We start from the raw sequence: 144179 nt of genomic DNA on the forward strand, positions 1-144179 counted from the left end.
CCCCTTCTTGCCTGGAAGAACGATAGGAGAGGGCTTACACAGAGTGTATCTGTCACTGTTGTTCCATGATAACCCATACAGTGAGATTATTGGATAACACTGTGTTACGTCAAAGTGCGTATTCTTGTCAGAGAGTAGTGAATGCTTGTCTTTCTATTGTTTCTGCTCTGCCATAGGATAAGTAGCAGCACCTGTGGTTAATCAGCACTCCTGAGTAGCTCTCTATGCTGATTCGCTCCTGCGGGCGTGTGCTCTGCCATAAAAGCAGACCAGTTTTGGAAATTGCAAAGCAGCGCGCAGCGCTGCAGAGGCGGGAGGTTTTCCCCTCCGTCTCTCTTCTGAAGAGACCCTTTCTCCTGTTCCAGTCCTGTGTTTTAGTTTTCCCCATTTGTGTTTGTGTACCAAGTAAGACTTATTACTGAGGTGAGAGATCAGTGCAATGTTGAGTTGATTGTTACAGGATTTCTTTTTTTATTTTGTTTTCCCCCTGAGTGCAGGGTGAGATGTTTCCTTTAAGTGTTGTTTATATTATTTCTTTATTACTTTGTTTTAATTTAAGGAAGCTGTAGGGAGGGTGGCGCCATTTAATTTGAATTACTTATTTTTCTCCTGTTTATATTTAGAGAGGAAGTTAGGTTTAGTATTGTCTTTTGTTTACATCGTTATTTTGGTATTTAGGTTATTTAGTTTATTAAAACAGTTAGACTTGTTTTGTTTGTAATTTTGGCATTAGCCTCCTCCTGAAGCAAACTGCTTCCTTGTAAAGTTCTTGAGTTTTCTTGGTCACTGTTATTATATGTTTCCTAAATAAATTCCATCTTTTGATTTGGAAAATGGTTCTAGTGTTTAATCAGTACTGGGACGAGAGACAGGGGCTCTGAAGACGTTTATTTCTGTTCGTTCTCCCTTACCCTAGACTGGGGAAATCGTAACAACTGGGAAAGCGTGCCCTTTGTATGGAAGGGGAACGCTGCGGAAGCCACATTCTTCGAGGGAGTTATGTGGAAAAATACATATGGACTAGCCCGAAGGTTGTACTGCATATGAATATTGGGTAACTTAGCCCAAGGGAAAGACACAGGGCTTCGATTAAGAGCAGCCAAGGCGATGGCCTCCACTATCCAGTGGGCCATCCTCTTCTTGAAGACAGCCTTTCCCTTCTGCTGGCCTCCGTAACAGACAAAGAGCTGGTCTGAGGTCCTGAGACTTTGAGTTCTGTCCACGTACAGACGCAGAGCGCGAAAGGGATAGAGCAAAGCCAGGGCTGGGTCTGCCTCCTCCAGGGGCAGCGCTTGCAGGTTCACAACCTGATCTCTGAAGGGAGTGGTAGGAACCTTGGGCACATAGCCAGGCCGGGGTCTTAGTACAACATGATTGTCACACGGCCCAAACTCTAGGCACGATTCGTCGACCGAAAATGCTTGCAGGTCCCCTACCATCTTGATAGATGCCAGTGCAATCAGTAGCAAAGTCTTCAAAGAGAGAAGCTTTAAGTCCGCTGACTGCAAAGGCTCAAAGGGAGCATCCTGAAGTGCTCGAAGCACCAGGTAAAGGTCCCAAGATGGTATGGAGGGGGGACAAGGAGGGTATAACCGTCTCGCCCCCCTAAGGAACCTGACGACCAGGTCGTGCTTTCCAACTGATTTGCCATCTATGTGGTCGTGATAAGCTGAAATAGCAGCAGCATCTACTTTGAGGGTGGAGGGAGACAGCCTTCGCTCCAACCCTTGCTGCAAGAAGGAAAGCACGGACCCTATCAAACATCTTCGAGGGTCTTCTCCGCGAGAAGAACACCACTCGACGAACAGGTTCCACTTCAAGGCGTACGCACGTCTCCTAGACGGCGCTCACGCAGAAGTGATGGTGTTAAGTACCTCTGGGGGTAAGTCATCTAGAACCTCCGCGTCCCGTCCAGGGACCAGACATGGAGTTTACAGAGGTCCGGACACGGGTGCCATAGGGTGCCCCGTCTCTGAGTCAGAAGGTCCTTCCTCAGAGCAATGGGCCAGGGAGGGACTGTCACGAGGAGCATGAGTTCTGGGAACCAGGTCCGGATGGGCCAATAGGGGGCCACCAGAAGGACCTGCTCCTCGTCCTCCCTGACTTTGCACAGGGTCTGTGCAAGTAGGCTCACTGGGGGGAACACATATTTGCAGAGGCCCCGGGGCCAGCTGTGTGCCAGTTCAACAGCTGGCAGTGGGAGGTCTCTGAGGAGGCAAACAGGTCTACCTGAGCCTCCCCAAACTCTCTTCAGATCAGCTGAACCGCCTGGGGGTGGAGTCGCCATTCTCCCGGGAGCACAGCTCGTCGGCCACACATACATGGTTCGAAGCGACCTCAGATGCTTCTGACTCCAGAGGAGGAGATGGCGGGCGAGTTGTGACATGTGACGGGAGCGTAGACCACCTTGTCAGTTGATGTACGCAACGGTCGCAGTGTTGTGCGTATGGACCAGCACGTCTCTGCCCTGTAGCGGCCTCTTTAAGCGGCTCAGAGCAAGACGTACTGCTAGCAACTCGAGGCAGTTGATGTGCCAATGCAGTTGAGGGCCCGTCCACACCCCGGACACTGCATGCCCATTGTACGTGGCACCCCAGCCAGTGGCAGAGGCGTCTGTGAACACCACAGCATGCCTGGACACCTGTTCCAAGGGGACTCCTGCCCACAGAAACGAGGGGTCTGAACACAGGCTGAAGGTCTGGTGGCACGCCGGTGTGACTGTCACCCGGTGAGTGCCGTGATGCCATGCCCCTCTCGGGACTCGGCCATGAAGCCAGTGCTGAAGCGGTCTTATATGGAGCACACCGAGCGGAGTTACCGCTGCTGCCGCTGCCATATGCCCCAGGAGCCTCTGAAAGAATTTCAGTGGGACAGTCGTCCTGCCTTTGAAGGTGTTCAAGCAGTTCAGCACCGACTGAGCGCGTTGCTCTGTGAGGCGCGCTGTGCGACCGAATTCAACTCCATACCAAGAGAAGAGATCCTCTGCACTGGGGCAAGTTTGCTCTTCTCCCAGTTGACCTGAAGACCCAACTGACTGAGGTGCCTGAGTATGAGGTCCCTGTGTTCGCATAACTGATCTCGAGAGTGTGTTAATATGAGCCAGTCGTCGAGATAGTTGAGGATGCGCATGCTCTGTTCTCTCATGGGATCAAGGGCCCCCTCCGTGACTTTCGTGAAGACATGGGGAGAGAGGGACAGCCTGAAGTGCAGGACCTTGTACTGATATGTTCGACCCTCAAACGCAAAGCCCAGAAATGGCCTGTGTTGAGGGAGAATTGAGACATGAAAGTACGCGCCCTTCAGGTCGATCGCTGCAACCCAATCTTGGGGACGGATGTGAACGGTATCTTGCGGAGGCTCCGATTCAATATTCGCAGGTCCAAGATTGGTCGTAACCCACAAAAGTGACATAAAAATACTTTTTTTAACTAAATGCCCAAATGGATGTTGTTTAGTAATGATCAGCAATAAACTGGAGTAGACACGGTTGAATATATTTGAATTTTAATACATGATTGATTTTGCATGTTAATTTTGCACTCCTGACATTTCTAGGGATCGAAAAGACCCAATACTGATTTGCATTCATCATGAACGTAACATGGTCTACTTAAAAGTAAACGTAAAAGACAGTCAGTCACTTAATATCAAGTATTGAATGAGATTAGCTACTATCCAGCCAACTGACTAAAAATGTTAAATTATAATGTACTAATTAATGTAAACAAGGTACAGAATGCCAATAATATAAGTCATGACTTTATTGTCATTCAGCAATCAAGAGACAAGAGACACACACACACACACACACACACACACACATATATATATATATATATATATATATATATATATATATATATATATATATATAGATACTAAAGGAGTAGGACATGCAATACAACATTTTTTACAAAGGAGGGAATAAATAACTTCAGCCTGCATTTAGAATGTATTAATTTTAGCTATGTGAATACAAAGAGAACTGGGCTTATATATATATATATATATATATATACACAGAGGTGTAAAAGGTTCAGAAAGTAAAAGTCCTCCTCAGTATTTTGTTCCAATCACCTGGCTGAGTTCATGGGTGGAATAAACGTATGGCAGGACTTTTACTTTCCGACCCCCTTTGAGGGGTCAGAGTTGAGTTTTATATATATATATATATATATATAGCCTATATTATGAGCACTCTTAACTCAATTACGAGCACTCTTAATGAGTAGCATGCTTTTTCAGTTTGTAGCAAAACATTAAATTTAGGCAAAAACAAGCATTGCTTGCCAGGTTTTGGACTTTTGAACATCAGAGCTAGTCTTTCAATGTGACTTAATGATTTTTTGTTCTTTAAACTTTTATCGAAGCAGCAACAATATGGAATGTTAAATATTTATCGTAGGTGAAAATCACAATGGGCCTCATTTACTAAAAGAAAGTACAACAAAAAATTGGTCTGGTCTTTTCCATGCAAACCTTGGCATTTATCAATATGGACGTGAGCGGTGGCTACGATCTAATCTCACGTCAGGTCTCAGCTCGTGTACGCAAGTTTTTAAGTTATGTTCATTTAGATTATTTTCCTGACCGACAACCGAAGCTCATTAGTTGATCATTAACTTTTAAGATTAGAATGTCATATTAAAATTAAATTAAATTAGAATGGATGGGAGTCTTTGACCCATTTAAAATACCACAAATGTTTTTCCCAGGGCTTTAGCTTTATATGCGCAAATAGCAGCATAAACAACAGAACATGACAATTCACACAGTCACATCATGTGCTTCTGTGAACTGATAAAAACAGAAATTAAGTATATAAAAGTAATAAAATAAATAAACAAATTAACAAAACTGTGACAGGTCGTATAGGCTACGCTAATTTTTTGTGACATTTTAACACATTGAATTTGTTTTCTTTAGCCTATCTTTATTAAATCCAACTGATCACACAGGCGCCTCACACACACACACACACACACACACACACACACACACATCAGTTCTAGCGTTGCTAACTTGACATTTCAGCCATTCATCATCAAACTAAAATACAGTCAACCAAACATAAAAGTTACACTGCTCAATTTAAAAGGTCCACTGTAAAATCACCAGCACCCAACCAAACACATTTTTGCGCATGTGAAAGATGCTGTTTTACGTGGATATTGGAACACGTGTGAAGCACAAAGCCTTATTTACATAATATAGTTTAGCAACCCAAATGTAACATCGCAAATATGGAAACTTTTGTATTTTAAACTTTAAAGGGGTTGTTTGGAATTTAAAGGGGTCATGAAATGAGAAATCAAAATTCACTTGATCTTTTTACATATAAGAGGTCATTGTACTAAAAAAAAATCCTGTAAGTTTCAGAACTCAAAATTATCTTGTTGTTAGTCCGAAAACAGCTTATATTGAAGCCAATCCATCCAAACGACTGATTGTGGAATGTGCTACTTTATTACGTGATAGGGTAGCGAAACAACTCCTCTGCAGAAGATGATCAACGGCTACTTCTACATTTCTGCTTATTTAGCCCAGTCCACTGATTCGTGCATGCCATGTAGCAGGTAAATAATGAGAGAAGAAAACGCAGATCAATGCAGAAACCAAATGGTAAAGATGGCTCTAAAGACAACAAGACGCTGTGCAGTTCAAAATTGTGAGACAACACAGCATTTGCATTACTTTCCTCCTGATCCTAACAATAGGAAGGAGTGGATTAACTTTGTTTTAATGAAGTTCCAGACTGCGTGAGAACAGTCAACATAACTGTAAGAACAGTAATTTGTTTACTTCATTTCACAGCAGATTTATTTACAAACAAGGCACAATTCGACGCAGGATTTTCAGAAAGAATCAAATTAAAGACGATGTTGTACCATGTATTTTGGAACCGACAGTAATATTGCACCACACTGTGAGTAACTGTTTTTATTACGTGGTCACTATTGCCGTTATTACAGAATGTTTGAACTGTACTAAATATGTATGCGTTTTTAACCCGTATGGCTGAATTTCACCGGCTGCCATTTCTCAAAATCGGAAGTTTTAAAAACTATCCCCCACGTGTGCTGAAAGGGGCATTGAAAATGTTTAAATATGCAAAACTGGTGGCCAATCATACCAGTGGGCTTATACTTATGAATCTACAATCCGCCACGCCTATTCAAACCGTGTGTTTTAATTGGGGGGGGGTGTCAAAACAGGACAGAAAATAGCCTTACAAAGCTCTAAGTCCACTCCAAAGGGAGATATTTTATTTAACAATCCCATTTTCAAGAACTACAATGAACGGTTCATTTGGACTACAACGTGATTTTTCCGGATCTTATGAAGTCACAATGGTACTCATTTAAATAATCCCCACCCACAGAATATGCAGAAAAGGGGATGAGGCCTGGATGAACTGCATTAAAGAAGACAGTGTTGTCGCTATGTCAAAAAAGATGCTGTTTTTTTCCACATTTCCAAAACTCATTTTTTGACCTTCCTAAGTCTAAGGAACTTAGGAGTGGTTAAAACTTATTTTTAACACTGTTGCTGAACATTATAACCCCAAATGTTTTCATCAGCATGAAAACATATTCTAGCACACCCCAAAAACAAAATCAAGACTTTGTAAAAGGGCATAATAGGACCCCCTTTAATATAGAATTTTATATCTACTTATTTTTCATTCTTGTTCTGAATACTGTTAAATTTAAAGCTATAATAATGTTTGTAAATGTTTTGTTTTATTTACAGGTATTTAATATTCATATAAATTAATGTAATTGTTTGCAATTATGAGGTTAACAGGTGTTTTTGTGTTCTTTCATGAGGTTACTTCCTCTTCTTGGCCGGGTTACATTTCTCCATGTCGTAAACTCCAGGGTCAAGGCTTCTAAACCATGAATTTTTAGGGACGTGATATTCAAATGACGATTGTTTTCATCCGCCACATTTATCAACGGATGATGGGACTGGCGGAATGCACATTTTTTTCATGAATCACACGTAAACCCTGCCGTAAGATGATTTCTGTGCTTGGATCTGCGCTCGTTTCTACGTTACGATTGATAAATTCAATTCACATTTATTTGTATAGCGCTTTTCACAATACATATAGTTTCAAAGCAGCTTTACAGGACATGCATGTGTCTACATGAGGCCCAATAGGATTTTTCTTCAGTTCCCTTATTTTTTTTCTTTGTTGGAATAGCACAAACATCACCATTAGGTCATTTAACCCTCTTAGATAAAATCCCCCTTTTGAAGAAATTATTTTTGCTCTATATGAATATCACACTATTTGCTAATTACCGAAGACAAATTTTGCTCTCTGTGACTACTCTGGACAATGTTTTTGTCTGGGGTTTCTCCAGTGTGGGTCCGTTGGTGCCGCTTCAAGTAGCTTGCTCTGGTAAAAGCTTTACCACACTCAGGGCACACATGAGATTTCTCACTGGCATGTATTTTCTGGTGTGATTTTAAACTGCCGAGCAGTTTAAAACTCTCTCCACACAAAGAACATAAATAGGGTCTCTCATCTGTATGAAGCTTCAGATGTGCCTTTAAGCGCGCTGCCAAAATAAACTTTTTGCCACACTGATCGCAACTAAATGGTCTTTCTTCAGAGTGAATGAGCAAATGTGTTTTGAAAGTGTTGCTCTCTGCAAACCTCTTGCCACACTCAGAACACTCATGTAATTTCTCTCCAGAATGATATTTCATGTGCATGTGCAGGCTTCTTTGAACTGTGAAGCTCTTCCCACACTCATGGCATGTGAAGGGCTTCTCTCCGGTGTGAGTTCTTATGTGCGTCTTAAGGTGTCCTTTACATTTGAAACTCTTTCCACACTGAGGGCATGTGTAAGGCTTCTCTCCGGTGTGAATTCTCATGTGATCTTTAAGCTGTCCTTTATGTGTGAAACTCTTTCCACACTGAGGACACTTGGAAGGCTTCTCTCCGGTGTGAACTCTTATGTGAATTTTAAGGTTTCCTTTGTGTGTAAAACTCTTTCCACACTGAGGACATATGAAAGGCTTCTCTCCGGTGTGACTTCTCATGTGACGCTTTATGTATCCTTTATCGGTGAAACTCTTTCCACACTGATGGCATGTGTAAGGCTTTTCTCCAGAGTGTGTTTTTATGTGATTCTGAAGGATTACTTTACGAGCGAAACTCTTTCCACACTGATGGCATGTGAAAGGCCTCTCTCCAGAGTGAACTCTCATGTGACACTTAAGGTTTTCTTTATGTGTGAAACACTTTCCACACTGAAGGCAAGTTAAAGGGCTCTCTTCAGTGTGAATTCTTGCATGAATCTTTAGGTTTCCTTTATTGGTGAAACACTTTCCACACTGAAGGCACGTGAAAGGCTTCTCTCCAGTGTGAATTCTCATGTGACACTTCAGGCTTCCTTTACATGTTAAACCTTTTCCGCACAGATGGCATGTGAAAGGCTTTCCTGCAGTGTGAATTCGTATATGATTTTTAAGGTATTCTTTCTGTGTGAAACTCTTTCCACACTGATGGCATGTGAAAGGCCCCTCTTCGATGTGAATTCTCATGTGACACTTAAGGCTTCCTTTATGTGAGAAACTCTTATCACACTGAGGACATGTGAATGGCTTCTCTCCAGTGTGAACTCTCACATGACATGTAAGAGTGCCTTTACACGTAAAACTCTTTCCACACAGGTGGCACGTGAAAGGCCGCTCTCCAGTGTGAATTCTCATGTGACCATTAAGGCTTCCTTTACATGTGAAGCTCTTTCCACACAGACGGCATACATAAGGCTTCTCTCCAGTATGAATTCTTATGTGATCATTAAGGTGTCCTTTGTGAATAAAACTCTTCCCACACAGATGGCATGCGTAAGGCTTCTCTCCAATGTGAATTTTTATGTGATCCCTAAGGTTTCCTTTATGTGTGAACGTCTTCTCACATTGAGGGCAGGAGAAAGAATTTTTGTCAGTTAGCGAGGAACTGAAAGATTTTTCTCCAACCATATAATCTTCAGGTTTCTCAAAATAGTGGTTCTCCTTGACATCACTCGGTTCTTGATTTTCCTCTTTCACTTCCATCTGGCCTAAAATTAACATATTACATGGTTAAAAAATCAGATCAAGAAAGGTGATACAAGAAACAATTGAAGTCCTACTTAAAGAGATAGTTCACCCATAATTTAGGCTACTCACCCTCAAGCCATCCTAAGTGTATATGACTTTCTTCTTTCAGCCAAACACAGTCGTTATATTAATAAATGTCCAGGCTCCTCCAAGCTTTATAATGGCAGTGAATGGTAACTGAGATTTTGAAGCCCAAAAAAGTGCATCCATCCATCATAAAAGTAATACATACGGCTCCAGGGGCTTAATAAAGGCCTTCTGAAGCAAAGCATATTTGTAAATAAAAATATCCATATTTATAACTTAAAAACTATAATCACTGGCTTCCGGAAGCAGCCACACGCGAGTCTAATTCCAGCGAAAGATTGACCTCTGATCAGACGTGGGATGTAGGAGTGTCGTAAGCTTTGATGCCTCTCGCAGTTCAAACAAATAGGGCTGGGCAACAAACTCAAGCTCCTCCGACACTTGTCTTTAAAAATTCTTGTTTTAGACTTCTAATTTGTGACCGGGATTTTCTCTTGCTTTATCCTCTGCGCTTCCACATTCGTCAATACGTTATGCGTCGGGTCAGAGGTAGTGGTCGACCGATATTGTTTTTTTGATGGGCGATGCCAATGCCGATATCTTAGAGAGCAGGGTGGCCGATGGCCGATATAAAGCCGATATTTTTATATATATTTATTTTAATCAATATTTAATAAATTATAAATAAATTAGAAAACAAATCTTTAAAATAAACATGCTTTTATACTTTAGATGGCAACTTCTTGAATCTGCAATCCTATTACAGTATTTTTCACAAAGTGAATAAAAAGAAAGTAAACACTGTAACAGGGCACTCAGTAATCTGGTAATTTCGTGCTGGTAATCATATTTTTTTCAATAAAGACAAGGTAACGCTAATTTTACATACAGCACAGTGAAAACTATATGAATATTGCACAGTTGGCAACTGGATATATCACAGATATGAATATGACACAGTTGGCAACTGGTTATATATCAGCATATTTTAAAATGAAGGATTTAGTTTTTCGATCGCGTCTCCTGAAGCTGATCTTCTGTCCGCATTCACTCACTTCGCACGGACCGACCGTCAGTCGCAGTAACACGTTTATCAGGCTACAAATGCACACTTCACAAGATATCACAGCTGGATTCGATTAAATCTGCAAGGTTTGTGAAATTAAATGTTTATTAGATATTAAGAGATTTGTTTAAATGACGTAGATGCGCATTTGCTAAATGTTGACGGCAAATGAGAAAGTATTTTAGCCTGATTGTTTGCCTTTTCTGTTACAAATAAAATAAAAGCAAACGCTTTACTTACTTCGCAGACCACTAGTCAGAGGTCACTCTTCAGCTGGAACTAGACTTGCGTACGGCCGTTACCGGAAGCCAGTGATTATAGTTTATAGTTATAAATATGTGACCCGTGCTGGCAAAGTGAGTCGGAATGCGCACGGGATCATTTCGAGCTACAAGTGAAAGATCGTCTAACGATCCCAATGTTACAAATAGCAATTAAACATCTATAATTATCTTTACTTGTGTGTTTTCTGAGAGGAGCACCTTTCGTTTGTCCATGGAAAAAGTGCTTCTCGCGCTTCCCCTCAGCACAAGTTTGGTATCGTTGTAAAGCGCTGTATTCCAACTTTGTTCATATTCATAGCGAATTCTCAATGGAATGAGTCTAAACCAATGAAATGTGATTTTCAAACTCATGTTGATGTAAACTAGGGATGGGCATTTTTCAAAAATATTGCATTAGAATATTCAGGCTCATAAAAATTGAATATTCGTTTATTTAAATGACGTTTAATGAAAAAGTCGTTATTTTTTAAGTTAACGTTTTTGTCACCATTTCTGAACAAGCTTACGATTAGGCAATATACACAACAAGCTTACAATATATGATACATTTTTCTTTAAGTTTAAGACATTAAACAGTAGGCCTATTTCAGTGTAAACAAAAAATTATAGGAAGGAAGTACATGTCTCAAAATCTTTTTGCTATTAGATAAGTTATCATCTCGGATCACGCGGGGTCCAGCTGCGCTTACCTGCAGTCGTGAATGCAGTGATGGACAGCTGCCTCATTCGACTGCTTTTTGTATTCCATGTGATTTCTCATTGTGGTGACGATATTATAATTCAGATTAATTCATTAATTTGATCAAAAGTAATTCCATTTTGTAAGATAATTTAGTAAGATTATTTTTAAGTAATTCCAAACTTCGCGAGGCAGACGACAACATTATGTGATCAAATACAAACAACTTGTTAACACGCTCCACAGCACCACCCAGTGGATTTAATTATAACTGCGAGTTAGTGCTTGGGATTTATCATGGATTCACTGCATTTACGGCCAGCAAAGCAACGTAGTAAAATTCGAATAGTATTTTATTTTTCGAATAAAAATTACAGATTGATGATTCGTGCACACCCCTAATGTAAACAGAAGAATCTTACTCGCGCTGACTGACAGAGCCGAAGCGTGCGCATAAAGACGCCTCAGACAGCGCGCGATCCCGTTACACACACAGAATTACAGTATTTCAAAGTATCTGTCTTGGCGAGTATTCACGCAAACATTATCTGTTATGGCTTAAATAAACATTTGGTTAACTGTTGGAAAAAAAACATCTGATGTGTAACATTACATCCGTGCGGTACAGTAGGTCTGAACATATAGGTTGTCTGTTAAATAAAATGTTAAAATAAATCAAATGTTAAAATGTGCTATCATGGGGGAAAAAAGTTGAATATATATTTTTCCTATAGGATTTTTGGTTTTGACTTTTTTGATGTGTGCCAAATTTTGTGTTATTACCACTGGTTATTACCATACCTTATTTTGTGTTATTACCTTAAAATCCATGGTAATAACCAGGGATTTTAAGGTATGGTTGCTAGGTGATTTTGAAACCTTCAGAAAAATCGACTTTTCTGACTTCAATCAGGTGCAACTCAGTCATTTTTTATTTGATTCTAACAAATCATACATCATCATGTTGAGGGGTTTTAACAGAGAATGTGAAAATAACCATAAATCATTTTTGAAAATTTGCTCATTCTGACTCCTTTCGCCAGCATGTCACCTATGGATGTTTTTCTTACAAAAACACATGGCTACGCTTCAGAAGCCCATTATTAACCCACTGGAGTCATATGGATTACTTTTATGATGGATGAATGCACTTTTTTGGCCTTTAAAATCCAAGTTACCATTCACTCCCGTTATAGCTAAAGCTTTTAAGAGCCATGATATTTTCAGGATAATAACTCTGATTGTGTTTGACTGAAAGAAAAAAGTCACTTACACCAAGGATGGCTTGACAGCTAGTAAATTATGGAATAACTTTTTTTTTATGTGATATATTTAGGCCTGGTTTCACAGACAGGGTTTAGGTTAAGCCAGGATTAGGCCTTAGTTTAATTAGAACATTTAAGTAGCTTTTATAAACGCACCTTAGATAAAAACACTACTGGTGTGCATATTGAGACAAAACAATGGCACTGACATATTTTAAAATATGTCAGTGCAAGGTGCTTTCAGTTAAAACGGCTCAAACATGCATTTTAGTCTGGGACTAGCTTAAGCCTTGTTTGTGAAACCGGGGCTTAGTGTGCTAAAAGTTAATTCTGACATTTTTTTTTTTTTTTTTTAAGCTTTATTTCGAACATAAACATAAAACAAGTAACAAAAGAAAGTAAACTGAAAAAAAAGACAAACAAACCAAACAATTAATAATAATAATATGAAACCAACATGTCCGAAAAGGAGTAGGATGAAGCATAAGCTTATTAAAACCTACCCCTTCTCCACTATTCAATAAACAATCAGTTTTCCCTAATAAACATATTTACATAATACCTATCTACAAAAAATAGAAAATAAATAAATTAAGAAAACAAATACATAAATTATTTACAAAAAACACCCGATTGCTAAATCCCTTCCTCCTCCCTGTACTTTGTGAAAACCTCATGTCATCTGCCACCTCAATTCTCATGTTAACAAGATGAAATCTGCAATTTTAGCCTACTACTAATATAATTTTATTGAATGATATACAGCGTTACTATACTATGTCAGAATCAGAATGTGTTTTGTTATTTTACCTCTTTTTATAAAATTCAATTCTGATGAATTTTCTAAAGCTTTAGGCTATTACTTGTATTACTTTCTGTACACTGAATGCCTCATATGTCGCTTTGGATATAAGCATCTCCCAAATGCATAAATGCAACAAATGTACTTTAATGTTCCTCAACAGTCCTTAATCTGGAATCGAGAACGGACACCAACCTCTTTGTTCCTCAGTATCATCTTCATCTTTCACTCTGCAGGGTTCAGGATCATGAATGTCCACAACCTCCACTTTAATCAACTCCATCTCTCCAGCAGTGTGTCAAGCAAGATCTCAGCTGTCTAATCTGGAGATCCTGCTTGCCTGGAAACTTTTCTTTGTCACGTTTAAGTGGGAACAATCAATAGAGAAAGGGGACACGTTAAACACTCTGTTCCTCAAGTGTGGATGCGCTTTACATAGAAAAATAAGTCATACATTTTGGCGCTATTTACGAGACTCATCTATGGCTACAATAATAGGTTCAACATTTCCAACGCAAAATGCTCTCAGTAAAATGAACATGCTGTTGGAACACATTTGATAAAAACAACTTTAAAACACCTATAAACCTTTATACACCTTCGACGCTTAAGGGGTTTAAGACACAAACCTTTCTTCAGTCAAAAAACACCAACCGCCGCGGCGCAGACCTAATGATGTCATCGGTGGCAAAATAAAAGACAGCTTAAACGGTCCAAAATAAAACTAGACAAATACAAATAAAAACATAGATTTAAAATATATACAATTAAACGTCAATTATGTAATATACATGTTGTCAAGTTATTTGAATGCAAATCCTACGAATGAAAGTGTATAGATTGGCCTAATTCATTACATAAAAATGCCTAAAAGAAACGATTTTATTCAATTAAATTATTATTAAAGTTGTTTAGGTGTAACATATAGATAAGTGCCACCGCTTGCTGCACATCCACTCTCGGAACTGCATGTTTAAGTGATAAAAAAGGGGGCAGTAAATATCAGACGGACCTGCTTCCTGTTTTGAAACTGGTTGCTTGTTGCTCATGAAGATGGTGATGGTGAAGATGATGAAGATGATGATGAAGATGATGATGAAGATGATGAAGATGTCAGTGTCAGTGTGTGCTGTATAGATCCCCCTGCCTCAGACACGATGGCCGTGAGCTCGGGCTGCAGTAGCACGGTGTTGATGTCGGTGCGGGTGTCGGTTCGGCCGCTCAGTGTGGGCTCGGATTCACTGCGGCTGCAGCTCAGCATGAACGCGAACCGCGCGGGACACTTCACGCTCACGCTCAGACACACCGACCGCGGAGGACGCAGCGTGGTACACACACACACACACACACACACAGACAGAGCTGTCATCTACTATCCTCACTTTCATACCATCTGATTAGTGCTGTCTTGTCCACCTGTCAGCTGTCAAGTCTGTCATTCAACCTTGTTTGAACACTGTTTACTCTCGTGTAGCTAGTCCTTTGAATATATGCATGCTGGGTTATACGTAGTTTATTTGTTATTCCATAATTTATCATTAAAAAATAACCATGAGCAATTTTATGTTCATATCAGCTGCGACCCAAACTTCTCTGTATTGTAAAAACAACCTATAAACTTGAAGTCAAAATTATTCAACCCCACAGAGACTGTAAATTACAAATATATACTCTCGAAGCCTAAATTTCAATCTGTTCATCGTACAAAGCGATCGAGTCTCTTCAGAAAATTTGGACTGAATCGCTCAATTCATATGGATTAGTTTTACGGATCTCTTTATGAACTTTTTGAAGCGTCAAAAATGGTAGTTGCGCAGACTGTCAATGGAGGGACAGAAAGCTCTCAGATTTCATCAAAGATATCTTCATTTGTGTTTCAAAGATGAATGAAAGTCTTATGGGTTTGTAACGACATAAGGGTGTATAAATGATGACAGAATTTGTTTACACGACACCGGTTTCAACTAAAAAGGGAAAACTTTTTATGCATTTTGGCCGTTCATTTACACGACAACAACGTTTTGGGGGCCTGACAATACTATCCTTTGAAAACGTGTTTCAAAATGCAAGTCTTTAAAAACGATACCGTTATCGTCTCCGTGTAAACTACAAAAACATGAATCTGTGAAAACATTACCATGAAGTTTACATTACGTGTTCACTCCATAGGCACGTAGTGTTTCTTTACAAAGTGACATCGCCAACTACTGCCCTGGCATGAATAGTACAGCGTTTTTAGTTGTTTTCGCAGGGATTATTTTGACAATGTCTGTCTCTGTGCAAAGAAAAAATGTATCCGTTTTTAGTACATCGATGTCATGTAAATGTACCCTAAGTGTTTGCATAATGCATGTTAGAAATTGGTTCTCAAAAATAATGTTGAAAGAATGATCTGTTTTTCCCTGCTGAAAGTGCTCTTCGTTTGCATCTACATACGTTTTTAACACTAAAACATTTAATTAACAACTTATTTTGGTTCGCTAAACTGCCTTGTGGCAAGTTGACAATTCTGTGAGACTGATTACTCCTCACAAAGTAAGGGCTGGATTGTCTTGCATCACTGAAGGAGCATCTGTTATACATGTATACATGTATCATAACATGAATGCTGTTACCGGTCTCTGTCACTCAAGGGTTTCTGATGAGCTGTTCTCTCTCTCTCTCTCTCAGTCTCTAGCAGAGTTTGATCTACGCTCAGTGAAGTACGAGATCACATCGGCTCGATGTCACGAACTGCGTCTCACCAAGCCGCCCCACGACTGTCTCACGTTCACCTTCCGCAGCGAACAGGAGGCCCAGGAATGGGCAACTGTCATGATGTCATCACTGAGAGAGACACACAGAGGTCAGAGGTCACAGCAACATTTAACACTATAAAGCTACTCTATCATTTTGGATGCATGATTTTTCTAAGGCCTCTAAAATATGAACATGATCAAAACTTTGTTAAAGAAAACCTGTTGCACGCAGTCTACATGCCATCTGCCCCCTTATTGATAGTTCATATTTTTTCAGCAAGTAAAAGGCCTTTTAGTAATTAAATTAATTCATTTATAAAAGAGCCCCTTCAGGTTGTGATACACGTGTCTTTTTGCTGTGAAATTTTAAGTTAACGTAAGAATCACTTTGATGTTGTTACTGTAGTTACATTTCAAGATTAACACTTACTGGCCCGAAGCAACTTAGCCTCACTTATCCATATCCATATAAGTTTTTAGAAAAATCATGGTCAAATGTGAGTCTCCAATATGATCATCAGGCTTTTGAGGAAGGTTTATTTGTTCATCTCTCAATCATCACTGTACTGCAGTGCATTATAAGTTTTAAAACGGCAGAGCTTTGATCATAAAACTAAGCATTTAAATATCATCTCACTAAGACACATTATTGGCAGATATAGAGTGAGTCAGTTAGTTATATTTCAAAAACACGTTTAGTAATTAAATTAATTCATTTAAAAAAGACCCCTTTCAGGTTGTGATACAAGTGTCTTTTTGCTGTGAAATTTTAAGTAAATGTAAATGATGTTGTTAGTTATATTTAATGCAATTCAATACAATGATGATTGAGAGATGAACAAATAAACCTTCCTCAAAAGCTTCAAATCATGATGATCATATCTAGCCTGGGTTTCCCCATACTGCCTTGCTCGCAGCGCGATTTTATTCACGCTGCTAGGCAGTCTGGACACCATGGACCAAATTTTCCCCTGAAAAAGGGAACCAATCACAGAACGGGGAGGGAGCAGCAAGACGATGACGACACTGAAGCAGTTTGTTTATATCAGACTCGACGTTACCTTCTACCCTCATGTTTATCTTGCACAAACGGTAATATTCGCTAAACGCCATCGTGTACAAATAAATCTTTGACCCATCGTCTTTTTCCTCGTCGAATTTCTGTCGCTCTACATACGTCATCTGGTATAATTGAAACGATTGGCTATGAGCTACATACAGGCGCATTTGATAGACATTCATAGCGCCCAATAAACGGCTCTGGGCATTCGTAAACCACGCCTCAAATACGAGAAAATGAACATGTGGTTCCCAGACCAAGTCTCAAATGAGACTTGGTCTGACGTTAGCCAGGCTAGATCATATCTGAGACTCATGATTTTATCATGATTTTTTTTTCCACCTTGAGTTTGAGCTCCAAAATCTCACTATATCATACTATATGAGCAATAAAAGCCTGATTTTATTTTTTATTTTTCTAAAGGTTCAATAAACTGTTCTGTGACCCGATCACTTTATATGATGAGCAAACAGATTTAATTTACGCCTTTATTCATATTAAAGTATTGATCAGCGCTAGGGCTGGGCGATGTGACGTTATTATTGCATATCGGCGATGTCTCGCAATGTCGATTATAACAGTTACCAGACAATATCGGGAAAAAAATTACAAATATATTTAACATAGTCCCATGATTATCATACCCATATTTATTCACATGCAATAGTATGAATGAAATATTTTCTATAGGCTTCTAGTGTTAATTAGTAGGGTTAGGAAGAAATCGATTCCAATTCTTGATAACATTCTTTAAGCATAAGAAGATGAGAAAGAGAATTTTCTGTGCTGCGCACACAGAGTCTCATAAACACAGTCGGTTTTGTCTCAAGTGAATGTAAACAGTTGAGATAGAAAACAGTATAGGCCTATTGGATCCGTGCATTGCAGCCTAATAGCTATACCCACTATAGCTATTCAAAACAAAGGCATGGCTTGATGATGCCGTTAATGAGCGTGGATTCATGGGAGTTGTCGTCTTCACCCCCACAGCTGATGGGAAGGAATCCGACGGACTCGGGCAGAAATCAGAATGCATTCAATTTGAACGAGGCCGCTAGAGTGAATGCTAATGAGAGAGACCTGCGATACACGCCAGTGGAGCTTTTATTATGCTGCAGTCGGCCGCTTCTTCTCTTTTTCGTTGCGCATGTGGTGTAACGCATCCCTTTTACATGGTAAAAATAAAAATAATCATACTAAATACATTTGACTGTGTTGAAAGTTATGTTTTAACGTTACTCTTTGCGTTCGCTAGGACTAGGTGGCTGGTAAGAGAGACTTGTTGCACTTTGCAGTAATCTAGATCAATATTAGAATGTCATATTAAAAAAAATTGTGTTTTTTTCTTGTGTTGCTAAATGACCTGCAATTAATTTTAAAGTATATTGTATGATGGAGAAAGCTCTCTCTGATTACGCCATGTTTGCCACTTGACAAAATTGTCTCTGAGGTAAAAACATGGTACTTGTGGTAAATCAAGAAAACAAGCGATTTAAACCGTGTTTAAAATGATTAGCTTTATGTTGATAAATGTATCCAAACAGTTGCTCACCTGTCTAATAAAACATAATTAATTAAAGCGTCTTTGGTGTTTCCATGGTTTCTACAAAAGTAAAACTGGAAATCGAGGGTTATACGGACATGACATCATTGACAGGCGTCGCAAGGATACGATCCGCGTCCTGGTCTAAATTGCTGATTTGAACATTGTTGGAAATGTTTGGGATGGTGCAAGTACACAAGTCAACAAAATATATAGCATTGTTCTAGTGGTTTTTGGATATTTTAATCCTAAAAATCGTACATATTATGCCTTTAACCATTAATGTTAATCAAATAACAAAAGAAAAAGAAAATCACTCACTGAATTTGACAGAAAAACTTTTGTAACTTTAATTAGCCTAATCTGTATTTTATTTGCCTGTTGTTCGGCGCTGACTGCTCTAACGATAACATGCGTCTGTGTGTGCGACTATGCTTTAGAGATGTGTTCCCTATCAAACATCAATTTTACTTACTTTACTAATTTAATTTCTTAATAAAATATTTTTTTTCTTGATTACGCATCTTGATTTGATTTATGCAATTTATTTTGTTCTGCAGGCGAAAAAGTTAAACTAATCCTATAAATTCGAAATAGCAGTGATATTTCCCATTTTAAAAATAATATATTATAAAAATAATAATACAATATGAAATAATAATAATATTATTACGTTTTTTTTATTTTGGTCTGCAATAAAATTTAATCAGAATTTTTTTATAAAATGGTAGCAGTAACTGCACCTGGCCCACATAATAAACAAATCACAAACATGTCCATTGAAATTAAAATGATTTTATATATACAATTGAGTTATATTACAAATGGATGAAGAAATTGCAGTACTGAATATCTCATGTTTACAATGTTGGCAGCGTTATAGCATATTGCGAGCATTATACTTTGCTGTAGATTAAAAAAATAAGGAAATAAAATACACAGATGTCATTTTTAATTACTTCTATTTCTAAATAAATAAAGCAGTCATTTATTTGTGATAAGCAGCTTAAGGAGACCCTAGAACTCTAACCAGAAAGAAACAAATAGCCTTACCGTTTGCTCACGCAGAACAAACCAATTCACTTTTAATCCATGATTTTAGACAGATAGCAAATACAACAAAGCTTGAATACAAGTTTAAAAACAGCTCTACACGTTATAATTAAGGTCTACTCATGCGATAATGGCTAAAAGAAAGAGAAACATCGGACTCATTGCTATGTGACATCAACATGCATTTATCATTCTCACAATCACCACCAGAATGATCACCTTCACCATGAACTTGGGTTCTGTTGTTTAATTGTATTAAACTGTTCTCCTCAGTCCTCACAAAACGAAATTCATTGCAAACACAAAAATGATATAAGAACAGTGTGGAAATTATTAGCAACACTGGCATAACAGCAAAGTTAATGTTTTATGTTAGTTTAAGCTCAAACTAACCAAAGTAAAACTTTAACGTTTCAGTCTTAAATTAAACTCACTGAATCGCAGGATATCATTAGATGAGGTGCAGCCAAGCTCAACATGATGCATGTGTACGGTGTATGTCGGGGACGGGGCTCGAAGAGACGATATAATCGAGCATCGTGATACTTTTAAAGGCGATTATCGATCAAATATTTGTACATATCGCCCAGCACATACATAGAGCTCATCAAATATAGGAAATGGAGAAGCTCAAGTGTGAGACATGATCTCTGAAGATTGATCACCCCATTATTATTCACATATCTCAAAACAAGATCAGAGAGCTCATCAAATCAACCCTTCAGACTTCAACCCCTTTTAAACTACTATATCTTAAATATATGGCAAGCGAAATGGGAATAATGTGAACACACACACACACACACACAAAACATGCCAGATGTGCTTAACCTTTCTGCTTGTTAAATGATTTTCTAAATCTTATTCTTAAAGATGGACTCTGCTCTTACTGTGGCTCATTGTTCATTCACTCTTTTTCCTGTCTCAGTTGCCAAAATGTCGCATGGCTCACATGATGGACTGCAGTATATGAAGTGTGAAGAGAAAAAATCTGTCTTGTCGCTGTCAATGAAAGGTTTGTTTTCTAAAGGGAGAGTTGACTGGGTGTAAGCTTGGTTTTCCTCGATCATTTCTTTAGTTCCGCCATTGTTGTAGACACAAAATAAACACGTTTGTGGCACTGTGCACACTATTCATTAATGTTTGAGTGAGGACCATTTGTGTATCTGCATCTGAGTAAAAAGTGCACTGTAAATGGGAAATGGACTGCTGGCAGTGATATTAAACTGGCCTCAACATTTCAAACCACTAGACAAATCAGATTTCAAATTCAGGAACAAGTGATCTCATTTACTATAGATCAATAACAATACAATATACTATAATAACAATAGATCTCTCAGGGTTTCTGCAGGTCTTAAAAAGGCCATAAAACGTCTTATTACATCCTTCCCCAAATTAATCTTAAATCAGAGCAAAAAGTCTTAAATTCATAAAGTTATGGCATTAAATGTTGCATGCACTGCAAACAATTAATATCTTCCTCATTATTTTTGTCTTGTTTTTCACAACATGTTATTTCATTATTAAATCAAGATATAAAACTTTATTAAATCAAGATATATATGCAAAATGAAGATACAAAGTCTTGTTTTCTGAGAAATCGAACAAAAATATGTGAGTTTACACTTGAAACAAAAGCAAATCTGTCAATGAGCAATGAAAACTTGTTTTCCTTTTGAATTAAGATGATTTTTTCTGAGCCCGTTGGCAGATATCTGTTCTTGTTTTAATCATAAACTCGCTTCATTTTAATCAGTTTCACAGAAAACAAGACTTCTTATCTTATATCATTTTGCTTCTCTTATGAATGTAACTTGATTTAAGAATCTTTATTTGCGTCACTTTTTTGCAGTGTGATCAGAAGATACAGTAAAAGTTATGTCCGTATTCTATTGGTTCGGAGCAGAGGTATTCAAGCCTTAAGAATTATTTTTATTTTTTTCTTAAAATGAATTAAAAAGGTATGGGATCAGTAGGAAGTTGTATTCTGAAACGTTAATGTGTTTCTAATACAACCCGTTGTGTTTCTCCCTAAACATTACATTTACATATTGTGTTCCCTTAACTTTATTCCTTCAATTTTCTTTACTTGGTCTTGAAAAGGTCTTTAAAGAATCTTAAATCTACCTTCAGAAACCCTGAATAAGTAGGTTAGTGGTTTTAAAACGATTGTTTTTTATTTACCTTTTCAGTCATTTAAAAAAAAAATGAAAGAATTGTAATTATTTGAATTATAAATAATGTTTTTAATGTGCCGAACAGCGCCCCTTAGCTGTCCCAAAATCACTGTAAACCACATCTTCACGGGGCTCATTGCTTTATTAAACTGTAGTTTAAGATGAATTATTACATTTATGCAGAATTGATAGACCCCTTTGTCATTTATTTTGATTGTTTTCCATTTGAAAACATTAGACTGTCAGTTTATTTTGCCTATTATTATAATATTGTCACTGTTTCTGCTTCTGTTGTTGTAAAAACATGCTTTTAACATGTTTTTTTTTAATCGTGATATGAAAATAAAAATCTACAAAAACAGAAGTGAAACATTAAATAATGGTTCTGCATGGAGACATAAATCTACAGATAATCAGTATTGGTTATAAAAATCAATATCAGTCAATGTTTCTAATAGAAATCGTATTGCTCCCATTTAATGGTGTTCAAGCGCATTTAATCTCATGAGCGTTGTGTTACTGTGCTTCTCTTCTGCCTGCTGTAGAGGAGCTGTGTATAGAGCTTTCTCGAGCAATAGAGACCGGAGATACTCACGCAGCTGTGCACTACGCCTCAGATCTGGCCCGGCAGCAGATCGCACTGACTATTCAACCAGCGCTGCGGGACGCTGAGGACCGAGAGATAAGGTGTGTGTGCCCTCGTCACGCTTCAGTTATAGTAGATCTGTCTCTTGCCTCATGCTTGTTATGGTTATGGGTATTTAACACAGATGCTTATCTGTGTTGTCACATCTAAAAGTATGTTTAATCGCTTAATTATTGTGAGGGCTATCAGTTTAATGTGTTCATTTAAACAGTTCATAATAATTATTATTATTAGGGCTGTCGATTTAACACGTTAACTTTAATTAATTAATTATGAGGAAAAATAATGCATTTCAATTATAAACATTTTTTTAACGCACCCACCCCCAGACCTACATAGTTCATCTAAAGTTGATTGGTGACAAACATGAAGCAGGGCAACAGCTCACTGAATGATCGAGCCTATTGTATGCAGTTAGAATGACACTAAAATTCAAGATATTAGAAATGCTTCTGTCTTAGTTTTTGTCTCATATTTAGATCATATGATGTAGTTAAGCAATATCTCATGAGTAACGGAAATTTTTATAGCTTGAAGTTTACTAGCAAAGATGCACAACTATTTCATTTGCATGAATGTGCTAATGACTTTCCTTTTGAAATCTGGAATAGAAAGCAACACAAATCAACATACATATAGATAAGTTTGTAATTTATAGCTTAAAATTCTGATAGTGACATAAGGTTCATGGATATGCTTTTATTTTCAGCTTAGCTGTGGTAGTAGAAGATGCATCATCTTCCTGTTGTATCACAGTAAAAGTCCACCCGCAGGTGACTGTCACTTCTCTGAAGCAGCAGGTAGGAAAGATCAAAATATATCTTGACCAAATGAAGGCAAATCTTTCTCAAGTATCTATGATTTGCTGAAATGTCAGAGGATTATCTAATAATTTTCTGTCGTGTCTCTTCCAGATGTTTGTTGAGTATGGTTTTCACCCCAGGGTGCAGCGCTGGGTGATCGCTCAGTGTCTGTGCTCCGATGGCCGTTCTTTAGCGTCGTATGGCATCTACAGGGACGGTGACACAGCATTTCTCTACCTGTTGTCTGCCCGTCACGCCTGCCTCGATCACCAGCAGGACCAGGAGAACGGCCTCCCGATGCCGACTGTAGCGCCGCCACTAAACGCCGCGCCGGCCCACACGCCGGTCATCAGCCATGACTGGAGAGGCTACAGCACGTTACCGCCCCGCTTCAGCCACAGCAGCACAGGTAAGCGCACTTCACACACGTGTCTGTTTAGCAGTATCGTATGCTTGGTGTGAGGAAAATTCCAAGTGTCACATGGAGTGTAGGAGGAAAAAAGTATCCTTTATTCGTAATGAAAATCAGATGGATGGTTTGTATGTCTTACATCAGCGATGGTCAGACTGGGGACAAAAGGACAGGCTTTTACCAACATTTGGGGTTGGTAAGATTTGTTATTTTTTTAGAAAAAATGATCTTATGCTAACCAAGGCTTCCAGGGCCTCCAGACTGTGACCTTTTTTCCTGCCAGTGCAACTAAATTTTGTTAGAGGTCGCACTGGTGCCATCACCACATTGCCCAACTGATAAGAGCTGCAATTTCTATTGCATACTTATTTACTTAGGCCCATCGCTCCTCCTGGAGCATAGGCCATCGACAACAACTCTCCAGTGGGCACGGTCTAGGGCTGTCTTTTCTATTTGAGTCCAGGTGATACCACTCTTCTTCAGCTCTGTCTCAGTGTCTCGCCTCCAGCTGTTCTTGGGCCCGTCCCCTCTTTCATCTTCCTTGAGGATTCCAAGTGAGGGACTGGCGTGTCACATTACTCGTTGATTTACGTAATGTGTGTTCAGTCCAGCCCCACTTTCTCCTACCTATCTGCTGGGTGATGGCTTCTTGATTGGCTCTTTGCCAGAGCTCCTCATTGTTGGTACGGTCAGGCCACCAGATCTTAAATATGCGCCTTAGACATCCATTGGTGAAAGTCTGGATCCTCTGCGGTGTGCAAATGGTTATTCTCCATGTCTCCGACCCATATAGGAGAACAGACGTCACGTTGGAGATGAAAATCCTCATTTTGGTTGCTTCTCCTATCTCTTTGGAGGCTCAGATGTTTTTGAGCATAATGAACACCGCCCTTGCTTTGCCCACCCTGGCGAACACATCACTGTCTGTGACACCCTGTTTGTCCACTACACTCCCAAGTTAGACAAAGGAGTCCACTTTCTCAAGAGGCTGTCCATCTAGCATGACATGACTGTTGTTTGCTGTATTTATCTTCATCACCTGTATCTTCTTCCTGCTGATCTTGAGGCCCACCTTTGCTGAGACTTCTGCCAGTTGTGATGTCTTCTCCTGCATCTGAGCATGTCTGTGGGAGAGAAGTGCTAGGTCATCAGCAAAGTCCAGGTCTTCCAGCTGCGTCCAAGGGGTCCACTTTATCCCGTTTCTTGTTCCCTCCGTGGTGGACTTCATTATCCAGTCAATGGCAAGCAAGAACAAGAAAGGTGACAGCAGACAACCTTGTCGAACTCGTGTTTTCACTGTGAAGCTCTCTGCTTGAACCACTCTGCATGACATGTCTTGGTACGTGTTTCGAATCAGGGTGGTCAACTTCTCTGGCACCCCGTACTGTCTGAGCAGCTTCCACAGTGTCCCTCGGTCCAAGCTGTCATAGGCTTTCTCATAGTCTATAAAGGTTGACGTAGAGGGCCGAGTGCCACTCCAGCGACTGCTCATCAATAATAAGTAGGGTGGCAATGTGGTTTTAGGGGTGAGACGGTTAGTATATAACTGTGAGACCGACGGTTATAGTTGAACATCGTCATTAGAACTCTATAACCGCCAAAACCGTGTTATTAAAATATTTTTTACAAACATTTTTTATCATAGAGAATGTTTAAATACTAATTAAAAACAATTGTTAATAGTCTGTGTCATTAATGGTCTACGTCGTTTCCAACTGTATTTGATTCTTTGCCAAGTAGCCTACCAACGCAAGTTTTGTTTTGTAAATCGTCAGACATGATTTTTACCACTTCATTAAGTTTTTCTTTGTAGAAAGCCTTTCTTTAAAGTGAATTTCGTTTTGTACAAATTATATCTTAATTTTAATAAATGTTTCATCAACCAATTGCATGTATTTAATAAATAAAAAGATATAGCAGACAATATAATAACCGTGACATTGAGGCGCCAACGCACCGCGTTCACTTGTATTTTATTGTTAAAAGCCTTTCTTTAAAACGAATTTCGTTTTGTACAAATTGTATCTTAATTTTAATAAATGTTTCATCAACCAATTGCATGTTTTTAAAAAAATAAAAAGCAGATATAGCAGACAATATAATAACTGGTGCTGGTGCGCCACATTCACTTGCATTGCATTGTGAACTAGAGCGCATCTCATCGTAAATGAATGAAACTCAGCGTAGGCTATGCCTCATACATTAAGCATTAAATATCTTTGCTGCATCCTTTCTAGAACAGACAAGGGCTTTCTCGCGGCTCGCATCAGCAGAGCATTCCATCGTCCATAGACCGCAAAACAAGCACACGGGCGGGTGCAGCTTTGAAATTTGGTAAAAAAAAAAAAACCCGGTGCGGATGATGAGTGCGGTTGCGGATGAAATAAAACCCCATCCGCGTATCTTTATCGATAACATTGATTATTATTATTTTTTAATTTAGGCGATCAAGTGTCTGCTCCTTTATTCAAACTAAGTTGTCCTATACTGACGAACGTCGCAACGCAGTCTTCATTCTCTCTAGCAGGATTCTGTTCAACACTACTGTTGACAGCATAATCCCTCTGTAGTTGCCACAATCTCTCAGGTCTCCTTTCTTGGGCAGTTTCACTATAAGGCCTTCTCTCTACTCTTCTGGAATCTCCTACTTCTCCCAGATCTTCGCAAACAGGCTGTGGTGCATGCTAGTGGCTGTGTTGATGTCTGCCTTGATGGCCTCTGCTGGTATTCCATCTGGTCCGGCCGCTTTTCCACTCTTTAGTGTCTTGATGGCTTTTCTGATCTCCTCTTTGCTGGGCTTGTCGCAGTTGACTGGAAGTATAGCCTCTGCGGGTGGAATGTCTGCAGGCTCTTCCGGTGCTGGTCTATTCAGTGGTTCAGTGAAATGCTCTGCCCATCTCTTTCTTTGGTCATCTGAGGTGGTGAGGTGATGACTTTGTTTGTCCTTGACTGGCCTGTCTGTCTGTTGGAACTTTCCAGACAGCTTCTTGGGGATGTCCTTCAGATTCCTCTGTGCTTCACAGAAGTCTCAGCAAAGGTGGGCCTCAAGATTCCTCGGCTGCTGCTTCTGGTTGGTTGGCTAAGCCATCCACAAACTCTCTTGTCTGTCTTGATGCTCTTCCTGACCTCCCTGTGGGCATATGTGTACTGTTGTTGTGCCTCTGCCTTTGCAGCTCTTGTCCGGCTGTTATTGAGCACTGCTTTCTTCGTTTTCCTCTCCTCAATCTTCTTCAAAGTCACCTTCCTCATCCAGTCCTTGTCCTGTGTCTTCTTCTTACCCAGGGTCTCTTCACATGTAAAACGCCCAGTCGTTTTGCATGCTGCCAGGTAGTCTCAATGTCCGCATCAGAATCCTCATACAGTAGGATGTAGGATGTAGTGTAACAACGAATTATTATTTTTTACGTAGTGTTAGCAACTTCGTGTTAACTAGCAATTGTTGCAAACTGGTACTACCATCATAATATTAGTGCATTCCTGAAACTGGGCGTCGTTACACTACATCCTTATGCATCGCTTTCTGCCAGGACTTTAACGTGCTTTTCCCAAACCACTGAAGTGACGTCGGCGTCCGGGTTAGCAGTAGCATGAGCCGTCATGAGTTTATTTAAATAAACTCCTGATGTACTTACAAACTTTCCAATGCCTCGTTTTATGAGTACAGAACCTATTTGTACTACTGTATAAGTTTGGTACCATTCTGGACATTATTGGTGGGATAATTTACGAGATACATCATAGGATCCATTAGCGCCTGCACTAAGCCATCCGGCTGATTTGTCTAAATAAGCTCTAACTTTAATAATGTTCAACCAAGGGAAAAAAATATTCTGGGGGGGTGTTTGGCTCGAGGTCATGATGCAAAGGACCCTAGGTTGATTTTACTCCGAACCATCCCTTTAAACGATTCTCAATTGGTACTAAGGGATCCAACGTTTGCCAAGAAAATATCCCTCAAACCATTACACCAGCAGCCTGAACCGCTGAGACAAGGCAGGATGGATCCGTGCTTTTATCTGAATGTTGCAGCAGAAATCAAGACTCATCAGATCAGGCAACATTTTTACAATCTTCTTTTGTTTGATTTTGGTGAGCCTGTGTAAAATGTTGCCTCAGTTTCTTATTCTCAGCTGACAGGAGCGGCACAGGTGTGTCTTCTGCTGCTGTAGCTCTTCTGCTTCAAGGTTTGACGTGTTGTGTGTTCAGAGATGCTCTTCTGTAGACCTCGGTTGTAACAAGTGGTTATTTGAGTTACTGTTGCCTTTCTATCAGCTGAACCAGTCTGGTCATTCTCTGACCTTTGACATCAACAAGGCATTTTCTCCCACAGAACTGCAGCTCACTGGATATTTTCTCTTTTTCAGACAGTTCTCTGTAAACCCTAGAGATGGTTGTGCATGAAAATCCCAGTAGATCAGCAGTTTCTGAAACACTCAGACCAGCCCGTCTGGCACCAACAATGTTTTCTCAATCTCTTATTATTATCAGTGTTGAAAACTGTTGTGCTGCTTCATATTTTTGTGGAAACCATGATGCTATTTTTCCTTTGATGAATAGAAAGTTCAAAAGAGCAGCATTTATTTGAAAAAAATATTCTTTTGTAAGAATATAAATGCTTTAATGTCACTTTTGAACAATTGAATGCATCCTTGCTAAATAAAAGTATGAATTCCTTACTAACTCCAAACTTCTGAACAGTAGTGTATATAGGTTTCAGGGATCTGAAGTTAGCTCTTGCATTATCACTGTTTGCATCAGTGTGTTTTTCTCATTGTTGAATAGGCAGCAGTGGGTGTGGCCCAGAGAAACATAGCGTCAGTGACATCATTAACCTTGAGATGTTGCAACTTGGACGGTCCAAACTGAAATCAAGTAACACACAGGTAATAATTACATGCATTCACATTCACCATTTCTTGAAACTAACGAATGCAGCCAGATTGTAAATAAGTAGCCTACGTCCACATAATCATGAACCATGAAAACACACTCCCACAGACAGTGCCGTTGTAGCAATGACAGCTTAAAATGTTATGAATCCTTCAAAGGAAGAGATCACAAATGGAAATGATTCCATGAAAAGTTGTATCCCCTGATTGATGTGGATCAGTCTTCCAGGTTCATGTACATAACAAATGCAAATATTTGGATATAAATAACGAACAGTTGTATTGTCATATCTCTCTCTCTCTCTCTCTTTAGCCAGGCTGGCCCTGCCCTTCCTGTACATTCATAAATAAGTCTACGAGACCCGGCTGTGAAATCTGCAGCACAGATCGGCCTAACCCTCCCAATCCCAGTAGCGTTCAACAGGTGACTTCCCCCAGCAAATACACCTGCTCACAACATTGACTGTGCTGGAACAGTGTGCAGGCTAATATGTGTTTGTTTTTCTCTATTACAGGAAAAAGCAAGAAGATCTAACCAGTGAAACTGTGTTGTAAATACACACAGGTACCGAGACTAAAACCCTCAAATAAACTCCCATTCATTCACTTTCGATCTACCACAAACTCCACAAGCTCTCGTCCTTGACATGGTAGTCCTCCACTTGTAGTTTTAATAAGAGTCGACTTGCAACAAAGCTTCAAACTCCCATTGTGGTTATGCAATGGGGAATGTCAGTTGGTTTTCCTGGTCGTGTCACAGTGCAGTTGTCAGTAACTAGTTACTGCCCAATCGATTTGTTGCTCGGTTTCTCTTAATTAAATACTGTTGAACCGTATGAGTGGATAGGCATCAGAGGTTATTTCGGTTTATTTTATCAGCTTACAAAAAATTAAACGGAAGCTTTGTCATCTGTGCCATTTGATGGTACAAACTTGATGGTATTTTGGACAATAGCACACAAGTTCTTGTTTCAAATGGGACAAAATACGAATCTTTTAGCTTTGGTTGCAGATTCAGATATGTAATCTGAGGTAAAAACAAAACAAAAAAACAACCCTGGCAAAACTTCAGTGTAAAATTCAGTGCTGATTAAACGTACAGCATTTCAAGCTTTGTTTTTAATGTCCTTGCTGGAAAGGAGATTATGCACGAGTCAGAATTGCATCTTACCCAGATGCAACTCTGCTTCTTTTGCTCTTAATTCACAAACTCATTTGCTGTGTATTGTAATTTCTGCTTGTGCAACAGTTTAGGAATCTTCTTCACTCACTACACGGTAGAGCTGCACGATTCTGGATAAATTGAGAATTACGAAAAAAAAAACATTAGACAACTGACAAAATGTTCATTCCTTTAGTCTATTTAAAACATTAATTTGAACGAAATAATTAAAAATATATATTTGAATGGACTCAATGTCTCATTTATAAAGACTTGTTTAGTTATTGGATAAATCAGCATTTGTGAATAATTTTTTTCAATTAATGATTCAATGACAAACACTCACTTACGATAATCCATTCAATACGTACAAGAGTCAAAATACTTTCAAAAGATGATTTACTCTTATTTTGATCACTACCGTAGACATCAGTGTTATACCCAAACTATAAACTTTTATCCCAGTACACTTTTCCTCCCAGTTAATTAAATATTTGTAAAAAATAAATAACAACGTGTGGTTGAAAAGAGTGTTTGTGAAGCTGCTTCATACTGTACATTTACATGGCAGCTGTTTTCTCCGGATCAGTGGCAGCGCGAACACAGATTTCAATGTTGAAAGGTTAACCAAAGTCCCTAAAGGCTCTGGTTTAAACAGTTTCACATCACAAGCGTTAATCGTGCAGCTCTACCACACGGCCTGCAAGTCAGTGTTCATGTCTGTTCCACAGCTGTACTGGAACTGGACAAATATCAGTTTACTCTTTATGTTCGCCAAGCTCTATTTTAGGGGCTTAAGTTTTAAATGTGACTTTGTCATTATGTGACGAGGCCAGTAAACAGTGAGAAAAACAACCGTTTTATCAGCTGAATAAAACTTTCATAAATGCATGTTATGTAAATGTTATGTAAATTTTAAGTATTCCTTATCTAACTGACTGGGAATTCTCATGAAAGAGTTTGTTCCTGTTTGGAACAAACAAACTACATTCAGACAGGGTTATTAAGTGCATTTATTTTATTTTTATACATAGCATATTATTTAATGAAAAGTCTATTGTTTTGAATTGGGTTGATTTGAATTGTAATTGCATTGATTATATGTGTATTGTAAATGATTGTTATAAATTCTTGCCAAAAGAAAGTCTACCTGCATTTCACCATGACTTTGCTGTGAATAAACATAATGGTTTGAGACTGATCCTTAGTCTCGTGCAATATTTCACTGTTTAGTAATGGAATGTAGTCTGTCTTGTGTTTTTTTTTTTTTTTTACTTTACCTAACATGTTTAATAGCTTGATAGTTAACTGACATGAATTGAAACTATTGAATCTGAACTTCTCTCGTCACTGCATCTCAATTGTTGAACTTTCTGTAAATGTTTGAAGAATTCTAGAAGTAGAAACGTGGTTTTAGTTTCATTCATTTTTGGTAGATGATGCATACATTTTATTTTATTTATTTATACTTTGAATAGATAGTGATATACATAGACAAACAGCTCCACCGCAATTATGATTATGATATACTTTTGTGAAGTATCAAAATAATTTGGTGTTGGCAACCACCAACCACATGGGAGTAAAGGTATTTAAAATTATTTCACTTACTACTAGGCTTATTAAACTTGCCTTATATTATGTCTAGAATTTCAAAAACATGCTGATTTCAGTCACACTTTACAAGACACGATTCCATATGAGATGTGAATACTGTAGATGATTCACATTCCTCCTGTTGGGAGAAGTTGAGCAGGGAATAATCATCTATTTATATCGCAATGTCTTTGTTAATGTCTCAAGAAGCCCGACCCACCCTTGGGAACTTTGCTCCTATGTGTAAGCAAAAGATTGAAAGTTCATTTTTGTTGTTCTTGTTTTTGAACATTTGACTGACTGTTAAGATCTTGCTGAATTCAACTGGTCCAGGAATAGAAGCCATCAAAAGAAGGGAGTTTCTAACCAAGTAGTTTAGACAACAAAGAAAGTCTTCACACTGGGAAACAACAATGTCTTTCCTGGGAGCGATTAACCCATTGGTGAAGAACACGTTTCTCTCAGAGAGGGATGTTTTATCCATATGTGCGGCACAGATTGCAGCTGAAATACAACAGGTGTGGTATTACTTTGACAATACTATCATCTTGTATAATATTAATATCATATTTTGGTGCAAATGTATTTGATATGAAGTAGAAATTAGGCAGATGATTACATGGATAGGTTGTTTGAGAGAAAAAAAAAAACTTTTTAGTGTTGGACTTTGGATCCTGAATTAAAACTAGTTTCACTGATTTACTGAACTGACTTCTATCCTGGATCCCATTTTTATGGTTACACAGGGAAACATATGTTTCCTTTTATGACACAATTTTTTTTTATTTTTTTTTTACTTCAACTGATTTTAGGGTGAGAGAAAAAACTATAACGAGGTGCTTGATTTGTCTTCTGGAGATCTCCACAGAGGGGGAATAAAACCCATCACCTTTGTTCGTCAAGTAGGTAGCAGCTTTCTACCAGTCACTCAGTTGTATGGAGAACAGTAAAAAACATTTTGGGAAAAATATTATTTATTAACCCTTGCCTTTATGAGAAATTGGAACAGTTAATGCTCAGTTTTTCTGTGTGCTATTTTTCAGGTCCTTGCTGCTTGCTTCTATCCAGCACTTTTGGAGGATGACTGTCTGCCATTAGATGTTAAACAAAGGGCAGATGGTCTTCTTAGACAATGTGATGGTGGAAGCGTAGGTGAGCTTTTGTCCGTGCACAGTGGCATACCTTGCTGTTTTCATACATTTAAGTAACTTGATAAGAAAAGTGCAATTAATTGTCACAGTACCACTTCAAATGTTTATTGTCAAATGTTATGACTTCAAGAGAGCAGCTAAATTTAAGCTTTCTGTTTCAGTGAGTTGATTTTTTATTTTTTATTTTTTTACAGTGTGGACAAACAGGTCTGATCAAATGTTAATTGAAGTATATGAATGGCAGGTGTGTAGTGTTGAATCCTTTGATGTGTACGTGATTATCATGTGGTGCCAATCTCTTCAGGCTCATATACAGATTCGTGTGGAATCGCCAAAATCAAACAGTGCGTGTCTCAGTTCATTACCAGGAGAGACGGAGGAGTTCCTTCCTCACCCGACAACATCTTCATCACATCTGGGTCACAGATGGCTCTCATGGTTTAGTCAACAAAAATCATTTATCGCTTTTTCTTCCTTTTAAAGGGGACCTATTCTGCAAAATTCACTTTTATAAGGTGTTTGAACATAAATGTGTGTCCATAGTGCGTTTAAACAACCAGCCTATAATGGTAAAAATCCACCCACTGCTTTTTTAAATCCCCATGAATCATAATCAGTCTCTTCAAACGAGTGGTTCCTGATTTTCCTCTACTCTTACGTAAGAGTAGAGGAAGCCCCACCAATGACTAGTGACGATCTGCCCTTTTAGCATAGATCCCGCCCTGAGGGAGCTTCAGCAGTCTGCCATTTCTGTTCCTCCTCGTAGCAGCTGAAAATATACGTCTGTGCCAAAAAACATTACAAATGTTCTGTAATTGGATGTACCAACGAACATAAGAGTCTCCATAGACTTCTGGCAACTGAAGTGGATAAATTTCATTTATGAAGGAAATGTGCCAAAGAAAGTCGTTAAAGTGTTTTTGGACAAAGTTTTTGCAAAGTCGTTAAAGTGTATTTGGACAAATTATTTTAAGCCGGACTGTTACAAACGAGGGTCAGTTCAACTCTGGATTTGCTCAAAAGTTGTTTCTGAAAAAAATTTTGATTAACATGACGGAAGATGCTAGTCGATGAGTTGAATCAACTTAACTCCACATCAACTACATACATTTATCTGACATTTTGGCTGCGTGACATTCTCCGGTTTCGTTGTTAACGGAGTATCCAAAGCACGAGCTGTAAAGGCTCCGTCCTCTTTTGGAAAGTGGGCCGTGAGCAGCGGCTCATTTTCATTTAAAGATGACACACATAAAAACAGCGTGTTTTTGCTCACACCCAAATAGGAGCAAATTTGACAAGCTATAATAAATTATCTGTGGTGTATTTTGAGCTAAAACTTCACAGACACATTCTGGGGACTCCAGATGCTTATATTACAGTACATCTTGTGAGGGGCATAATAGGTCCCCTTTTAATATTTTGTTTAAAGCAAATGCATAAACATACAAGCACTTTTCTTTGAAAATGTAAGATTGGATGGTATAAGTTTAACTTCAAATAAATATTTTTATTGTAGCTTATGCTGAAGCTGCTGGTTCAGAGCGAGGGCTCGTGTCGGACTGGTGTGCTCATACCTGTGCCCACCTACGCTACATTTACCCAGGCTCTGGAGGACCAGGGAGCTGCCATCATACCTTACCATTTGTGTGAGGAGCAGGGCTGGACACTGCAGGTGGAGGAGCTTCGCAGAGCGCTCCATGCAGGTAGAAGGACATGCAATCCAGTAGCGCTTTATATCTGCAACCCAGGGAATCCTACAGGTACAGCAATAGATTACCCTTATTATTTTGAGAAATATGTGCCATATTGTAACCAAAAATTGAGAAAAGGAAAATGGCTTCTTGTAATTATGAATGGATGAATGTTGCTTTGATTATCAGGTCACATACAGAGTAGGAAATCCATAGAAGAAGTGATTCGGTTCGCTGCAGAAGAAAGGCTCTTCCTACTGGCTGATGAGGTGAGTTTTTTTCAAGTAATCTAAGAGCTCTCTGTCATTAAAACCAAAGTCCCTTTCAAGGAAAGTCTGTTCATTCTGCGGCCATGTGTGCAATGCCTCCAGGCAGCTATTTTGGGCATCCAAGACCATGTCCTGTCTACTTGAATAGGGGAATCCTGAAATCTCAAAACTGCTTGGCAAACTTACAATTAAATAACATATTTCAAATCAGTAACAAAATCTGCAATTATTTTTCAGGCTAGATGCATGTGCAGTCCTCAAAACACTTTGTTTCTATAGTAACTGGAGCTTCTAATGGCAGCTGCAGTGTTGCGATGACTGTACCAATCAGCAATTGGCTCTTTTATTTAGAGACGGGTCTTGTTCCGCAATATTGCTCGTTGCACTTTCTCCCATTCATAAGTAATATGAGTGCACCGTCTTTGGTAAAACACAATCCTGTTCCTGGAGGGACACCTTCCATCAGAACTTAGCTCTAAATTCATCAAAGATCTAGCGGCAACAAAAGCTGACTGTGTTATCACGTTAGCTGCGCAAAAGCCTCGCGTTAGCTGCGTCCTGGGCAAAAAGCTGCACTTGAACACACCAAAAGGACTAAAGGCAAATTTCAACTAGCATGTGTGTTCTGCACCTGCGTGTAAGTAAATATCTGTCTATATCAGCAGGTATCAGTAGTCTTATTTTTGTCATTCAAAAAGGGAAACCTAATCTAGGACTGCAAATATACAAACTGTAAACAAAGCAGCACTTGCTTACCATTTTGAATATTAATCACGCAGATCACTTTCTTCATTCCAGTCAGCTCATGTTATTTTGAAATATTCGTGCATTCGAATGCTCAGGTAAGATGACGTAAAATTATAACAGCCTTCTGTCTGTACCATCTTGACTCGCTTTCATCGCTTTTGCTTTAATTCTCGTGCACTGACTCATTTGCTAAGCTAAACAGCCAATCAGATTTCTCTCTCACAGATGGCCTGGGCCCAAAAAACACTGACGGCATACGACTAGAGCCAACGGTGTGGAACATACCGACAAAATTAAGCTGACTGAAGCTCAAAAACGGCCCAAAATCGCCCAATGGCCAACCGTCGGCTTGGTGTGTCTCGAACTTTACAGCTAAACTCAGCATAAAAGTGGCCCTGCAGGAACAATATTGCACACTTATGTTCTTGAACCCTCCATTCACATGGCTGTGAGCTGTATCTTTCTCTTCAGGTGTATCAGAGCTGTGTGTATGGAGAAGATACTGAGTTTGAATCCTATAAGAAGGTGTTATCAGAAATGGGCTCTACTATTGCCAGCACTGTGGAACTGGCCTCCTTCAATTCTGCTTCCACAGGCTTCATGGGAGAGTGAGTAGGGTGTTATGCTCTTGAGTATTATTCTTCCTTGATTTCTCTATATATATAATTACAGTGTATTGATCCTTATATTAATATTACTCTGGATACAAATAATAGTAATAATGGGAGTGGGCCAGTGAGTCTGACGGATGCACATTTATTTAATCAACAAATGGAATAAATAGCAAATCTATGTTAGTCTACTTCTCTGACCATTCTTTGTTTTCAGGTGTGGGCTTCGTGGTGGCTACGTGGAGCTGGTGAATCTTGACCCTGCCGTGAAGGAATACACTCGTACACTTTTTTCCACTAGGTCCAGCCCACCTGTTGGTGGACAAATTGCACTTGACCTCATGACAGATCCTCCAAAACCCGGAGATCCCTCATTCCTCACCTTCTCTGAGGTTGGTATGATCCATATGAGTGCTTAACATATTCAGAAAAATCACATGCACAATTTTTTTTACTTAAGAAAAAAAGTCCCCAAATCACCAATGCGCAGTCATACTCAGCAAACATGGCTGAGCACATTTCTCAGCCTTGAACCAAAACAAAATCTGTAGGGTATTAGCCAGAGTGGAGTATTGAGCCCAACCGACAGAGGTGCCACCGGGAGATGTAGAGACCCAGGCGGAGTCAGATGTCCGAAGAGACCAGGTGAGACCGAGGACCAAGAGACCCAGGCGGAGCTGCGGCAATGAGTGGCCGAGGTGGAGCTAGGGTACCAGAGGACTGAGGCAAAGCAGGTGGGAGTGAGGACTGTGGAGGAGCCGGAGGGAAGGAGGAGCCCAACAGAACCAAAGGGGTGGAGGAACGAGGTGCAGCCTAAGGCCCGGAAGTCTGTGACGGAATTAGAGTGACGACTGACTTAGGTGAAGCCGGAGGGATAAGGCGGCCCAGTGGAGCTGGAAGGACGATGATCCCCGGTCGAGGCGTAGGAGGTAGGAGCCAAGGTGGAGTAATGGGCTCGGAGGCCCGTGGCGGAGCCAGTGATCATCACACCAAGGCGGAGCAGGGGACCAGGAGGCCCGAGGTATTGCAGCAAAGCTAGGCTGAACTGGTAGAGGCTAAGGAGAAGACGAAGAAGACTTGTGGCCGGGTAGAACCAGCAGAGACGAGGAGACTTGGATGCTGGACGGAACTAGCGAGGAGGAAGGGCTTGGGCACTTGAAGTCATCAGGTAATTTATCACTCCAGACTGAGGTGGACTGAATTCAGATTCTGGAGGATGGGATGACCAGCCTCTACTTCATCCAGCTCCACTAATGCTCCCACTGGGACAGATGTACGAACTGGCACACACACCTTGTCAGACTGGGCGGCAGAGTCAAGCTCCTGGACGGATGTAGCCTCTGGCTGGGGGTCTTTTGCGGGCATAGGCTCTGGCTCTGTGTCTGCAGTGGGCGTGGGTTTAAGTTCTGGCCTTAATGAAGTCCACTGGAGGATTTTGGGCTGGAATGGTGATGGAAATTGTGGAGCAGGCTTCCTCTCTTGCTGCTTTCACTGTGAGGGGAGAACCAGTAATCCATGAAGCATACTTGATGTACTAGAGCAGAGAGCATCTGGACTCCCCCATGGGCATGAGGTCAGATGGTCATATGGTCATAAAAAAGCCAGACTGGAATTTGCTATTCAGTTCAGTGTTGATTCAGTTCAATAACTGTATTAAGTCGATAAATTATGAAATGAGTTCAATTCAGCTATAAAGCAGCTCTGCAGAAAACAGTGATGTAATCATCCAGCTCAGTTCAGTTCTCATTCGATTGTGTCAGTGCAGTCAAATCAATAATATTGCTGAATATTAAGTGTGAAATAAGCAAGCCAGAGGAAACAGTGGCAATGAACCCAAACTTCATCAGGCGACAGAAACAGAGAAAAAAAACCTTGGGAAAAACCAGGCTCAGTCGGGGATGAAGTTATCCTCTTGCTGAATAATTGAACATGGTGTGAATATGATTCCAGGCTGCATCACAAGTCAGATTGTGGATTGATATCATTCAGAATATTTCATCCATTTGCTTCTGCTTGAAGATTAGGATACATCACATTGGCATATGGAGGAAGGGGAATTTGTAACTGGTCATAGGGGTCTGAGCAGAGGTTTTGTCTGGTTCCCATGGTCTTTGCCGAGGATCTGTGCAGAAGGCAGCTGGTCGACAAGATCTAACTGGGGTTTTGTCTCTAGGGCTCGTCTAGTTGTTGTGGTCTCCGCTGACATCCAGGTCCACCATCTGGTCTCAATACTATCAAGGTATTCTAGAGTGCAATGTACTGTGCTGAGCATCAGAAAGCGTCTCAGTCGCAGATCATGGGTCCTCCAACAGGATAATGACCCAAAACGACGTACATGTTGACAATTGCAGAAGTCTCATTGGGAGCTACAGAAAAAGCCTCTAAAGGTAGTGCAACAAAATATTAGGTTACCATAATTTTTGTCCATGCCATTGTCATTTGTTTAATTATTTAAATATTCTGTTGAATCAAAAATCCAAAGCAAAGTCTGTTTTTTTTTTTTTTATTAAATATTGGAAATTTTTTTTGTCAGTAAGTTATTTCAGAGGACATTTTGGGTTCTTAACTTTTTCATGGAAGGGTACGAACAAATTTGTTCACATATGTATCAGGGAGAGGGCTTTCCTGCTGGATGCGCCCATTCCCCAGTCAGGGCTTTTTGGCGACGTTGTTTATGCTGCTCGAGAGCTCATGGCTTTTGCAAGCGGTTCTCGCTCTAACTCTCTTCGACGTCCTCGAGGGGATCAAGGAAGTGGTAATGTGGCCTGTCACCCCCTCACAGCTGGGGTGCAAGATCATGGAACCTTCTGCCGAAAATTACAGATGTGACAGATGTGTTGGAGCAGGGTTGGACTTGGAACTGAACTCTGCAAGACGGTAGCTCTCCAAGAGAAGGGCTGGTTTTCCTTGTTTTAGAGACTCACCAAATGGTCTCATGTATTGGTAGACCTGATATAAAATAAATGATAAAGTTGAAAAGTGTCAATATCAGTAAAAAAATAATAATATTAGTCAAACCAATTATCTGTCTATCACAACTTCTTGATTTTGTATTGAACTTAATTTATCTTTTCTGTCAGGAGGTCCAGTCCATTAAAAATATGATAAGTAAAAATGCTTGTCGGATTCAGGAGGTCTTTGGTGAGATACCGGAGATCAGCTGCCAGCCATTGAAGGCAGGATTTTTTGTCTTCCCCTGTCTACACTTACCTCCAAGAGCAATAAAATGGGCCAAGGTGAGAATCTGTGTATTACAACAATTTGTGAATGACACTGAATTAAAAGTTCTACTGTTGTTGAATAATAGTAACTACAGAGGACATACAGTAAATATCACCACCAATCTGTATAATAGGTATTTCAAATCCTGGAAACGCCTGCCATTTAGCCTATTTCATCATTCAGTCTAAAAGTCAGTAGCATCCCTACATGACAGGGAAAAAAATTTAATTTGATTGCTCATAAATGTTATAAAAACAATTCTTACCTTCTTCTAAATCACAATTGTAAGTCAAACACAATCTGACTGAACTATTTACACAAATAGTTTAGTACTTTTCAATAAGACAATGAAAACAATAGTAGAGTATTATGGAAGTAAAATAATAACAAATGTATTTGAAACAAAAAAAGCTTGTTGAAATGAACAAACCGAGAAAAAAAATGCATTGCATTTAACCGTGCTTGCATTTTAATGCATTGTATTTTTAGGGCTTGCATATTTATGGGCTGATATTCAACATGGTCGTATATTTAAGCTGTGAATATTTCAATTCAAAATATTTTACACACATTTGCATTATTAAAAATTAAATTATCCACATTCACCTTTCAGATTTCACTTCCAAAATAGTCAGTCTTTTTAAAAATACAGCCTATAATATTCGATAGGCAATTTTCGGTCCATTTTATTTCGCTTTACAAATTTGCGTCCACATTCGGTGGTTCAAATTCAACAGAAAATTCAACATTGTACATCCGGGAACTGCAGGAATAGCAATAGAGTACCGATGCAAAATCTACTGTTAGACAGCCTTGCCAATAGGTGGTGCATGTGTGTGTTGATGAAGACCAAAGCAACAGGTAGAGAGAGTCATTCGTTCACAAAAACGGATTTGCAGAAATTGAGCAAGCCATTCATATACTGAGTGCATCTGTTTGCCTGTAGCCAATATAGTGTAACCTACATCACCAGTAATGTATGAGTTTGGTCTTTTTATATCACTGTATCAGTCCATTAAAGGTCACATAACACACGCAGTTTCTACCAATCTCATGTTATTATTGAGTACCTATAGAGTAGTATTCCATCCTTCATATCTCCGAAGAGTCTTTAGTTTTATCAGATTTATAAAAGACAGATACGCTGTACCGAGTCTTTCCGAAAACAGCCAAGCTCCTGGAGGTGTGCCGTGCAGCGCTGCCGACCGCTTCCGTAACCCGAACTTGCATGTTGATGGGCGCACTCTTGCTCTCGCTCTGGTTTATGTTGTGCACGCTCTTCCGGGAGGAGTGCCCATACAAGGAATTCCTCCCTTTATGATATCCACAGGGCCAACTTAACAGTGTAAATAAGTCAGAATGCATGAAATAGCATTAGACATACCCTTTAAGCAACGTTAAGCATTTTATATGTCCTAACGGCTGGGTAATCCTGGAGTATGACGTATGAGGGGAAACCCTAGTCCTGCAGCACAGCGCCACAATATAAAGTTAAGGAGAGTAAAACCCAACCGTTGGTTTAAAATTAAAAATGTCATTTTTAAACTCAACGGTTGGATTTGTACAAATTGGGTTTGATAACGACATGTATCCCAAACATGCAGGATACAGGAAACATTTAGTTGAGGTTGTTGCTGCTAAAAGAGGATCTACTACACACTCTCTACCTTGAGGGGTACAACAGATGGTCACTGGGGCAGTACCCTTAAATGGTCGTCTTTCCCCATTAAAGTTCAAAAATCTTAAGGTTGCATATTACTACTCCAAGGTACTAAAATGCACCTTTTAGGGGTAGATGAGGTACAGAGTTGTCCTTTATGGGTACTGCCCCAGAGACATGCTGCTGTACCCCTAAAGGTAAACATTTTTGCACTTATTCCTGACAGCTGTCCTGTTCCTTGAGATCTACCTTCTTGCAGAGTTCAGTTCCAACCCTGCTCAAACACACCTGTTTTTAAATAACAAATGTTCACGAAAATCTTAATTAGCTTGTTCAGGTGTTGGAGCTAAACTTTTCAGGAAGGCAGATCTTCAGGAAGAGGACTGACATCCCCTGATCTACAAGATAATAATTTCAAGGGTTACTCATTCCAGCTTGCGCTGTAAATGATTGCTCAATGACTTTAATAAAAATTTGAGAAGCACAACTGTTTGTGTAGTATTAAGCCCCTTTCACACAGAGATTCCGGAAAATACACGGATAAAGTGACCCGGGATTTGACCCGGGTTCTTTTGATTTTGGTTCATTCACACTGCCAGTGATTTTCCGGAATCACAGAGTGCGTTCACACACAACCCGTAAAAATCCCGTAAAGACACGTGACATCGATGTGACTTTAATGTTTCAGCAGGGTCTTAAGTTTGCTTATGAGCTGCGATATCTCTCGAGAGAAAACACGCTTGTGCATTTTTTTCTCTGATTCGATCATAAACTTGCGCATTACGTACCGTTTCACAGCTGGCGAACGATCCCGCGCTTCAGCGTCATCACTACGACACGGCATTACGGCTTTTGTTCACACAGCGCGCGTACAGGTGTTACACCGGGACTGAACACGGCAATGTTACTAGGTCCCCAACCCGGCATCGATCCCGGTATAAATCCCGGGTCGTGTTTGCGTTCACATAGAAGGCACTATGGAAATTTGCCGGCAATTTCCCGGGTTCAAAGCGCTGTGTGAAAGGGGCTCTAGTTTAATCATCATAAGATCATACCCAACTAGTCGACACAGAAAATCAAAATGCAAGGACCTTCAGATTTCTAATCAAGTCTCTTTACATATGGCTGAATGAAATACTGATACTGTTGCAGTGTCTCGATACACATTATGTGAGTTGTGGCCCATGATCAATTGCAGTGTCTTCAGTCAAGCCATAAACTTTGAATAACTAACCAGAATCACAGCAGTGAAGAAATCTCTTTAGGCAATACTAAAATTCAGTAACCTGACTGTATTTCTCATATTTTCTACAATTAAAGTTGTTTTCTCCTTGTAGAAAAAACAGATGGAACCAGACATGCTGTATTGTTTGCATTTGCTAGAAGAAACAGGTCTGTATGTGAGGTCGGGCTGTGAATTTGGACAAAGAAAGGACAGCTATCACTTCAGGTGTTTGCACTGCCACTGTTGAATGAATGATGTGAATGGATAACTTAAACAAAACATTCGTAACTAAATCATGCTGGAAAATGTGAATTTGCCATTACTTTTTATCTGTGATTTTATTGTTGTTTTCAATTGCCAAATTGTATATGAATTCTGACTAAATTACAGACAGTTATGCTTACCATAGTAGACATTCAAATAAACTGTAAACGTTGGCCCATTTTAATTGAAAGCATATTCTGTGTATCCTATAGATTCTCTGTGAAAACCAAATTCTCAATTGTTTCTCAGGATTTTTTTGGCAACTCATGAGGACACCATGGAAGATGCTCTACAAAGACTGAAGACATTCCACAAGAGATTCATGAAGGAGTTTTCTTAGTGTCATCTTACCTGCTTTTGTTAGCTGCTTGTGTCAGACTATGAGATTTGTTTGAAAGTTAATAGAATTTTTTTTAAAGACCATTGCTTATATTCCTGAAGAGCTGAGATAGATAGAAACACCCTTTGATTTGATTTAAATTTCTCTGTTTTAAGGATCATCCATTGGCCCAACAATGGCGTCCAATTGTATTGCTACGCTTTCTGTCTTTTTGGTGCACAGTGTGTACCACTGTGCACCAATTACTGTAATGCCTTATTAGCAGGTTGTCCTGCATGCTCAATAAACAAGCTACAGTTAGTCCAAAATGCCGCCGCTAGAGTTCTTACTAGATCAAGAAAATATGATCATATAACACCGATTTTATCATCACTACATTGGTTACCTATAAAGTTCGGTATTAATTACAAGGTATTGCTACTGACTTATAAAGCCCTAAACGGCTTAGCTCCAGTCTATTTAACAGATCTTCTATCGCCCTATAATCCATCGCGCTCTTTAAGATCACTAAATTCGAGGCTTTTGGTCATACCTAGGATATCCAGATCCCACCAAAGGAGGGAGAGCATTTTCACATTTAGCTCCAAAACTCTGGAATAGTCTTCCTGATACTGTTCGTTGCTCAGACTCGCTCTCCCAGTTTAAAACTAGATTAAAGACGCATCTCTTCAGCCAGGCATTCATATAATACTTTTAATCTTACAGTTAAATCCGACCTCTAGTTCATAAACGCCAGAGGAGAACTGGCCCCCGACTGAGCCTGGGTTCTCCCAAGGTTTTTTTTTTCTCCATTAGATCACCTGATGGAGTTTCAGGTCACCATTAGGTCACCTGATGGAGTTTTTCGGTTCCTTGCCACTGTTGCCTTTGGCTTGCTCAGTTGGGGATATTTTGGGAATATTTAATTTAATTTTATCAATCAATAAATTTCACTAGAAACAAAACTTGTTGTATTATTTTAATTTAATACTGTACTGAAGCTGCTTTGATACAATCTGTATTGTGAAAAGCGCTATACAAATATACTTGACTTGACAGTGTAATTTAGTTCCAATTTAACTCTTTATCTGCCTCAAATTTAGGTTGAGAGGTTACAAGAATTTTGGTCATTGTCTAATAAATGATTACATTAATACATTTGATTATTATAATTGTATACTTTAGATTGTACTCATTCATTTGGATTCCAATGTCACTCAGATTATCGCACCAGCTGTGCATGCGGATCTCACGGTCACACACTCGCCAGTCATGGTCATTAGGTGCAGGTAATTGACTAATACTACAGTAGTCAACATTTGAAGTGGATCAAAAAAGTTCATCAAAGTTGTCCTAATACAAGAACGGGTATTGTTCAAAATTCATGTACAAGTATGACGAAGGTTTTTGATCCACTTCAAATGTTGATAACTGTATATAGATTATCTGTCCTTTATAGATACTGTATATAGATGTTTTTTTCTTTTATAAAAGTACTTAATTTTCTACCCATGGATCTGTACCCAATTAAAGCAAGATTAAGTCCAGCCAGGAATCATGGCCATTATTATAGAAATAAGCAGACCAGTAGAAAAATCGAGTTGAAAAAGACAAAAAAAAAAAAAAAAAAAATGTGCAGAGCGATGGGTTTCCATGACCAGGATTGAAAACCACTAAACTAAGTGAAGAGAGAAACTATGAACAGGTGTCAGAAAACAATGAAAAAAATTGGAAACCATGGAAACATACAACGAACGAAACTAAGCAGACTAAACCATGATAAATACACTGACAGGGACAATTTTATGCAGTATACATACTTTTACTTTTGATACTACTAAGTGCATTAAGTCTTTCTATACCAGTGTTATTAATTTTAAAAAGTGGCCAGCCACCTCCAGGATTTTTTATCATTTTCACAAAAATGTCATGTCCCCCAGAATATTGTGTTGTATGAATATCTATGGAAGCTTGTTTCCGCCACAAAATAAAACATTTTAAAAGATAATTGCGACTTTTTATCTCACAATTGCGAGTTTACATAAAAGACAAAAAGAGGCATTTCACATCAGTCTAAGGGCGTTTTTAGACCTGTTTATTGTTTGCTTTGTTCTGAAACAGGGACTTAATTTATTATAATGTTGCGTTTTCTTATTGGTACGGTTCGCTTTCACAAGGCAACCTTTCAAAGCGTACCAAAATGTGTTTATGCAAGTCACACGCGAGTACAACTGTCCTCTTATTGGTCAGACTCTGATAGCACACCGACATCACAGAAACGTCTATTTGATGTCTGCATTTACATCTGCTAGATGTATTTTCAAGAGTGTTTGCTCATCTGCAATACATATGTGAGACGTCTCCTGTCACGTCATATAGACATCTAAAAGATGTCTGTAAGATGTTTATGGTTTAGAATGTATGTAAAACTGCTCTTTCTAAAGCCAGGGACACATAACGACTGTAAGGCCGATTATAAATGTAATTTGATATCGTTGGAAACCATCTGTAAGTGTGTTCAGTTCAGTCTTAGAATGTTTCAGCTAGTCGTTAAGTTTGTCCCACAAATATGTTTATCAGATGTATTTACACAGCAGATGTTTTCCAGATCTCTAGCAGACATCTTACAGATGTACCTGTGCTATCTGGGGAGTTTCCTCTGCGTCATCCATCAATATGATTGACAAGTTCGCTCCACAAGCTTATTGTGGCTTATTTTTTAACCCTCGATAGACTACTATACTAATGTAGCCTTCAATCCTGGATTATAATATAGCCTATACAATGCCGTTAAAGCGTTTGCAGTTGCTTTGTCGGGACAGCATTCTTGCTGTGCAACGAAGAGCAATTACATAAAGAGGCGCTTTTTAGTTTTCAACAGCGTTAACTAATGTGCTCACTCACAGAATCAGACACTGCTGCTTTTTATAAAACACATTTGCCTTTATGAATTGATACCGCTTGGTTCAATGGTCCAGATTGCTTTCTCACCTCAACCGAACCGCTCCAGATTTCTCTTGCAATCGGGCCGAGACCAGCTCACTCGTCTCAGAGCGATTGTTTTGGCGCGGATTCAAGCACGATTGACATGTTCATAAATGCCTAAACAAACTGAACTAAGCGAGAAACGTACCAGGTTCCAAAAACACACGCTCCAAACGAACAGGTGTGAAAGCGCCCTACAATAATGTATTTCATAGCAATGAAGTTTGGGCTTGTTCCACAAAGACATACAGAAACCTTGTATAGGTTATTTTTAATTTGGTAAGGTGCAATCTTACAGCATCATACATTTCTACATAGTTACAACATTGCAATGGTAGAAACAAAGTGGCCACGACGCAAATCTGTTGGGTCTGATTTTGCAAAACAAGATTCTCTGTTGAGTTCAGTGCTGCAGGATGGTCTCTGTACATCTTTCATTGCTTAACTGACAAGAAATTAAGCAAAGTATTTTAGTATTATAGCGGCTTGATTGTATTTCCGTCTCTCAAACATTCAGCTTTTATTCTTCATGAAAAGATCTTTGTGCAAAAATGTTTTACATAGTATACTAGTGAGAAATTTCACTGTTCTTTTAACTTAAATAAATTACTTAAATTAGTGCTATTCAAGCAGTTTGAGTCAACATGCCCCGACGTGACCCATATAATTGTGTTCTGACAGGAGAGAGTTTGATTCATACTACACAATCTTTACCCAGACCGTCTTCATATGTACAGCTGTTTGGCTGGAATGGAAAAACATCTTTCTCAATTAATTTACAGTACCACGTGTCCATTAAAAACTGTCAGCCTTAACATCGTCTGTGGAGTTCAGACTGTTGTTGAAGTCATCCTGATCACTGCTAGCTTCTGAGTCGGTGTTATTCAGAAGGTCCACTAATAAGCCAATAAGCTCACTGTCCTTCCGGCTGTCTGAGCTGGATTCACATTCAGACGGTCGAAGATTGCGGTGGATCATGGCCTGTAGGGAAGTGCGCAGGTCCCACAGCAACTCCCAGACTTGAGGGGAAAACTCCCATCGTATGAGTGTATGACCTGGTAATGCCACCTCTACCCGATCTCCCAGAACTAAAAAATAAATACAAATAATTATATATATTACCACTGTATACACACAACTTTTCAGAGCAAACATGAATTGATAAATGAGCTTACATTATATTTCAGTATGAAGTGAATAATATGGAAGATTGTTTCCGCCACTGAATAAAGAAATATAGGTATCGAAACATCACTTAACTTACTTAAGCTGGACTGTGACGCTATTTTCTTCTGGTAACAAACATTGTTGCATTATTTTCCTGTTATCTCTGTAAAGCTGCTTTGAAACAATCTGTATTGTAAAAAGCACTATATAAATAAATGTGACGACTTGACTCTCTCAAAATTATTATTTTCTCAAAATTGCAAGTTCGGAGAAAAAAAAAACCCTCAGAATTGTGGGATATGAACACGCAATTGTTAAATATATACTTGGAAATGTGAGTTCTAAAGTTAAAATTGTGAGATATAAACTTGCAATTGCAAGAAAAAAGGTTAGAAAGAAAAGCAATTACTGTTTTTTTTTATTTTTAGTTTTTTTTATCTGTGACGGAAACAATCTTCCATGGAATAATGATCCGAATCCTAGATCCAACTCTGTGGTGATGGCAGGCTTTCATTACCTCTCTCGCTGAGGTCACAGTCTGTGAGGAGCAACAACGCTAGTGGATGAACCACCGAAGAGTCTCTGATGAAGACTTGATCATTTGATTTCATAGCAGAGAAGAACGTGAGCCAGCGACTCGGGAGATTCTGATTTCCCCTAAACGACACACAACACATGACTTCAACTGAACAGAACACGAATCATGTTTCTTAAACTCGGGCAAATTAATCTGCAATGAAGATTGTGATGCACATTTTCACCAGCACAGGCAAGGTGGTGACGTAATGAGGAAAGATAACTACATTAGCGTCCACACTATATCGTTCTGTTTACTCTAAGCGCGCTGCAGTTGTGTCGTGTACCGCCTTAAATGCCCGAGATATTTAAAGCAGGATGGATTCTGATTGGCTGCCGTCGTTGTTTTTTTTTATATAGCTAGAAGAAATTTTGATTCCAAAGATGTTGTTTCTCTGTGTTTTTATCTTTATAGTTGTGGTGTGGACTCCTTGGTGTGAACAGGCCTTTACTAATTTCTCACATGAAGAGGTGAATTAATCGTAAAACAACATTATACAGATACGATAGCAAAAAAGATAGGGGGTGAGAAATGGTCAGAATTCGGAATAGGACATTAATTACAGAATAAATCTCTGCTGTAATGCCCAATGTCTTCAAAAAGAAATTTCCTGTAGAAATTCATCTTACAACAATACAAACAGTAAACCATCAATGTCAATCCATTCATTTAGCAATTTTATTAATATCTCCATCTGACTCTAAAGGTTATATTCACCTGTTGACGGAGGAGCGGTGCAGCAGCACAGGGGTGCTTTCCGTACGGTAGGAAAGACTTTCTGGACGAAATCTTCCACCTTTGGTCACTGTGCCTCTTTTCACCTTGGTAAAGTTCAGATATTTTATTAATAGATATGCACCTATGCAGATATTGTGCCAGATGCAGAAAGCCAGGGGTTATTTTTTGTGCTGGGACCAGTAATTACAAATATGTAATTCTTTGTCTGTTTTATAAGGAAATACAATTCACACAGTGAAACCATTAGCTTTGGGCTTGTCCACATAAAACCGGCCATCAAAACAAAATGCAGTACTTTTCATACAATACTTTTCATGAATCGTTTTTTAAAAAAAGTTTTGAAATGATCTTCTTACAAAATAAATGTCCTGCATATACAGAGTATCTGGAAGTGTATATGTGAACGGTGTGTGGTACCTGTATGAGGTTAGGATAAAGGCCAGCAACCAGCACTGCTTTAAGGAGCTGCTCCTGCTGACTGTGCTGGTTCAGATGAGACGAGAGACGCAGACATTCAGCAGAATGATCCAACAGTCCAGCATCTGCCAAATTTTCACTGAACTGTTGCATCAGGCCTGTTTAAGAGACAAAGGAAACTTTTTTTTTAACTATGGCTCCAAAATGACTAAAAGCAGCATCAAACTGAATGATCATTTTACACTTTATGGCCACTGCACAATTTATTAAGGCAGTGAAGAAATGCAAAATGCAAATTTACTTTAAAGACTCATGTCTGTGAAGGTTTTTACTCATCTAGGACACTTCTGGCAAGTTTTGCTTTCAGCCAAATTATGTTTTCGTTCTGCCCCAGGTTCATGATTATGTTTTATTATTTTCTAATAAAGTTTACGTTATGGTTTGTTTTCAACAACAGTTTTTAAGGTTGTGGTTTTTTTTTGTGGACCCATTTCTATTTTGTAATTATGTATTGTAGTTTCAGTAACTATAGCCAAAGAGTTGGTTGAAGAATCAACAGGAAACTGCCAGAGTTTAGATTTATATCTAAAATGTCATTTAAATCACACTTATTCATTCAGCAGCCGCTTTTATTCACAGAGACTTACGACAAAGCGATTCATCGTAAGGAGGCAATAAGGAAGCCACATCTGTACAAATCATCTCACTCGTGGACAACAACAACATATCATATCTACATATCTGTTGCTTTCTGATGTTTGCCGAAAACAAGACATGCCCTGATTCACAGAACAGCTAAGTTTAAGATGACGCTTGTGTATGTTCAGGTTTTGCATCACATTAAAGTACGAGGAAACATGTTCCCTTACATGGACTCAGCATGCTCATAATGACAAATGAATTGACCAAAGCAAGTCCACAACGTTACTCTGTAAACTCTTCTGTCTGGTTTGCTTGTTGGACAAAATTGTGGATTCTTTGTTTTGATTGGTCAGATCGCCTGTCAATCAAACTACCAGCGAAGGGTGAATTGAGGGACTCATACACAACTATTGCGAAAGCGGCAAACATTCACTGAAGCTCAAGAAGGAAGATGATGCATTAAGAGCCAGGGGTGTAAACTTAAAAGATAACTTTTTTTCCATTTAGTACTGCCCTTCAGTACAATTTATCCTGATCATCCAATTAAAAAAAAGTATTAACATTTTGCAGATTCTGTGAGGGGAATGTAATCTTTTGAGCACTGTAGATGAATTATGTCTCACCGTGTATAAACCGCAGACTGGCTCCAGACAGAGTATATTTGTCCAGAAACTCCTGTTTATTCTCCTTGCCTTGTTGCTCTTTCCACCTCAGAACAACTCGACTGAAGACCAGATAATCACTGCAGCTGGACCCACTCAGAGCGGCCTTGGCCTACAGAGAGGAACACTATACATTAGCACAGAAAAGAGAACTCGTACATGTGTGAATGCTACGACAGACAAACAGACTCTCTGACCTTGGAGACGAGGGCCCGGTTCTGCATGCTGTTATAGAAGGGATCTCGAGTCAAACAGGCTGCCACAGACAAAATAGGAAGAACGCAAGAAAACAGAGCCGAGAGAACCAAGACTTTCCCCAAGCGCGGGTCACAGGACATGCAGGCCACGCGCTGTCCCAGCGGAGTCAGATTCTCTGAGCCGTCCAGCACACCTGACAGACGCAGAGAGTGTGTGAGAGAGTCAGCTTAGCAAAGTCAAAGAGATTCAAATGTTCATTTGTACCATGTGCTATAACTTTGCTTAGTTTAAATAGAAAAAGGATCCTTAATCCTTTAAGGTAGTGTTGTTTTAATGTACCATAGATGTTGTGTATTTGTCTATCTTGTATGTGATGGTAATCTCCATGCAGCAGAACAAATTGCCCCCAAGGGGGACAATAAAATCCTTTAGTCAAAAAAAAAAAAAAAAGTACTGCTGACGACATCTGTTCAGATCAACAATTATGTAAATGTGATGAGGTGTTGAATATTGTGTGTGTGTGTGTGTGTGTGTGTGTCATTTATAGCATTGGGATTCATGGTTTTAACATGCACTTCAGCATTTCAAGCAAGGTTATTATCGATAACTAAAACCTAAACTAAAGCCATCAAGTTAAATAAAATGTCTCATTTTTCTCACTAAAATAACTTATTTTAAATGAAAACAAAAATTATCATTAGTAATACATACATACAATCCAAAAAGTAATATTTAAGAAATAAAATATATTAAGAAATAAACAAGAAAACTTATTTTTAATCTTTTTAAATAAAAAAATATTTCTACTAGGGAAACACTGCTACATTATCCTTAAAAATTTAATGCGGTCCGCAGGAAATCTTTTTCGGGTGTCTATTTACACCATTGTTGGCAGAAGATATTTGCTCTAACTCCGCCCACCATTGTGTGTTTGAGGCAGACAACATTACAAAAGAAACCTGTCTGATAACAGGAGCAGTGGAGAGTAAGGCAAGTGACTACTATTTACACTCACTGCAAAGAAAATACTTGTTGTTGCCATTTACACCGTGCAACTGCAAACAGCCGCTGCCAATCTTTTTTACTGCCTGTATGAGCTGTGAGCTAAAGTGTTTAAATCCGTTTAAATCTGCAAGTCAATGTAACACTGTCACACTGTAAAAGGCCAAATGCAAACACATAAATCTAGAAACACCTCAGTATATCAGTCTATTGAGAGATGAAATATGATCATGCTGTAACTAACATGAATGGGGTTTCTCCATATTTTACTGATTGTATATGAATCAAGTATGTGTATGTGAATTAGACAGTCACACTGTTGTTGTTCTTGAAAAAATTGCATTCGTTTGGACCAGTCTTCTACAAATGCCGTTCAACAAAATGAACTAACTGCATGATTTAACAGATTCACTTTGACAGCTCTACTTTCAGCAACATTTAAAACCATTACCAATTTCCATTAGGTTCTTCACAGCAGCTTTCACTGCCTGCCTGTCTGGGGAGTCGAGCACTTGTGACAGGAAGTCCACAGCCTGCATGAGGAAGAATGACAACGTTTTCAATCCAATTCAATGATCTGATCTTGACTATGTCGAGAACTGACAAAATTAAGAGAACTTTACTGAATTTTAAAGCAAGTAGATCAAAACAGTTATTCTACAAACTGTAAACAGTGACAAGAAAGCAGATTTTAACATGGGTTTGTTCCCTCACTTTGCTGTCTGGACAGTGGATCTTGGCTTGTATGACCACGCTCTCCAGAGGGGTGCGCAGGATTTCAGGGATGGGAAACGTGTCCATGCTGTCGAGCTGTTTTCGAGGGTAGAGGTGGTAGGCATGTCCAGGCTGGCAGCGGCCTGCCCTTCCTCTTCGCTGAGTAACGTTTGCTTGTGAAATCCAGACCGTGTTCAGACCAGAGACCTGAGAGCACAAAGCAACAATCAGCTTTCAACGGCTTTACTTTTACTGCTCTCATAACTTTAACGTCACATTGAAATCAAAATTGACAAATATTGTTTTTGTGTTTTATGGAATATTGCAGTTTATTATAAATGATTTATCCGTGCACATCATTATCGTTTTAAATTCATGTGCATCAATCTTTAATCAAAATAACTTGCAGCTTCTCTGATAACGAGGGTGGAGCAACCTGTCACTCACATGAGATCAGCCAATAGCAAACCACAACCATCCAATCAATTCCCCACAGACAATATCAAGCCCCGCCCTACATTTGTTCTCGTTTGAGAAGCCGTTTCACTCGGATATACGGCACAACAGGGAAGGAAAGACGGCTTCCGCTTCATGCCGACTTTAAAGCAGTGGGAAGGACCTTTGTTCTGGGGTCGTAGTTCTGCTCTTTCTGAGAGCCGGCGTCCACCACGTGCACGATGTCGTCTATGGTGATGGACGTCTCAGCGATGTTGGTGGCCAGGACGATCTTTCGCAGGCCCTTCGGAGGGCGCTGGAACACAGCTTGCTGATCCGCTACAGCCATACTGGAGTGCACTGCAGGAGAAACAGCCAAAGCGAGTCCTCAAAATGACTGGCATGCATTTCATTCACAGATGAATGGGAAGTAGTCAAAGACAATTATTAAGTAATGATTTAAATTAGTGATCAATCAATATACCAGCTACGGCAAATAACCAGACGGTTATGGCTGTGTTCAGACTGCAGGCAAAACAGATTTTTTCTCAAATCAGATCTTTTCAGGCAGTGTCCGCACTATTAATTGCAAGTGATCAAATAAGATTTGTGTGTCCAGACATGTAAATTTAAATAATAAAGGCAAATGCTATATTTTTTCACATATAATTTTCTTTCTTTGTTTAACAGTTATTTATAATAACATATTAGATATAAGTTTAAACTAATGAAGAAGACAGATAATGTAAGTGCTGCTGTTCTCAGCGCCACCCATCAAAATAAAAGTCCCGTTTCTAACATATCGGCCAATAAGAAAAACGTATTGGCCGATGCCGATATTTTAAGTGAACTTGAAAAACGTATCGGCTGAGGCGATATATCGGTCGACCACTAGAGGAGATATATATTATTATGTTCCGTGTTCTGTGCTGTAAAATCTTTGGACATAATGCTTGAATACCGTGCGAGTACTTCCGAAATTTCCCTCACCAGTTTTGATGTTATCATTGTGTGTTTTGTTAAAAGTGATGCAAAAGACCATTTGAGATCCGATTTGAGCAGTCAGAGCGTCCAGAGTGAAAAGCATCTGTAAAAATCTGATTGAAATCGCATTTCAAACCACCTCCAAATGTGGTTTGAATCAGATTTGAAAAAATCTGATTTCATGTGTTTTTTTCCTGTCCAGACTTTCAAAAACACATTGATGATTGATTGAATATGACTGATTGATATCATAGCCATAGAGTGCTGTAGAGATGACGTCTTTGGTTACACCATTTTACAGTGTCTGTTACGTTGCATGTACTTACTGTAATAATAACCGTAAATTATGCAAACCCTAACCTGCAACTACCCCTAAACCAAACCCTAACCGCATGTTGTTAAAATCACTCAGTATATACATAAATAATTACACTGTAGCTAAGACACCTTAAAATAAAGTGAAATCACATATTTTTGTAGGCTGAAACCTAGAAACAAATTCACATTTTAACATTTCCGGTTCCATCATTCTGAAGCCAATGGGTTTTTTTATGGGTTTTTGGTTAAATGTCTGAAATAAGGTCTGTGGTGAACACAAGCTCAAGATATTTTAAAGGGGCTCTAGGTAACTTTTTAACCTTAACTGAACAGCTTCGGAGTCAGTGGAATGGTTATATTACTTATTTCGGGTTGAATGGTGGTGGTTTCGCACCCCCCTGGTGCCCGAGAGCGGAAAAAACTCACTTGCAACTTTGGGACGCGGGTCGGTGTCAGGAAGTATCGCGTGATATCAGGTCTCGCGATGTAACGAATTGCTTGACGGCACTGCACACGTAATTACACGCCCCCATTCAAGCACCGGCTAGCTAAGCAAAGGGCAACGATAGATTTAGTTATGGCTGAGCCTGTAAAAAGAAGCAGAAAGCTAGGAAATCTTTGTCGGAGGACCAACGAAAGAGGAAACGGGAGACTGACCGAGCAATAAGTCAGACTCGAGTAAAGTTAAATATCGGACCGGCTTTTTCTGAATGGTGAGAACTGAGAGAAACAGAAGCCTGCAAAACGGATGCTGATCTGGCCTTATTGCTGTTGCACTTGTAAGTATCTTTGGAATAAACTGTTTAATATTTAAATTTCAAGTAATTGTGACCTCAGGATGTTTGCTATTGTCTGTAAAGTTTTTTTATTATGATCGCTGTCTGTTACGGGCTTACTAGTAACGTTACGCTAGATACTATAACTTTGATGTTAGGCATTGTCATTAGCAAACACGTTTGATTTCTGTAGTTGTTTGGCCGTTCCTCTGTCGGTTTTATTTGTGTAACTTACACTTTTATTTTATGTCACTAAGTCAACGCGTCTGATAATAGGCAATAAACATGTTGCACATATCATGATCGAGCTAGAAAAAAACGTTCTGATGTTTTCTTAGACAGGCAAAGGTAACCATCATTCTACTAGATGAACCTTGCTAATATAACTTTAGACAAATATTAGCCTCCGATATATATATATTTTATGCTCATGCCCATTCTCCCAAAAACAAACAAACACGAAAGCAGTAGTTCGCCTCGTTCATATCGTTCGTTCCCGGTAAAAATACTAGTATGCATGACAACACAATAAAATAAAATAAATCGCCATCAGTTGGAAAGAAAATATTGCTTTACTTGCCTCGGTAGACATAACTGGTTTTGAAATAGCCGGTTCCTCTGCTCAGCTGGGTTGACAGCTGATCAGCTGGGTTGCTCGTGGCGAGGGGGGTGGGGTGACAACAGTTCGTTTTTACGACAGAGTGTATGAAAGCATTTACTACCAGACACTAGGGGGAGCTTCGTAGAGAAAAAACACTCAAGAGTTGCCTGGTGTCCCTTTAATGTTTTATTCATCAGTAATACTCCCTGGTGATATTTTTACTTGTCTTGAAAAAGGTGGTTGCTAACAAGAGGCTAAGAGGCTATGGACCTTATCATACACCCGGCGCAACGCAGCGTCAATTAGGCAGGTTGGCTATTATAAAACTTTCTGCATTGACCAATAAATGGTGTCCACTTGGCTGATTAAAAGAAATGTTAGCTCCTATGCTAAAGTATAAAATGATATTAAAGTATATTCTTTTTGAGTTTATCACTGTATTTGCCATTACTCAATATTTTATAAAATGAAGGCATTGTATCAGTCATCATCCACCCTGCTCTATCAGCAGGATCTTCTATCAGACAAAGCTGCAGCTGGTGTGCTTACGCGGTAAAATCATCTGTGAGCCTGATCTGTAAGCCGCTCTCTCTTCCAGTTTCTGCTGTATGACTTTAATGTCTTGCCATCCTGGGAGGAAACACAACACAGCACCTGGAACAGAGCAAACACTGTTAGTCAGAAGACAAGAGACCAGACAGAAGAGCAAAAGCTTGAGCAGACACATTTAAACATTTAACGTCTGCTATGGAAGAATGTGTATTATTGGGGGGGGGTTCTATTTAGAACTCTAGGGTTCTTGACTCAATTTTAAAGAACTCTCTATGCCAAAAAGGTTCAATATAAGGAGAAATGTCATTAATGATTGCACAATACTTTTTTAATTAGGTAATTAACCATTTTTACCATTTTTTAATTGGTAATTTCTGAATTAAATGAATAAAAACAACATTAATCAGTTACAACTAAATACATAAAATGATCCTATGATAAAAGGTTCTATATATGAAGTGCCTGACAGAAAGAACCCTTTAAGGTTCCATATATAACCTTTTTATTTCTAATGGTGTGGTTTGTTTTCAGGAAACTCTGCCAATTAATTGGGAAAAAACACTCTAACCACATCTGTTTAATAATGTGACTAATAAGTTCAGTGTCTAATGCAAATCACAAAAATATTATTTGTCATTTTTGTCAATTGCAATTATTATTAATAAAAATACTTTTATGGGGTTAATAAAGAAATACCTTCCCATTGCAATAATACTTATAATTGTACTGTATATAAATATATATTTTTTAAATCAAGTGTTTAATAATCATAATTTATTAAAATACATATTATAATAAAACAAAGTATTAATAAACGTATTATTTTAAAAAATTAGTATTATACTAACATTTCTTGTCCTAATTTCTTTGCTTTCAAACTTTAAACCATTGAGCTTTTAATTTGGCAGAAAACCTCAGGGAGACCTTAACGCTTTGTTGGCAACAACAGATTAAAGATTCTCATTACGAATTTGGGAAGATGATTGGCACATGTTGCGCTCCCAAATGCAAATTATAAACGACAAAGCACTTGCAGAGTAGCATTTACTGTGAATCGAAACTGAAAATGAACATGTTTCTTTACTCTGAAACATGCAGCGTGTCGGACTATGTATTTATATAATTACATCACAACCGTTGCAATTTGATGATCGCACTAAGCCATATCACACTCTCAGAACAACCACGCACTGTCAAAATTCATAAAAATATACCGGGCAACTAGCGAGTCACAGTTTCAACGGCGATCTTTACTCTCATTTGGCGCTTTGAACCCTGGCCAACATGCTAACAGTGTCACACAGATGTTGCAGCAATCCGTGCATAAAATAAATGTATTCGAAAACATAATATTTTGCAGTTTATTTAGTAATTGTTTAAGGCCATTCAGTGATTTCAATCAGCATAACCTGTCAAATAAAATTGTATTAATTCCAAATTTACTGTGGCAAATTTCAAACAATGCAGCAAGTCAGAAGACAAATAAAAGCCCTGATATATTCCAAGCGAAATCAAAGAACGAACTGGTATGACGTCATTTCCAACAAAATCAGGCCAAAACGAAGTTTGTTTCAGGAGTTCAAAACAACTTGACAAAGAGAACTTTGTGGAAAAGTTTGCTCTGGCTGATAAACACCTTTGAACTACCATTGGTCCGTGGTGATGATAAATAGGTAGGCGTGTCTTTGAGGCTCCGCCTACTTTGAATTGCGAGTAGAGTTTACCTTCCTACTTTTCAGCACAATGGTAACCATGAAAACTTCAACAAACTCTTTTAATTGTTCGATTGTTAAAACAACACTTATTTTAAAATAACACTTAATTTCAACATTTATTCTCCTTATCCAGTCCTATGCAAAGCATGCTGGGAACTAGAAACCCACCGCCCAACTTCAAAAGTTAAAGACAATTCTATTAAGTTACTACAACTTAATTTTTTGGGCCCCTAACATCTCTGCTGATTATGGTGTGAATTATAGCTGTCAACAGATTCAAACTAAATGTTTAACACTGGCAAATGCATTTAACAAAGTGTTAATATACAGGACCTATTTACACTTGACACTTCATGCGTCTTCTCTGATCAAATAGCCATTCGATATGAATCCGATCTTCAATTCCCACACTACTTCAAGAGTTCATGTCACCAAAAGCAGCAGATATGAACTGCATTTTTCAATCAGACAAAACACATGAAGTGGCCGAGTGTAAATACTGTAGGCCCAAAGATTATCACATCATCTGCTTTGTGCACCCTTGAAATCATCGTTACCTGGCTCTCCAGATGTGTGAATATGGCCTATCACATCAGCCACCAGATCAAGATCAGGAGCGACGTCTTTTTCTTCCTTGAGACGAAGAATAAAAGCAAACCTTTTTAACTGTGGTTAAAAATCCTTACAGCATGAACCACACAACCAAACCAGATGATACATCTCAGCCTTCATCTGAACGTACCGCCCCGCTCCTCTTCTCCCTGCTCTTCTCCGAAAGCGGCCGACCCATCTCGGTCATCACCTCTTCCAGGTACCTCGCCTGCACCGGGTGCATGAATCCAGGCACACGCACCACTGGGCATCCGCCGAAATACTGAGCCAGCCGGCGAGTGTCTCCGGTCGCGCTCATCAGAACCACTCGCAGCTCTGGGTTCTCCTTCAGGACTGAGAGCAGCAGGGCCAGGAGCAGGTCGGTGTTGACGTCTCTCTCGTGGACCTCGTCCACTACGACGTGGCTGATGCCCTGGAGACCGGGGTTGGACTGCAGTTTCCGCAGGAGGACGCCGACAGTGAGGAAGAGCAGAGCGCCACCACTGCGCTCAGGAGGACGAGATTCAAGACGCACCTGGAAGAGCCAGAGACATGCGTTTCAGTCTCAGGAAAATGCTGCATTTCAGGGACAGGTAACTTTTTATATCCCAAACATAAACACTAATGTGATGGGCTGATAAAATAATAAGCTCTAAGGCAGAGTTATCATAGTTAACTAAAACTAAACTAAATAAAAAAAAATTAAATAAAGATACCAACGAAACATTTTTATTTTCATTTAGCTTGTGTACTAAAACAACTAAAACAAATTAAAAACTATAGACATATTTAAAAAAACAAAACAATTGAATAAAAACAAAATGACTAAATCTTTAAGAAACATTTAAATCAAAACAGAAAAATACCAATTAAATACGGTAAAATATTAATACAAACTATAATAGGATCTCAGTGATACTAAAATAACAGTCTTATTCCTGTGTCAAATTTACTTTTTAGTTATCATCATAATTAGTACACCTTGTCCTGTTTTTGTTTATTCAAGTTTTAGCCTGAGCATTTTAGTCTAATAAAAGCTGTCACATTTTCGTCATGCTGCATAATGGTTAGATTGATGATCACTATTTTGCTCAAAATGACAATCAATTTTAATAAATAGAAATGTTTTTAGCTTTCACCTATAAGCACATTTCAAGAGAATGTGAACCCATATGGTTTATTTTCTTATTTATTATAGGCTATTTATCATATTCTCTACTGCTAAAACAAGAAACTTATCTCAAAAAAATAAAACAGTGAAATTCCTAATAATCCAATCATTCCAAATTACATACATTTTTTTCTATTAAAACAACAGCAAAAAGACTTTGTATCTTCACCCAGAGTAAGTGCAGTTATTCAGCAAACACAATCGCAAATATAGTCGAGATCCATGTTTGGATTTATACCAGTTCATCACTGAAGGTTTGACCGCAGATTTAGTCGCAGCGGCTCGAGACAGAACACAGACCGACTGAATAACACTTTCATTTCAGTTGCCAGATTGCAAATATTGAGTAAAACACGGTAGAAAACGAGTTCTTTTAACAGAAAAGCTCTGATTGGAGGATTTCAATTCTCGAAATCCGGTGACTAGAAGCATGAAAGCTCGTAGCGGCTTGTTAAAAACAGTCTGTAATGTTTCGTCTCCTCTTTTATTTAACAAAACCAAAGAGAGATTTTGGTCAAGTTTTTATTTTATTTTTAAACTACATTTTAGTCTCGTCTTAGCTGTCAATGATATTGCATGTTGATATAATCAGTTATCATTTAAAGATGTTGGTGTCGTCTCATTTAGTCTTGGAAAAAAGAAGGTCATAGATTTCTTTAGCGAAATGAACACTTCTTCTGAAAAAAGAAAAAGAAAGTATTGGCAGGGACTTGATTCTATCCTTAAATTGTTGATTGGATGTTGAGATGAGACTTCAAAATGGAGGTGGCGAGGGGCGAGGTTTAAGCAGACTAAATGATTGGAGAAGTCATACATATGTCACCAGAGAGATCTTCCGTTACATCGGAAGATCCAGTTATGACATTGATTAAAAATTCATGGTCAACAAATCACAATTCATGCAAAAATATTATTTGTATCACATAATAAAACCAATAACACGCTTTTAAAAAATAGATAATTTGACTTAAAGCAAAAAAGCACAGATTTCTGAAATGTTTTGAATGTTCTTGCCTGGTATCCCACACAGTGGCGGAGGGCAGGTCCCATCTCCTGCGCCACACGCTGCGCCACAGACACGGCACTGATCCGACGAGGCTGTGTGACCAGGATGTTGCATTTGGCCCCGTCTCCGCTCCTAACGCGCCCCTCCAACAGGAACCGCGGGATCCGTGTGGTCTTCCCGCAGCCCGTCTCTCCAGCAATCACGACCACCTGTGATGATTTCACGGCTGCGAGCAGGCTCTCTTTATAGGCGTCCACCGGAAGCTCCACCCCTCGCCCAGGCCCCGCCCCCATCCACAGGCCGAGCAGGCGGTCGCTGAGACTGTCCTCCTCCTCGGGGCGCAGAGGGCGGTATGGCTTATTAGTAATGACATCTTTAATGAAGTCGTCATCATCATCTGAACTGATGGAAGACGACTGAACTGATAGCTGCTCCTCTTCATCCCACAATTTCTGAACTTCAGCCTCCACTGGATGCTAAAACAGATATCAAAAAGTTATGATGCTACTCAATTATTAAAAATATTGAATAAAAATTGATTTTGTTTTACCGCACTGGTAGATTTCTCACGTTTATCAGCTAGATCCCCTGTTCTTGTCCATTTCTGGACCATTTTACTTTAACTTTTTACATTTATTCTTTATTATTCAAATTCAGAATGAATAAAAAAAAAAAATTTTTTACTTAAATGTCAAGTAAGTTTAATGCTCTTTAACTCTTTCCCCACCAGCGTTTCTTTTTAAAAGTTGTTTTTAATCAGCATTTTTTGTTTTATAATTTTCACAAAAATTTCATGGCCCCCGGAATATTTTGTTGTGTGAATATCTGAACATTACAATATCAAAAGAAAGAACAGAGCCTCTAATTTAAAAACAAACAAAAAAATGTTTTTATTCTAGCTTCATGCATTCCTTTTTTATCAACACTTGAACATGGGCAAGTTTCATAAACAAAGCAACATTTTGAGCAAAAAGCTGAGAAATTCACATTTTTGTCAAAGACTTCATCCAGATCAGATTCAGAACGATGATTAAAACACAGATGGAGTAACCATCCAATCAAGTTCATATCCCAAAATGAATTCAAATGAAAAACTATTCGTAACACTTTATTTTAAGGTTACAGTTACATGTTACTATATGTACTAATGTACTAGTAATAACAGTAAATTATGCATAATTACAAGTAACTAACCCTAAACCAAATCCTAAACGTAACTATGTAGTTAGTTTATATAAATCAGTACCGTATTGTTCAGAATATAAGATGACCCTGATTATAAGACGACCCCCCTTTTTTAAAATGTCCCTTTTGGAAAAAGTTAAGAAAATGCTTTTATTTGAAAATAACTTTCATAATGCATATTTTCATTTTCATATTTTCATTTTTGTATTGAAAGTATGGTAAATACTGGTAAAATGTACCAACCATCGCATTAAAAAATAAACACTTTCTGGCATACCATAAAAAATAACCTGTAACCCTGAATTAAATAATAATTAGGCTATCCATCTCATAAACCATGTAGTGAAAACCACGTAGCTTACCAAAATTGTATTAACAGTAGAAGTGAAAGCTTATTAGTTTTGAAATCTGGGTACCATCTTACGTTTTAAAATCACGTACAGGGAAAGTATGGTCCCGTCAGTAAGGCACGAAAACATGACAGTCACGCTCTTAGCTCTTAGCAAGGCTCTTAGACGGTAAGCTTTTCTTTGATTGTTTGCGATTTTAATACTGTCTTTTTGTGCTCGCGATCTTAGAACATAACACTCTCACACACCGTATTTCTTGGCACACTCGTTTTACGCGCCACCTATTGTTGCGGGTGTATTATTGACATGTTAAAGTCTATTAAGTGTATTATTGACATGTTAAAGTCATGTTCAGACCCTGAATATAAGACGAGACAGTTTTTCAGATGCATTTCTAAAAAATACAATAAAATAAAACATTGTCTTATATTCAGAACAATATGGTACTTGTTTGAGTAAATACAATGTAACTAGGTCACCTTAAAATAAAGGGTTACACTTTATTTTAAGGTGTCATTGTTACAGTGTAATTATATATTTAAGTAGTGAGTAATATTAATTAGCAACATGTACTTACTATAGGGTTAGGGTAGGATTAGGATTTGGTTGAGGGTTAGTTGCATGTAATTATGCATAATTTACTGTTACTACTATGGTAAGTACATGTAACATATGTAACAAAGACACCGTAAAATAAAGTGTTACCAAATTATTTGTGCTCATCTATTTTTGAACATCCATAATTCTGAAATGTTTATCCATTATGTACCTAGTGCTAAGTGAAACACCGATAGGCCAAAGCCTCAGTCCAGAGTGAGTTCTCATGCATGTCACCTGTGAGAGGTACTGTTGAATCCTCTGTTCTAGATCCTTGGGTATTTCAACACGGCAGGGTCGTCTGTGCCTCTCGCCTGCTTCACGCACCTCCTGCTGATGGTACCTGGCGTGAGTCAGAGGGTTGTTCTGCTCATCCAGAAGCTTCAGTTCCTGTGGGCATAAACAAACCAGTCAGGTGGTGAATATCAGCGCTGGTGCTAGATGACAAGCACACTACTTCCTATTGAAACAGGAAGTAAGGGTTACCAATAGTTACTTCACAACTATGGAAATTGATTTGCTACTTAAAACTGTTAGTGGTATTAGTTCAAGGACACATTGAAAAGCTGCGCTTCAGAGAATGGTGGTGCATTCTTCATGCCATCTCAGAAATATGAAAACTAGAAGTTCATAAACTCGATTAACAAGTTTGTTAACATAACTTGTATTTACACATTTCTAACAATATGCAGCACAAGTGTGGGACGGATCAGAGCAGCGTTTGCTGAAGCGGCGGCACGTACAAATAAACACACAGTGCAACCGGTGTAGTCGGATTCATGACCAAATGACTCTCGTGAGCAGACTCTCCAAAGCCTGTTAACCATCAAGTGGGCCGCGGAGTAGGGCTAGTCAATGGATTTTTCTATATAGTTTATCTGTGTGTAAATATATCCATACAGCACAGGAATGCTTAAAAACACAATAGAGCAGCAAAGAAACAGATGAATGAGAAGAAAGAGCGGGACGTGCTTGACAAAAAACCACAATAAACCGCGAAAGAGAACTGGATTCGGTACCGACAGGCGGCTCTCTGTGGCGCACATCCGAAGCACAAGACTGCTGAATTCAGTTCACTTTCACGGCTTAGTGCGCTTCAACGGTCATTTGTGTGTCAAATGTCCGTCTTGGTAAGTATTCACATAAACACAAGCCAGTTTTGCCTAAAGTGAAAGTAAACAGTTGAGTGAAATTATCATTATATCGGATCCATGCATAAGGTCTTAAAGTGACAGCAGCCTCATATAGGCCTGTCGTTGATGTTAATCAAACACCAAAAGAATAAGAAACTCCTTCACTGCTCTTGACTGAATATCTTCCATAGCTTTATTAAGCATCTATGTAGATGTAATTCATACCATGCAGTTTAAATGGGTGGAGGGGGTGCAATCATGCGTGTTGTGTTAGAAGGGAGGCCCACTGTCTTTGACTTTGAAAACCCCTGCTTTACCGTAAACTTTAACTTCTTTACTTTTGTACACATCCATTTTTTGAAGCTGCTTTAACTTCTGCAATAATCTGCTGAGTGTCTGTCCTACACAAACCAACCTTAAACCGGAGACAAGCCAGTGCTGCTGCTTTAGACTCCGCTTCCAGTCTACGCCGGCCGTGGGCAGTAAAGGTCATCTCCTCCGGCCAGCGCAAGGTCAACTCGCATGTCTTCACCGTCCCACCAGTCGTTCTGTACTGAAGCAGCTCCTTCACACGGGAGAGCGGAGAAACAGAAACACAGAGGAAAGAAACCAAACAGGAGACACAGAAACATCAATGAGTGCGTTTACATGCACGTTCTCAACCCGATTATGCTTAGGCTGACAATGCATATGGTCATGTAAATGCGTTAACCTTTTGTCTTTTATGGGAATAAACAGCTTAAGCGTAAACCAACACAGCAACATTTTCTGCACCGATTTCGCCGGCATATAAATAACCGCGCTTCTTTGGCTTATTGAAGTGCACATGTGTGATATGTGACAGGAAAGCATCCTTACTGTGGATTTAAGTGCAGACAGAGCGAGCGAGGGGAGGAAGAAATATATCGCAAACTCTTGACCCAAGAAATAAAAAAATGGGTCATCTCATGCTGCCAAAGTAGTGGTTCAGTCTAAATACTGTTTAGAGCTTACTCATTTAACATCACATCTCACATAACAAATGGAATCATTCAGGTAAACAAATTATTAAGTTTTAACATCACTACCAGGGAATGACTTGTAAAGTCTTGTAAACACGGTTATTGGTTTGCATATAAACCACAACAACTGGTTAATTCAATAAACTCAAAATTCAATACATTTTTGGGATATATCAGCGTATATCGGTCTGTATTGTAACATGCTTGTTTTGTCTTTTTGTCAGATGTGTGTGCTGGTCAATAACCGTTTCTAACTCACTCTGACTCTACAGGATGATGTGGCGACCTGAATGACGGTACCCAGAAGTGCCCTCGGCTTTGGAAACATGGACAGTGCCTCAGTCACCGTCGGATCCTCTTCTATTGGCCTATAACATATCAAATATCAGATACAGACGGAGATCAGACCAAATGCACAGACATATCCAACAATGATGTATCAAATAATGTGGTTACAAATATTTACAATAAGACTTATGGAATGATCTCTTCTTGCATGTAATTTAGCCAGGACTTTTTACGCGGGTGGTGGGAGAAAAACACTGACATTCTGGAATCAGATGACTCCCATGAGAAACAATTACCCTCCAAATAGGGCTCAAGCCACATCTGCTAACAAAGTGGGGTACCTCAGGGATCGCTGCTTGACCCCATCCACTTTTTGAAATACAGAAAAATCACTAGATCATTAATTAGGCACATTGCTTTTGCTTACTACATCACTAACAAGTGCCTAACCTTGCAAGAATATTCTGTCAGTGATGTATTCCAATGTAAATTGCTTTAGATTGCACTACATGTTTATCGTCATTTAATACTTGACACATTGTGATTACACCTTCTGTGCCATGTTTGTACTTCCAAAGTAGACCTGGACCTGTAAGTATTTCATGATTTGGTGACTACAATCTCATTTGCATGTTTTTTTTTACACATTTCATGCATCTATATACTTGAATATGACTGGAATGATGAACATGAAATGATAAACTCAGGTGGAGTATTCGGGAAGAGTATTAGACTACCCTTGGGCTCTTTCCTTCCGTGTTTTCTTCTGGAAAGGCAGAGACTCATCATCTTGTTCTTCATCGTCCCAGACAGATGTCGGCCTCCCTTTCGCTCTCGTCTTTCCTGTTGGTTGGTTTCCTTGCCCAAGGACTCCCAGCTCCTAAAGACACAATGCACAATTTTCAGGATTACTAAACCTACAAATAGTGTTGTAAATCAACCATCTTTGTAAACAGCACAGAAAGCAAACCAAAATAATAATGCTAAGTGATATAACCAGAGTTGCAACTCTTCATCATGGGCTATACTACATATAGAAAAAGAAGCAAGAGACCATGCTGTATTTAAAAACAAAAATGTTTGAATTTGAATAGGTCATTCGCATATCTCTATATCAGTGCTTCCCAAACCTGTTCCCAGAGGCACACCAACCGTACACATTTTCAAGCTACTGTTTTCCATACTCTTTTCATGAAATTACAATGAATAGGGACCAAAGCTTTTGAGCTTTAAACATGAATCAAAAGCACAATAAAAGAGGAAAAGTCCCCCTGTGGTGAAAATCCAGCTTTTAATGTTGTTCATATGTCTATGTGGTGTTATTAATATGTTTTAAGACAAACCATGTGTAAATTCACAAGTCGACACCATTGCTGAATATTTTCTCCTTAAAACTGCAGTGAACCAAAGACAGTCTCAAAAACACGGTCTGAAATCGCTGGTGTTTCTGACGTCACAAATGACCCTGTAACCAATCAGATCAACATGTGATCGTCAACCAGTGGATCTCTGAGCTGCTGTGAGTGAGTGGAGGCGGGGCTCATTTGCATATTCATTAGCGCATACTAAATGAGGCAAGGGTGTAGAGTTACATTCAAGCTATTTTAAGGCATGAAGAGTTTTTTTTGCTAAGAAAAAAACTTTAAATGTGTAATTTTGGTGATCCAAGGAGTTTTTAGGGATAAAATGATTGACTACAGTGAGACTTAAAGTCGTGAACTGGGAAAGATTATCAGTGAATAAAAACATGGCTTTAATAACTTGGAATATAGCGCACAAGTACTATGGACTAGTTTAATGAAACTTTTATGGTGCTTTTGCATCTCTTTTCATGGTTGTTACATGGAAAATATTGACTGGCGCAGTCTCCAGAATTTCTCCTTTAAGGCCCAAATATAATTCAAGTTAAATTGAAGATCAAACTGGGGTGACATAATTTCAAACAAAATCAGGCTGAAACCAAGTTCATTTGGAGGTCATTACGGGTGGCCAAAACAGCTTGCCAAGGCTCCCTATTCTATGAGTGTTTGCTATGGTGGAGGTGATGAAGTGACAGCTCACACTTACTCTGAGCTTACAGAGAGCTGCAGCTGCTGCTTGACGCTCGGCCTCCAGCTTACGAGACCCAAAGCCCTCCGCCTCCATCCTCACGGGCCACTGAAGGGTGACTGTTGCTCTCTGAAAGACATTGGGATAAAGTGTACAACAAATACAATGGTATTACCATATTCATCACACAGTAACGTTTCATCAAGCTACAGAACATGCTTCTTTATATGAATGAGCTGTCCAGGCCAGGGATTTTTTAGGGTGTGTTCACACTTGGCATGTTTGGTTGGATTAAAACGAATCCTGGTGAGATTGCTCTGTTAGTGTAGCCTGGAAATCCAGACCTAAATCTGAAAGACTAATGGTCTGGCATCGACTAATGAAAATGGGCCAGCTCGAGGGGCGGCACCAAGAATGCAATTGAAAATCTCACTGCACGCAATTGGATAACACTTTGACCAATCACAATAAACCCCATACGCTTAGCTACCAGCGGAGCTAACTGGTAGATTAGACTCTTGCCGTATCCGGTCGGCAAAATAGCAAAAACGCCCTTCTTGCAAAGGAAGGATTCGAGCGCCGTCTTCTGTTCCTCTTTTAGATAAAAAGCCACTAACTCGTTCATTGTAGCGGCCAAAGCCGTTTCAAACAACTGGTGTTCATCCATAGCCATCTTGCAATGTTTACTAATGACTTCGACGTCACAGCGCTGTCGTCATCTGTTGAGCTCGCCTCTGGCCCGCCTATATCAGATAACCCGATGTGATTGGTGCAGATGGATACAAGGGCATATTTAATGAGCATCATTACTCGACGCCAGAGTAACTCGCCGAGCAAATTCAACTTGTGCTCTCGCGAGAACTCTGGATTTCCAGGGTACTATTAGTGTGGTTCATCTGAATAAGTGTGAACGCTGCCATCCGAACTCTGGTGCACCAAACAAACGGACAGAGAACGCAGAAAAGATGGGTCTTGGTCCGCTTCCAAGCGTACTCTGGTGTGGTTCGACTGAAATATGAACACAACACTGACCAAAGACATCAAAATGAACAAAAAGAGAGACATGATGTCACAAGATGCGACCCTAAAAAGGACAGAATGCTCAAGCATGAACCTGATTTTCCTCATCATATCGCAAGTTTGCCCGTCACAGTTCGGTTCAGGCATCAGAACCGCGTCTCCTCACAGCAGATCTTGATTTGTGTGTGATGGAGGGATTCCTGCCACTGTTTTGACTCCTTTACATATTGTACAAGCTCTTCACGAGTCCTCAGCTGGTCAAAATACCATCAAATGTAGGTTACGCACATACAACGAGCGCATTTAGCCCAGAACACAGCATTGTTTTGGATGTTCGGTAAGTTCCGTCTCGAAAGTCATAAAAGCCGACCGATTAGGTAGTGAACATCCCTATGACTTTAGGTTTGGTCTAAAAATGCCAATCTGAACGCTAAGGAATAAAAGTTGTTTTGTTTTTTTTGGTCCGGACCAAAAACAAACCAAGCGAACCGAACTACAAGTGTGAACACAGCCTAATATGCCACAGACCCCCCATATATGATCATTCAAATTGGCGAGGGACCCCTTCCTAAAATTTAAAAGGCAGCGTATACATATAAATTATGTATAAAGACCCAATTTAAACTGTGAAAAATAATGTGTAATAGATTACGAGGAAAATATTTAGTTTACATTTTTACTCACTATAGCACTGTATTGTGTATTATTTGTTTATTTATTTTTAAATCTGATTTTAGTTTATTTTAATATTTTTTTACCTCTATAATTCATTGCAAATATTTTATTTTATACATTTACAAATATCAAACTTATTTTAAACAAATAATTATTTATTTTATTCATTTATTTATATCAAATTTACATTTTAATCTATTTTTTATTTATTTTTAAAAAATTACATTTTTATAAAGTGTTTTTAAAACATTTCCCCGAACCCCCGTTTTTTTTTTCTTTAAGACGGTTCATAACTTTCAGACCTGAATTATTTCCACAGAGCAATTTTTTTTGTCCACTTCAATGGACATCACATAAAATATAAAAAGGTTGGTAACCCATGCCTGAAGCTCAATCAGATTTGGTTAGGGGGCGGTATCTTCATTGTGATTGGTTGATCAGAGACCAATCAGTGAGCAGGCATTGCTCATATTATAAAACATAAAAATGTTTTGTTTTACACCAAAAACCATGTGATGTCCATTCCAATGGTCGCAGGGTCAGAAGGGGTTAAGTCAGTTACATAAAAATGTCGATTGGTCTAATTTGAAACCGAAAAGTGAGAATGATTACCCCTAACTAACTGCTATAGTTAGGTCGTACTAGCTCTTTAGACACAGTCTGATCATAACTGCACTGTTAAAGCAACTGTCCCAGTCAGAGAGGGTCTAACCTTGACCTCCCCATCGCTGCAGCTGTACTGGATGTACTGGGACAGATCGGACAGACCCAGGGATTTGGACAGTGTGGTGTACAGGAGGCTCTTAGGTTGAGGAAACTCTCGGAGAAGATCAGGACCACCTGTACGCAAATGACACTGTCAGAAATATAAAAGCGCGTGCGTTGAGAATCATTAGTCTTTCGCATGATGATCTCTCGCATCTTACCTTTGTGAGCAGTTTCCGGCGGAGAGTGGCGATGTTTATGGATGACACCGGTTTTAGTCCTATACTGACTTACAAAAGTCCAGTTTGACCAGATGTCTTTATTGATTTCAAGAGTTTTTCTCCTTAAAGCGACGAGTGCCCGAACCGGCATGAGTGCAGTGCAGGACATCGCCATGTCTAATGTCTTCTTCGCCGCTTTTGACGCGTAACCTACTGGCGACAGCGCCACCCATACTGCAATGAGCGAAGACGTTGGAAAATAATGTTCAACTATGGAATTATATTGTTCATATTTACAAATACATAATTAACAAATAAATAATAGATCCACAAATAAATATGTATACCGCCAAACATAAGTGGCCCATCGCTCCAGTACAAGTGTACTCAAATATCTATAATGGGCTCAATTGTTGTGTACACTGCATTGTTGCAGTACAGTAGCATAATAAACACATGTAGACCCTGAACGTGAACAAAATCTGAACAAGGTTCAAACAGAAAAAAAATCATGACAGAGAAAATGACCTTGACTAAAATGATGACCTTGTAACCTCACGTAAATCAAGTCTGTTTATTCCACAGATTCTCAATCTTCTTGTTTTCCTTTTCTAAATCAGATGATGACTGAAATGTGTTCAGATACAGATTCATTATTAGTCGGATTAATCTCAGCTAGACAAGAGAGCAGTGATTAATGAAAAAATAACACAGAACAGAATTTCATTGACTGACACTGAATTATGAAGACAAAGCTCAAAGTTGGCCAGTGTAAAGTTATGCTGCTTTGGTGAATCCAAATGCTGAGGTCAAAATGAAGCACACTTACATGCAGGTCACAGGATCATTTCATCAAATGACAAAACTGAAAATGTGTTTAAATAATTTATTTAAAACAAATCCAAGCTTACAATGGAAATATAGACTGAGCTACTGAGAATTATACATTAATAGACAAACAAATATGTTTTCCTTCAGGAAAAAAAAGCAGAAATACAGTAGCTACTGAAACTGCCAGAATTTTAATAAAATATATTTACAAATGAACGAGCTGCTGCGTTTAAATGAGGATTAAAACAAGTTTCTCATCACAAAATTGAAAATAAAACAAATCACACAGCTATAATTCTTCAACGAGTGGCATTGAATGCACATTTGTTAAGATCAACTGAGGGATTTTTAAAAACAGTCAGTCGGCATCAGACTACCATTTTCATCATGTCTGGACGGACATTCTGAGTGATGGTGACAAAACACACGTGAACCGACTTCATTTAAAATATTTACATAATAGACATCACACTAACCAGAGAGCTTCAGTGTGTGCAATAATAATATAGTCTCTCCATCTCATCTTTCCACACATTCTGCATTTCATCCTCACAGTTCTCTTCAGCAAGTTTCATCAGCTGGGTAAAACACACCAAATGTTAAAAGATAAAACATAAAACATAAAAATAAACATTTTACAAAGTATTTTTTCAACATTTTTGCTAATATATACAGTACCAGTCAAAAGTTTGGAAACGTTACTATTTTTAATGTTTTTGAAAGAAGTCTCTTATGCTCATCAAGCCTGCAGTTAAAAAAAAAAAAACAGTAATATTATGAAATATTATTACAATTTAAAATAATGGTTCTCTTTTTTAATATACTTTAAAATGTAATTTATTTTTGTGATGCAAAGCTGAATTTTCATCAGCAAGTACTCCAGTCTTTGGTGTCTTATGATCCTTCAGAAATCATTCTAATATGCTGATTTATGATCAATGTTGGAAACAGTTGTGCTGCTTAATATTTTTTTTATAACCTGAGATACTTTTTTCAGGATTATTTGATGAATAAAAAGTTAAAAAGAACTGTATTTATTTAGAATAGAAATCTTTTGTAACAATATACACTACCGTTCAAAAGTTTGGTAACAATAACTATTTTTTTTTAAAGAAATTAGTACTTTAATTCAACAAGGATGCGTTAAATTGATAAAAGGTGATGGTAACGATTTATATTGTTAGAAATGTTTTTATTTTGAATAAATGCTGTTTTTATGAATAAATGCTGTTAACGTTTTACTCATCAATGAATCCTGAAAAAAGTATTCCAAAAAAATATATTAAACAGCACAACTGTTTCCATCATTGATAATAACTGAGTATCAAATCATCATATTAGAATGATTTCTGAAGGATCATAAGACACCAAAGACTGGAGTACTTGCTGATGAAAATTCAGCTTTGCATCACAAAAATAAATTACATTTTAAAATATATTAAAAAAGAGAACCATTATTTTAAATTGTAATAATATTTCATAATATTACTTTTTTTTTTTTTTTTTTTTTTTTTTTTACTGCAGGCTTGATGAGCATAAGAGACTTCTTTCAAAAACATTAAAAATAGTAGTGTTTCCAAACTTTTGACTGGTACTGTATATATAAAGCAAATTATACTAATATATTATATTATTATATGAAGCAGCACAACTGTTTTAAACATTGATAATAATCAATGTTTATTATTGTTTCTTGAGCATCAAATCATCATATTAGAATGATTTCTGAAGGATAATGTGACACTGAAGACTGGAGTAATGATGCTGAAAATTCAGCTTTGATCACAGAAATACATTACATAAAATATTCAAATAGAATTTTTTTTTTATTAAAAATCATATTTCACAATATTGCTTTCTTACTAGGGCAGTAACAATATATTGTGTCACAATATATCGCAATACAAAAATGCAACAATATGTGTCGTGGATAGTGACAATATGTATTGTGTATAGTTCACCCAAAATGAAAATGACTGCGTGAGATAAAATTCAAGTTTACAGAGTTTTAGTGTCAGTACTACATTAAACTATTATATATAAATGTTGAATATAATGTATAATAATGCAATGGGAGAATATTTGTGGGTCCTGATAATGGCAAATGTTACCAGCATTATTTTAAATATAAACTTTCTGCATTTTAATCAACAGTAATTTTTTTTTAAACTTTTTATCATATGTCTTGGAGTATCGCAATTATATCGTATCGTGAGTTCAGTATCGCGATATGTATCGAATCGTGACATGAGGGTATCCTTACACCCCCATTTCTTACTGTATTTTGGTCAAATAACTGGTAGTCTCTCTCTTTCTTGTATGAAATGACTGTATGAGAAATACTTACTCTCTTGTTCTGCTTTCCTACGTTTCCTACAGACACACAATACCACAACAGTCACCGTGAGAACGACAGGAATCAGCAGCAGGAGCATCAAATAGTAGAGCAACGAGTTGATGTCTGGAATGATAAACAGCTTGATGTCAAAAACACATTCAAAAAGATCCACAAAAGTATAAATGAGTTTAAGCATTACTCCATGCAATCAGTCCCACAAATGAAAATTGGGTCATTTTCTCACCCTCATGCTGTTCTGTACTCGTACAATTTTCTCTCTTCAGCGAAACACAAAAGATGATGTTTGAAGAATCTTTCAGCGGTTTATTGGATTTAGGTTTGTTTTAGGTCATATGTTGATAAACGAATGGAGTTTAATTTTCCACATTATTTTTAACATAAGATCAGTCTCGGCCATTTTTAACTTGAATGTGTGAGGCTTCCGGTGTCATTCGTTTCCAGTTATTTTACCAGTACAAAAACATTAATGCTGCTTGATGTTACAGTCTGGTATCTGTTATCATATTTTAATGTATTATCATATTCATAAACACACTGGTTTGTAGCGCACAGTTTTAACATTTATTGCACTTATTCTTAGTGTGACAGCAGGTGCTACTGTGCTGCTTGATATTGCAAAGTGCAATCTGTTGTTTTCATTACTTAATTTATGAACGCAATCAGAAACACACTGGTTTGTAGTGCGAATTATTTTACCATTTACTGCATTTTGTTATCCTTCCAGTTATTTACTAATGAATCAGAAAAGAGCTTACTTCTGTGTTTCTACATAAGGTGAATAACGGCTAATGAACTGGACAAAAACACCTGAATCATTCTTCAAATCTCTTCATTTGTGTTGTTTCGCAGAGGGGAAATCATCATATGGGTAAAGAACAGCATGAGGAAATGAACTACACTCTTAAAAATAAAGCTTTCAAAAGGGGGGTTTTCGTAGCGTTGCTGTTAAAGAAACATTGTTGGTTCTGCATAGAACAGTTCTTAAAGTCCCCCTGTGGTGAAAATCCAGCTTTTAATGTTGTTCATATGTCTATGTGGTGTTTTTAATATGCTTTAAGACAAACCATGTGTAAATTCATAAGTCGACACCATTGCTGAGTATTTTCTCCTTAAAACTGCAGTGAACCAAAGACAGTCTCAAAAACACGCTTTGAAATCGCTGGTGTTTCTGACGTCACAAACGACCCTGTAACCGATCAGATCAAAGTGTGATCGTCAACGAGTGGATCTCTGAGTGAGTGAGTGAGTGGAGGCGGGGCTCATTTGCATATTCATAGAACCTTATATACTAAATGAGGCAAGTGTGTAGAGTTACATTCAAGCTATTTTAAGGCATAAAGAAATATTTTTTTAATGGAAAAAAGTTTTAATATGTAATTTTGGTGATCAAAGAGGAGTTTTAAGAGATAAAATTATCGACAACAGGGGGACTTTAAAATAACCATTTTTTTCTTATTATGAATAAATAATACTCTAATAATCTAAAGAAAATTTTTTCCACTATAAAGAACCATTTTTGGAATGAAAAGGTTAAATATCCGGTTTCACTTTATTTTGATGGTCCCTTTAACACATTCTGTTGTCTAGAAGTAACATTGCACCTGCATGTCTACTAACTCTCATTAGAGTATTAGTAGAGTATTAGTAGACTTAGGTAGGGTTAGGGTTAGAATTAGTTGACATGTAGTTGCAAAGTTACTTATAGTAGTCAGTAGAGTGTCGGTTGGAAGACCATCACAATAAAGAGTTATCAGATATAAGCAGACAGTACACTAATACTCTAATGAGAGTTAGTTGACATGTAGTTGCAAAGTTACTTATAGTCAACAGAATGTTCAAAAGGGACCATCAAAATAAAGTGTTACCAAATATTCTTCTTGTTAAATATTCTTCATGAAACCATCAATGCCAATAAAGAACCTTTATTTTTAAGAGTGTAACCTTTCAAATGATGTGCACAACAGTACAAATGTCTCATCTAAGCTTTCAGTTACAATAAAGTACAGCTGAGTCTGGACTGAGAAGAGTCAGTCATGCAAAGGAAAAGAGAAGTTGCTGACATACCTGAAGGCGGCTGGCAGACATCTGAAACGTTAAGCAGTGCCGTCTGGTTGCCGAAGGGGTTGTTTACCACACAGCTGTAGGTGTTTTCATCGAGATACTCCATTTCCAGAGGTATAGACAGTGTGTTGCTGAGATTAGAGCCACTGACGCTGGAGACTAATTCATTGCCTCTGTACAGGGAAAGAGTCGCCCGTGTCGCATTCTCCACAGAACACATCAATACACACGCTGGACCTAGAGATCTTTCTGACGCCGTGGAGTTCTGAGAGGCACTGCTGATCATGGGAATGGGCAGAGGAGCTGGAAGTAAAAATCAGACCCTATTAGTTACATGCTGATATTAACATACTCCTTAGAAGTTTTTTTCATTGTTAGTTCACCTTAACTAATGTATTTAGCTAACTAATGTTAATAAATGGAACCTTACTGTTACCGATAAACAATTATCTCAGAAAAAGAGACTTAGAGATCCAACGAGTTACAAGAAGAATAAAACGTATTATTTATTTCTCACCATAGACTTTAACACTGAAATTCCTGATGGAAGTCTTTCTGCCATTGATGATAGTTAATTTATAAACTCCAGAGTGTTCATATCTAGTTTTCTTAATGGTCAGAGACCCGGTCTTATTATCCAGTTGCAGTCTGTCTCTAAATGGCACCTGTTGACTCACATATATGGAGAACATGTAGGACCATTTGATGATTTCAGCTATAAGGGCGTGTGGACTGTCAGGTCCAAACCTCCACAAAATGTCATAATTTCTCTTAATTTTTTCGATATTAGTGTGCAGAGTGACTGAATCTCCCACCATTACTGACACTGTTTCTGTGTTATCCCTCTCTGCACCAAACACACCTGCAGAAACACAAACAGCGCGTTATGAAATCATGTTGTCATCATTGACAACTTATTCCTAGCTGAGGAAACTTGCTTTTTATTACTTTATTAACTTCTTAATATTAAGCTTCAACACAGCCATGAGTGGTTTAAGATAATTTGGCGGAATATGGCAGTTTGTTAAATGATGTTTGATGTCATTAAATGCAATAGAAATTGGGAACAGAGAGAAAGATCTTTAAATTAAGAAGGCTACATTGCTCCAAACTCTGAAACACTTACAGCGCAGTAAGTGGGAAGAAAACTAGATCCCAATATTATTATTATTAATAATAATAATAAAAACTCCTCAACTTACCGGCTAGTAAACACAAGATAACTACAGTCTTGAAACGCATTGTCCTCTACAATTCCAAACAGTCTCTGAAAACTGAGCTCATGTGTGCGTTGAGAACCGCTCCACACTCACTAGAACTAATAAATACTGTTTGTCGAAATGTGGTTCGTGGCTCGCGCCAGTGGCTCATCGACTGAGCCAAATTTGTTTTGTTTTTGTATGGACTTCGATTGTAGCGCGTTTAAGCTGAGATAAATCAATACACGCCTGGTCGCCACGCTCACTACCTTTCGGCACGCGCACGCCTCGGAGAAATAATGTTAAGAGTACCAGGTGGCAAACGTTTCTAACTTAGTGGTTTATAATTGCTTTTAAGACACAAACTTGGCTTCGCGATAGGGTTACGATTTTCTAAATATTTATGGTACTATTTCAAGAGGGTTTTAAATGGCTGTTTTTTAGTGACTTGCTTTTGAATCCCATATTCAGATGTTCAGGAACTTTATTGGTTCCTTCGAAAGGTAATGCAGAGATGCGTTTTTTTTTTCCCACAACCAGCAACGTCTTAAAGGAGAACTCCGGTCAATTTTAACATTGAGCTCATTTTTTTGTAAATTTGGAGTGCTGTCAGTACAGAGAACAAGACAAAAATCTGTGTTGCCTACACCGTGTTATCCTCTTTTTAAAATTTGCACCCTGTTGACTTCAATGGGGCAAGTTTTAAACCTGCTTTTAGCCTCTTAACATCCTTGATGTGTCATTACAAGTGCCCAGCCAATGTGAGTGATTCCTTCAGAGTGAACACGGTGAATCTGACTGCAGTAGATGTGAAAGATATGAATAAAAATGATAATAATTCAGCCAGCGCACATACCTGTATTTATTTCCTGTTTTCGGTCGAAGTCCACAGTAGTCGATTGTCGAGTTCGCGCAGTTAGTTAGTTACCTATGATCACGCGCGTGAACTCGACAATCGACTACTGTGGACTTCGACCGAAAACAGGAAATCCAAGCTTTATAATGGGAGTCCATAGGTATATTTTTTTGGAAGTCCATCAAAGCGCATCCATCCATGATGAAAGTGCTCAAAACGGTTCTGGCGGGTTAATAAAGGTCTTCTGAAGTGAAGCGATGCGTTTGTGTAAGAAAAATATCCATATTTAAAACTTTATCGACTAAAATAACTAGCTTAGTTCCGACAGACGGCCGTACGCAAGTCGACTTACACCAAAAGAGTAACACTTGAACTTGACACACAACGTAATGACGAACGCGGTTGACCAGCCCTGTTTGTTTGAACCGCGAGAGGCGTCAAAGCTTACGCTACTCCTACATCCTACGTCATACATCGTCAAGTATTACTCTATCCCTATGAACTATCTCTTTAATATTTAGTCAACATCAATGCTGTCAACAGAGGGGCAGAAATTACTCAGATTTTATTACAAATATCTTCATTTGTGTTCTGAGGTCTTACAGGTTTGGAATGACATGAGTAACTGATGACAGAATTTTCATTTTTGGGTGTACTAACCCTTTAAGAAAACTTCAGTGACTGCCTCATTTGCCGTGAGCCGGGGCGGATCTACCGGAGTGGCAACTGCCACCCTAAGAAAAAGCTTTGCCACCCCAGAATTATCACAGAATAAAATATAATTGTAAGCAGTGTTTTAAGTACTGCTTTTCAGCAGTGGTGCTTCAATGTAATGACATAAAAAAAAAATCACTATTTTATGTATAGTAAACTGTATACACATGTTGTACACCCTCAAACGTGTGATTGTCAACTTTATTTGTAGCCTTTTTTGGTGTGTGTGCGCTGTATTTTTGCAGAACTGAGAAATGACTGCCTAGTCTTGTGTCAGAATACCAAGAAATTACTGTAATGAAATTTGGACAAATGTGCAGAGGATGCTTAAAATACTTTTTTTTACGGTACTGTTATTGACAGTATACTGTATTGTTGAGCATACCAGTCTCTGTGCTTTGATATTATTGTATTTCTTTCTAATGTTAGGAAATTCAAAAGTTTTGCTGTTTAACTTGCCCCAAAACATGTGATTTATTCCTTCCAAGCAGCCTATGTAATATTAATAAAACTGCTTGTCTTCTTTAGTGAATCAAGTTTAGAAACATTTCGAATCTGTTGATGTTTTTTTATATAGATTATCTTGACTTGGTGCCATTTTTCATTTTAAACAGTAAAGATGATTACATTGTGGTAATGTAATATTTGTGAACAATATTTGTATGTCAGGCCATAAATCCACAAAAACAATGCACGGGCGCTTGCTTTGGTGTTGCCAGCCCTCAGAGACCTCATGCCGCCCCTATGCCACCCTATCAATCATTTTCTAGAACCGCCCCTGGCCGTGAGGATATAGCCAGCACTGCAAGAAGTCTCACATCACCTGTATCCATCTCTCTTTCTCTCTAATACTGTTTTTTTATGTTATTAGTAAACACTTTCAAAGATGTCTGGGGAAAATTCATTGTTGTTAGCATTACACCCTGTACAGCAGGTAAAAATACATTTAATCTCTGTATGATCTAATAAAGTAGCATAGCCTCGGCACTGCTTAAAGCTGCAGTCCGTAACTTTTGGGTTAAAAATGATCCAAAAAGAATTTTTGAGCAAGTAGCCTACATAACCAGCCAGTGTTCAAAACTATCTGCTTGCCTTAGCTCGATTCAAAATGGTAAGCTTGTAATAATGTTTTTCATTTCAGTGGTACTGGTGGATTTCCACTTGAAATTCGAGCATGTCTTTGCGTCATTACGTCACATCTGTACACATAAAGAAGGTGCCCCGACTTATAGGCTATATTGCTTGTGAGGATGTTGGAGGTGGAGATTTATAGCATCTTTTTATGAATTAAGGCCAGTATTAAAGTAGAAGATCTTTTACTTATCTATGCAGAAAGTGGATGATGGGTGGGCCTCTAAAAGTGTGGGTGGGCCAGAATAATTCGCATCACCCCGTGTTTTTCAATCGGCTTAATTTGGGAGAAAAAAATTGACGGACAGTAATACAGTGTCCTCAGTTCACTAAAAGTCAAGGTGTGGCAACTTCAAATGACATTATTTAATCGAACAATATTAGATGACAATATCAATTAAAGTAAGTCTAGAATGACAGATAAGAACAAGACAAAACTGCAGTTACAATATTAACCAACAGCACCAACCGATTTAAAAATCTACCTAAATAATAATAATAAAAATATATATATATATTTGGAAATAACCTGGAAGATAACAGGCAGCTACTGTATATGAATGAATAAAAAATTACAAAAAAAGTCAGCTCTTCCCTTAAGATTCTAAAATAAAGATGCATTGAAACACTGCATACACTCAAAATAATAAGCTTTTTTAAGATGTACGCAATTTAATAGTAAAATTCCATCAAATTTAATTGAGTAATCTTTACGTAATTTAATTGAATAAATTGTACAATGCTTAATCAACCATCCTTCACTATTTTTCTGTGACTGTCTTTAGGGCAGTTCACACAAAAATGGAAATTCAGTCATTATATACTCACCTTTTTTCGGAACACAAGAAGAAATAAAAATAAATCCCTGCTCCTGCTTTCATGTAGTTAGTTTTATATTATTTTTTAAAGGGGTCTTCAAACTTATAATAAAATAATCCCATCCAAATCGTGCCATATATTCAAAGTGCTCTAAAAGGTGTTTGACGAGAAACAAATTGATAATGTAATTATTGGCCTTGCAGTTGCAGTCCTGTACATGAAAGTGCGCAGCAGTTCGCGCCAGGAAAAGTTATCAGGTTTTTTAGATAGGATTTCAGCTATCAATTTTAATAAAACAAGGCCGATAAACCTCAGAAGATTATGTGTATTTATCTGACAGTCAGAATGACAGTTCTTGCGTGAACATTAGAGCAAACAATAGGCTAGGCCTATATACCTGCACAGTGGAGAGCGAGCTCACAGTATTACACAGTATACATCAAATGTGAAAAGTATCATTGTTTTAAAATTATGAGAGTTAGAGTATCCTTCTTGAGCCACGGCACAACATTCAGGTAATTTTATTTTTACCAGTAAACACAAAAACACTTTTTCTGTAGCTACTGTAGGTCTTAACATCACACTTAGTCAGGCCAGTTAGAGCTTTTGCTCCATTTCCTTCAAAGGCAGTCTTTGCAGATATAGCCATCTTCATCACAGATGCCATTATCCTCTCCACAGCTCTCGTGGTGCCATGAATTGCACTGACAACAGCACACCCAGTCCTCTGTGGCCTTTGGGTCATTCACACCCCCATACACTCTCTGGCAGGCTGCGCTGGGGTATTTGCTAATCTTGCTTTGTGCTCTATTCCTTTTTTGATTTTTTCCCTTTGGTTGTTTTGTGTTCTTTTTGGTAGTAATGTTATTGATGTGGTCTGTGCTTGTTAAATGGTAGGTGGGGGGCCTGGCCCTTGTTTCGAGGCTCATTTCCCATTTTGGAATGGGTATTAGGTCACTGAAGGTTACTGGTCTTGTGCTGACCTGGAAGATGAGGGTTGTTCATCCTCCTCCTGATGGTTTGAGGTGTCTTGCTCAGGAGTGAAAACATGGAATAAGGACCTCTCCATATCCTCCTGGGATGTGATGATTACTTCTTCATACACCAAATCCTTACTGACAGTGTCACGAGTAATCATGATCAGTGTATCAGTTCCGTTCCTGTGGGTAGTACAGCCCTCTCGGTTGTGATGCTTGGTTTGTATACATTATCAAGGATTATGTTTTTGTTAACAGGAAACATCCCTGTGCCCCTGAATCCAGCCTGGACCTTTTCAACAGTCGCAGTCTTCTGCCAGGCCTGGGTAACCAGAGTTTTGGGGAGCTTCTGTCCTGCTGTCCTCCATATCCACTTCCGCCTCTCCTCATACCAATTGTGTTTCAAACTTTTGAAAAGTGCTTTGTCTGCAGGCTGGAGGGCATGTGTGGTGTGAGGCAGATTGGCCATCACATGCACGTTTTTGACTTTCATCAGTTGTATGAAGTCCAAATTATAGGCATGGCTACTGTGGCCATCCAACAGGAGAACATGGGGCCTTTGGTAAACATCTGACCCCACTCCAGGAACAGGTCACTGTTTTGTCAGAGACCCTAACTGCAACAATTTCTGGTCAGCCTTAAAGCCACTCACACCTTAGTCGCTTGCCTTTAAAAATGACCATTGTGCGACTAAATGTTCCCGCTGCATTGAACGCTGCAAGAACTGCCGTGGTTTCTCCTTTCTCCCCAGCAGTTACCTCTACACAGGGCTTATCCACCTCCCCAACCACACGGGTAGAGCAAACTGGTCTTGCAGGCCAGATTCATTGCAAGTCCAAAGATGTGATGGAACATCTTTGATTGCAAGTTCCTCCAGCAGGTCCTCATACTGTTGAAACCACTGTCCTCCCACACTAGGGTTCAGCCCTGCTGCTCTTGACATCTCTCTTGGTAAGGGGGAAGCCTCTTTTGGAGAGGAGCTTGATAAGACTTGCCAGCTCTTTCTCAGATTCCTCTGGCAGGTATTGCTTCCTCCCGGATGCATAGCCAGAGCCAGCAACTTTGCAAATAATGCGCCTTTGCAAAGTGGTCTTTGAATGTTCCAAGCCCTTGCTAAAAAGCTAACATTAACTGTCCGCCCTCTCCCAACTATCTCCTGGTATGACCCCTCATTCTGTCATTTCTCCACTGGTTGTACTGACATCTTCCTTTCTTGCCCTTTCCCTTCTCTCTTCTTGTCTCTCTATTTCCTTTCTCTGCTTGTTCACATTCACATTCACAGACAGCGCATTCTCTTTTGTCTTGTCGTGCTTGAATATAATATAATGATAATGTAACGCTAACCAAAGGATGACAGAAAAAACTAATTCTGCGTTAATTGCGTTAAATATTTGACAGCCCTAATATATATATATATATATATATGAAGAGTTCAGATGCAAAAGCCTCTAAGTGCCATCTGAAATTTTCTTCTAGAATGATCATTTTTATCAAGCTTGTATATTTAAGTTCAGTAATTTTACTTAAATGGCAATGAAAATTACCTATTAATTGTCATTTAAGTGAAATTACTGAACTTAAATATACAAGCTTGATAAAAAGAAAATTTCAGATGGCACTTAGAGGCTTTTGCATCTGAACTCTTCATATATATATATATATATATATATATATATATATATATATATATATATATTAGGGCTGTCAAAATTAACAAGTTAATAAAGCATTAACACAAATTCATTTTAACGGCACTAATTTTATTAACTCGCAATTAATGCAGTGCACATTTTCTGTTTGACCCATGGCCTAGCCCGTAGTTGGAGAAAAGGATATGCAGCCGTAAACAGAAATGTTATCTAATGATAATACATATGAACTACCTTCAAAAGCCACCGTTACAAACAAGATTCACAACTTCTATGAAGAGATATGCGCCCTTGATGAGCACGTTTGCTGAGCCCGCACTGATGCAAGCTCCACAGCAGACTTCTAGTTCTTGCTGACAGTTTAAGCAGCGTTACGTCATGAAAGTGTGGACTCGTAGGAAGACTGCGAGGGTTTAGGGGGCCACTTGGGACAGAGCCTATATACGCGGAGTTTCGATTAGTTTTTGTAACATGCTCCACTAACTTCACAGAAAGGAAACCGGGATGGCAGAAAGCGACATCCTGCTTGCTTTCTTTATTTTACAAAAGCACACTGTTTTGATTTTTTGTGAGTGTACACAAATAAAAATAGACCCTTTACAGTTTTGAATGATGTCTTTGTTTGCAAGGTGCAGGCAGACAGATGACGATCAGGATTGAAGTTCAAAGGCAGAGTTTAATACACATCCAACAGGTAAGACAGAATAAACGCTAACGCAAACCAGACCGGACCTCGACTGAGGAACTAATATACACATGTGATGAACTAAACCACAAACAGCTGTGATGAGGTTTGGTGTTCATGGAAACAGATGGAGTGGTGGGAAACTCAAACAAAGGAAAACATGTGACTAATGAAAACAAAGTTGGGGTCCATGAAAATGAAACTAACAAATACACCTGATATATTGTGACAGTCTTACTCTTATTTGTATGACCCTAAATGACTGACTATTTGAAGTTTCCGCTGTTATAATCGTGTGAGTCGTGTGCTGTCCAGTGATGAAATATGCGTGTCCTGGAAATGGGAAGCCTCAGGGCCGCTTCACTCGCCGTCTCCTCGTGGAAAAGTGAAGAAGGCTCAAATGTAGATGCCACTTTTTCTCCTTCTCGCTCACCTTTCTGTGATTTCTTGAAAAAGTGTAATATTGAAAATAATATTGAGCATTCGCTATTCAACTCTCAAACACAAAGAAAACTGATCTCTGCTCAAGTTTTATTTTTCATTATTCTACTAATTTTGTAGTTTTATAACACAAGAGATGCTTGGATAATTGTTACCAAATACCGTTTTTTTTTTATTATTATTCAGCCCTACAAAAAAAAAAAAAAAAAAAAAAAGACCTATACAAGAGTGCCTTCTGTTTTCTGCTTAGTGCTTAATACACTAAAGCAGGCGGTACTGTACTAACCAAGGGACTAAATGCCACTCAAACTGTAATTTGCACTAGGCTACTGTCTGTTCAAAATAAATGAAAAGAAACCTAGCATTTGTACCGAACTCGTATCGAACCCTGAAACCGAGGTGTGCGTATCAAACCGTGTCTTCTGTGTACCACTACACCCCTAATACATATACAGTAACAGTTTCAGTAAATTGTTAATTTAAAAAATATATATATTAGTTTTTTTTCTATTATGAAGTTAATTATGGACAAATATATACTGAAATATATTAGTATTTAAGGTATGAACTATACAAAACGTTCAAAAGTATTAAAAAAAAATCTCAACATGGTTGTGATCTGAAATGAATTTAGAAAAGCAGAGTATTACAGTTAAATCACATCTTTAAATAAACTCTCATAAACCATAAACCATTGCGTGCAATAAGTCCGAAGGAGAGTCGAATTCAATAAGAAGTAACGGAAGATACAGTGGAGCTTTTATGAGTTTTATTTATGATCGAGACTTTTATTTTAGCTTCGCCGAACGACGTCATGGTGACGTCAGTCACGTCACAGGAACATGGATGTTAGGAAATTAAAAATATATAAAGGTAAAATTCTTAATGGAGTGTATCCATCTAAAGAATTTTTGAGATGTCGATTCGGTTTTGAGGCTCATTTTGTGATGATCAGATTGAAACAACAGAACATCTGTTTTATGAATGTAAATTTGCTTATACCTTTTGGGAGGATTTGCATTACTGGCTATTTCCTAAATTTGAAGATTTGCCTGCATTAACAAAGGAAAATATAATTTTTGGTATGTTTATGAAAGATGAAGCGCATGACTTGGCAGTTAATACGTTCATAATCCTTGGGAAATTCTTTTTACACAAGAATAGATTCCTGAAAACACTTCCAAATTTTAATGTTTTTCATGAAGAACTGTGTCATTACTTTTTATCACTAAAGTTAATGAAGAAAAAGAATGCCTTAATTTTATCTACTTTGATAGAGGATGTGAATATATATATATATATATATATATATATATATATATATATATATATATATATATATATATATATAAAGGAAAAAATAAAAATAAATAAATAAGGGAACACACAAGTTGTTGTTTTTTGGCATGGGAGCTGAACACGCAGTAGCCAGAAATACAACTTAGGTGAACCCGAAATAATAATACATAAATATATAAATAAATAAAGAATATGAATAGAGACGTGACTATCATCCATGTACGAATACAAACAGTAGGTGGCGGTAAGTGCCGAAGGTGGTAATTCCGATTCGGAATACGCCAGAAATTGAATTCCAAAGAAGAAGAAGAAGAACATGGATGTCTGCTGTTATCCAGCCGAGGGAAGGTCTGTGTTTTCAGCGCTTCAGTTGTTAATGTGTTTAAAGCGTTATAATACGGTTGGGAGTTTTGACATAAGTGCTCCCGACCACGAGGTATTAGCCTATTATTGAAGACGTTTTGCGTTAGTAATGTGAAACAAATGTAGATAATTGCCGAATATAATATTGTTTTTTTTTTTCGAGGCCTGTTTACATCAACTATGAAGTAACGTTAAAAATGGACAGAATGGGAATGTTTAATATAATTATGCTTTATCTACATTTTATTACAGAAGCTGCGTATATTATTTCTTGCAGTACACTTTATAGCAGGTGTCACCAACCCTGCTCCTGGAGGGCTACTGTCCTGCAGACTTTAGGTCCAACCCTGTTCCAACACACCTGCCTGTAATTATCAAGCAACCCTGAACAGCTTGATTAGCTGGTCCAGGTGTGTTTGATTGGGGTTGGAGCTGAAATCTGCAGGACTGTAGCCCTCCAGGAGCAGGGTTGGTGACACCTGCTTTATAGTATATACTTTACTGTCATTGTACTGTGTTCCTGTGTCACTAAAGCTAGTGAAATCTTTATTGTTATGCATCTTATAACCGTTTTTGTTTTAAAGTGAGTCGAGTTTTGGGAGTTTTATTCTGCAAGTGAATGATTGAAGTGCATTTTGCTGGAAACCTGTCATCATGTACTGGTCATACTGGATCTCAAAATAAAAATAAGACCGAAATAAGAAATTATATTTTCCTAAAGGCAGTTGAAGCCAAATTTTAGAGCCATTAAGAGTTTTTGCATTATGACATTATTATCACCCATTCAGCATTTATGCTCTCTCATTTTCATACATTTCCTATAGAAAAATGAAAAATATCCCATGATTTACTCCCTCTCAAGCCATCCTAGGTGTAAATGACTTTCTTCTTTCAGCCAAACACAATTTAGAGTTCTATTAAAATATCCTGCCTCTTCCTAGCTTTATAATGGGAGTGAATGGTAACTGAGATATGGAAGCCCAAAAAAGTGAATCCATCCATCATAAAGGTCTCCATACGGCTCCAGGGGGTTAAAGGGCATATTGCAGGTCAGAGCCCCCAGTGAGTCAGTGTATGACTTGATGTGCAGTGCCTGACTTTGCACCCAGGCTTTGAGGCCTGTATGTGCTACCATGTTGAGCTCAATCATATCTCCGGGGTTATAATCCTCCGGTCTAAAGTGAACGCTACACACTTCCATGTTTTTGGAAGCAGATGCAGAAGTGAAGTCCCGTCTCTTCACCTGCACAAAACACAGCCAGACATGGAAGATGGCGCCGCCCTTTATCTTGTTAGGAAACCTGTGGACTCGATGTCCTGACAGGCTGGAGTTTGTGCAACCTCCACGAACACAATAATTTATGACGACGATAAATTGAAATTAATAACTACTGAAAACACAGTCAATCACAACCGCTTCTACTGAATATCAACCTACTCTGCACTGTGCAAACGCAGAGCAAACGACTCCCTCTTGTGACGTAATTATATGACGCGATGTTGGGGAAAAAAGCGGTCAAGGAAACTTGTCACTTTTTCTACTAAATTTGTGCCCTCATGTCTTGTAAAACATTTTAAATTCTGCATTAACATTTCATATGGTATTTTCATAAATAATACCGTCTTAGCGGCCCCTAATTTAATAACAAATGATCATTGCGACGGAAGCAAATCAATTAAAACTAACTTTAGATGGAAATAACTTAACTCTGCTGTACAGCCGAAACAATCTCTGTTGCCTTAAATTATACGCTTATCTCTGTAAAGCTGCTTTGAGACAATCTACATTGTTAAAAGCGCTATATAAATGAAGATGACTTGACTTGACTTGACCTTGTAATTAATACGGAACTTTATAGGTAACCAATGTAGTGATGATAAAATTGGTGTTATATGATCATATTTTCTTGATCTAGTAAGAACTCTAGCGGCGGCATTTTGGACTAACTGTAGCTTGACCGGCTCGCTCTCTCTTTCTGCTCGTTCTTTCAGTTAAACATGCGCCCTGTCACAAGCGCAGCAGTTCATCTACATTACTCACCGATCAAATAAGACTTTGGCGGGACAAAAATTCACTTTGGCGGGCGCTAAAACAAGTTCAACGCAGGAGAATTCATGCGTGAATTTAACTGAGTAGTACATGACCATGCACTCGCACAAATGCGACCACATAAAATTTTAACTCGCACATTCTCCAAAAATGGTCGCAGTCTGGAACCCTGCAATGTGACAATGTGAGCTAGGATCTTGGAAATGACTTCTGGCTAATTTTGTTTGTTTAGAAATTGTAATTTGATTGAACGAATAACACACGGATTTAAAACACATACAAAAAAAAAAACCTTTTTGATAGCTGATGGAAGTAGCCAATAGGATTTCTCCTGTGTAACTGTTTTGCTGTTTCTCAGCTTCACTGTTGCTTCAATGGCAAATAAAAGGGCTGAAACATGGGAACACACCTCACCCAATCCGGCCATGCATGTACAATGTCCACAAATCACGCTGCCACTCTTCTCCGCTATCAACCAGGGCACCAGAAAAGGGTCTGTGGTACGTTGAGAATGGCGCACTCGGGCGGTCAAAACACACCTTTCTCCGATGGCAGCATGCTTTATATCTTGTACCCATCCACTTACAAAATAATTGTATGCTTCCAGAGACTTTCTTCCTCTTAATTCGTCAAAAGTGTACGCACTAACGTTGTGGATGAGATACTTGGCAATGTCCATTTCCTGAATATCGGGGTACGCCGCAGGATTACATGACCAGTCCTCTTTCGACATTGTGTAAGGATCCTTTCCATCGATATAACTCAATTTCTCATCATATCTTGCCTTGCAAACATCGTCTAATGTGTCCCTGTAAATAACATTCACCTTGTCGCCAGGTTTGGAGGAATTTGTCATCGTAATCTCAACACAAAAGAGTCAAAAATACTTGGGTAAATGAAAAGGCGGTAAACATGAGCATGACAGCTTTGACACACGACATGGCGGCGCGCCGCAGAGGATAATGGGTAATTCGAGAAACGGAAACCCATCTATAGCAGAGGAGAAAGACCGCGAAATGTAAAATACGACTGTTATTGTGTCACGAAATGTAGTTCTGAGTTTCTCAGTCGAGAATGAAGTTGTTTGAAGCTCAAATATGTTGTTTATTTATTATAAAAAACACACTAACAACGAGAAATGTTTAATTTCACAATCTATAGCTTCGGTTAAATACTAGTATATTAAACATATAAGTTAAAATACATTAATGACTCGTTATAACGTGGTACAAACTTCTTCTATAATAAAGTGATTTTGTATTATTTGTAACCAGGCACTAAAGCGATTACCCATAAAACGTGCTTTGAACCAATCGGATTGCTTGGGTCCTAAGCTCGGACTCATCTCTTCAACCGGACTCGATTGTTCACCACACCGACGTATGATGTTGGAGTAGCGTAAGGTTTGATGCTTCTCGCGGTTCAAACAAATAGAGCTGGGCAACAAACTCAAGCTCCTCTTCTCTTATGTTGAAATCCTCCGACGTTTCTCTTGTTAAAAATCATGTTTTAGACTTCTAATTCGTGACCAGTGTTTTGTTTTGCTCTATCCTCTGCGCTTCTGCATTTGTCAATACATCACGTGCCACGTGTCAGGTCAGATGTCACTCTTCAGCCGGAACTCGACTCGCGTACAGCCGTGACCGTAAGTCAGTCATTACTGTTTATAAAGGTATAAATATGGATATTTTCATAGCTTCACTTCAGAAGGCCTTTATTAACCCCCTGGAACCATATGAATAATTTTTATGATGGATGGATGCACTTTTTTTGGGCTTCGAAGTAGTGCTGCTCGATTATTGCAAAAATCATAATCACGATTATTTTGCTCAAAATTGAAATCAACATTATTTAACACTATTATAGGTGGGTGATCTAATCAAAGTCTTATTTCATGATATGAGTCCTTTTAAATGTCAGTGAAATTTCACAATTATCAGAACTTCAACAAAAACTAAGACTAGGTTAATTAATGTAAGTAAAAGTCCTCAAAACAGTTACAGTACAGAAGACAAGTAAACGTCAGCAATACAATAAGAAGAAATAAACCAAATTACAAACTAACTGAAAAAAAACAAAAACTACAGAACAAAAATACAAATTAAATAATTAGTGCTTTAGGTTTTTCAGAAAGATGTACTCAGTGGTATTCAGATAAGTAATAGCCTACAACAGAAACTGAATAACGTACGTTTTGCTGATTTGGATGTCAAGTTTGGGCTTTTAGGGAGGAGCGAAAGTGCACCGCTGTGAAGGAATTTTTGAATGTAACTCTGATTGTGTTTGGCTGAAAGAAGAAAGTCATATACACCTAGGATGGCTTGAGTAACTGAGTAAATTAGGGGATAATCTTCATTTTTGGTTGAACTAACCCTTTAAATTTGACTTAGCAGATTTGGACCTCCAAACCAGTGAAGCTGCTCCCCAGAGATGGGAATATAAGTGAAGAAGCCACGTGGATTCAAACAAACAGGATTAATTCTAGTGTGACAACCAATCCTGCTTAACACATCATTGAAACGATGGAGTTCGTCAGAGTGGTGATTGGGGACGTGAGTGATCCAGAACCATTCAAAATATTAAAGGATGACTCAGAAGAACAAAAAGGTTGGTCCCCAGTTTGATCAACTTGCGGTAATTGCAGGGTCTATTTATTTATGTAAATCAATTGACATGGAATATGTTGATATTGTACCATATTAAAGTAACATCCCTTCAATCACAAAGTAATTTTTGCATCATCACTGCAGCAATGCCAAGAGTGTGAGAAAAATGTCTTTTTAATTTTTATATATTCTATTTTGTGTTCATTTTAGACCTGGTGGAGGTGAAAGAGGAAAGTCAAGAGTTGAATGAAGTGGAGGAGAAATGTCAGTTTGAGGAACCTCATGCATTCATAACTAGTGACACATCTTTGAGTTGCTCACAGGCTGAAAATAATTGTGCACAGAAAAGCGCTCTCATCTGCCCTCATTGTGGAAAGTGTTTTAAACAAAGAGGACACCTTGAGGATCATATAAGGACTCACACCGGAGAGAAGCCTTACACATGCCTTCAGTGCGGAAAGAGTTTCACACACAAAGGAAACCTTAAGGATCACATGAGAATTCACTCTGGAGAGAGGCGATTCGCATGTCAGCAGTGCGGGAAAAGATTCACGCATAAAGCAAATCTTACGGATCACATAAGGATTCACACCGGAGAGAAGCCCTTCGCATGCACTCAGTGCGGAAGGAGTTTCACACATGCAACGAGTCTGAAAACTCACCTGCTCACTCACTCCGGAGAAAGGCCATTCAACTGTGATCAGTGCGGTCAAAAGTTCATTTTGGCGGCGCACTTAAAAAGACACCTGAAAATCCACACCAACGAGAGGCCGTACGTGTGTACTTTTTGTGGGAAGAGTTTCTTATGGCTCTGCTATTTTAAAGACCACCAGAAAAAACACACCGGTGTGAAAGCGCACGTGTGCTCCGAGTGTGGCAGTGCTTTTACTAGAGCCAGCGAATTGAAAATGCACCAAAGAATCCACACTGGGGAAAAACCGTACACGTGCTCGTACTGTGGGAAGAGCTTCGCTGAGTCGGGAAACCTGAAGAAACACGAGCGAGTGCACACCGGAGAGAAGCCGTACCAGTGCCCTTCATGCGGGAGGGGATTCAGCCAGTTCAGCCATCTACTGAGACATTTAAAACAGCAGAAGTGTCGCAAATTACCACAGTTCATCTTCAGGCCCCAAGACCAGCAGAGTTCATCCCCAGGTGCAACACTTTCAACTACATAGTGTGTCATTCAGTTGAATCAAAGACTCCCAAAATAGCAATGGACTGTGACTGTGATATATTTCCAGAGAAAACTGAGGTTTAACACGCTGACACCCTTAAAAATAGTTTCTAACAAAGTCAGTCCAGGATAAAAAAAAATGTCAATATATTACTGTATCTGTTACTGTATTATAACCTGGATTTCACAATGGGAATACTGTATCTAGGGCTGTCACGATTCCTCGATTAAATTCGAGTACCCGATTAAAAAAAAAATCCTTGATTGCATTTTGCTCGTGTCGAGTAACCGCTAAAATACCGGAAGTGGCGAGAGTCCCTGGACCGCATTATTAGACCCTTTTTTTTATTAAAATCATTTAAAAACCATTCCTAAAGGCTGCAATTCATTTAAATAACTATATGTGCTGCAGATCTAATATATATGCGCTTTATTTATTTTCATGTGTGTAGGGTTACGTGCGTTTCAGAGCAGCTCCGTTCACAGTAAATGCTCCACATGAACTCTATCATTTTGGCGCGTCTCAGAATCCATATGATGTTTATCTGGGAACCTAAACCTAAATATGTTTCTAAATATGCGAACTGTTCATTGCGATTTCAGAATAGAAGTTTAAACCCTCGCTCTGAGTTCACATATGTCCACGTTAAATGTTGTTTGTCCAGTATTACATATTAAAGGATTTGATCAAGTTACATGTGTAACAACAACAATCACCAGGCTACATAATACATAATGTACATAAGATGATTGTTTATATTATGTATATTATGTATTTTAACTGTTATAACATTATTGCCTCATCAATTATAGATGTATTTTAAGTCATTTAAAAGCTTATGTCTCTGCTAAGGTCTATTTTAATTACCACAATTTCTTTTAACTCGATTAATCATCAAAATAATCGACCAATTACCAAAGTAATCATTAGTGACAGTCCTAGAGATATCCATAGAAGCTGACATGGCATTACAAACTAACTGGGAGGCTTTTTAAGACAGTTAAGACACGTTACTTGATGAAATATAGTACAGAGTAGTAGGTTGCTGTGAAGTGCCATGTTTTTAGAGGTGTGTTTCATATGTTGAAGTAGCAGTAGTACAGAAAAGTATATTGATGTGGGACGGTTCACTCAGAAATCAAACTTCTGTCATCATCGTCTGCCTTGCATTTCTCTCTGCTGAACACAAAAGGAGATATTTAAGCCTTATATCTGCTCTTTTCCACACACTGAAACGTGTGATTCTGACTGTCAAGTGCAAGTACATTAAACCACTCTTTCCAAAAATCCTTTTTTTTTCCATGGAAGAAGAAAGATGTGGAGTTTTGAGCAACATTGGAAACTGGATTGTGACAAATTTGCATTTCGTTGTTAACTGTGCCTTTCTGTTTGGAGGCTTAACCAGTCAAATAGTAGAACATGACACTATCAGTACCAAACTGAGCTTGATCTGATCAAGTAACACGGTTGTTGATCGAAGTTGCTTTGGATAAAAGTGTCTTTAAACTGAATAAATGTTTAATGCTTGTTCACCTTTAGAAACTCTTGTGGATTAAGTCATTTTTTTGTGTACTTAGCTTGCAAACATCAGTCAGGCTTGGGTGTGTACTAGCTTTCTCTTATAAAAAATGTACACAAAGTCAGATTTTTCTAATAATTAGGCTGGTCTTATATGAGGAGTGTTACAGTTCACATTTCTGAAACATTTTATTTCTCAAAGATACCTCTTTAAGCCTCATGCTACCACAAAAAAAAAAAACCCACAAAATAAGGTTTTTAATGTGAGTGTTTATATTGGCATATAGAAACCATATATGAACTCTGTTGTCACTGTCAAAGATCATTATTACACAATGGCGACTAGTAAAAAACATGAGGTTTCAGATATGCAATCATAGCTTCAAAACTTTTGCATTAACAAATCATAAGTGTCCAAGATTTTCCTCTTTTGAGGACTTGTGTAGGTTAGTAACACAAAGGATGGGAGACCACGTCTTGATATTATTGCATGTTAAATTTATTTGTTACCACCCTTGATGTGAGGACCATGTCTCTTATTAACTCTCGTCACCAATACAAACTGGAGATGAGAGGGACTGAGAGTGTGCATGTTTGCATTCATTGCCTTAGTGACGTTACATCAATATTTTATACTTGATTTGTTTCATTTATTCAAAAAATCAATTTAATCAAGGCAGGAGAAATGGTTTCAATGTCGAGTCCGGCTGAGCATCCCTGAATATGACTCAAATTCATCTGGACAGCATTTCTGATTGCATGAGAAACTCTCATCCTCAAAAACCATGAACAGATCTATGCGCAGTAAAAGACAATACATCCTAAACTGTGTTAATGTTTGCCTTGCAATGGGAATGCCCATGATTTGTGCCAACCATAATATGTGTATGCATTTACAAAATCAATTTTACTGTTCAGCTTGTGTTCATAGTTTTGCATCATTTTTGGGATTATGCAGATCATGGTGACAATAATACTTTTCTATGTTTGACGTTTAACGTTTTTAATGTTATGATACAGTATGATAAACATTGCTGTGCTGTGTTGGGTTGATAATATCCAATGTAAAATCTGGGTCAGGAAGCAAAATGAGTTGCGAACCATTGGTGTATAGCAGGCTTTTCCATCATTTAGGACACACAGCCTGCCTTCTGCCTGTCTGATGTGAACTCGTGACTCCACACCCCCACCTCATCTCAAAACTGATTAGAAAATGCCTGCTAACACCACTGACATACTACTTGAACCATTTAATAAAGGTTAAGAACCCAAGCTATGTGCATTTTGATATATATACAATATAGACCTTACAAATTCTGTGTAATAATTAGACATTCTTTCAGCAGGGATACTCAAATTGATCAAAAGTGGCAGTATTTTACATTGTTACAAAAAATTATACTTCAAATAAATTATGTTTTTTGAACTTGACAAAAGGTGACACCCTGCACTTTTGATGCAGAGGTTACAAATGTAGTTGTGCTGGTCCTAACTCAGAAAAATGCTTTCAGATGGTGAATCATTTCTATGTTTGTATCCCATTTAGCCCCATTTTCTGTGAGAATATTCCCCCGTTGATCAGCCCTCTCCATCACTCCCATTTCCATACAAACATGGCATTTAAATTGTCTGCACAACACAATGCACGAAAGGTTCATCAGAGTAAAATATCAAGGTAAGATGGCTCTCTGTTTTCTGACCCTATTGTTCAGGGTCCTGTCACTTTGCTTGGTCTTGTTTTTAGTTTTAAAACATAAATAAATATATTATTTACATTCTACAGATCATTCACTCTCATTTCTGACTCTGTCCTAAAAGTTTTCCTCTAATTTTGACCCTGCGTGCTTTTGCCTCTGCAGATCTTGTTATAAGAGATTCTGTGTCCAGCGTCTTCCTGACTTCATGTTCAGTGGAGAGAACGGCCGGTGAAGAAAGCCTCTCCTGAGACACAGATGTTCTCTGGTAGGTTTAATCAGCTTCAGGGAAGAAAAGCTTCTCTCACCTGAAGCGACTGTCAGGTAGAGTAAGCCGTAGTCTTAGGGCTATGCTCAGATTAGGAGACATAAACGGATGCTTTGTTCATAAATGTGATCAAGCATCTCGTGTGGTGATGCTTACGTGGGGAAAGCACTGATTGCAGCCTTTACTTCCATCTTTAGATCTTCAGCATCAATGTCATGCATAGTTTGCTCCAGTCTTTGGCAACACTCATCTTGTTTCCCTTCCTGATCTGTGATTCTCATATTGTCATGGGAGTAAAGAAATCCATACAGCTTATAAAAGCTTTCCATGTGAGAGAAGCGCTCCTCTAGTGTGACCAAAGCTGTGTCTTCAAGTGGCAGGAAAAACTCCCTTTCAAACTGTTCCTCTGGGGTTGACACAGTTTGCTCTCTTCCTTCATACTGAAACTGTCTTGCTGTTTTCCTGTAACGCACTTCTGGCCAGCTCATGCCCAACTCAAGCTTTTCAGCTATTTCCCTGGCATCAGTTTTGTGATGGACGGGGGCCTGCATTCGAGCAGATGTAATAATAACGTTATAGACAGGCCATACAATATAGGATAGAAAACAAATAAGTAATATATGATTTATATAGGCTTCTTGGCATTTGTCAGGGCCCCCTAATTCCCCGGGGCCCTAAGCAGCTGCTTGCCTCGCTTATTGGTTAAGTCCGTCACTGTCTGCAGGTAAGTTAGAAACAACTTGAGAGCTGTTGCAACATCGGGACATGGGTCAGGATAGAGTGATGTTTAATAAATAACAGCTGCCTAAGAGCTGCAATGGAGCCATGCTCAATCTCCTATAGGGGGCCTAAGCATATTTCTGAACGATATTCACCCTTCGTCTGGAGTTTGATTGACAGGTGATCTGACCAGTCATAATCTGCCGAATCTGCCATTTTGTCCAACAAAGCAGTCATAAAGCTCCGTGCCGGAGCGCGTATTGTTTTCAGAGAAACACGTGATCAACGAAAAAAGACTCTCTTTCTTTCCAATCATGAATTGCTTCACTTTGCGTGTCGGGATGTTTGAACCCAGACTACTCTAAAGATTTTTGTAAGTTTAAGTCCATTTTTTTTTTTTATAAGTAAACCTATAGCTTATGTTACATGCTCATATATTCTGCCATATAAACAGCATAGAAACCATAAAATAATTAGACCACCATTTACTTGCATCGAGCAACTCTTTTGGTATTTTTATAATTAGTATTAATATAATTGTTACATTTAATTTATTGCCTCACTTTAATATGTGAATTATATTATCAGAAAACTGAGCATTTAGCGTTGTCAGGCTTTTATTTGTGCTTAATGGATAAAACAATGGCACTGCGCACTCGGGAGTCGGTAGCCTATATGGCTGCTATAAATTTGACCTGCCACAAGATGGCGCTGTTTTCAACACTCATGATGCAAAATCTTTTCCCGGAACAATCTAGGGAAAGCCTCAAGTGCTTCATGAGGCTTCATTTGCCCATCCCGAACAGGGAACAGGGAACAGAAATGGTAGCACTATCAAGACTACGCAACAAAAGCAAAGGAGAACAGCTTAAATAGGCAAATACAAACAAGCTAATGAACCACAGGTGGAAGAAAACAAATCCTAATGAGTCTGTGCAATGGATTATGGGGGATGGAGTTCATGATGAGATAGCACAGGAGACGGAAGGAGTGCCCTCTGGTTTGCATTTATTGATGCCAAATATATAAACCTGGAAGTGTGTCACAAAAAATTCATTTTATCAGTAACTTACTATTACAGAAACCTTACCTAATTTATGTATGACTGACAAATATGCATCACATACGTTTATTAGTTTGCTTATGTTAAAACTTATTTTGTATGCAATTCAAATACATAAATCTTAAATTCAACTTACTGCAAATGCTTAAACCTGGGGCATGTGAATGCTTTCAGCATGGGCCAGATCCGAGATTGGGACCTGAGCGGTTAAGATGAGCTCAGCATCTTACTCAGCGAGGAAGACAGACACATCTTCATGGACGTCATCCAAGTGGTCATCATGACTGTGATTCTGAATAGATGATGCATCGCTCTGCTTATATGTCCTTTTCTTTCTTGACACAGTGCTGCTGCGGCTGCTGTTGTAATCACATTGTTTTTCATTACTGGAAGATGCTTGTGTTGTGATTGTGTGCAGAATTCTGCAAACAAACAAAGAAACAAACAAATAAATAAATTAAGCCGTCAACTGGATGTATTGTAATATGTCCTCATGTCACCAGGTAAGCTTATTACTGTAAATTAATGTTTTTGAGTTGAATACAAAATTAAACCAGTTAGTAATAAATACAAAATAAAATACTTATTATTATTATTAACCTAATTTAAATGTGACCTCATGAAACACAATTATAATTGATTCAGGTTTCCAGACAAATTCACAGACTGTGATGATTCATTTCCACAATTATTAATGTCAGAGTTATGAAAAGGGTCAGGGGCACCAAAGAATATTAGTCTGAATTAAATTTGGCCACTTTAATGGGTCAGAATTTCTAAATAATATATGTTATTGTTTGCATTATATTTTGACAAATATCCTACAACTGTTTCCCAGATGCATGCAGAAATAAAACATTACACATGCAGAACAGCAACAATAAAAAAGTGGTGATAGGTGTTAAATAATAAATAAACAATAAATTAATAAGGTATTAACTATGTTATCAATAATGCAATTTATATTTTATTTAGGCTGGATGATTGTTGTACACATAGAAATGACAAAATGATAAGATAAGAATAAAATAATAATACAATGAGTTACATAAATAGAACCGAACAAATGGTCATATATTATTTATTTCAAGCTTTTTTACTACAATATTGCCCACAATTCCTTGCTTCACGGAAGAGGAGGTGTTTACGACAGCTGAGTTGATGCGGATGGATTGCGTATATCTATCTAGGGGTACGGACTGAGAGTACGGATTTAAATACTATACTTTAACAGTGGTTTATTTAACGTATTTTAAGTGGGGCAGTAGAGTTATTCAGGACAGTATCTGCTGAGGAAATTCACATCATCTGGAACGCGACGAAGACCGCTTCAAAACAAACAGCTTACGGATGGAGTTCATTAAAGAGGAGAATTATGATCTAAGAATTTCAGAAGCATGCAGAGTGAAAGATGAAGATGCTGAGGAACAAAGAGGTTGGTGTGCATTCATTCATTCATTCATTCATTCATTAATCACTGCCGAGGAACAACAACGTAAAACAAGCAATTGCTCATAACCAGAGGTGGACAAAGTACACAACTTCCTTACTTGAGTGAAAGTAACGTTACAGATACTACAGGTCAACTATTACTATGTATTATACTATGTATATATATTATACAAATATTATCTATGCCTGTCTACCCTCATATCAATATCAAATGTATTTCTAGAACACAGTTCAAATAATGGGACTGAATGTGAGATTGAATAAGTGCATTCAATAACATCCACAATGGTTTCGGACACCCAAATGGCTGCTCAAATACTGCCCTATTTAAAGTTGTTTGGCTTTTAGTACGAATATGTTAGCCTTACTGTTATCTATAAGATAGTGTGCACCAAAACAATGACAAAAATTCGCATTTAGAAGACCAAAACCAACGTTGAAAATAAAAATCAGGTTGTCAGAATCCAACGCCGGATTGATATTAATCTCCAACGTTAGACAGACGTTGCATTGTGGTTGAAAACGAAAATCGGGTTGGTTTCTGACGTCAATTCTACTTTCATTTCCAGCCACAATGCAACCCCTGCAAAAATGCAACCCCTGCGGGTCCCTGCAACCAAAATCATCCCCTGACTGACATTACCACTTTCTACTCAAGGACCTGACAGAATTGTAGAGAGTAAAAAGTAAGACATTTGTCTTTCAAATGTAGTGAAGTTAAAGTAAAAAGTTTCCAGAAAAAATAATACTCAAGTAAAGTACAGATACTCAAAAAGTGTACTTAAGTACAGTACTCAAGTAAATGTACTTTGTCTACCTCTGCTCATAACGTTGTATAGCAGTTACTTAAAGGAGCTGTATGTAAGATTGTGGCCAAAACTGGTACTGCAATCACTTTCAAATTACTGTAGAGCAGTGTATCCGCTCCCCCTCCCCCTGATTCGAGGTTGCCAGATATGCTGCAGGATCCAGCAGGAGCGTAGGCTGCTACAAGGAGCTGCAGCTGTGGTAAGAGCAGCAGAGCTGGCAACCCGGATGCCGAAAGACTTCTGACTTCATGATTGGTAGATAGGTGGAGGGTGGGGCTTCAGGCCAAAACACAAGATGACAACATCAACATCAGTTGAGGGCTGCAAGTTCACTTTTTAAATGACAATATCCTGGCCTTACTACTGTTGTCAGCGATATAAGTATTTGAAATGAACATGATTTCTTAATGTCTAGTGACATATCAGGGCCATTTTATGATTAATTGAAATACATTTCTTACATACAGCTCCTTTAACATGTTTGACAGCATTTACGTGACAGATCGAAGAATTTTGTTTGGCAAAACTTTGACCGCAAAACATGTTTGCATGGTCAGGTGTAGGAAAACCCCAGTGCTGGAGCTGAAAATACAGGCAGGTGTGTTTGTTGAAGCTTCTGCAGGAATGTAGATCTTCAGGAGCAGGGCAGTCTATTAGGTTAAGTATTATTTGTAGCCTACCAGGGGGTTTCAGTCTTTCAGGTGCCACCCACGGACCCTCGAGCATCCTGGAGCGAACCCCATCCTAAAATTGAAATGGCAGCTATATTAAGTAGCCTAAAAAGACCCAATTAATACTGTGGAATAATTATAAATGTCTAAAATATTTAGTTTCTGTGTTTGTTATATTAAATACATGTTTTATTAATCAAATATTTGATCATTTTTTTTTACATTTATTTATCAAATGTATTATTTAGGCTATCAAATAATTTTTTTATTTCTTTTAATCCATTTTTATTTTAAGTGATTTAGTCAGTTTAAATTTATTAACTGATCAATTGAATTTAAAACACTACTTTTTTTATTTATTTTATAGGTTTTATTTGCTTATTCATTTATTTATTTAGTTTTAAATGTAAAGTTTAGAAGTTTTAAATGTTTTATTTATCTATTTAGTTAAATATAATTATGTTTAAATATTCTTATTGATTTGTCTTGGTCTACTGTATTTATTTATTATTTATTTATTTAAAATATACATTATTTCAATATCTAAGTATTTAATTTATTTAGTTAGTTCAATATTATTTTTATTTATTTATTTTTACTTTTCTTTTACACTGCTTTTTTCCAAACCTTTCCACTGACCCCCTAGCACTCCCTTGCGGCCCCCAGTTTGAAAACAAAATGGTGTAGACATTTTCTCATTTTCTGAAATTAAAAGTTAATTTCAGAAATAATCAGGGCGGCTGGCCAATAGAGGGCGCTACCAGTTTATGTTTATGAGCCACATGCATTAAATAAATAAGTAAATACATAAATCATGTATACAAATTGTCAATATTTGTGTATTTGAAATATTAAATGCAGCCAGTATGTGGAAATATGATAGAAATTCAAAATGTCTGCTTTTTCTACACGTCCCCTCCACCTGTCTGCACGTCTCATCAGCTCTGGGACGCTGGAGAAATCCCCCAGGAAGGCGGGTCTTGAGCAGCTTAGCCAATCGCTGATTTAAGAAATGAATGTTTGACATAAACTGTAGCCAATTAGCGAGCTCAAATCTAGTCCGCTATGGGCGATTCTTTTAGCACCCCAAGCACGTGCCCATCTCTATCAGACAGCAGGCTAGCGATAAAGGGAAGCAGTGCGTGCGAGGCTTCTCTCATAGCTGGTACACTAGAAAGGCCTGGCTAGCTGGATGCGGTCATGCTTATGCCTTATTGTGCTTTCCGTGATTACTTTTTAAACAACTGGGACAGATCCAGCACGGACAGTGACCGGAGTTAGGGATGTGAAGCACCTGTCTGAGAAAGTAACAAAACAGTTTGAGTTCAATTTCAAATGTTATGTTTGTTTGTTTTTGTGTAAGAATGCCTCAAACTTTTAATATTGGCATTAAATAATTACTGACTTTTTCACAGAGCACTGGTATCCTGCAGTTTGTATTGTGTTTGGGTGGTTATTAATAATAATTATAAGCTTTATATAGTGCCTTTCCAACACCCAAGGTCGCTTTACAAAGATAGGTTAAGGCAGTGGTTCTCAAACTGGGGTACGTGAGGTGACAGAAGTACCGCGAACAAAATGCTGAATTTTGCCGTTCATTTAATTCTACCCCACCTTAAAATAACATTAAAACTGAGCATGCATTTCTATCAGGTAAAATGCCGTAAATGCATGACATCCGATCAAATTACCTCATCTTTTGCAAAATTTGCAGTCAAAATTGACTTATTTTGGCAAATCACTCTATACTGTCATTCTCGACGTACCTTTGTAAAAGTGGGGATTTAGGCTAGCACTTACTAGCATGAAGAATACATAGAGACACAGACTGTGCATAGAGATCAATTTAAGATTCTGTCTCTCTTCGATACAAAAACATACCCTGTGTGAATTCCTGTGTTTAATGTTGATCACATTATATATCCACACGATTGCAAATGTGACACTGATTTTATACAACAGTTTAACAAACGAAAGGTATTCATATTAAGTGATGTTCATTTTCAACACAGTATTGTCAGTATTTTTTTTACAACAAAATAATAGCTCCAACGAAAGCCACAGCATAACTGCAGCACACAGCAGTGTTTGTGAACGAATCTGCGGCTTTGAACAAATCGTGAGAGTCAATGATTAATTCATAAATACAGCCACTTACTGTATGAATGAATGACACGATGACTCACTAATAAAGACCATGACTTGCCGCCACCTACTGGTGATTTTAATTTAGAAAAAACATTTTTAACCATCATTGCATATTTCTCTATTGAACATTTTTTGTTTATTTAAAGCATTATTTATTTTATAAAGGTATTTGTAAAGGTAAAAATGCACTGAAAAAAAAAAAGGGGGCAAATATTGTCCCTTACTGAAAAAGGTGTGACTGCAGAGAGGGAGTAGGCCTATGTAGAAGGATGTTAAAATCCTCAGGGGGTACAACACACTAAAAAGTTTGAGAACACTGGGTTAAGGAATAGAACAAAATAAACATCAACACACAATACACATACCAAGGGCATAAAATAATACAGAGGTCACCACTTGCAAAGTTAGGTTAAAGATACAAACAAAAAGGGATTCAAGCAAATAACATCAATAACAAGGTAGAATTTACAGACTGTGAGCTGAAGAGTAATATTCAGAGAAAAAATTTGTTTTTGAAGGAGAGAAGGGTGGATGCTAGACGGATGTCTTGAGGAAGAGCCACAACGCTAAAAGACCTGACTCCCATGGTTACCAAACTATTGAAACTGGTTTAATATGGCATAGCCTAAGCCTAAGGTATTTTTCACCAGCCGCCACTGCAAATAATTACAAAGAAACAGCAAGTTTCTACAGAAAAACAGATTTATTACAGGCCGATCTCGAATCTACCTTTTCTGTCAAAGACACTAGAAAAGGCAGAATCCTAACAACTATGTTCCTTTTTAGAAAGAAATGATATCTGCAAGGATTTCCAGTCAGGATTTAGACCGTACCATAGTACTGAGACAGCTCTCGTTAGAGTCACAAATGATTTGCTCTTATCATCCGATCGTGGTTGTATCTCGCTATTAGTGTTACTCGATCTTAGTGCTGCATTTGACACCATTGACCACAACGTTCTTTTAAATAGATTAGAACATTATGTTGGCATTACGGGAAATGCACTAGCATGGTTTAAATCATACTTATCTGACCGTTATCAGTTTGTAGCAGTAAATGATGAGATGTCTCATCGATCACAAGTTCAGTATGGCGTACCACAAGGCTCAGTACTAGGACCGTTGCTGTTCACTCTGTACATGCTACCATTAGGAGATATCATTAGGAAAAATGGCATTAGTTTTCACTGTTACGCCGATGATACTCAGCTTTATATTTCTTCACGCCCTGACGAAACTTACCAATTCACAAAATTAACGGAATGCATAGCGGATATAAAAAAACTGGATGACTAGTAATTTCTTACTACTTGATTCTGAAAAAATCCCACAGAGATTGGACAAACTTCCTCACGTAATAACCTAGAATACTGTCTAACACTTGATGGATGCTCTGTCAAGTCTACGTCGGCGGTTAGGAACCTGGGTGTGCTCTTTGATACCAATCTTTAATGGAAAAATAATGTTTTTCAAAAATTTTCAATGCTTGCACCTTGGAACCTATTTCAAGGTTTGCGTTCTCAAGCCACCAGGCACTGTTGTCGTGCAAATGAGTAGGGCAGAGCGCATTAAGGGGTTTCTGTTAGAACAGTGTCGTGTTAGCAACTCCTAAGTTAATAAATAATGATCTTTGCAACGGAAGTGAATCAATCAAAACTAACTAACACAATATTTACAATGTGTTTTTGAAGCATTGATCATTGTAGCCAATCACAGACATGTCAGATAAAGTATAATAGGAACATTGAATCATCTCGGAGAGAGTTTCCTCGTGTTACTGTCATAACCGAACGCGACACGCAGTTTGAGTGCTGAGTGGAGAATGACTGACAGCCGCAGTGGAGGGATGCACTTATGTGAACTTGAATTTAATGACTTCAATATTAATCTGTCACATTAAACTATGGAATGGCTTTAGGACACGTATAATATAGTGCACAAAAAGTGATGCTGCTTTGTTTTTGTGCCATTTGTCGGGCTTAACAATAACACAGAGTACTAGTATCGCTAATTATAATGAACTGCATTACTGTGGGTATTGATGCCATTTCAGTTCTCAAACTAATCTTGACAGCTTCAACTCTTTCGTCTTTGATATTCTTCAGCTTGAATCTGGGATCGATTACAGAAGCCATGTCAAGCCGCTCTTGTGTCTGTGGATCATCATACTTCTCATTCAGGTTGCCCAGGATCTTCTTCTTGATGCTTTTTGAGAGTTCTGTTTCTCCCTCTTTTTCTGCCAAGATTTTATTTTTGAACACATGAAGAACAGGCTTCACATATGATACACTTACATATTTCTCTCCTGAAAGAGCATCAGTGAATTCACCAAGAGGAGAAAGGGAGTTGTTGACTGCCTCAAGGATATCCTGCCATGTGGGGACAAGGTGTCTGACTTTTTTGTCCGTGGATAGATCACAAGAAATGGCACTCTGTTGTTCCAACACCCTGGCAATCATTGCTTGTTTTGATCCCCACCTTGTTGGACATTCAGTCTTGAGTTTGTGCTCAGGTGTCTTGAGCTCTTTCTGGGCCTTGGACAGATCTTCGTCTCCAGCTATAGGAGAAGCACTCCACCACCTTTTTGCAGTTGAATCAGTATTTATTAGTTAGGGAATCATCTAAAACTTTCTGGGAGGATGGTGTCCCCAGGAATGGATTTGAAAACCCCTGGTCTGCATATTATTAGACAAGTAAATATGATATTACAATGGCATAATAATTAAGTGTTTATTTTTTAAGATAAATAAACATTCTTGAGTAATAGTAGGCTACTCACCAATTGCTAGTTGCAGCCTGTGCCCAAAACACTGGAGTCTGGTTAATTTATTAATAGCAACTGCGTTCACTATATTTGTTTCGTTGTCTGTAGTTACACAGATTTGTTGCTCCTCCTATAAACCCAGGCAGCCAGCATCTCTTTCAATTTTTGAGCAATCACATTCCTAGTGTGATCTTGTGGAAAATAGGATGTTTGCAAGCATCTGGTTTGAGTTTGATCAATGTAAAGAACTGTTAGGCTCATATATGGTTCCATAGTTCTACTCGACCATAAATCAGTCGTAGTGGAGTAGAACTCTGTATTTTGCAGATCTGATTCAATGCCTTCCCGGCATTTTGAATAAAGTGAAGATAGCGCAACTTGAGAGAAATAATTGTGGGAGGGGGTGACATATCTCTTATCCAGTGTGTTTATTAGTAGTTGTAAGCCCCGCTGCAAACAGTATTAATCGGCACCATGTCTTTTGCAATGAACTGCGTAATCGCTTTTCGGCGCCTCGCGCTTTTTTCACGTCAGTTTGGGTGACTTGTGTGAATCGTGCAGATCCGAAGAGTTTTTTTTTAAGGGGGGGGGGGGGGGGGGTGTGGTTTGAGAGGGTCTGATTATAATTTAACCAACAGTAATTCTGGATTGCGCGGTCCACCAACAAGTAAATAGGAAATAAGCGAATCAGAACACTGCGCGCCAAACCAGCAGTAGCCTATGTGCGCAAGCGTGAACCACTAGTGTTTCTGTCTCACTCTGCGTGGCGTGGAGTGTCCGTTTTTATGTCGGCTCTCATGTTAATTGGTTAGAGCTTGTGTTGGAGCACAATGCCTGCGTGACACACACACTTCTCGAGCAGCGCCGAAACCGCGTGCTAGAAATAGAACCGCAACCGACGCCTATTTTTCACGCGACACGCAAGAGTGTTGGAAGTTTTCAGACAAAATAGAAGGCGCAAATACATATTAATAAATTACATTTTGATGCTTGAAAGTCTCTCGGTTTTGACAAATGCATATATAATTGTAATTTAAAAAATAGGCCTAATTATCGATTTTCAAATATTGCCCCTGTCAATAGGCCTACAGAACGAAATATTCTGACTGTAGCCTATTTTGCCGTCAATACTGCCGACGTTGTCTTTTCTGTATCAGGCTATATATATTTATGTTTAATAACATCCAAATGTAGATGGTCTGTCGGCGCACAGAGCCACGCAGTCGCAGGCAGCACGTGAAGTTTGTGAACACCGAATTCCCTTTTCTTTCTTATCTATTTGTGTTTGAACAGACATGTGCACGAAAAAATAAGCCAGTGTCCGTCTCAACGAGTTTCCCCTTAAACGCAGTCAAAATAAAACGGATGCGTGTCATTACCGGTATTAGATACGTGCATTCGTCTTAAAGGGACAGCACCCAATATACCTGCAGCTGTTTGTGTCACCAAAGTTAATCAAACAACAAAAGAGAAAGAGAAAAATCACGTTTTGTCAAAAGATAAACTGTATTAATACTTAATACAGTTAATTTACCTGAAAAACATAAAGCACTGCTTTATTTCTTGTGTATTTGTGTTTTATTGTATTTATATTTGTATTTTGTTTATTAGTTTCTATGCAGATGCACTAGGCCTACCCTACACAATTACCCCAATCATCCAAGAATTATTAATTCTTTACAAAAGAGCTATTCAAATCATCAGGTGAAATTGTTTTCAGGAAGTAAAGCAAGAAGAAGAAGTGCAAGATAGTTTTTCTAAATTTCATTTGACTCTATGTGCCTATAGGGGTGGGTTGGGGATGGTGGCAATGTAGTATCTGGATATTTGCCGCGGGACGAGGGCTTCGATTACCTCTCTCTTTTTTGACCATACATGTGTTTGCACCCCTGTATCTCCATTTGCCTTTGAAAACCTGCCGGGTACGGCGAAGCGCTAAATGATTTCATGATGGGTGTCTGAGTAACAGTTCTCGCACTCGCATGACTTGGTGCTTTTGGCTTCATGCTAAGACACCCCTCGTATTGCACTCTGTGGTTGAATTTTAAATGATTGAATAAATTCATGGTGTTGCTTGATGGTGCAGAAGCAGTTGTTCGACATAACTTACACAGAATAACACGCTGCTCGACGTCATCGCTAGAGAATCCAAAATAATTTCACACCACTGATGGAGCTTTTCTTTTTTCGGTTCTAATGCTTGATTCTGAGCAACCCTTTGCAAGTCGTTGGAATTGGATGCTTCTTTATCAGCACACGTTCACGAAATTAACATGACATGAGATAGACGTGGCAGTGGATAATCAGGTCTTAATCAGGTCGTTGATAAGGACACGCCTACAGTCTAGTATTAAAAGTTGTGATTCGCCTCTCACAAAGTAATATGTTTTTTTTTTTTTTTTTTTTTTTTTTTACAATTTATTATATCCATTTTAGACCATAAGGACGTGAAAGAGGAAAGCGAAGACCTGCATGAAGTGGAGGAGCAACATCAACACCAGAAACCTGATGGGAAAAAATCATTTTTGTTCTCCACTCAAAGAACAGGAGGGAGTTTTATTTCCACCTGCCTTCAGTGTGGAAAGACTTTCACACAAAAAGGAAATCTTAAGAGACATTTAATGATTCACACAGGAGAGAAGCCCTTCTCATGTCCCCAGTGTGGAAACAGTTTCACATATAAAGCACACCTTGAGAGTCACATGAAGATTCACACCGGCGAGAAGCCGTTCACATGCCATCAGTGTGGAAAGAGTTTCAGAAGAGTAGCGAATCTCAAGGATCACGAGCGCTCTCACTCCGGAGAAAGGCCATTTAACTGTGAGCAGTGCGATAAAAAATTTACTTCATCATCTATTCTTAACAAACACATGAAAGTTCATGCACAAGAAAAGCCTTACTTCTGCTTTTATTGCGGAATGAGTTTTTCACGCCTGAACTCTTGTAAAGATCACCAGAAAATGCATGCAGGTGTGAAAGCCTATGTATGCTCTGACTGTGGCAATGCCTTTACTAGAGCCAGGAACTTAAAACAGCACCAGAGAATCCATACTGGAGAAAAACCATACAAGTGCTCACATTGTGGACAGAGTTTCGCTCAGTCAGGAACCCTGAAAAAGCACGAGAGGACACATGCTGCAGAGAAGCCTTTCGTCTGCCTTCCGTGTGGGAGAAGTTTCAGCCAACAGAGCTCTCTACTGGCTCACGTAAACAATCGCTGTCCAAAGCTGTCAAAGTGAAGAGCAAGTTCATCTTCAGAAAACATGCAGCAACTTAATTTAAGAGCAATTTGCTATGGTAAATTATCTTAAGTGGATACTTAAAGGGATAGTTAGCCCATGATTTACTCACCCTGAAGCCGTCCAAGGTGTATACGACATTCTTCTTTCAGACGAATACAATTGGAGTTATATTAAAAAATGTCCTGGCTCTTCCAAGCTTTATAATGGGAGTGAATGGGCACCATTTTTTTGAAGTGCATCTATCCATCATAAAAGTGTCCCAAACGGCTCTGAGGGCTTAATAAAGGCCTTCTGAAGCGAAGCGATGCACTGGTGTAAACTTTATCAACTAAAATAACTAGCTTCCGGCAGACGGTCGTATGCATCGATTTACGTCAAAAGAGTAACCCTTGAAGTTGACGCACAACGTAATGATGAATGCGGTTGCCCAGCCCTGTGTGTTTGAACCGCGAGAGGCGTCAAAGCTTACGCTACTCCTACATCCTACGTCATACATCGTCAAGTATTACTCTTTTGGCGTAAATCGACTTGCGTACAGTCGTCTGCCGGAAGCTAGTTATTTTAGTTGATAAAGTTTTCAATATGGAAATTTTTCTTACAAGAACGCATAACTTTGCTTCAGAAGACCTTTATTAACCTGCCAGAGCCATTTGGGACACTTTTATGATGGATATGATACACTTGAATGGACTTCAAAAAAATGGTGCCCATTCACTCCCATTATAAAGCTCGGAAGAGCCAGGACATTTTTTAATATAACTCCAATTGTATTCATCTGAAAGAAGAATGTCATGTACACCTAGGATGGCTTCAGGGTGAGTAAATCATGGGCTAATTTTCATTTTTGGGTGACCTATCCCTTTAAGGCTCCAATATACTCTCTGTGAAGTTCTTGTTTGTTCTTCGCTTAGGAGTAAAAATATAAGTTATATTAGCGAACAAACTGATGCTGTCGATATGAAAATATAAATCTGTGCTGTGTGCTTTCCTCTCAATAACAAAATAAACACATACACAAAAAAATAACAAGTGGTGAAAAAACTGCAGTTAAGAAAGCATCTGATTATAGTAATGTAGATGTTTGCACCAGCTCTGCAATTCGACACTTTAGTCACATTACATCATGTTTATTTATAAAGCACTTCGTCAGTGAAAAAACAGTGTCAGTGTTTCAATTAGAATTACAACTTCAGTTTCTACTATAAAGCAGCTCTCAGTGTGTTCATGTTTTTACTTGCGTCTGACATCGATGGACTGAACAGAAGAAATTAACCGGAAAAGATTTCCACGTCAAAGAAGGCGGAGCCTCAGAGCCACACCGACCTATTATGTCATCGTCACACAGACCAATGGTAGTTTGAAGGTGTTTACTTTTCCAGAAAGTTGACTTTAAGCTGTTTTAAACTGCATAAACTCTAAATGAACTTCACTTTTGCCTGATTTTGTTTGGAATGATGTCACACCAGTTAATTTGTTCAATTTAGCTTTAAGTATATCAGGGTCTTCATTTCATAGTTGTTTGCTGTGGAAAGTTGATGTTTAAAAAAAAAAACTGAAATGCCTCTCCAGCACTGTCTACTACATGATTATTCTGTGTTGTAGCTTAAACAGTCAACAACAACTCTTTAAATTAAAGTATATGTGTGGTAAAGCAATAATGTCATTTATTGTGTCTTTAAATCAGTTCCACTGATTGTTTAATGCCATGTGTTGTATAGGCGACTGTTTCTCAATGCTGATTCCCCAACACTGCTCACTCCCTTATCAAACATAGACAATTCAACTCATTAGCTAATTAGGCCAAACTCCAAGGCCAGATAATGAAGACATCCAAAGTGTGCAGTGTCGGGGTCTTCAGGACCAGGGATGGGAACCACTGGTGTAGTGTAACATGGAAATACAAGAAATAAAATGATGCAAATCTTTGTATCTCAATGTTGTTTACTGCATGATTCTGCTGAATAATGTGCAACAGATCTTTCTTATTTTAGACTTAAATACATATTAATTTCTCTCATAATAGTTAGGGCTACAACTAACAATAATTTTTATTATTGTTTAATATGTAGTTTTTCCAAGCATGTATCGTTTCATTCAATGTCTGGCTAAGAGATGTTAGGCAGAATGTTAGCCTTACCATTCGATTTTCGAAGATATTATACATAGTAACAATATGATTTTCTGCATTGAAAATGTGTATTGTGAAAAGCACTAAATAAACAAACTTGACTTGACTTTTTTTTTTGCATATCGTTAAGATTTTGTTATTATCTTGCTTCATGTTCAACAGACAAATGAAAGGCATAATTTTAATATTTGGGCTAACTAGCCCTTTAAGTAAAGCTGAGGCTAAAGACATCATAAAAGATCAAACTCAAAAAATATGACTGGGAAATTGAATATTGGGATATTAAAGACCTCATGAAATCAAAATGGACCCTATTTACTTGGTTAATGCACATTACTAGTCTTGTGGTAAACAATTAATCCGTGCAAAAATTAGTTTGTTGTGGCAATCTTTAATCAAAATCTGAAAATTTGCTTCCGCTCTGGAACAACGTTCCTTCGGCTTGGGTTGAATATCCTTAACCATTCCCCTCCAACCGTCAGTCTGCTATGAGTGAGGGATGCTCTCGTGAACGCGTGTGTCGGAGACTGATACAGAAGATAAGAAATTGTTGAATAAAGTCGTTATTTTGTTTTTTTGGCGCACAAAAGGTATTCTCGTCGCTTCATTTAATTAAACATTGCTTTACTGCTCACCCTGTGGTTTGTGTGGGTCCTAACGCCCCAGTAAATTGATGAGGACACTATACTGAAACAAGCACCGTCCTTCGTTAAACTGAGGTTCTGACTCTCTGTGGTCATTAAAAATCTCAGCATGTCCTTCGAAAAAAGAGTAGGGGTGTAACCCCGGCGTCCTGGCCAAATTTGCCCAGTGGCCTCTGTCCATCATGTCCTCCTAATCGTCCCCATATATACTGATTGGCTTCATCACTCTGTCTCCTCTCCATCAATAAGCTGGTGTGTGGTGGGCGTTCTGGCGCAGTATGCCTGCCGTCGCATCATCCAGGTGGATGCTGCACATTGGTGCTTGTGGAGGAGATTCCTCCTTCCATGTAATGTGCTTTGAGTGCAGAGAAAAGCGCTATTTAAATGTAACAAATGATTATTATTAGTGGTGTGCATCCATGACCATTAACTGGAATTTGACCAGGTTGTTTCCGAGCAGCACAGCAGCAAACACTTGACTCGGCTGTCCGTCCAGACTCTTTGTGACTTTGTCCACAGACTCATTTGTGATGCTCCAAATGTCCTCATACAACTCACTCTCTGTTTCTGTTACATTATTCACAACTTTTCCATGTACTTGTTTTAACTTTCACAAAGCAGTGAAATAATTGGCTTTTCCACATTTCCTACATCTTTTCCCATAAGCTGATTTTGTTTATCCCTTTCGTGCGTCTTTCCACCGAATTTGCAAGTAACGACAGCTTTTCGTTCGTCATCCTTTACTGTTTTATGTGTCGTGTCGTACCGATTTCAAAGAGTGAATTTCCTGTACTATTCTATCAGGACCACTATCGTCAAGATCAGGGTTTCTCAAACTCGGTCCTGGAGGGCCACTGTCCTGCACAGTTTAGCTCCAACCCTGATCAAACACACCTAGCTGTGAGTTTCTAGTGATCCTGAAGACATTGATTAGCTTGCTCAGGTGTGTTTGATCAGCGTTGGATCGCACATCATTAGTTCTCAAATATTATCACCAGTACAGTATATTTGTGAATGACATTAGAGAACTAGGGAATAACCCTAGTATGCAGCCCTAGTATGGAGTAATCTGTAGCGTAATCACTTTTTTTTTTTTTTTCAGATCTGGTTCTCCATACCACAGTGAGCTGTGACGTTGTAAAGATGGAGTTTATTAAAGAGGAGAATGACGATACGAGAATTTCAGAAGCATGCCGAGTGAAAGATGAAGATACTGAGGAAAAAAGTGGTTGGTGTCCGTTCTTGACTTTTAACTTTTTTTTTTTAACTACAATCATAGGCTATTACAAATTTATAGAAGCAACAAAATGAAACAATAAGCTAAAAATAATAGTTTTTGAAAATAGTTCAAAAATAGTTTTTGAAAACAGATTTGAAAATCACATCTAAAAAAAAATCCATGACAGTTTTATATTTTCATTTTAGACTTGAAAGTACACAAGAAAATTGAAGAATTACAGGAAATGGAGAAGAAACATCAGAACCAGGAACCTCATGATGCTGCAAAAGAACAAAGAGCAGAAGCCAAAAAGTCTTTTACCTGCCCTCAATGTGGAAAGAGCGTCACACGTAAACAAAGCCTCAAGTATCACATGAGAATTCACACTGGAGAGAAACCTTTCACATGCCTTCAATGTGGAAAGAGTTTGAAATGTAAAAAAGGCTTTAGGATGCACACAAGACGTCACACGGGTGAGAACCTGTTCACATGCCCTCAGTGTGCAAAGATTTTTTTAAGTAAAAGCAACCTTAATACTCATATGCATATTCACACTGAAGAGAAGCCATTTGCATGTGATCAGTGTGAAAAGAGTTTCAAATGGTCAAACAGTCTCAGAGTTCATAAGCTCACTCACTCTGGAGAAAAGCCATTTCATTGTGATCAGTGCGATAAGAAGTTTTTTCAGGAATCAGATTTAAAGGGCCATAGGAAAGTTCACACAAAAGAGAAGCCTTACTTGTGTTCTGTTTGTGGAAAGAGGTTTTCATGGCTGGACCGTTTTAAAGACCATCAGAAAATACACGCTGGTCTGAAAGAATATTTGTGCTCCGATTGTGGTAAAGCTTTTACTACAGCCACTCTGTTGAAAGTGCACCGAAGGATCCACACTGGAGAAAGACCTTACAAGTGTTCATACTGTGAAAACAGTTTCAAGCAGTTAGGAGCCTTGCAAGGACATGAGAGAATTCACACTGGAGAGAAGCCGTATCAGTGCCATCAATGTGGCAAGAGATTCAGCCATTCCAGTGCTGAACAGATTCACAGAAAGAAGCATTGCCCAAAATTAAAAGGAAAGTCAATACGTTTGGAGAAAAGAGACCATAAGAGCACAACAATTAATAAGTGCTAAATTATTGCCCTTGTTTTACTTTATCTTTTTTGTGAATCAAAATGTGAAAAATGTCCTAATATATACAACAGTAGATCATGCAGTCATTTACAGAATGAAAATTAATGATTGTTCATATACTTACATTATAGTATATAATGGTTAATGGGTTCACTGAAACCACTGAAAAGTGACCAAATGAGATTGACTTCTTATTAAAATGAATATTTCACCATGAGTACTGAATTCGAGCCATTCTTTACAATCAAACTTGAAATTCACTCTTCTGGCCCTGAGGGGGCATTTATATGAATGCATCCCTGCTGCTAACTGTCTTCAAACGTTTTTGTTTAAAACTTTTGTTTAAATTACTATTCTGCTTAGTTAAAGGCACAATATCTAAGATTTTTTATTAAAATATCCAAAAACCATTAGAACGATATTATATATTTTGTTGACTTGCGTTACTTACATTATCCAAAATATTTCCAAGAATGTTTAAATCCAGAGAAATAAGCAGTTTTAACCAGTTTCCGTGTGTCGCCTATCAATGACATCATACCCGCGTTACCCTCGATTTCCATGGAAATGGAAACACCAAAGACGCTTTAATATATTATGTGTTTTATTAGACAGGTGAGCAACTGTTTGGATACATTCATCGACAGAAAACTAATTTTTATATAGCTCAGCACAGTTAGTCTTAATGTTTAAATCTCGTTTTCTTGATTTACCGCAAGTATAGGGTGACCAGATGAGATTGGCTGAAATTCGGTAGGCCTACTATGATATTAGACTACATAGCCTATAATAAAAGATAATGAATTTCAAACCTGAACCAAACATATTTTTATTCAAAGATCAACAGTCTGTCATTAGTCTTTAGTCTGCCACAAAAAAACAAAATTACAATCATAAACTCAAAAAAAACAATGACTGTTATAACAGTGCGTAAATCAGACCTTTCAGACTATAGCCTAACGCTAATAAGCCTTATACCAAAATTATTATTACAACTAAATTGTCGGTCATTCAATAAGAAAACTAAATAATTGTGTAGATGATCTGTTTTGTGTAACCCGACATCAGACATTAGGCCGAAGTATTTTTTTTGCACACAGTGCCGCGACTAATCAATCACTCCTTTACGACTGGCTGCACATTCACTCTCTTCGCGGCTGCTGCAACTTGCGCTCGCTTATCAATGCATATAAATTCGCTTTGTAGAACTTCAAAAAAAGAAAAAAAGATGCTGCAGCCTATGAGCAGCCGGCGGGGGCTGCAGGACGACTCAACCTCCACGGACAGTTTTTCATGTTTTATCAGACAATAACTACTCAAGATTTTGCTTTAGTATTATTTTCATGACAATTAGGGCCGGATTCGGGACAACAGCTTAGATTTCGGGACGTCTGGTCACCCTACGCGAGTACCATGTTTTACCATGCCTAATATCGATCTAGCTCACTGCAGTGTGCAACAAGTGTTTTATAGTAGCCGCATAGTAGCAAACGCACAGAGTAGCATTATAACAACTTTCAACTTTCCACGAAATCACGGCGTCATCAAGCTACGCCTTTGTTTTGAAAAGGCGAACTCTAGTGATGAAAATTACATATTGTGCCATTAAAAGTAACAAAATGGTATGGAAATTAAATCACTTTAACACACATATAATTACTACAGTAACAACACAAGCAACAGCAATAATTAAAGGGGGAAATTTTATGAACAAGAATAATTATGAAGAATGTATCTTCAATGAATTTTTCACATTCCTGACTAATGGACTTACCTAGGAGTTGATGGAAAGAGCTTTGATGTGAAATAAATGCACAAATCTAGCAGGTCAAGAATGACACTGGTTTCATGTCCCAACTTTTTGAGCTACACGCATTATAAAATTAAGAGTCACTATGAAAAAAACACAGATTTTGGACCAGAGGACCTGAATTTACAAATCACGTAGAATGACATGCAATATCATTTGCATGTCTCCAACAGTGCACTGCAGATTTGTAGCCGAAAGAAACCTGAATTTCAATCCGCAAACTCTTTACTGCAGTGTTTTTTTTTTGTTTTTTTTTCATACCCACTCTTAATTTTATAATGCGGTAAAGTTGGTTACTTAAAGGAGTCATATGATGCTATTTTAAAGTTAATTATATTGATTATTGGGTGTTATAGAATAGCTAACGCTTTAATGTTTGAAAAAAAAAAAAAACATTATTTTTCACATACTGTACAATATTGCAGTACCTCTATATTCCCAGCCTGTCTGAAACGTGCTGATTTCTACAAAGCCCTTCAGTTAATAATGTTGTCGGATTTACCGTATCAGTTCAAGCCAGAGTCGGATTCGATCGATTGGAACCAACAAGTCGCAAGCACAACTTGAGCAGAACAGTTGACAGTGGTAAGTAGTCTTTGTATATAGTCGTCTTTGTACTCTCCTAGTTCAGGAAGCTGTCCTCTGTAAAATGCGCTGTGCACAAGCAAACTTTTGGGTTGTACTGCTCAGCAGGGGCGTCATGCACCTATTTTTTTAAGGGGGCACTGTGTGCACAACACACAGAAACATGTGCCCACAAATACAGATATTAAAAGGAATGTAATAGAGGAATCTCTTACAATTAATCAAAATATCACACAAACCTGTGGACATATTTTACCAGAGTGGTTTTATTGTATCTGTTAGCATATTCAGGCCCTCAAAAAATAGACAAAAATGTACACACAATCATAAAGACATAAAGCATACATCCTACCTAATGTCTAAAGTCTCCTACGTCTTTCTCCATGCCTCCAAAATGCATCCCTCACTGTCTGCAGGTTCAGGTTCACAGTTGTCCGTTCTGCCTCAACTGCTGTGATCATTAGATCAGACATCCGATCCTGTTGTAACACTCCACTATATTGTACAGCAGAGTATATACAAAATAAATAAGAACGCCTGTTCCCGTTTCCTAATCCACTTACAAGTCGGAGGACTTAAGACAGTCACAAACTTCATTGATCCTGCTCACAGACTTGACATTGTTACCGGTGGGACTGATCTGAACTTTGGGTTATACATGCTGGACTAAAAGACTTTGCGGACACGACACCCACCCGCACTAACATTTGTAAAGCTTTATGGGATTTGGGTACGTTTGTGTGGGTTTTGTAAATACACTTGGATTGTTTGATTATCAGATTGTGTTGAATATTCCTTTGTTTCCGACTTGTAAGTGGACTAGGAAACAGGAACAGGCGTTCCTATTTATTTTGTATATAATAATTATAATAATTTGTTACATTAATATAGCACTTTTCTGGATACTCATAGCACTTTACATGGAAGGGGAATATCCTCAACCACCACCAATGTGCAGCATCCACCTGGATGATGCGACGGCAGCCATACTGCGCCAGAACGCCCACCACACACCAGCTTACTGGTGGAGAGGAGACAAAGTGATGAAGCCAATCAGTATATGGGGATGATTAGGAGGCCATAATGTACAGAGGCCAATGGGCAAATTTGGCCATGGATTTTTAATGACCACTGAGAGTCGGGACCTTGGTTTAACGTCTCATCCGAAGGACGGCGACAGTTTTTAGGACCCACACAGACCACAGGGTGAGCGCCCCCCTGCTGGCCTCACTAACACCTCTTCCAGCAGCAATCTGGTTTTCTCAGGAGGTCTCCCATCCAGGTACTAACCAGGCTCAACCCTGCTCATCTTCAGTGGGCAACCAGTCTTGGGCTACAGGGTGATATGGCTGCTGTCATATATAATCTGCTGTATTATATAGTGGAGTGTTACTCTGTAACATGGTGGTTCTCAGTTTGTTTTTGATTAATTTTAAAGAGAAGCACCTTTCATTACTGTAGGAAGTGTGATAATGAGTTTTTTATTTATTTATTTGTTTATTTGAAAAGGGACAATGTACACTAATCAACATTCAGATCAAATGTAAGAGTACCCGAGTTAGCCACAGGCTAGTTTTCATTGGCAGTCCCCTTGCCAGATGTTATTAGGCATCCTAAAATAGTAAATTGTTATAATACAATAAAATTCTTTATACAATAAACAAAAGATACAAAAAAATTAGACTATCACAACCAATCGAGTAAACAAGATAAACAAATAAGATCTAAAAATAGATGATAATAGATGATACCGTTATTGTTAGTGGATGGGACCAGCGTCAGTGTTGACAGTGTTGATTTTCAATAAGCCATTTCTTAACATTAATCTTAAATGAGTAATAGGATGGAGACTCTAATTAATGGTGGTACTGAGTTCCATTGATGTGATGCTGTAAATAAAAAGACGGCCTGACTAAATGCAGTTTTTTTGAATGGTATTGTGCAGTCCCTCCTAGCTGCACCTCTTGTAACTCGGTTTACATTCGATTTAAAATTGATAAGGCCAAATAAAAGCTTTCCCAACTAAGAGGCTTTCCCAACTAACCTCTTCCCAACTAAGAGGTTTTCCCAACTAAGCAATTTGTACTTCTTTAAAATATGGCAATGATGGTAATGAATTGGCTTTTTGTCTAGAATTTTAAGTGCTTGTTTATATAATGATTTCAGTGGTTTTAAGGCTGTAGAGTGTGCGTTGGACCAACTTATCAAACAGTAAGTGATGTGGGAGAAAACCAATGAGTGGATATATACCTTAGCTGCCTCAGTTGATAAGAGGTTTCTGATATACCTGAAATTAGCCAAACTGAACTTTACTTTATTACAGACCCTCTTTATGTGGGTTTTGAAGGCAAGATGTGAGTCTAAATGTAGTCCTAAGTACTTGTATTCTGAGACAACTTTTAGTCTGTGTCCTGAAATGGTAATGTCTTGTTCTGCGTCTATGCGGGAGCTTTTGGATAAAAACATACAAAACTGTTTTTGAAACATTCAGTTGTAAACAACAGTGATTAAGCCAGGATGTAACCTTCACTAATACATCTGTTAGCTTGATTGCAACTGCAGCAGTCTTACCATGAGTAAAAATAACTGTATCATCAGCATACATTAAAATATCACAATTTTCACATACAAAGGGTAGATCATTAATATATATGCTAAAAAGGGTTGGACCAAGTATGGAGCCCTGCGGCACCCCGGTTGAAAGACATAGGGAGTTAGATTTATAGTTACCAATTTTAACATGTTGAGAGCGGAGTGAGAGATAAGAATTGATAAGATTGACCAACTCTGGAGAAAAATTTAAATTCAGTAATTTATACAATAGGATGTTATGATTAACTGTGTCAAATGCTTTTTTTAAGTCAAGGAACACGGCCCCTACTACCCCGCCTGTATCCAGTGATGCCTTAACTTTTTCTATGAAGTAACATGTAGCTGTTTCTGTCGAGTAATTAGCCCTAAATCCAAATTGCATTGGGTGCAGTGGAAAGGAGCTATTATTGAGATAATCAATGATTTGTTTGTTAATCAGTTTTTCAAATACTTTCGATACTATAGGTACAACACTGATGGGCCTGTAGTTGGAAGTCAGTAGAGGGTCACCGCCTTTAAATATAGGGGCCACAACAGCAGGCTTCCATGAATCAGGAAACCTTCCTTGAGCCAGTGAAATATTGATTATGTGTGTTAGTGGAGTAACAATTGAAGAATTAATCTCTTTCAGCATAACTGTATCCATACCATAGACATCCTAAGCCCTTGAGGATTTGAGAGATGTGACTACTTTTACAACCTCATCCTCTGATACTGATTTTAGTGTTAATGCTGACTCTCTATTATTGGTTATATGTGCATTATTTTGTTGTACTGCAAAACATTGGGCAATAGTATCTACTGACTCAACAAAGTATTGATTGAGGGCCTGTGCCACATCAGTCGGGCTCTCCAAGATTGTGTTATTTGCTTTTAGTACAATTGGCTTAGTTATACTAATGTTTTGACCGGTTAGTTTTTGAATCTGACTCCATATGGCTTTTGAGTTACCATTTGAATTTTCTGCAATTATAATGAAAAAGTATGCCTTAGCTTTTCTCAGTTCTCTAGTTACTGTGTTTCTTAGCCTAACGAAGTTATACCTATCAAGGGACATCTTTGATTTTGTGGCTATTTTTAAAGCATTGTCCCGCTCCTTCATTAATTTTAGAACTTTCTCGTTCATCCAAGGAAGACTCTGTTTCTTGTTTTTACATTTAATTCTAATTGAAAATTCATGAATTGTAGATTGCAATTTTTCTGTAAAGATTTGACTGGTCATTTCTAAATCATTTACAGGAAGTAGCTCATCCCATTTTATATATTTTTATGGCTGCCTTGAAGTCATCTTGTTTGTTTTTCGGGATGCCAAAAAATTCCTTATTGCCAGCGTTCATAACCCGCCTGCAAGTGAGTTTTCTTGATATAAGCACCATATGATGATCTGATAGCCCAGTTATCATATTGAATGATTTTATGATCCTTTACGGTCTATTACTAAAAATAAGGTCAATTTGGGTACTGGTACTGTTTGTTATTCTTGTTGGACCTTTAACCAATTGAACCAGATTAAAACCATCAAAAATTTGCTTTAGCTTCATTCTTGAGGACTTATCTTCCCAGTTTAAATTGAAGTCACCCATTATAATTATTTCTTTCTTAAAATCAAGTTGACATAATACAGTCTTAAGTTTTTTATAGAAGCTAATGTTTGAGGAAGGTGGTCGATAAATGACTACAATGGTGTAGGACGTCTGAGGCGAAATAATCATATTCAAGGCTACACATTCTAGATCACTTGGATTTTGCAATTGAATCTCATTGCAATAGATGGTGTTTCTTACATATATCATAACTCCACCCCCTTTTGCATCAGTTCGGTCCCTCCGATAAATATCATAACCCGGAACTATTAGAGCAGCGGATGGAGAGTTCTTATGTAGCCAAGTTTCCGTTAAACAGAGGAAGTCTAAATTAGACTCTAGTAATATATGATTTATTTGATCACTTTTAGACTTTAAGCTCCGTATGTTTTGGTGGCCGCCTAACATGCCCTTTGGCTTAGCTTTCGGATCCCAGATAATCCTCGAATTGTTCACAGTTTGAAAGACTTTCCACTTCCGGTTCTTACGGATGGCTCTGTTAACTTCCCCACACCTGTTCCTCTTGTACACATGATTGTCTGATGAATTCCTACGGTGCTTGTCACTCAATTGGACATCAAATGTACTCACGAGCGTATAGTCACCGCCGGTGTTGCTCCTGGGAAGGGCTGGAGATGTACTCATCACAGCAAGTCTCCCCGGTGGTGATGGCTGTACCGCCGGTGAGTTAAACGGTGGACGATCCTCCATCGGAAACCGGACGGCTGTCATATCCTCCAGTGTGTTCAGATGGCCAGAATTGGAATGCTGGAAGAGGGTAGCGCTGCGTTCAACGTCAACCACACCAGAGGAGGCCTCCTGTGGTAAGGGTGGCTCTCCCCGGGCTTTCCTCGCAGTCAACCGCAGACACCCGGCAGAACCGGTCTCCCCAGGGTGCGTCAAGCTGTTAGTAGGACGCCGCAGAATATCCTCAGGATCCTCCATGGTGCTCGGGGAGAGTGCACATCGGGGAAAGTAAGTTTGCCGTTTGAATTTGGGGCTTAAGTAATCTCTAACAGTACTACATACCTGAGCTGAGGTAGAGTTGCGTGTAGAAACGTCAGAGATACTTGCTCCATTTGTGGTCGGACCAGGACACTGATGAATGTCCCCCGACAGAAGCAAACAAATGGCTATTATCACAGCCTGACTGGTTTGTTGTTTACATGTTGTTTTTATCCTTTTCACCCTGCGGTTGTATCGATTTGGGGTTTTAAAAAGGATGGCCAAGGTGTACTCCCCGTACCCGAAAACGCCGTGGATCTTGTTTGTTTGTTTATACCGATAAATCCCATGGGAAATTAGTTCGTCATTGTTGTGAATAATATTTTTATATTTGTTGTTAAGAGATTGTTTAAATGGATTTATGTTTGTCGGCTGTATAAACTTCAGAAGTAGTGTATAAAGTAGCAGAGCGACTACCGCACCTGACCGACCTCCCGCCATATTCCTAGATAGATCATCTAGGAATGAATCAGTTGGTAAAGTCTGCTGAGTTCAGGGTATGCCATTAAATAATTCTTTTCAACCATACAAATGAAATGATCCATTAGACTGCAAGGACATTGCTGTTCTCTTTGTAATCTCTGAACAAACATCCTGTACTCAATTTCAGCTGTTCCTACATTCACATCTCCAACGCAAAATCCACACAGGGATTTCAAGTGTGGAACATTTTCAGATGAAGGTTTTGTCAAACAGACAGTATGTTTCAGGAGAGGCAAGGTTTCACTGTTAATTCTGTCAGTGATACTTTGTATGCTGAGGTTCAGAGTTGCAAAATAAAAACTGACTTTCATCTCATCCTTCTGACAAAGCAGAGTTTGGCTTTGCCATCTGTCATCCAACCTCAGTCCACATTTCTTCAAAATCATCAGACCGCACTGAAACTTGCTGTCCCCTACAGTCATCAACCAGCAGAGCAAATGTAATGTACATGTCTTCTTTCTGGAGATATTTTGAGAGAAAACCTGTTACCTGCAGAATTCTACTCAGTGCCACCAGATGCAAGCAGAACTCAAAATCAATGGCTTTGCTGAGTGCCATTGCAGTACCTGATGATTCCTTGTCAAATCTATCACCTGTCTGACTGTGCTCAAAGGTCTCAATCACAGAAGGTAGGGTTTCCAGAAGAGCTCTGCAGTTGTTTGTTCTTGATGACCATTTTGTCGTACTTAATGATTTTAGGGTCTGGGGTTTTCTGTGGTCTTTTTCACTTTAAGCTTCTGTTGAACTTCAATGAAGAGGCAATGTGTTTTAGCAGATCCTTCCATGAATTAGTTGCTCAACCAACCCCAAAAAGTTACGCCAGCACCAGATGTGTCGTTTGCATGAATGACATCAATCAAGCACTCATGAATCTTGGCCTCCTTGTCAACAAACCGGAGAATGATTGACAGCACAGAATGTAGCTGCTTTCACATCATCTATGATTTTTATCCTGACTTCATTTCCTAAGCAACTGATCATCTCATTTTGGCTTTTTGCTGAGATGTAGGATGGAACTCCTTTTGGGTTTTTCCGTGATGACTCAAGATGAGTTTGTAGCACTTTGTCATATCTTGCTACTAGATCAGTTATTTCCCTGAAAACACCTTTGATTGTTGAATCCTCTGACTCATCATGTCCTCTAAAAGGTAGTCTAAGTCGGGCTAACATGGAGGTTACATCTGCTAACCTAAGCAGAGCATCATATCGGTTTTTCCTCTCCTTTGTTTGAAATTTAATCTGATTTGCTTTTTGAGTAGAAAGTTGTTGTTGTTTTTTAGTCATCAACAGGTGTTGTTATTAAATGCATATGCCATTTTTTGAAGTTCTCAATGTGATGCTGACTTGTATTGTGTCTAGAAAAGCCTTTCCCAGTCTCTAAAGCAGATTTCCATTCCCTAAATCCTTCCAGTGAAAATTTTCTGTCAAACACTGAGGGACATCCAAAAACTCTGCAGGGAAAACAATACGCTGTGGATCTGTGGATCTGTTGTATTCTAGCCATTGGTATTTTTCAAACCAGTTTTTACTGAAGCTCCTTTCCTTTCCTTTATTAAACGTTGTGGATAACTCTCTAGTTCTTTCTGAATGGGACCTCTCTTAATGTAATTCTGCCTGGCCAGTTGATCTTTTGGGATAATGAAGTAATAATAATAGTAATAATAATAATAATAATAATAATACATTTTATTTATAGGCGCCTTACATGACACTCAAGGACACCTTACAAACACAATAAAACAATCAACAGTAAACAAATACTCATTATTACAGCCTGGATACCAGTATTAAAATGTAAAAGTAATCACATAAAAGCCTGCCGAAAAAGACGGGTCTTAAGACGAGATTTAAAAACACGAAGACTTCCACTGTTTCGCACATCCTGTGGCAGCAGATTCCATAAATAAGGAGCTGCATGACTAAAGGCTCGGGACCCCATGGAAGTAGTGCGAGTTCTAGGGAGAACAAGTGTGAGTGAAGAAGATGATCTTAAAGTCCGAGAAGGAGTGTAAATATGAAGAAGGTCAAATAAGTATGAAGGGGCAAGATTGTTGAGTGCCTTGAAAGTAAGAAGAAGAATTTTAAAATTAGTACAATATTTAACCGGGAGCCAGTGCAAGTGTTGTAATATGGGAGTAATGTGTTCAGCTAGGGGAGTTCTGCAGATGATTCGAGCAGCCGAGTTCTGTACTAGCTGGAGTTTGTGGAGTACCTTTGAAGGCAGTCCATAAAAAAAGAGCGTTGCAATAATCTATACGGGAAGTGAGCCGGACAAAGTCGGTTAATATTACGTATATGGAAATAAGCGAATTACACTGTTTATGTGTGCTTCAAATGAGAGAGTACTGTCAAGGATGACCCCCAGACTTTTAACTTGTTTAGATACAGACACTAGTAAGTTGTCAATATTCACATATGAACATGTAGATTTCATCAGATTTTGAGCCAACAAGAAGAATTTCCGTTTTACTGGTGTTAAGTTTAAGAAAATTTGAAGTAAACCATTCTTTACTCTCTGCTAAACAATCTGAGAGGACAGATGGAGGAAAATTAGAGGTAAGTTTGGAGGACAGGTAAAGTTGGGTGTCGTCGGCATAGCAGTGGAATTGAATACCAAATTTCCTAAAAATATTACCAAGGGGTAAAAGATAAATAATAAATAAAAGAGAACCTAATACTGAGCCCTGCAGGACACCTGTATTGACATATGAAGGCTTTGAACAAAACTGCTTCAACTGCGCAAATTGAGTATGACCCGTAAAGTACGATCGAAACCAAGTCAAGGGGGTACCAATAATTCCAATAGACTCCAATCTGTGCAACATAATGCTGTGCGAGATAGTATCAAATGCTGCACTTAAATCGAGCAGAATTAGTATAGATAAAAGTCCAGAGTCAGCAGCTAGCAATAAGTCATTAGAGATCTTAACTAGTGCAGTCTCAACACTATGATAAGGACGAAACCCAGATTGAGATTGCTCGTACAGACGATTATGAGAAAGATGATTCTGGACTTGTGCTGCAACACCTTTCCAATATTTTAGAAAGAAAAGGAAGATTTGAAGTGGGGCGAAAATTATCAGTTACTTGAATCAGCCCCCAGTTTCTTAAGTAAAGGAGTTATCACAGCAGTTTTCAATTGAGATGGAAAAGTACCAGAAGTAAGTGAAGAAGGTAAGCAGGTTTTAACCAATTACGTTGGAATAGGATCCAACTGACATGTGGTATTTAGATTTATTAATAGTATAGATTACTTCCTTGATGCTTGGAAGTTCAAAAGAGGAAAGCGTAGAATTTAGAGGTTGATCAGAACGAGGGTTGAACTGACAACTATCTAATTTTGTCACAGACATTAAGTTGATGAATGTTTTCAATTTTCCTTATAAAAAAAGACATAAAAGTGTCACAGAGATCAGCAGAGTAAAGATGGAAAGGAAAAGAATCAGGTGGCTTTAAAATATTATTTACCACAGAAAAAAGGGTTCTTGTGTTCCCTTCACCAGAACTAATCAACCAGCATAGTAATCAGTTTTAGCTGTAGTAAGGGCTAACTTATAATTTTTCATATGTTCAGAATACATTAATGTACCACAAGTCCAGTTCTGACATATAATCGCTTCTGGAGTAAACCAAGGAGCAGAGTTGACAAATGAAACCGACCTGGTTTTTAATGGAGCACAGACATCTAATATCGTTTGTAGTCCAACATTGTAATGTAGAACCAGGACATCTGGGGTGGAATAATGGCCATTGCTAAACAGGGTTGAAAATCCTTCAGCAAAAACTGCAACATCAATGTTCTTTATGTTCCGGAATGAGATAGAACGACATAGATTATGCTTAAAAACAGGTAACTGAGCATTAAACGACACCAGCATATGATCTCATAAGGACAGATCAGAAGTAGTACAATTATGAGGAGTTACACCTGAACAACACACAAGATCCAGGGTATGACCTTTTAAATGGGTAGGAGAATTAATAAATTGTTGTAAGCCAAAGCCGTCCAGACATGATAAAAAATCCCTTGTAGATACACTACCAGCATTATCAATATGAATATAAAAATCCCCTAGCAGAATCACATTAGAAGACAATGAACAAAGAAAAGTTAAAAACGCAGAAGCCTGAGTCTTCTTCTAAAAAGGCAAAGCATAATGAAACATGAATTAGTCTAATCAAACATTAATAAACAACTCCTCCCGTTTATGAATAACCCTGTAGTTACCCTTTCCTACCTTGTACAGTGACAGTCTGCCCTCTCTCACTAACACCATCTGCCTCCTGCCCTCCTCCTATCTGACTACTAACTACAGTAACACAAGTAGAAGATAAATTATTAGAAAATTGTCATTCATGCTAACACAGTCCGTGTACTTTTGCGTACATTCGTTTTTCCTTTTTTAACACGTAATTGAAAAACGAAAAATGAACGGTTGTTGTATTTTTAAAAAGCAAACCCACCCAGCATCAGGCGCCATTAAGATGTTGTTTTTTGGGCTAAATCAAGTCAGCCCGTCATAGCCTTCATTTAGCCCAAAAATAGACGTTGAAAATTGGGCTTCGTTTGGTCCGTCTGATTAGATCCAAATTTAGCCCACGTCTGTTTAGCACCACATATAGCCCTAATATAGACGTGAACGTAATTAAAGTCTAATGTAGTAAGCAAAGAAATATTGTAGAAATAGTTCCAAAGTTAAGTGTCACTGCACAACCTGGACATCCCAGCAATAAAGTTGTAAGCACCTATACGTTCGCAAACCATATACAAACATAGACTTGCATATGATTTGGCATGGCAGAAATCCAGCAAAAAGCGCACCCTGGTTATCTCGTTGAAAACGCTAGTGCTGTGCATTAGTACACCTATTTCTGAACAATCATATTGCAATGTAGGCACCAAAATATATATTTTTAATTACTGTTATTTGTTTTTATATAATGGTTATTATTGTTCAATAAAAATTGTATCATATTAGTGTTTGCTGATGTACTTGTCAATTTCAATCATTTAATCTATTTATTTGATTAATAAATATTTTTTGTATTACATTTTACTCATTTTTTTTTCATATTATTATTATTTCAGCCTTATTTATTTATTTTATTTTATTTTATTTATTTTTTTATATTCATTAAAACGCTGATTCATTCTATAACGAAGCAAGACTGTAAAAAGGGAAATTATTTTAACATTGAACAACACCAGGTGCAACCAACAAGTAAATGGCTTCGGGGTGAAGCTAATTCTGACACTTCACTTCAAAGAGATTGTCATGGGAAATTCCCTTAACCAAAGGAAGGACACTCAGTGGCAAACCTTTTGCCGCAGTGCCTGAACATTTTAATAACATTGTTGAAGACGTAAATAAAATAAAATAAAAAGAATACGATGTTGCTTAAAGTGGTTATGAACAAGTATTAACTTAGATATCACAACAACACATACTAATTTGTATCCAGTACTGATACAAATTAGTATGTGTTGCTGTGATGTCTAAGTTAATAGTCCTTTTGCACCATGCTGGTGATAACCAAGTGTAACCTGACAATATGGTGCACTATGGTAATTAAAGAGTACATAGTCTTCAATTTATAGAATATATATTCTTTACATTTACATTTTATTAATTTAGCAGACGCTTTTATCCAAAAACGACTTACAAATGAGAACAATAGAAGCAGTTAAACTAACAATAGGTCAAATATGCAAGTGCTATGACCCTTCCCAGTTTAATCTAACGCAGTAGGTTACATTTTTTTAATAGATATAGAAGAGAAGAGAATTAGTATTAATGGATCAAGTGTTGGCGAAAAAGATGCGGGTTCCCACCCACTTTTTAAAAATAGATGTGGCGTCTTCAGCCGTTTCTTGAAAATGGCTATGGACTCAGCAGCTCTGGTTGAGTTAGGCAGATCATTCCACCAGCAGGGAACAGTCAAAGTGAAGGTCCGAGAAAGAGATTTTGTGCCTCTTTGAGATGGCACTACAAGACGTTGTTCGCTTGCAGAGCGCAAGTTTCTGGATAGCACGTAAGTCTGAACTTCTGAAGTAATGAGTTTAGGTAAAAGGGAGAAGAGCCAGTGGTTGTTCTGTAGGCAAACGTCAGTGACTTGAAAATACACAATAGAATTTGTTTCAGAAGTTCTTTAATTACAACTTAATATAACAACAATTTTCAGTTTTAACCATTTCATACAAGCACGGCATGCCATTTAAACAGGAAAGTAACAGCTCCACAAAATTAAAAACATGGTCAATAAAACTTGTACAACTGTGTAATTATTCAAGCATTACTGTTTTAACATGTTTAAATGGCAAGGCAAGTAAGCATTCACAACTTAAAAGAGATTTACAAGAGATTTAAAAGGCATGTTTTAAAGATGTCATTAAAAAGACATTGAACATACAAGATGTGAATATGGTTATACGATTATGAGCTTAATCACATTAGTTTGATCGGAGTATTGTTTTTCCACGAGTTAAAGTTTAATCGCAATATTGCCAAAATCCCATTAAAATCGCATGCCAAACTCCTAATTTTGATTAATTCATAAACTGACACTGTTAGTTTGTCACACAATGTGTTTGCTTTTCCTTAGTAAAATGTGTGTGTGTGTGTGTGTGTGTGTGTCTCTCTCTCCTTTAGATGAGCTTTCCCCTGAGACTGCACTCGAAAGACAATATAGAGAGGAGCGTGAGGACTACTCCTCTCTGAAAAGAGAGCTGGAGGCTGTACAAGAGGAAAACCGGCAGCTGAAAGAGAAACTGAAGAAGTCCAAATTCGGGTTCAATTCTATTTCAGATTATACGGTTTGCTTCTTCACCGGTCTCCAAAAAGCTCAGGCTTTTTTGTGGCTTTCTAGCATTCTCTAAAGAAGCTCAGCGATCACACTGAAGGGTGGACTAACATAGGAGAACCACCTCCTGTTAGTGCTCATGAAATTCAGGCTTGGCCTCTCCAACAAGGACATAGCATATCGATTTGGCCTTCCCTTCTCCACTGTTTCCAAAATTTTAAGGGCCTGGGTACCCCTGCTGTCCTCCGTCCTAACACCACTAGTAATTTGGCCCAGTAAGGAAGCAGTGAGAGCAAACTTGCCTAAATCATTTAAACCCAAATTCAAAAACTGTAGATGCATAATTGACTGTACTGAAATTTTTATACAGAGGACATACAATTTGAAAGCCAGAGCTGAAACTTGGTCCAATTACAAACACCAGAACACAATCAAATATTTACTTGGCATAACACCTGCAGGCTCCATATCCTTTCTGTCTGATGGGTGGGGTGGTCAGGCCTCAGACATTAGATTCAAACTTCTTAAACAAACTTGACCATGCCGATGTCATACTTGCAGACAGAGGGTTCCTAATAAGAGAAGAGTTGGCGAGTGTGGGAGCAACTTTAAAAATCCCTAGTTTCACTAAGGGTAAGTCACAGTTGTCTGGTCCGTGCATTGACATGTTCCGAAAATTATCGAGGGTTTGTATACATGTAGAATGTGTAATTGGTGAGCTGAAGAATTTTCAAATATTGAAGAGCGTCATACCAATAAGCCAGGTTGACATGCTGGATCACAATGTCACCATTTGTGCAGGTCTCACAAATCTGAAGAGGTCTGTGGTCCCCCGGAAATAGACAGCAGCATTTGTACTATGTAAAAAAAAAAAAAAAAAAAAAATTGAATATAACGTACAATACAATGATTGTAAAAACAAGTGTTAAAAATGTATAACTGTATGTGTGATGTATGAATAATTAATGAAATTTGTAATATGATGTAATGTAACAAACAAAATGAAATTTATGACTATATTTAACAAAGATGTATGGCTTGAGGTGACTTTTTTTGGGCATCATGTGCAGTGCAGTCTTCACCTAGGCTAATATTTATGTCTTTACATCCACATTTCCAACTTTTGATCTGTCTGACATTGTTCACACATTTGTAGTGGAACTGTTGGCAACAGTCTTTGCATGTGATCATTTTGCCAAAGCTGGGTCTTTTGCACTGAGGACAGTTGACCTCTTCAGCCAACTGGGGGTCTTGGCGGCGGCAGACCAACTCGGGAAGGAGGTGGTCCATGAAGAACACTTCACCCTTTGAACCCTTTGGATTTCTTCAAGGAAGTGGCCATCTCTCCATATCCGGCAGGTGATACTATTGTTCTTTGTCCACACCATGAAATCACACATATTCAATTGGCAAACATACATTTGCAGTTGAACCTGTGAGCAGCTCAACTTTTGACCAGGACATATCCTTCCACTGATTGGGCTTGGACGTACAGGCAACCTCCTCCTCAGTAGCATTTTTCTGTCCTGACAGTTCAACTTGACACATGATGGCAGCAGCATGACTACAACAAGAGGCGAGGCTGGAGTGATGGACAGGGTAATGTGAGTAAAAGCAGAATTAGCATAAATTATTTTTGTGTGATTGCAGATACATTTTGATAGGTAGACGTACCCTGCCATGCATTTTCAGTTAGCTGTGAGGATGTACCCAAGGGCCTTATGGACATACACCCAGGCATCATAAGGCTTGGCTTTAATGCCTTGCCTTTGACTAGGGAGCACACCTGACCTCAACACGCAAAAATCCGGTGCAGCATCAAAGTATTTGACAAGCTGCACATGACCACATAGCACGTAGTTGTATGCATCAAGGGATTTGTACGCTCTAATCCTTTCTCTAGTATACACACTTGGTGTCTGAATTAGGTAGTTGTATATATCAGGCCATTCAATTGCTGGCCATTTCTTGTCATCCACAATCCACAGATCGTCATGTATAGCGTAGGGATCTGGCAAGATCTCAACATTGCTGAGAGTAAATTTTTTAATATAATCGGCACGGTCGGAGGTATTAAGGCTTCCCACATAATCCATGGTCAAATCTTTGATTTACAGTACAGTATTTTGTGTATGTGTGCAGTCATGAAATGGCAGGTCGTAAAGTAACGTAAACAAGTGTAACGTAACTCATAAATGAAAATTCATATAATGCACGCATATTATTATATGTACGCACGCACATATTGCACGCACCCTGTAATGTTTGTAAACAGGAAACCCGTGTATAGAGAATTAATCGACATTCTCTGTGATCGATTCGCACTGCGGTAACATTTTTTCCACAAGGCAGCACAAATCGTCAGAACACCGGCGGAAATCACGTGAGCTTTCGCGCTAAACACAGAAACCAGAGCTTTCAATGTTGCAAGCAACTATAGCTTCAGATAGAAACATGACAGAAATGTGTCTACAAATGATTTGTTGAAAAGCAGAGAACAGTAGCCATTCTTTTCAACATAAACAACATAAATAGGAGAGAGTGAGTGAGTGAGTGTGAGTGTACACGCTGTATGGTTGCTGCCACTCAGAGCCATAGAGAGAAAGAGTTGCGACACTCTTTGATGTTGCCGCTATGGCTGTCACGTGGTTCATGTAAGCCCTAATAGTTCCAAAACGTACTTGGTTACTTACGTAACCTCGGTTCCCTTAGAGATAAGGGAACGAGTACTGTGTTGCAAACGCTGTGGGAAAACTCCTTTTCTCGAGAATATTGAAGCCTTTATTTTAAAACGCATTGTTGCAGCACAGGCGGGAGTATCCAGCTCGCGCGAGCGTGCTGATAGGCTGTGCTGAGGCAACTGCACAAACCAATGGCGGGTTAGCAGAGGCGCGCGAACCAATCAGGGTGCTTGGCGCTCTGCCAGAGTCGAGCGCGCGAAACTGCACGTGACACAAGAGTATATATACAGAGAAAATCCGCCATTTGACAGGTCTAATCGACTGAAGCGGAAAACACCTGATGTAAGAGAAATAGCACGGCAAGGCAACGCAGTACTCGTTCCCTTATCTCTAAGGGAACCGAGGTTACGTAAGTAACCAAGTACGTTCCCTTACGAGAACGTTCTCTCGTACTGCGTTGCAAACGCCGTGCTATTAGTCTTGTGGCCACTCTGAGTTTCCAGGGAGGCCCGGGAAATTACAGAGTAGCCAGGATACCAAGACCAGAACATCGGGCCAAAGAGATATCCAAGTGAACAAAGATCTGGACCAAAGGGCCAGTCATAAGTAAAACCCACAAAACTCGAGGTGACAACCATGTGTCTGAGTCAAGACTAGTCTGGGTCCACAGAGCCAGGGTCTAGATTGAAAGAACTCGTGCCTGCAGAGCAGGGACCTCTAAGTTATAAAACCTTGCAAACGTGGACGGAGCGGACCAGCCGGCCGCCGCACAAATGTCTTCGATAGGTATACCGCTCGACCAAGCCCACGAGGAGGCGATGCCTCTTGTCGAGTGAGCTCTAACACCTATGGGATAAGGGAGGCCCAGTGAGGTGTAAGCCAGAGCAATGGCCTCCACTATCCATCTAGACAGCGTGAGCTTCGTGACCGGAAGACCCTTGGTCCGGCCCCCGAAACAAATAAAGAGCTGTTCAGACTGTCTGAAAGAGGCCGAACGCTCCAGATAAACTCTCAGAGCTCTGACGGGGCAAAGCGTGTGAGCATCACTGTCCTCCTCCGAGGTAGGGAGAGCTGACAGAGAAATGACCTGGGCTCTGAACGGAGTTGAGAGCACCTTAGGAACATATCCATGTCTTGGCCTAAGGGGGACCTTAGAGTCATTGGGGCCAAACTCAAGACAGGAAGCGCTAGTAGAAAGCGCTTGTAAGTCCCCTACTCTCTTAACTGACGCCAGTGCTAACAGCAGGGCGGTTTTCAGGGAGAGGGGTTTTAGATCAGCTGACTGAAGTGGTTCGAAGGGGGGTCCCCTAAGAGCCCGTAGAACCAGGGAAAGGTCCCAGGCCGGTACTGAAGGTGGCCGAGGCGGGTTAAGCCTTCTAGCACCCTTAAGGAAACAAACTATAAGGTCGCTTTTACCTAAGGAGGATCCGGCTACCAGTACGTGAAATGCAGCAATGGCTGCCACGTACACCTTGAGCGTGGAGGGGGAGCGACCCGCGTCCAGCATCTCTTGGAGAAAAGAAAGCACCTTTGGTACTTCACAAGTGTGTGGGTCGAGGTTCCGAGCTAAACACCAGCTGGAGAACACTGACCATTTGAGGTAGTAGAGGCGTCTAGTAGACGGGGCTCTAGCCTCCATAATAGTATTCAGGACGCCCTCTGGGAGGTCCTGGGGTACCCGTTGAGTGGCCATACATGTAGGGCCCACAAGTCGGGACGGGGGTGCCAGATAGTCCTGTTCGCCTGAGCCAGGAGGTCGCATCTCACTGGAATTGGCCACGGGTCTGTTACAGACAGTTGCATCAACTCTGGGAACCAAGTCTGGGTTCGCCAGAGGGGGGCTACCAAGAGGACTGCGCACCCCGTGTTCCTGATTCGTTCGATGACCTGAGGGAGCATCGAGACCGGTGGAAACGCATAGAGGGGGAGGTTGGGCCAGTCGTGGGCCAACGCATCCCTGTTCTTTGAAAAGAAGATTGGGCAGTGACAGTTGTCTTCTGAGGCGAAGAGGTCTACTTCTGCCTTCCCGAAGACCTCCCAAAGTAGGAGAACCGTCTGGGGGTGGAGAGACCATTCCTCTGGGGGAACATTGCCCCGAGAGAGCATGTCTGCTCCTGTGTTCAACGTGCCCGGCACGTGAGCTGCCCTGAGCGAGCGCAGGTTGGTGTGAGCCCATAGCAGAAGCTGTGTGGCTATGGCAAACAGGTTGTGGGACCTGAGGCCGCCCTGGCGATTTATGTAAGAGACCACTGACATATTGTCCGTCCGGACCAAGACGTGGTGTCCTGCCAGGTATGGGAGGAAGGCTTTTAGGGCTAGAAAAACTGCTCTCATCTCGAGGCAGTTGATGTGTAGGCGTTTCTCCGAGCTCGACCAGAGGCCGGAGGCAGGCCTGCCCTCGTACAGGGCTCCCCAACCTGAGTTGGAAGCGTCTGTCGAAATAACCCTCCTTTCTGAGACCACCCCCATGCTTACGCCCTGCTGGTACCAGCTGGCATTCTTCCAGGGGGCCAGGGCTCGAATACAGCGCTGGTCCACCCTGATATTCAAGCGGCCTGAGTGCCAGGCGTGGGGTGGCACCTGAGGTGCTAGCCACAGCTGAAGAGGACGCATATGCAGTAGGCCTAATTGGAGTACTGATGATGCTGAGGCCATCAGGCCCAGGATCCTCTGAAACGTTCTGAGGGGTACGTAAGAGCCCTCTATGAACGATGTGGCGAGCTGCTGAATTGATAGAGCACGGGCTGATGTGGGCCATGCTCTCATAAGTACGGAGTCGAGAACTGTTCCCAGGAACGTGATACGTTGGCTGGGCAACAGAATACTCTTGGAAAAATTCACCCTGAGCCCTAGGCATTCCAGATGGCTGAGGAGCCAGGCTTTGTGAGTATGGGACTCCGCCTCTGACTGAGTCAGTATGAGCCAGTCGTCGAGGTAGTTCAGAATGCGCATGCCCCGCTGTCTTAGGGGGGAGAGAGCTGCATCCATGCACTTCGTGAATGTACGGGGTGCCAGTGCCAGTCCAAATGGTAGAACTGTGTACTGGTATGTCTGCCCCTCGAAGGCGAATCTCAAGAATGGCCTGTGGTGGGGGTTCACCTGGATGTGAAAGTAAGCGTCTTTTAGATCTACTGAGAAGAACCAGTCGCCTGGGCGAATCTGCGCCAGGATGTGTCTGGTAGTGAGCATTCTGAATGGCCGTGACATGAGGGCCTTGTTCAGATGTCTGAGATCTAGAATGGGTCTCAGGCCGCCGTCTTTCTTCGGGACGAGAAAGTAACGGCTGTAAAACCCTGACTCGCTTTGAGAAGCGGGGACTGTCTCGATGGCCCCTTTCGCCAGCAGACCTAATACTTCGGTGCGGAGGACGTGAATCAACGTGCTCCTTACCGAGGTTTGGATAACCGCGCGAAAACGCGGGGGTCTGCGGGCGAACTGAAGCGAGTAACCGCGCTTTATGATGTTCATCACCCATTCTGAAACTCCGGGGATGGTCTGCCAAGCCAGAGCCCGAAGAGCCAGAGGTACTATCATATCTGATGACGGAACGCCCGGAGTCGGGGGTTCGACCTGACATGAACTTAAGTGAGAAATTTTGCTCGTTTTGTGCTTTTTGTGAGTCGCTGTTAAAACAGCGTTTGGGTGCAGGGGTGCGTGACAGGTGACGGGCCCATGTTCTGCATTTAAAACTGCTCCAACCGCCTGAACTGAAGAGGGGGCTGTGAGTAGCACTCGAGCGATCTTCGGGGCAGGTCCGGCCGCGGCGGGACATTGACCCCTCTTTCTGCCGGTTAGGACGGCTTTTTGGGCTCATGGTCGAGCGTGAGCTTCGGCCGAGGCCCCTGGCGCTTAGGGAACGGGTACCGTTTCATGGGCTTCAGGTGCTGGCTGGTTTCAGCCGCTGGGCGGGGCTGGTGAACCTGTGACACTGACCTTTCCGGCCGCGGCGTGCTCTTGGGGCGCCGTGAAGCCGAGCTGGAGCGTTTGGGGAGGAAGTACTTCATCGCACTTGAAGCTTTCTGAGCTTCTGTGAAACGCTCTGCAAAGCCGTTGACAGATGGGCCAAAGAGACCAGATGCTGAGACGGGAGAATCGAGGAAGGCGGTTTTGTCTGCGTCCCTGATCTCAGTCAAATTCAGCCATAAATGGCGCTCCAAAACCACCAGGCTGGCCATGTTGCGGCCTAGGGCTTGAGCAGTGGTCTTTGTGGCCCGTAGCGCCAAATCCGTAGCACTTCTGAGGTCCTTAAAAGCTTCTGGTTCAGGGCCCGACTCATCCATAGAGCGGAGGAGCTTAGCCTGAAAAACTTGAAGCGTCGCCATGGCGTGTAGTGCAGAGGCGGCTTGACCAGCGGCAGCATAGGCGCGGCTGGCTATGGCCGAAGTAGTTCTGCACGGCTTGGATGGGTGCACCGTCTTTGACCTCCAACTACCTGCAGTGGGAGGGCATAAGTGAGCGGCGACCGCTTCCTCAAGTGGAGGGAGAGACACACGTAACCTTTTTCTTCAGCGCCGTCAACAGTGGAGAGCGTGGAAGAGGCAGATGAGCGCGTTCGCGCTGAAAAGGGCGCGCGCCAACTTTTAGTGAGCTCTTCGTGGACCTCAGGGAGAAATGGGGCGGCGCGCTGACGAGGGGCCTGTTGGCGCCCCGGCAGGTACCACTCGTCGAGGCGGCTTCTGGTGGGCTCAGCTGGGGAAAGCCATTCGAGTCCCAGCTCGTCGACAGCACGAGACATGACACAGAAAAGTTCGGCGTCAACACTCGCTCTAGTGTCAAGACGATCAAGCTGAGAGGAGGGGGCGGGGTCCGCGGAGCCCGACCACTCCTCACTCTCAAATGCCGCCATCGAAAATGCGTCATCCATGTCCTCAGCAGATCCGCCGAACGAAACGAGTCCCGCCGCTTCACGTGAGGGGCGTTGGTCGCTTCGAGCAAACAGGACTGGAGAAGAGGGCGTGGGCGAAGCACGCGGGGAAGGACCCGGCGTGCATTCGCTGAACTCACCGCGTTCAGGAAGCCTCTGATCGCGCCGCTTCTTCCTACGGGGCTCACGGGGTGCCGAAGATGGAAGATGGGCGGGTTCACTCTCAGAAGTAGCGAGAGCGAGTCTTGAATGGAGGATAGCCACAGGCATCCCGTCGCAGTGAAGGCAGCCGCCTTTAGTGAGCGCTGACTCGGCGTGCTCAGGGCCGAGACAGGCAGCACACTGTGTGTGTCTATCAGACACGTGCAGGGGAACCCCGCAGGAATCACAGATGGTGAGCGGCATTTGAAACAACGCCGCGCGCTGTGAAAACAGCGATTTGCTCTTTTAGAGATAATAGAAAAAGGATACTCGTCGGATGCCACAGGGAAACGCTTGGCTGGCGATCTGCCGTGACGCGAAGCTGTTCCGCTGAGAGGCTTTTCGACGACGAGCGGCTTTCAATCCGGAGAAATCAGCGACGAGGTGAGTCGAGAGCTGAAGGAGATTAAATCTGTCAAATGGCGGATTTTCTCTGTATATATACTCTTGTGTCACGTGCAGTTTCGCGCGCTCGACTCTGGCAGAGCGCCAAGCGCCCTGATTGGTTTGCGCGCCTCTGCTAACCTGCCATTGGTTTGTGCAGTTGCCTCAGCACAGCCTATCAGCACACTCGCGCGAGCTGGATGCTCCCGCCTGTGCTGCAACAATGCGTTTTAAAATAAAGGCTTCAATATTCTCGAGAAAAGGAATTTTCCCACAGCGTTTGCAACGCAGTACGAGAGAACGTTCTCGTAAGGGAACATACGCTGGCTGTCATGTTCTTCTATGGGACAGACAGCAGCGATTGCATTATTGAACGGTAAATATAAAATAAAACACACACCCAAGTACTTTTTCAGCTGTTATTGCAGTTTTGCATTTGGAGAGGCAGGGTGACAACGAAATACTGTATATTACTTAGATAAGTTTTAGGCTATATTTTTGGAGGGAAAAGCTTAGTGTTCATGTTCGCATGGGTAGTAGCACTGGCTTTAGCGGCTCTAACTTAACTTTTCCATATCATTCATCTGATGATGGACGTCTCATGATATTTATTTTAGCACAACTGGGCTGTATTAGGCTATTGATTCCCGTGATTTTGCTTATAAATTCCGATTCAGCCATTAGCCTACCTTCGTGATCACGCAAAGAGGTCTGCCGTGGCGGTCCGTTCAGAATTTGCTTAGAAGCTAGTTCACTTCTTCTGATGAAAGCAGCATAAAACAGCAAAAATCACACCGTGTATGCCCGCCTTTAGTTTTGTTCACATTGTCATGTTAATTATAATCGAATGCATTTTGTTTTATTGACCACAATATGATCATTGATATTTGTTTGAGAGGGGCACTTTTGATTAATTTTGAAAAAGGGGCTCCAGCACCCAACATCTTTTTGTAGGAGACTTTGAGCTTTGTAAGTTTGTAGATCGTATACATGCAAAAACATCTACACAACACACTAAAGAAAAAGAAAACATGAAAACACATCATATGACCCCTTTAATACATTAATACAAATGTAATGCAACTATTATTAAAAACATGATGTATAAACTCAAGCTTCTAGTTTTCTAAAATTGAGCTTGAACTTTTTTTTGGTTCTTGTCATAATTATGAAAAATTAGACTTTGTCTCCCTCTGCTGGTACAACACGAGCACAAAGATATTCAGGCTCTTTATTTACTCTGTAACAAAACTCCGAGCTTTTAGAGTTACTGTGCGTTTATACAAATAAAATGATTAATCCATGAATGAGAAACTGTAATTTGCTATGAAATAAAAGGTGTTTCACTGCTGCCTCATCAGGTCTGTCAGAGGATGACTGAAATCTAAATGAAGTCTTAATTTATAACAGTGAAGTCACTGTATCTTCAGTGTCACAGATCAGCCAATATTCTTCAAAACAACACATGGAGGACGTTAAATGCCAGTTTTAAGTTTATTTTAGGTTCTCCCAAGCCAGTAAAGTGCAAGGTGCTCACAGGTGCCAAAAACATGACAAATTCAAAAGGGGAAAATTTTTTTTAAGAAAAACAACAACTTCAATATACAAAAAAAAAAAAAAAAAAAAAATCAGGTATAACCATTCAATCAGAGTACTCAGCAGATACTGCGCTCACTACCATCAGTCCAGTGCTGCGTTCCAGTCCAAAATTGTCATACCCTTTACTTGCTAACTTTCCTCCGTCTCGTTCACTCGGATGTACGTCATTGCGAGTGCCCTCTACTGGCGGAAACTGCAATGGGCTGAATTGGAACGCCCTAAGCCCTTGATCACTTGGAATCAGCTATAGAGTTGATTTATTATTTACATTTGTTTTCCCTTTAAGAATTTGTTTAATGCAGCATCCAAATGTATATAGGTGTTTTTTGGGTTGTTTTCAATTAAAACAATTAGAATTAATATATCATAGAGTTTGTTGTGGTGGTGATTAGACGAGATCTGTGGTGACGTCACAATCGCACTGCATTGTGGGACATATAGGTGCCTGAAGTGTACATATGAAGTAGACTCGCTCCCTCGGTCAAAATCGAGGGAACGAGGGTCTGTCCATCTAAACTTCCCTCGTCCACTTCACAAAGTGGAACTCACTTCAAAATGGCGGCAGGGATTCCCCCAAGGGGAAGTGCTTAGGGAAGTTCGCAAGTGCGTGTCTAAAAGTGGACTGGAACACAGCACTAGCCTTCTTTTACCACTTCTTTGTGTGAGAATTTATACACATGGGTACAACCATTTCTCAGCAATAATCACAGGAGAAAGTATTAAAGACCATCAACATGTGTTAAAGATCATGTAAATAGTATTAACAGATCAAATAACCCCATTTCCTTCACCACACAAATTTAAATAACACAGCACAAATTTCAGTTCAACAATAATTAGAGGAAGTAAACATCAATAACTTCATCCAAACAATTCCACCCCCTTACCCACCATACTTGGTATCTCCCACTCCCATGATGCAACACAGAACAGGTATAAAAAGCATGACAAAAGTCCATTCCAGTCTTTTACTCAAATCAAGATGGCTGCCACCATGTATGCTGATCCAGGTGACAATCAACAGTTTGTGGAAAGCTTAAATGTCCTCCGGGTTAGTGCTCAGGTGGCCAGTCTGAGAGACACAACAGTCTAGTTGTAGGTGTATGGGTGTGTGAGTCTGTGGTTAATCCATCTCTCCCTTCGCTGGTACATCAAGGTAAATAAAGAGTCTTTTAAAAACACAAGTATGTGTTCATGTATTTTCTAGAAAGGGCTAACAACGGGAACACAGGGAAGCTCTGTGACATTCAGTGTCTGGTGATTCGGTTGACTGTGAGTCTCTGTAGTGGATCCTTATTCACCATCAGATGATCATCAGAAGATCAGACTGTCATCTTAATCATAGCCAGTCCTAAAATAAAACACACAAACAGTCACATATGCAGTATGAGATATTACATCCGTCACATCTTTTCATAAGAAAACTAACTAGATAATCTATATTAATTCCATCTCAAACATGATCATATAGCTTCTATCTGATGCTCAAAGTCACTCTACAATATCAAAAGCACATGAAAGGTCACTTTCACACAACGGACAGCTGATACAGAACCAGCAGAAATGACCATTACACTCAGTACAAATTTAATATCAGTTAATAACAACCCAAATCTCAGATTATCACACACATAAGGCGTCTTTACACAGAAAGAGCGGCACAGAAACCAAATCTGAAGCGGCATAAAATCACAAAATGTGCATTTACACAGAATGTTATTGCTTCTCTGACGCGGAGAACATAAATGCATTTACACAGAAATCGCGGGAAAATAATACTTAGAACATTACTATTTTAAAACTACAGTTTTAACAAAGTGTTATAAAATGAATTTAAAAGTAATTAAATAGTAAACAAAGAAATAAAACTCAAGATATTATGAATTATCACACAATTAATTTTTTTTCAAAGAGCCAGAAAGAACAATTCTGCTATCGTTAGCGTTTCAGGCAGGTCGTGTGTGGGTGAAATATCGTCCTCAAGAAGATGATTTTTGGAATATAATATAACACAGTGACGGTGAAGCATTTATCGTATCTGAGAGAAATGTAGCGGCGCGTTGATCTGCCAGTCTCTTCAAAGGAAGATTACAAACGGCGAAAGACAATTGATTACACACGGCGACGACTCTGTTATTTTGGTGGTTTGCGTCACGATGTGAGTACAGGACACTTTTACTTTATTGTCCCTTGTTGGCTGACATTTTTTAATTTGGCTAAAACAATATGGAGCTAGGCCTATATGTTTAGTCTTCCGCTTCTTGATTCTCGCGCCGTGCGTTTGGTTGTCATGACAATGACGTAGTTTAGAGTGGCACAAGATCGCGTTCATTTACACTGAACCAAAACAATATCAGAGTCATCTTTGATACTAGGGGCTGAGGTGGGTCAGACTCGTTATATTTTAAGTCTGCTTTTATGCGGCATTGTGTCTTTACACAGAACTTTGAGCAGACACAGAGCCGCTTTAGAGCAGCCTTAACTCGTCTGTGTAAAGATGCCTATAGAGACAGTTAAAGGGGAAAAGCTGAAATAACATTAATATTATTTTCACAATCAGTCAAAACAGTATGAGCAGAATTAAACTCATATTAAACACAGTTTAAAGTTCAGAGACCTACAGAAACTGAAGCTGAATTTAAGACTCATTATCTGATGATCTCAGACAAAATATTCACACACACACACACACACACACACACACACACACACACACACACACACACACACACACACACACACACACACGTGGTGTTACTGAACCTGGTACAATTTACTTATATTTCTAGTAAGTAAATCAGCCATTTGAGCTTTAAATTAAAATATGATGATGAAAATCGTTAAAAACTATTCTTACACTAGTGTCTCCAGTTTATGATGTGGATCATCCTTCAGATCCTTCAGCAGCTTCACTCCTGAGTCTCCTAGTTTATTATATAACAGATTCAGATATCTCAGGTGTGAGGGGTTTGATCTCAGAGCAGAAGCCAGAGCAACACAACCTTCATATGTGACACCACAATCATACAACCTGTAGAGAACAATGACACACATTAAGCCTATATCCAGAGATACACATGACACTTAAAAAATAAATAACATTATGCTGTCAATATGAAATATATACAAATACTCATTAGTTCATATTGTGAAAATACATCAGTTAGGATTAGGGGATTGATTATAGAGTTTGTACAGTATAAAAATCATTATTTCTATGGAAAATCCCCATAAAACATGGAAACCCAACATGTGTGTGTGTGTGAGTGTGAATGTGCTTTAATGCTTAATGTATTTGTAAAGATTTTAACCCTCTGAGGGTATTTTCTTCACATTGTAGCACTATAAACTTAAATTTCTCCGTCATTTATGGTCATACAGAAAAAAGAAATATAAAAAAATAATCTGTGATATTTTTACTTTTGTAGGTGTCCACTTACAATCAAATCAAAACATTGTGCTTTTGTAAAATAAAGAAAATAAACAGGGTGTGCGTTCTGCCTCTCCGTCGCGGTGAACTTTTTTTTCTTGAGCACGTCTATAAACTGAAACAAAACTCAGCGAATACTTGTCACACATTTATGAGCCATATACCTTTATAAACATTTAAGTGTGCACTTTTAAATGATCTGATTCAAACTGAAAACAAATATTCTCTGTTTAAGTAATTTGTATAAAACCAACAAGATGTCCAGCTTCTCAAACGCTTCCTAATTATTTTTTAATTTGAACACGCCCACTCGCGCAAAAGAGATTGACATGCAAATCTCCACATGGAACGCGAACGCGCTCGTTACCTCAGAAACAAAACACCAAAACACTTCACAAGTCTCTGCTTTTCGTCGAGTTTGAAAGACGCGCCGTGAGCTTACATTGGAATTACCTCAGAAGAAGAACGCGATTTGAAGACAAGAAAGATGTAAGGTAAGAAATTCTTACATATTAGTTTGTTATTGTTGCATAAATTTCACATTGCAGTTGAACTGTTGCTAGATATATGGTGAATATTATAATATTTAGACCCGTGTTTACTGTTAATGTGTTTGTGGATATCTGCTCAAATGTAGATATGTATATGGTAAGTTAACCATAATGTTTTATATTTGAGCGCGATCGCGTTTGAATGTATCATATTTGGATCGCGATCGCGTTTGAAAAGCACCAAACGGCTTCATGTTTTTACTATTATCTCATTTCATATCATCATAACGAATGGAAACATTAGAAGTAACATGATAATCAATATATTTTTCTCTAGCTTAGTTGTTACTGAAATATTTTGGAAGATTTATAGGCTGATATGGTTATTGTTATTATTATTTTATGCAGCAATGTGCATAGCCTATGCCTACAAGGCACAACAAACCTGGTGTTCATTATATTATATATTGTTGGAAACATTTATGTGTGTGTGTATGTGTGTATTCTGTGAATTTTAAAAAGCAATTTTAACCAGAAAAATCTCAAATTTATTCCCAAAACCGTGCAGGCCTATAGTTTCTCTTGATATCAGTTTGTTCACTTTTTTTTTTTTTCTTTCAGGGCCCAGATGCCACTCCTGCTAACTTCAACATTCACATGAGTTTGTACATGAACATGGTAAAGTGAAAATCCAAAACCTTGGAAATGAAAGGTATGTACAATGTTTTTAGGAATGGCACAAAGGTCTCTGTCTTTGGATAATTGTTTTCAATGAGTGCTTTTTTGTCATTTGTTTTGTATCTTTGGATTATGTTGTGTTGTAAATAAATCCAAAAAATCTAAAAAATCTAAAAGCCATTCTTTTTTAAATCTCCTCATTCTTTGTGCAAGGTTGCTCAGAATGATAGGGGCCTGATAGCTCCTAATAGGGCCGTTAGGGGAGGTTCTTTGTCTTTCTCAGGTGTCCCTTTATGCTCCCACATAAAGCTTTTTCACACAAAACACGTCGTAACATTTTTAAATCAATATATTGTCTTATCTGAATGAGCAGTCAGGGTGATTTTCACATAGTTTTGGAGCAAATATTCTAGGCTACGTCATACAATTTTCAAAAGTCTTGTGAAGAAATAATCAGTATGGGTTTCATGAACTTATTTCAGTGAGAATTTTTTTTTGTATTTTCACAAACCATGCATAAATGTCATTATCTCAAAACTACAAACTTTTACATACATGCTGCTGATATATTATTGTAGCAGAGTTTGTGCTTGAATACAGTGTAATTAGACTTTAGCCATGAAAATGTCACAAGTAACAGAAATAAGCACAAATGTCAGAGCATGTCAGAACACCTCCAGGACCCAGAAAACAGCTCAGACCTCAGAGGGTTAAGGAACATGTGTGTGTGTGAGAGCGCGAGTGTGATTTAATGTATTTGTAAACATTTTAAGGAATGTGTGTGTGTGTGAGTGTGCTTAATGTATTTGTAAATATTTATATGTATTTATATGTATTTGTAAATATAAATATCGATCAACATTTACGATGTCGTTCTCATCATAGATATAAATTTGTAATGATGTCTGATTCGTGAATGAATCATTTCAGTCGGTTCACTGCAGTGAATAGGAGAAACCCATTAATAAAACCAGTCTAGATGATTCATTCATGAATAATAACTGATTTGGTTTACCGAGTTCAAATCACTGATTCAATGATCCTGTCAATTTTTTAGTTAACACTGTCTCAGGAAAGACTGAATGGTCTGGTCATGCTGTCTATTAAACACGATTTAGCACGACGGCTTGATTTCAAAGATCTGATCAAAGAATGGTGTTGTACTGTATGCAGCATGTAATTATTTGTATAGTTATTAATGTATAATTTTAGTTAATTTAATAAACTTTCCAATTTAGTTCTTTATTGTCTCTTATTGAATATGCAATAATTGCTATGCTTTTAGATAATGATTGTTATTATATGTGGTAAAAAGATAAGATGAGGATTTATAGAAAATCCAGAGCTTCCCACTCGTATTTACGACATTAGCCGCTTTTCCACTGTCGGGCCGAACAGTTCTCATTGCGTAACCGTTCCATTCCGTGCCGATCCGGATCAGCTGGTACGGTTACGGCTTCATTTTCCACTGTGGGTTTATTAGCAGGATTGTAATACAAACGTGTCAGCCGTTGCCTTGGTAGCGCAACAATTTACTGATGATATGAGATGTAAATAGCGGCCGCGTTATGGAGAATGATCAGCTATTGCTTTTTATTTTATTATAGCTTTGTTTACTTCACTCAAAGAGCGCTTAACCAGCTACAGAGAAACTGGCAGCCAGACAACAGACAAGTGACCAATCCTGGTGACTTTACTTCACGGATTCTACCAGCACGGTTCGGCTGAGGATACATTACCATTATAAGAACCGTTCGGCCCCACGGTGGAAAAGCGGCTATTGTGGAGGCATTCATGGGCCTTCAACTCGTAAATACAATCTTTACGAGATGACATGAACATATGAGTGTTGAGTGTCGTAATATCCATTTCAAGTGGACGTGTGGAAGAGACGTGAGACTGAAAGCACTGAAAAGCCCTCGCGCTGCTCATATGCTGAGAGAGAGATAAGACAGTAGAGCTGTACGATTCATCTTTAAAATACTGTGATCTCCATTCAAACACCCACACGATCTTCTTCAAATTCGTCTGTCTATTAAACCTTTGACAAAATCATATCACAACATTCAAATCTGTGTTGGCGCTGCCGCTGACCCAGAGAGTCATCATGAAACAGCTTCACAAAAGGTCTTTAAAACCTCATAATAGTATCATTATTTCTGTGATACAATAGTTTAAATTATCATAGAAGAACTGGTATAAAAGTTTAAAGTTCAAATATAAACACTGATGTCTACAATAGCGATCAAAATGGAAACTTGGCGCTTAAAATAAAGCATTTATAGATTACATTATTCCACCACTAGGTGGCGACGAGTGACTGTTAAAAATGTATTTGTAATTGAATTATTTATTCAAGAGAATGTAGTACTGTATGATGCTTCTGAAATTAAACTCAGAAAGATGTGATGAATTGAATTTGTAAATATGACTCATCTTATACATCATGTACAGTCTGTATAAGTGTATGATTTAACTTTTACCCATAGTCTAGTGTAAAAAAAAGAAATACATTGCAATATCGAATCGCAATATTGTAGAAACACAATTCTTAAAAATTGCAGAACATATAGTATCGGCACCCAAGAATTGTGATAGTATCGAATCGGGAGATAGGTGCATCGTCTCAGCCCTAGTGTGTGTGTGAGTGTGAGTGTGAGAGAGAGAGTGTGTGTGTGTGTGTGTGTGTGCGTGTGTGTGTGTGAGTGTGCTTAATGTATTTGTAAACATTTTATGGAAGTCTTAATATTAATGTAATTAATGTCCAATAAAGGCTGTATTAAAGCACTTTAATGACATTTTCTGATTTTCCGTGACCTAATCTAAAGTGAGAACTATTTATGGTTAATACGTTGTTAACAAAGCATTATCTAACTCTTTACAGAAGAGCTAATTAAACAATAATACTTGGTTAATTACAGTGACAGTGAACAAAGAATTCGCTATTTGTATATAGTCTCTTAATATATTAACTACAGCTTATATACTATTATATACTATTCATTAACTATAAACTAATAGTTTGAAAATGATTTATAAGCGCTGTGTTACTGTATACTTGTGATAAAGTGTAACCATTATTTCAAACTGGTCGCATTAAGTGTAATTGTTCCTTTTGTATGTGATGGAGTGATTCTTCTTTTTCAAAAACAACACAAAATAAACAAAGTAAAGATGAATTTGACTGATAGCATTATAATTATTTTTTTCAAGATTTCCATAGATATGGTGATATATTGTTATCATGTGTTATTTTGGCCATAATAATCATGTAGTGATAAATCTGATATGGTGACAGCCCTGGTTCAGGTGAAACACACACCACTTCCCTCTTTTCAGCT

General features: G+C 39.0%; 8 protein-coding genes across 12 annotated transcripts in view; 4 read left to right on the plus strand and 4 right to left on the minus strand.

Annotated features, from left to right (window-relative positions):
• Positions 1 to 6833: 6833 nt before the first annotated feature.
• Positions 6834 to 14601, minus strand: LOC307160903 (uncharacterized protein). 2 transcript variants are annotated; one of them, XM_079875233.1, is made up of 4 exons: positions 14259 to 14601; positions 13876 to 13970; positions 13442 to 13593; positions 6834 to 9083 (listed from the first exon to the last, which is right to left on the minus strand). In XM_079875233.1, exons 3-4 carry the CDS (start codon positions 13527 to 13529, stop codon positions 7297 to 7299), a joined length of 1875 nt encoding a protein of 624 aa, XP_079731359.1. In that variant the 5' UTR covers positions 13530 to 13593; positions 13876 to 13970; positions 14259 to 14601; the 3' UTR covers positions 6834 to 7296. The 2 variants fall into 2 exon arrangements, with proteins under 2 accessions (XP_079731359.1, XP_079731358.1); XM_079875232.1 differs by lacking the exon at positions 14259 to 14601 and having other exon boundaries at positions 13442 to 13598; positions 13876 to 13929.
• On the plus strand, positions 14268 to 30948 carry sharpin (SHANK-associated RH domain interacting protein). The gene is made up of 9 exons (XM_079875235.1): positions 14268 to 14574; positions 15917 to 16091; positions 20569 to 20655; positions 22366 to 22507; positions 23176 to 23266; positions 23381 to 23678; positions 28464 to 28564; positions 28884 to 28994; positions 29086 to 30948. Exons 1-9 carry the CDS (start codon positions 14404 to 14406, stop codon positions 29110 to 29112), a joined length of 1203 nt encoding a protein of 400 aa, XP_079731361.1. The 5' UTR covers positions 14268 to 14403; the 3' UTR covers positions 29113 to 30948.
• A 793-nt stretch (positions 30949 to 31741) lies between these two features.
• Positions 31742 to 42672, plus strand: LOC307162142 (alanine aminotransferase 2; the record flags this gene model as incomplete). Its single annotated transcript, XM_079877244.1, has 11 exons — positions 31742 to 31846; positions 32141 to 32230; positions 32372 to 32480; positions 32784 to 32917; positions 33996 to 34239; positions 34360 to 34439; positions 35658 to 35794; positions 36015 to 36189; positions 38878 to 39033; positions 42017 to 42129; positions 42418 to 42672. The coding sequence occupies 11 exons, from the start codon at positions 31742 to 31744 to the stop codon at positions 42506 to 42508; spliced, it is 1434 nt and encodes a 477-aa protein (XP_079733370.1). The 3' UTR covers positions 42509 to 42672.
• A 3047-nt stretch (positions 42673 to 45719) lies between these two features.
• On the minus strand, positions 45720 to 69181 carry dhx30 (DEAH (Asp-Glu-Ala-His) box helicase 30). The gene is made up of 20 exons (XM_079875678.1): positions 68963 to 69181; positions 68749 to 68876; positions 66360 to 66470; positions 65030 to 65172; positions 64264 to 64372; positions 63419 to 63568; positions 62108 to 62260; positions 59747 to 60214; positions 57713 to 58096; positions 57528 to 57603; positions 55253 to 55357; positions 52209 to 52384; positions 51590 to 51796; positions 51327 to 51408; positions 49873 to 50066; positions 49637 to 49787; positions 48372 to 48529; positions 47934 to 48037; positions 47157 to 47296; positions 45720 to 46560 (listed from the first exon to the last, which is right to left on the minus strand). The coding sequence occupies exons 1-20, from the start codon at positions 69135 to 69137 to the stop codon at positions 46268 to 46270; spliced, it is 3507 nt and encodes a 1168-aa protein (XP_079731804.1). The 5' UTR covers positions 69138 to 69181; the 3' UTR covers positions 45720 to 46267.
• A 798-nt stretch (positions 69182 to 69979) lies between these two features.
• LOC307161361 (uncharacterized protein) lies at positions 69980 to 75665 on the minus strand. The gene is made up of 5 exons (XM_079876011.1): positions 75416 to 75665; positions 74731 to 75075; positions 74217 to 74516; positions 72141 to 72254; positions 69980 to 70371 (listed from the first exon to the last, which is right to left on the minus strand). Exons 1-5 carry the CDS (start codon positions 75453 to 75455, stop codon positions 70355 to 70357), a joined length of 816 nt encoding a protein of 271 aa, XP_079732137.1. The 5' UTR covers positions 75456 to 75665; the 3' UTR covers positions 69980 to 70354.
• Positions 75666 to 84261: 8596 nt separating this feature from the next.
• On the plus strand, positions 84262 to 92963 carry LOC307161478 (uncharacterized protein). 2 transcript variants are annotated; one of them, XM_079876203.1, is made up of 3 exons: positions 84262 to 84331; positions 88790 to 89003; positions 89213 to 92963. In XM_079876203.1, the coding sequence occupies exons 2-3, from the start codon at positions 88919 to 88921 to the stop codon at positions 90178 to 90180; spliced, it is 1053 nt and encodes a 350-aa protein (XP_079732329.1). In that variant the 5' UTR covers positions 84262 to 84331; positions 88790 to 88918; the 3' UTR covers positions 90181 to 92963. The 2 variants fall into 2 exon arrangements, with proteins under 2 accessions (XP_079732329.1, XP_079732330.1); XM_079876204.1 differs by lacking the exon at positions 84262 to 84331 and adding an exon at positions 84399 to 84419.
• A 3610-nt stretch (positions 92964 to 96573) lies between these two features.
• LOC307162063 (uncharacterized protein) lies at positions 96574 to 113538 on the plus strand. Of its 3 annotated transcripts, XR_013821849.1 has the most exons (5): positions 96587 to 96878; positions 102628 to 102702; positions 102835 to 103120; positions 110403 to 110528; positions 110726 to 113538. XR_013821849.1 is itself a non-coding variant. In XM_079877138.1 (4 exons), exons 1-3 carry the CDS (start codon positions 96794 to 96796, stop codon positions 110424 to 110426), a joined length of 879 nt encoding a protein of 292 aa, XP_079733264.1. In that variant the 5' UTR covers positions 96619 to 96793; the 3' UTR covers positions 110427 to 110528; positions 110726 to 113538. The 3 variants fall into 3 exon arrangements, 2 of the variants coding, with proteins under 2 accessions (XP_079733263.1, XP_079733264.1); XM_079877138.1 differs by lacking the exons at positions 102628 to 102702; positions 102835 to 103120 and adding an exon at positions 105723 to 106492 and having other exon boundaries at positions 96619 to 96878; XM_079877137.1 differs by lacking the exons at positions 102628 to 102702; positions 102835 to 103120 and having other exon boundaries at positions 96574 to 96878.
• Positions 113539 to 136117: 22579 nt separating this feature from the next.
• LOC307161790 (NACHT, LRR and PYD domains-containing protein 3-like) overlaps positions 136118 to 144179 on the minus strand; it is a gene marked incomplete at its 5' end in the record, with an annotated part of 44024 nt that continues 35962 nt past the window's right edge. Inside the window, 2 exons of the mRNA XM_079876734.1 lie at positions 136118 to 137590; positions 139097 to 139270. Coding sequence (XP_079732860.1) covers positions 137575 to 137590; positions 139097 to 139270 — 190 coding nt within the window. The 3' untranslated portion in view covers positions 136118 to 137574. The remainder of the gene's footprint in view (positions 137591 to 139096; positions 139271 to 144179) is intronic.

The sequence above is a fragment of the Squalius cephalus genome, assembly GCF_949319135.1.
Source record: "Squalius cephalus genome assembly, chromosome: 7".
In the NCBI taxonomy this organism is placed as follows: domain Eukaryota; kingdom Metazoa; phylum Chordata; class Actinopteri; order Cypriniformes; family Leuciscidae; genus Squalius; species Squalius cephalus.

Excerpts from the sequence above, each read along its gene's own strand:
- LOC307160903 (XM_079875233.1), bottom strand. The coding sequence starts at position 13,529 with ATGGAGTTGATTAAAGTGGAGGTTGTGGACATTCATGATCCTGAACCC. Across the intron at positions 9,084-13,441 it reads TGATACTGAGGAACAAAGAG|GCCAGATGGAAGTGAAAGAG; the intron begins GTTGGTGTCCGT and ends TGTTAATTTTAG.
- sharpin (XM_079875235.1), top strand. The coding sequence starts at position 14,404 with ATGGCCGTGAGCTCGGGCTGCAGTAGCACGGTGTTGATGTCGGTGCGG. Across the intron at positions 16,092-20,568 it reads ACTGAGAGAGACACACAGAG|TTGCCAAAATGTCGCATGGC; the intron begins GTCAGAGGTCAC and ends TTCCTGTCTCAG. Across the intron at positions 28,995-29,085 it reads ATCCCAGTAGCGTTCAACAG|GAAAAAGCAAGAAGATCTAA; the intron begins GTGACTTCCCCC and ends TCTCTATTACAG.
- dhx30 (XM_079875678.1), bottom strand. The coding sequence starts at position 69,137 with ATGGCGATGTCCTGCACTGCACTCATGCCGGTTCGGGCACTCGTCGCT. Across the intron at positions 51,797-52,208 it reads ACTACGACCCCAGAACAAAG|GTCTCTGGTCTGAACACGGT; the intron begins GTCCTTCCCACT and ends TTGTGCTCTCAG. Across the intron at positions 47,297-47,933 it reads CACCGCTCCTCCGTCAACAG|GGGAAATCAGAATCTCCCGA; the intron begins GTGAATATAACC and ends TGTGTCGTTTAG.
- LOC307161361 (XM_079876011.1), bottom strand. The coding sequence starts at position 75,455 with ATGCGTTTCAAGACTGTAGTTATCTTGTGTTTACTAGCCG. Across the intron at positions 74,517-74,730 it reads TTTCAGTGTTAAAGTCTATG|CTCCTCTGCCCATTCCCATG; the intron begins GTGAGAAATAAA and ends TTTTACTTCCAG. Across the intron at positions 72,255-74,216 it reads TGTCTGCCAGCCGCCTTCAG|ACATCAACTCGTTGCTCTAC; the intron begins GTATGTCAGCAA and ends TTATCATTCCAG.
- LOC307161478 (XM_079876203.1), top strand. The coding sequence starts at position 88,919 with ATGGAGTTCGTCAGAGTGGTGATTGGGGACGTGAGTGATCCAGAACCA. Across the intron at positions 89,004-89,212 it reads TGACTCAGAAGAACAAAAAG|ACCTGGTGGAGGTGAAAGAG; the intron begins GTTGGTCCCCAG and ends TGTTCATTTTAG.
- LOC307162063 (XM_079877137.1), top strand. The coding sequence starts at position 96,794 with ATGGAGTTCATTAAAGAGGAGAATTATGATCTAAGAATTTCAGAAGCA. Across the intron at positions 96,879-110,402 it reads AGATGCTGAGGAACAAAGAG|ATCTGGTTCTCCATACCACA; the intron begins GTTGGTGTGCAT and ends TTTTTTTTTCAG. Across the intron at positions 110,529-110,725 it reads AGATACTGAGGAAAAAAGTG|ACTTGAAAGTACACAAGAAA; the intron begins GTTGGTGTCCGT and ends TTTTCATTTTAG.